General features: G+C 40.5%; 1 long non-coding RNA gene across 1 annotated transcript; it reads right to left on the bottom strand.

Moving 5' to 3' along the window:
* Nucleotides 1-5,278: 5,278 nt before the first annotated feature.
* Nucleotides 5,279-78,188, bottom strand: LOC123376354. The gene is made up of 5 exons (XR_006581757.1): nt 77,875-78,188; nt 15,590-15,707; nt 8,613-8,672; nt 8,325-8,524; nt 5,279-6,898 (listed from the first exon to the last, which is right to left on the bottom strand). It is a non-coding gene; the product is annotated as an uncharacterized LOC123376354 (long non-coding RNA).
* Between the last annotated feature and the right edge of the window lie 65,991 nt (nt 78,189-144,179).

Below are 144,179 nucleotides of genomic sequence, written 5' to 3' on the forward strand. Positions count from 1 at the left end.
ACTCCCCGACCCGCACAAGCTGTTCTGTCTTTCTGATATATTTTGTAACGTGGTATTACCATACTGAAATTCAGCAAGCTGCAAAATAAATTGCAGTTTTTAAAAGAGTGTCTACTACTGACCAGACCATGAATACCTAACTCACTCATGTGGGTACACTCATTCAGACAAGTAGTCCCATGATACTTAGGTGAGTGAATGTAAATAAAGGGTTCACAATCAGGCCATGGGTTAAAAAGACACCCTCTTAGCTAAGAAAACTGTTTTAGGTACTTCACAGTTTATCACTTGAAGATTAAGGACTAACACTATGGAAACTTTAATCCTTTTATGCAGCAAATTAGAAAATGTATTTTTCTTTTTAGTGCCCCATAATCCATGCAAGGGACAGATATTTGGTGCATGTAACACAGTGAATAAGGGATGATGTGGAAGGGAGAGGTGTTGTTCACAACTGTGGCAAAGTCCACCCCTTGCCCCAGTTTTCCTGGAGGGCTTTCTGTGATTAAGTAATCTGTGAGATGAAGGAGATGGGGGAAGGAGGAGGGCAGGGATAATATACATGATACACCAAAGCACAGAGTGGAGGTGCAAGGATTTTGCAAGCTCCACAGAATCCGTGGACTGGCTCCTTGAGGACAGGGGGAGAATTCTCAGCTCTCTAAATGAACAAATAGGGACAATTCTCAGGGAATGGGTCCAATGGGATTGCTTTCCAGAAGCACATCTCAATGTCTATAATGGAGATATGGAATGTCAATTTTTAAGATTCTCCTAAAACTAATATATCATGTTATATATAGATACACACTCTAAACCTGTGGACCTGTCGGAAAGTTCTGAAAGCCTGTCAGGTGGGAAGCAGACATGTAATGTAGAAAGAGCCCAGATTTAAAGTAATCTAGGAATTCACAGTGATGTAATTCTCATTATCATTCATGTAACACAAACAACTAATAGTAGTACCATGAGGCATGACTTTTGCAATAGCGTACATTTCTTCTTGATGCCACCATTATGGTTTCCTTATGTTGACAAATGACTGTTGCCCATTCCCCCATCTGCTACTTTTTCCATTAGAACAAACAATTTTATGCTTCTCTTCTCCTAAAAAACCAAACCTTTTAATTTCTAGATTCCTTTGTGCCAGGGTTTAGAAGCAGCTATAGATATCTGAATTACTGATTGCTATTTGGTGGCAATTATGCACATTTACATAAAGACAAAGTTGTGAAAAACAAAATTAGTTTAGGTTTGATTTAGCATTGCACTAATATATATTGTAACTTAAGGCACAAAACACACCCCCTGTAATAACTTTCAGCTCTGACAATACATACCATATATACTATGTTATTACATAATTAAGGCTGGCAGGTTGAATTTTAAACCCTATTTTTAGGAATGTATGATTTGGCCATTAGAGCGTACATACAACAAAATATACTTATTTGTAGCAAGCAAAGTATTCCTCCAGGAGCACTCAGATTCAAAGTTTTCAAGTTACAGGCCCCTAAAGTCATATTAGCACCTACCTGTTTTTCAAGAGTGCTGAGCACAGAACACCTCCCACTGACGACAATATAGCTATGCAGGTAAAGGGCCTGTGAAACCATCTGCACAGATGACTCCTGCCTCTGCAGATCTGGGGTTCCCAGTCACACATATTACCAAACCCTGCAGAGCTGGTATGTTATACTGCAAACTCCTGCTTGAAAGGAATTGCCTCTCTGCTACCTTCTATAGGTCTGTCCATGGGAGAGAATGGTCTGGCCCATATATTTCTGTGGTAATCTCCCATTTTCATACTGTGGAGTTTAAGGGAAGCTCTCATCCTGGAGTCCCATTAAGCAAAAAGGAACCCGGTCCTAACAACAAGTCCCCCATTTCCTCACTGCAGACCAGATCTTATATCCCTTTTTGTGCGCAAAGGGGAATACACAGTCTTTGGGGCCTGTTTGTGTTTTGTCTTCAGACAAATTAAACCCAAACCTCCTTGTGGCACTATCCCACAGTACCACTGTCCATTTAGGCCATGACAATTTGTTCATTCCACACTCTGTCTTCTCAGGGTTTTGAAGAAAATTAAAAAGAAACAAAGGCCAAAATACATTTCTTCACTAGTCCTTCCTGCAGTAAGCCTAGATCGAAGTCCTTCAACTCATTCCCCTGCTGATTCTTTAAACAGAGTCAGCCTAGAAACCTCTCCACTCCACAGTCAGTTCTAACTAACCCAAAGCTGCTTTCATTTCCTGCTTAAGTGTGTACAAATGCTGCTAGGATGAACATAGTTACAGCCTTTGCCTCTAATTGAGGGTGGGACAATTCCTCTTCCTGATGCTCTTTTAAAGGGTAATTAACTCCTTGCCGGCATTGAGTCAGTGGGAGGTCTGTGCCACCCCCTTACAATTTCCCATACTATTGCATCAAACCTGCCCAACTGGCAAGTAGAGCTAGCTGAAATATTTTGATCAAAAATGTTACTCAGTGAAACATGATTTATCAAAAAGTGATGGGAAATTGAAATTTCCAGAGTAAAAACTAGTGGGAAATTTCCAAATGGACACAAAGTGAAAACTTGTTACATTTCAAATTGCATTTTATTTCATTTAGATTTTTGAACTTCTCTATTTCAAATCACACTGAAGCAAGAAATACAATTTAAATCAAGAGGCACTTCATTTGGTTTGGTTTTCAAAAACTGAAGTGTGTTGGAAATGTTTAGTTTTACCAAACTGAAAAAATTGGCTTTGAATCAAAATAGAATTAAAACTAAAAATTTTGATTTCATTTAAGTATTTCCCACAATCTTTTTCATTTTTAAACAAATAGAAAAAAAAAATTCTATGAGCTCTACTGGCATTTCCTTTTTCATTCACTAATCTTCAGTTATCTGTGCAATTTTTGATACATCAGTGGGAAAGACTAGGTATATAAACAGAGAAAAAACACCTCTGAAAATGCAATGGTTTTGTAAATTGCTTTCATGAACATGAAACACTGGGAGAATTACAGCAGTTAGAAGAGAACCTGTATTTGCTTTTTCTAAAACTGGCATGTAGCAGGGTGCTGGTGCAAAGGCACCTAATTAGCCCCTGCTCAGCCAGCCCCAATCAGGGGAAATAGATTGGGGCTGGGGAGAAGGCTGGTGCCTGGCCTTTAGAACTGGCTGCACCTGCAGGCCTGAGGCTTCAAGGGCTATAAAGGCTGGCTGGCAGCCAGAAGAAAGGAGACTGGCCAGGGGAAGGTCAGTCTCCAGACTGAGGGTAGCCTCTGTGCAGAAGAGGCAACTGTAAGGCCTGCAAGCTCTGTATATAGTATATCACTGGTGATGGGAGAACAGAGTGTAAATAAAGCCACAGGTGCTGTAGAACTAGAAGCCTCTCTGAACTTTATTGGGGCTGCCAGTGGGCCCCAGGAAGAGGGGTGGGCAGAGGACCTGTTACATGGCACAAAATATATTAGCTTTGTTTACTTTCAAACCTTTCAGAAAGCCATAGTTGCAATAGCACAAGGATTGTTTGCCTTGGAAACAAAAATGAAATTGGCAACTGCTTTCATACCATGTGCAATCTTCTTGGAATAACTATTCAGTATTTGTAGTAAAATATACATTAGGTTTTTTATTTACAAACAATTAATCCTCACTTGCAAGGGGAAATTAAATAATCATTACCAAGGGGCAATGTTTCTATAAATGCATCATTTGCAGTCAAAGATGAAACGACTGTACTTATAACATTTCAAATAGGAAAGAGTGTTTTATTGAAGAGGTTATGCTGGAAACTTCATAAGTAAAAGCAGCAAACTAGAGGGAAAAAGACAATAAAAAGAAATATTTAATCTTTATCCCAGAAACCAATAGGTTAATCAAAATAATCTTAAATTAGCAGAACACTGGAATGCCTTATAGAAATTCACCACTCTAAGATCTATACTATCTTCACCAAGGACAAGATAACACCAAATCAAGCATTAGATGTAGTGAACAAAAAATCAATGTTTTTTGTTAACTGAAAGTGTTTTTAGGTTAAATTAATAGAAACCTATTGAGAGCCATTTGCTAAACTATGACTGTCTTTGTTGAAACTATTGAACATTATAATTAACATATGAATTTAACCTAACACACTTAAAATATATTGAGAGCAACCCTTTGGAAATTAGTGCAATGGTAAAAAATGCAGGCACAACATCAAACAATTGTCCAAATACTTTTCCCTTATGAGGGAACTAAACTTATGTCAAATAGTGTTGGGAAACAGCTGAACATTCTTTGGCTCTGATCGCACAGTTCACAGTCAACATCCTAACAGAGTTGCATTGGAGTCAATGATGTTCCATGTGAGCCCAGCTGTTAGCCAGCATACTAGCAATTGGAAGATCAGGTCCACAAAGTCCTTAGAAGATTCTGTAAGATTTAGTCTAAGGGTTAATATTTTCAAAATGACTAAGTGACTATGGAGCCTAAGTCTCATTACCATTCAAGGTGACAACCAGAGGAGTGCTTGTAGCCAAATGGCATATTGCTTAGATAGAAGAGCAGGCTGCTTCCAGGGATAGAAGCTTGGCATAGCAACTTGGCTGACCTGGCAGCTAAAGAGCAGGTAACGTTTTCTCAAAAAAAAAAAAAAAAAAAAAAAAAAAAGGGACCTCAGACAATTTTGAAAAGATATGGTCTGAATTTTTAGAAAATGTTGATTAATTCCTGCCCCCCTTTGCTTTTTTTATTTGTTTTTTTTACTCTCCCCTCCTTATATTTTCTTCAGGGGGAATAATAAAAAAGTGGGGGGGAAGACAGATTTTTAGACTCATAGACTTTAAGGTCAGAAGGGACCATTATGATCATCTAGTCTGACCTCCTGCACAATGCAGGCCACAGAATCTCACCCATCCACTCCTGTAACAAACCCCTAACCTATGTCTGAGTTATTGAAGTCCTCAAATTGTGGTTTGAAGACCTCAAGCTGCAGTTTCACCCTAAGACAAGAACTTTCTTTTTGTCAATGTTTTAATTAACAAGAAGCATCAGACATCTGAATATGTTAAAAGTCTCAACACTCAACCTACATGAGTATGTCTTGTAGGAGTTTTAGACCTCCTTCCTAAGAAGATCCACTATGATAGAAGTCAATTAACAATGCTGCAGAGAATTAGGAGCAATATATAAATAATAAAATCACATTTCAGACAAGTGAACTAATGAGCAATGTACACTGAAATTATATTGGATTAGGTAATTTTATGGTAAACTATACATATGAACAGATATTTCAGGATATACTTACAATAGAGTTGCAGAGAAGAATAGGGATAACTGCTAAGAACTGTAGCTAAAACAAAAATGTTTTCAGATGGCTTAAAAAATTGAGCTCTCATTAGCTCTTCACTTTTTTGGGGGTGGAGGGGCATTAAATAATTCCTCTTCCTAACATTCTTTTTGTCTTTTCCATTTCAAAAGGTCATCATGAGGGGAGATGAAAGCATGGATGAAGATTTTAGTAAAAGTGGCACGGACATTTTTAATGGTGGTTATATAGAAAGAAGTCTGAGTTGAAGTGGCAGATGAAAATAGAACTCAGTCTGAGCACTCTTGCCTTCAAGACACTTCACTGAAGGAAACAGAGTTGGAGCCACAACTTTGTTCAGTAGTGGCATAGAAAGTGCTTTTCAATTTATAAACATATAAATTAACCACTTTTTGCTACAACAGGCTGATCAATATAGATGCCCTGTGTGCTAGATGCTGTTTTTTTTAAAGTAATTTCTAAAAGAAAAATCTATACTTTAGTGTTAGTGAGCAGTCCAATTATTGGACTGTAAGAATTCAGAGCAACTTCTATCATGCAGCTGCAGTATAAAATGGAATTTTATTGCAACATAGAATATAGAACCAGGAAGGGCCTGTAAAAAAGGTCAGAATAACTAGCGTTTATCCATCTTTTTCCCTTTGTTTTCTCATATGTAGATTTCTCCTAAAGATGTATAGTCAAAGATAATAAAGTACAATTTAATATAATTAATCTTATCTGCAGAATGGTTCCCATTATTTTATGGTTGTAGTAAATACAAGTCACAAAATGTGATGTGGTTATTTTTGTTGAACAAAAGTTGGAGAAAAACATTCCCTCCTCTTCTGCCCAAGCTACTCTGAAGTTTCTATAGTTTCCATAAAACTGAACTTGAGTATTGACCTTTAAGTTTCTTGAACAGAGCCATCACCTTGAGATATACAGACCAACAATATAAATTAGTGTGAAGGAATTCTCCTCTGCTTGTGTGAGTTTAGGAGGAAGGCTGAAGGAGCAACGTGGCAAGGATGAATGAATGTGGAAAAATTCTCTCTCGGTAACACTAGTTTAAGCAATGTAGGAATAACAGAAGCATTTGGTTGCGCTTTTGAAAATCTGGCCACTGGGACTTTCAAAGGTTTTAAGGGAGTTAAGTGCTCAGTTTTAGTGTTCATCTTCCTTAGACTATTTTGACAATCCCACAATTACAAGCCTAACATATTTGAAAATCTCGAGCATTAGATTTGAAATACAAGCTGCTGCTGTTCTCAAATACAATACAAGGTTATCACTGCCACATTTGTCATTCCAAAGGTGCTGGGTCAGTTGCCCTGAAATTGAACCTTTTCATTTTACCTTGAAACTCATCGCTTGGTCTGACTTTAAGGAGAACTCTGGTTTGATAAGACTACTTCTGTCTTTGGCATCCATTATTTGGTCTTTTGTCTTTCAAACCCCACTTCAGTCTGGTCCAGCTTTCCTCAATAGGTGCCTTGAAAGAGTGCTAAGTCGGAGAAGTCTGTAGCGGCATTCCATCCAAAGAACTCTACTTTTCATAAGTTATGGTGACTGGTTTGTTTAGTATCAAATCCTTGCCAGCACAAATTCTAGGATAGATTAAAAAAAATCCTGTACAAAAGCAATTAAAGATAACACTGCCACTTAAAAAGAAAAGCAAATAAAAGCAAACAGTCTGTTCAGTTCCCTCCCACATTTTTTTTTCTGTCTAGGGTTTTTTTCCCCCTAAATGGACTCAAAGTTCATATATGAACAGCTTTATAACCTCAGATGGCAACCCCTCTTCATACTACCAAGGGAGAAAGAAAATAGAAGCATTAAGAAAGGGGTTCTATACAGATCATTATCCTTAAACACCATCATGAAGAAACATTGGGGTAAAGATTTTTTTTTTAATTTAATGTTAAGTGACAGAGGAGAGAATTTCCATAAGACCGTTTGATAGGAAGGGCCCATAGTCTCCCCTTCAGGAGAGCCCTACATCACTTTGGAAATAAATTTCTGAGGCACAAAACTCAACTTTGGCTCCATATCTAGTGTAACATATATTTGATACCTACACAATGACTTGAAATAGTAGGTCATGAAAATGGTGGAGTGGTAAATAATGATGAGCATAGGGTCAGTCCTACAATGCAATCTGGATAGCTTGGTAAGTTGGCCTGACTTGACCAACATGTATTTGAATATAGCCATATGCAAGAACACACATGTAGGAACAAAGCATGTAGGAAACACCTAACACGTGGAGACTCTATTCTGGAAGACAGGTGACTGACAGGGATTTAATGGTCATGGTAGCCAACTAACTGAACACCAGCTCACAGTGTGATGTGGTGGCTAAGAGTGAGAATATAGTCATTGGTTGTACAAGTAAGGGAGCATTGAGTAGGAGTAGGGAGGTGGCATTAGTGAGACCATAACTCAAATAATTGATTCTACTTGTAGTGTCCATGCTATCAAAAATGCATGTTGACACACTGGAATTGGAAATGGTACAGAAGAGACCTACAAGAATGATCTGAGCTCTGACGCATTTATTTTTACTCTGATAGGCTTAAGAAGCTCAGTCTATTTTGATTATCCAAGTTAAGAGGTGACTTGATCGCTGTCTATAAATACCCTTTGGGAAAATATTTGGTAGTAGAGGGTTGTTCAGTCTAGCAAAGGTTCAATGGCTAAAAGCTGAAGCTAAACAAAATCAGACTAGAAATAAGATGCAATTTTTTTTAACAGTGAGGGTAATTAACCATTGAAATGTATCTAGGGATAGAGTGGATTCTCCCACTACTTGAAGGCTATAAATAAAAATTGAATGCTTTTTCTAATAAATATGCTCTAGCTCAACCAAATGTTATAAACTTGATGCAGGAATTATTGGTTGAAATTCTGTGTCCTGTGAAGATGGTCAGATTAGATACCTTCTGGCCTTAAAAAACCAACCAACCAAACAAAAACTTTAAAACTAAATTGCTCTATAGAATTAATAAGTTAAACTTCTTATTGAGGGCCTACCATTTTTCTCATATTTTCACTTCCAAATTCCTGCCTCCTGTAAAATTCACAGGGTATGTTTCTGGCCTTCCTGAAAGTCTGTCAACCATGCCCCCAAAACAATGCCACAAGCTTAGTGGCATACTCTGACAAACGGGACAGCAGGAGGGAGCTCATGTATCCAGCAATGTCTTCTCTTGGTTCAGTTGGTTTCTAAAGTACTAGAAGAAAAAAACATTCCTCATTACACCCAAGGTAAGATGCCTATGGAGTTGAGAAACAGAGTTTAGTTGCTTATTGTGATGTTACCTTTGCTCCAAGGTCAGTTAGTTTACAAGGAAGTGGATAGGGATTTCAGAAGCACTGTGCCTGTAGAGAAACAGAAAAAAAAATTAAAAGGTAGTTTGCCTATGTTTTAGGGATCACAAAATTACTTTGGCAGCCTAAAAGTCAGATTGCAACACACTGACTGGTTTCTATCTGCTGGTGACACTTCGTTTCTCTAAACTGCTGTCTGAAGTTTTGCTTGCAGTGAGACCGTTGAGATTCTACAGCAGGAAAAATAGACGGGAAAACCATCAGCTGGTGTAGATTTCAGTCATATTTAACTAAAATATATCTAGGTATAAATTATGGGTGTGCATAGATTTAATCATTTTTATGTACATTTTACAACTGCAAGGAACATATGAGAGTGAGAGAGGGTGACATGTTTGAAATGCATTACTATTTCTCTATATCAAGAGCCTCATCTCAAAGGCTCAGCATTCATACAGAAAAGGAGCATTATTCATTCCCATCCCTCCTTGTCCACCTCCAGCTTTTCGTAACATTCTTGCTAAAGCTTTTAATTAAAAATAATATTTGTAGTCATAGTGCATCTTCACATGTTAGAATTAGGGACACAGAACCATCGTCGAAATCACATGCAACATTAACAATATTCTTATTCCAAAACTGTGCCATCAGCACCACAATATTCATTCTATTCAATCAAACCTATCCTAAGGAATCCTCTATAACCAATTCTGTAGCAACACCAACATCTTAGTGTCTGACCCTACTGTTGTTGTACCTACCACGATAAATAAATAGGAAAATATAACAAAGTAGCGCATAGAAGACTAGGCTGCATGAAATTCCCCATTGACATAAAAAGGCTTTCATAGTAAAGTAGAAAAGGGCCAGGGGGAGGGGGAGAGAATCACTGTAATTGTAGAACTGTGAAAATTGTTCCAGCTCATACTAGTTCCTTTTACTCAATTCTCTTTCACCCTCATGGGGTAAAATGATAGTAGGTTTTTTGGGGGGGTTTGGGGGGGGAGAGAAGGAGGAAAGCCTAGAAAACTTTGGCACAGGAGTGCCAAAACGAGAGAGAAAAAAGTCTCAACCTCACTGAAAAATTAACTAGTAGTAGGACTTATTTGCACAGCACCTATATTGTAGTTACAGTTATACAAATTATTTGTGGCAGTTTGGGAGCATTTAGAAGCAGAATTGTAATCACTGAGCCCGCATGTCTCACCTTCTTCATCATTTTTGTGAGTAGCATGAGAACATGGGTCTCTCTTATTTCTCTGCTGTGCACTTTTGTTTCTGTTCTCACTAATCCATTTCTCTTGTCTGCATACAGTGCATTTAGGAAGGTGGATACTAGCTCACCAGCACTGATATTGCTATTGCTCTGCTTAAGATTTGTGTATGTTCTTTTCAATGGAAAGTCTAACTTTCTTCCAATCCTTCTTTGTTGCACTGCTTAGCAGTAAGGAGTGCAGATTGTGAATGGTAAGTTACTTGGTAGTATCCAATTTCTATTTTTCCAAAGGATAAGTTAAATATTAAAAAAGGAATATATTTAAGAGGTATGAAATAGTCTAACCCAATTACTGAAGAACATTATTTTAATACAGAACCTCTTAACAATTCTTGACAGTTGGACTCTTATCTATTGCCTCATAATTGGTGTCAAAAGTTCAAAGTTGGGTGCAGTTCAGGTCAATATCCAGGAACTGAGAGAAATATTAAAAGCTTCTCTACTACCCAGATCTCCTGAGCTGAATCTGCAAAACTGAACAGGAAGCATCATATTCTCAGAATATTCGTTTGAGATTTCCTATACACCCTGATTCCAGTAGAAGACACCACTTAGCTATTTTCATGGTATTTTGGTACTTCTGCTGCACATTCACAATAATTTGGAAATATGCTATCAAGATTATGATACACATAATACAATTCAAGATCATCTGTAAAAATGGATGAACTATGAGAGATTGTGTTCTGATTTTATCTTCACTTTTTTGTCTATTCCTGGTCAGAGCTTCCCTCAGACTATCAAATAGTTTTTTGGGGACACATGCATTCTTCACCTGACTTTATAAACAAAACAGAAAAAAATGTGTGAATTGATGTTCTAAAAGAATGGCATTAATAGGACCGGCCTGAGCCCAGTACCATGTGGGAACAAATACCACAAAGTTCTGTATACAGCTCTCACACTCTCAAGCAGTTGCAGCTCCTGTGCTTCTCAGCAGAAATAATCAATTTTGTCATACAATGTTGTGGTTTTATGCTAGAGAGGATTAGAAACATTAATAAAACTAGCAGACTCATTCACTTGTGACCTTAAAGAAGATTTGAACTCTGAAGGCTAGAGAGAGGAAATTCACCAAATCTCCATCTGAGTTTTGCTTTAGTAGAAACTGATTTAATTCTTCAGACTGTTAGAGATGGATAAAATCATCATGTCATGTGTTTCACCTATCTGTACAAAGGTAACCAAACCAACTAATATCTGTATTTAAGCCAAACATAAATTTAGTTGAATAATGCAAATTTGCTACTGCTTTCTTGTTGTTCTCTCTCACACTAATTTGTTGAACTGTATTGGTTTTGTTATCAATCTGGTCATGAAAAGATTTGTTTATTGATGAAAATCACAGTAAAACCCACTCTAGCTTTGCAGATTAAATCTACTGCAAAGTCTTACATGACAAACTTACTCAAAAGCGTTTGTGGCTCAAGCGGAGCAAGAAAGTGTTCAAGGAACAGAACAGCAAATGCTATTTCATCAAGACAAATATTTTGTGGGAACATATTGGTTTTGATCATAAAAAGTTGGGAAAGTTTGTCAGGTCCAGGATGGTATTTAGGGCAGAGGGAGTGAAGAAGGAAAGAAAGAATAGCCCAGTAGTTAGGGAACCCAACTAGGATGTCAGAAATTTAAGTTATGTCCCTGGTCAGAACCAGGCAGCCTAACTAGCAGGTTATTTTGGAGTGGCACACTCTTCTGTTTTTAAATTTTTAAAAAAAATCTTATTTTCATTCTGCCTTAAGTATAAGCAGTTCCCAAAACTTCAAAATTTGAACCAAATGAACCCGTTGTTTTCCATCTAGCTGTGGAACAATCCACAGTTGTTTGCTTTTCTTATTTTTCTCATATTAAAAAGCAAGTTGCTAATGCCCCTTAATGTTTTACGGTTGAGCTTCTGGTTTTCCATCTTTTTTTTATAAAATTTTAATCAGTTTGATTCTTGTGAAAGTGATTGGGAGAGCTCCAGGCATTTTCCTCTGATCACAGTCTAAATTCCTCTTGTTCTTTTGGTGAAAGAAGATACAGAGATTAGAATCAGCAGGACTGCTTCCTTACTTTCTTGTGTTTCTTGCAAAGACCAAAATCGTGTACGCCCGTCTGTGAAGACTTAGTACAGATCCTTTGGCAAAGATCAAAATATGAGCGGGTAAAAAAGAAGTAGTGATTTGTTATGGAAGAGTAGGAAGTGTTGTAGGATGAAAGAAAAAGGCAAGTTCCAGCAAATAAAACAACTTATAAAAATGAGCAAGCAGTCCATGGAAGTGAAACCCAGGTGCATACACAATTCTGTTACACGAAAAACAGATTCAAAATCCTCACAGGGAACAGGAAAAAAAGTGAAAGGAAAGGGATGTGGGGAGAAAGAAAAATGGTGTCTTTGGAAAGCTGATGCTATTAAAGATGAAAAATGGGTTGATTTACAGAAACAAACAAGTATGCTGGTTATATGGAACACTAGGAGTTTGTATCTATTCACCACCATTTGTGCCATTATTGTTATTACACTATTGTAAGCAGGCTCTCCTTTTTGACAGCTATTTCTTTTACAATGTACCATTCCCATTAGTTTTTATAAAATGAGGTTCCAGTCTGAGGAGTTACCCATTCTATTCATTCGCTCTGAAGCACCTGGCATTGGCCACTGTTAGAATACAGAATACTGGAGTAAATGGACCTTTGGTATGACCTCGTATGACCTTAGTGCTTTGCTGCACACTGGGCTACCCACATTTGCCATCCTTGCCTGTCAACTGACCTTCTGTCCAAATCTTCCCATTTCATGTTGAGGTTCTTGATGTCGTTCAGAACTGTTCGTTTCCATGTTACTCACGGTCTTCCTCTCTTTCTTTTTGCATTTTCTGGCCTCTATTCAAGGGCGGTATTTGGTAAGCATTCTTTTTCTACTCTCAGCACATGTCCCAGCCACTGATATCTTCTTTTGTAGATTATTTGTGAAAGGGTGCTTTGTCCAGTAATTTTTCTGACTTCTTCATTCATCTTCCTATCTCTATATGTTATTCTCAATATCTTCTTAGACATTTGTGATGAAATGTATCCAGCTTTTGCGTATCTTTCTTGGTAAGTTGCCATGTCTCACTACTATATGTTGGGATGGCAATAACAGTTGCTTTGTACACGTTCAGTTTTGTCTTGAGGGAGATGTTTTTGAGTTGCCAGATATTGTTGAGTCTTCCAAATGCAGCATTTGCCTTCCCAATTCTTATTTCTTCCTCGGAACTAGTACTATCTTGGCCGATGGTACTTCCAAGATGCGTAAAATTGTCCACATTCTCCAGTGTCTCTTCTTCAATTTTGATTTCTGTCCCTATAGTCCCCATTAACATAAAGAGACAGGGTAAAAGCAAAATAAGCTTTTTAAAGTGATTTCAAATGTGTAAAATGGAGGCTGTATGCAGGAAAGAGTATATATTTAATATAAATGACTTGAAAAGCCATGGGAGACTTTAAATACTTTTGCTGATCCCTCCTCCACTTTTATATTAGCTTTTTGCCTAAATTCACATTGATCGAATTTTTTGAAACGTGCAGTGATAAACTGAGTCTATTTAATAATAAAACTGCTAGGTAATCCTCTCTTACATCAAACAGGAGTATTAAATTTACACTTTCATTGTTTTAAGTGTATAACACATCATAAAATATGCCTTGTGGAAGGAAGGAATAGGGAAATCTGACTTTGTTGGTATCTAGCATAACTGCTTAGGTAATTCATTAGTTAGACTGCCCTCACCAAATGGGTCTGATTGATGCAGAAAGAGAAAATGTATTAGGGAAACACTAAGATAATTTCTCTACTTTCTGTTTGCTTTTTTCAAAGCTGAAATATGGGGGATTGGCAATGAGATATTTCACCATTAGGTAACCAATATAAACTCAACCCTGGTGAAATCTAAGCCATTAGCATTAGATGTCACTTTGGGACACTGTTAGATGAGCCTGATGGCCTCACTCCAGTTTCAAGAAGACATTTGTTCAATAACATTGATCCCAACAATTACGATCCGGGTTCCTTCCCTGAAGAACCTGAAGTCACCTGGAGACAGGGAAGGAAGTGGCCATGTTGAATTTGGAGACCACAGAACAGATTCTGGCTAAGTCATTAAATTCCATTTAGATTCCTCTTTTCTGAATCAACAAGAATTCCTTCTGAGACTTGAACACCAATGTGTAGTTTCATTATTAGTGCAGAAGATGCAGCCTACCTCCTTCTCTATTCTGCATTCAGCCACCTCTGCAGTTTTCTTAACCTATTGTGCAGGGCCTGAAAAGCCAGCAAAATTGGCCTCTGGGGATTTTCCCCCAGTATAAGGGAAATTTTGTCTGGTGACCTTGGGCTGGTGGAATGGCCCTATGCTGCCTGCTAGAGAAGAATTGTGGCTGGAACGCACTGTTTTCCATCTACTCTGGGCTGCATTCAGAGACTCATGGAGGTCCATTATAGCAAAATATAAATTTGAGCAGTCCTATGAACCCCAGAATCTGGAAAGTGCATAAGGTTACCTCTGCACTTCTACCTCCATTCCTGCACTGAGCTTAGCACAATCAAAATGGTGATTCAGAGCCATTTCATTGTATGAAAATTATATTACAGATTGTCTCCACAATTTAAACCTCCCTAATGTTTTCAGCAGGTATTAGTGAATACTGGTGCTGGATCATGCCAAAGTGCTGTGGCATTCTGGTGAACATATAAGGTATAACTTTGGAATGTGACAGACACTACAAAATTCTGAACACTTATGTACTTCTATGCCTTTTAGATACACATTTTCAGAGCTGCCCACTAATGCTGGATGCCCATCTTGAATCAGTTAGGTGTATCAAGCTGGCCAAACAACAGGCACTCATAATTAGATGACATGTAGACATTTAGGCCTTATTGTTCATCATAACCAGCATATCTGTTGTAATAGTGTAGTTTTAAAAAATTGAGAAGGGATCTAGATAATTTTTTTATGATTGCCCCTAGAAAAAAAAACCAGTTGTTAGATTCCTTCAAGATAGAAAAATGCAAGCATATTTTGCCTCTCGGAATGCCACCTGCAGCATTGTATTTTTCATGCAGGGAGAATCTAATTTATGGACAAACCAGATCCAACACAGCAAGAGTTTTATAAAGTCAAGTACAGCTAATTTTTATGTCCACATAAATTAAATATGTTCTCCTCAGTTTGCATGTTTTTATTTGGAGTTTTAGATTTCTCATGTTTGTGAATATGATTTTCCCTGCTTAATCTAGTTTAAATGATTGCCATACATTCTACATGAGGATGCTTGGAGATACTCAGTTATAGCTGGAACAGAATGCGGGTGCCAACCTGTTAGGTAGTGTTAGTTAAAGGAAACATTGCTAATGCACTAGCTTCATAGTCAGATCCAGCTGCAGTTCCTGCAGTTGGCAAGCTGAGCAGAAACTGCAGAGAGCTACCTAGAGATATACTTCCAAATGTCAGTTAATTTAGTTCATCTGGGAGCTCATCATTTTGTCCTTGCTTTTAGCAAATATTCTAACAAGTGAATTTACTGACTTTCCGCTATTCTTGCCTGCTTCCCCTCAAAGCATAAGTCCCTAAATGGATCCCTAGTCAACCTTTTAAAATGATTATGAAATACGCATATATACACACATATGGTTTCAGAAATTGCTGTTTCACATATTTTGAGTTCATACCATAATATTAATAAATATGAAGATACAGAAAGTTGTCCTCTAGATACAAAACCTCTGGCATTTAGGCACCCTGGATGCACTTGGAAACATTCTCATGTCCACTGCAGTAAGTATTAGCCTGGAGATTAAAAAAAAAATTAATTAAAATTTTCAAGCTAACAGGATTACTTTATTAATTCATCTAAGAACTCATTATATTTACTGACTTAGATAAGCAGTGTTGATCAAGGGCTGAATATATTGTTCCTAAGAGTGTAAATAATCAATTGACCATTATACATTTCAGAAGTTGGGATTCAAATTTTTCTCCACAGATACAGAGGCCCCAATCAGAGAACACTTATTGCATGTGGCATGCACTAAGTTCACTTCTACCCTCATTGAAATCAGTGACAAAGCTACAGCTGGAATAACAGTAAAACTCTTAAGAGGTTATATGAATATCTATTATTTATTTGCTTACAACAAAAATAAAGAGCATCCAACCCCCAAAATGCATTGAATAGACAATACAAGCTAAAACATAACTAAGTTGGAAAAGCCAAATACCAAACACTTTTACTCATAAATACAATACCTTTAGTGACTATGAGTTGTGTTGTATATGGGGCCCTGATCCACAATCCTTTCTTGTGGACCCATTGGGTTTTCAGTTCCCGTTACACCTAGTTATTTTGAAGGTTCAGGCACTCAGCCTGTTACAGAGAAGGGACACAACTGAGATTGTTGCTAATGGATATAATGCTTCCCCCTAGGGTGACCAGATGTCCCGGTTTTATACAGAGAGTCCCGATTTTTGGGTCTTTTTCTTATATAGGCTCCTGTTACCTCCCCACCCCCGTCCCTATTTTTCACACTTGTTGTCTGGTCACTCTACTTTCCCCTACCCCAGCATAACTAGCCACTAAATAGTTCCTCTGTGTGTGAGCGTGAGAAAGAGAGAATGAATGTGTGACACTGCTTACCCCTTTGCACAGTAGTTTGCATGGCAGTTGTAGATTTGGGGGTGAATTTAGGGCTTAGGAAGAAGGGAGAGATCATAGCATAGACTTAAATTCCTTATCACTGGTAGCCATTTACCTCTTCTACATGTGTGCTTTGTGCTCTTTCACACAGCAGAGATCAATATGGTTACAGTATTTCTAGATTTTTTTGTAGGTTAGTCAGGTATTCATAGATTCCAAGGTCAGAGGGACCACTGTGATCATCTTGGCAGTCCTCCTGTTCTACATAGGCCATAGTGTTATCTGGGGTTATCTGAACCCAAAGCAATGGCTACTAATCTCTCTTTTCCAGGTGGTGTCATGAAATAAATCAGTGGGGGATGCAGCACCATGCAAAAATCATTTTTATTGAGTCTAAAGCATACATCAAAACCTAGAAATAATCTAGAACAGTGGTTCACAAACTGTGGGTCAGGACCTCATTTTAATAGGCTCACCGGGGCTGTCTTAGACCTGCTGTGGCCCAGGACTGAAACCCAAGCCACACCGCCCAGGGCCAAAGACAAAGCCCAACCACCCAGGACCAAAACTGAATCTCAAGGGCTTGAGCCCTGGGCAGTGGGGCTCAGGTTATATGTCCCCTGCCTGGGCTGAAGAACTCGGGCTTCAGTTTTGTGTCCTCCCTCCGCCACCCATAGTGGTGGGGCTGGGCTTTGGCCCCCTCACCCAGGGCAGTGAGGCTCTGGTGGGCTCAGTCTTTGGTCCCCCCTCCTAGGGTCGTGTAATATTTTTTGTTATCAGAAGGGGATTGCAGTGCAATGAAGTTTGAGAAAACCCTGGTCTAGAAGCACCTCAGATAGATATAGTTACCCAAAGTCTGAGATGGTATCAAGTTATTCAGCAGCAGGGTTCCTGTGGCGAGCCTTCCTCCTAGCCACTGAGGAGTTTAATGCCAGTCTCCTTGCTCATAGAAACAACAAACTTCTTCAAAGTACCCTCTGTAACTGAACTCTTTATGAGTTATGTGCTTTGTCTTTAGAAAATATTTAATGGCCCCTAATGTGTTAGTAACCTCCCTGGCAACAGCAAATAATTATTTTTTCTACTTAACAGCAAAGAAACTTACAGACATAGGCACCCAGACTGAGGTCAGTTTTCCACACTTCCCTCACCTTCCCCACACCCCAAATCTGTCCTTGTTAGTAACACTGAAATTTGTGCAGTTGTTTTTGTTCTGTCTGTTTAAGCCAAGGCAAGATTTTCTGACTCTGTGGTGTCCTCAGTTCCAGTTTATGGGGGCTAAATGCATAAGATCATTGTGGTTCATGTAAAATTAAATTCTCTTGTAGCAATGGAACTTCCCTAAAATAATTCCTAGAGCATAGCTTTCAGAGAAACATCCAGTCTTGATGTAAAAATTGTCAGTGATGAAGAATGCACCATGACCCTTGGTGAATTGTTCCAATAGTTGGCTAACCTGACTGTCAAAAATTCATACCTTATGTCCAGTGATATTTGTCTAGCTTCAGCTTCCAGATATTGGATTGTGTTTCACCTTTCTCAGCTAGATTCAAGAGACCATTACTAAATATTTGTTCCCCATGAGGATACTTACAGACTGTCATTAAGTCATCCCTTAACCTTCTCTCTGTTAAGCTAAATAGATTGAGCTATTTGAGTCTCTCACCAGAAGGCACATTTTCTAATCCTTTTATCATTCTTTTGGCTCTTCTCTGAACCCACTCCAATTTATCAACATCTTTCTTGAATTGTGGACACCAGAACTGGAAACAGTATTCCAGCAGAGATCACACAAATCCCAAGTACAGAGGTAAAATAATCTTTCTACTCCTAGTTGAGATTTCCTTGTTTATGCATCCAAGGATCACATTAGCTCTTTTGACCACAGCATCACATTGGGAGCTCTTGTACAGCTATTATCCACGAATGACCCCCAAATCTTTTTCAATCTTAGTCGTTGCATAGAGTCCCACATCCTGTAAGTAAGGCCTACATCCTTTGTTCCTAGTTGTAAACATTTAAATTTAGCCATATTAAAAATGCATATTGTTTGCTTGTGCCAAGTGATCCAGATTGCTCTCAGTGACCTGTCCTCTTCATTATTTACCACTCCCCAATTTTGGGGTCACCTGTGATGATTGTATGTTTTCTTCCAGGTTATTGATAAAAATGTTCACTAGCATAGGGCCAAGAACCGATCCATGAGGGACGTGAGAACACATCCTCCCAAAGGCAATTCCCAATTCACAATTGCATTTTGAGACCAGTCCGCCAGTTTTAAATCTATATAATTTGTGACATGTTAATTTTATATTGTTCTAGTTCTACCAGTTCAAACACCTTACAGAAGTCTAAGTATGTTAAATCAACTCTATTACTTTTATCAACTAAAATTGTAATTTTATCAAAACATATCAAGTTGGTTTTACAGGATCCATAAACTCACTGAGTGATCATCATCATGATTAACTATACAACCCTTATAGTTAGAGCTATATGAGCAGCTAAATTTATGTAGGGTCCCTTGATGTTGTTATACATTGAATTGAATCAGGCATTAATTGACAATTCAGATTGGCATTTCCTGTGAATCCTCACATAGTAATATATGGTATATACATCTCAAGACTTACCTTGATTTCTTAGTATCAGTGAGAATTACTAAATGTGCCAAGTTTGAGTAAAACTGTTTCAGTAGGTTTTAGCAGTACAAATCAAGATAGATATAGATATAGATATGTATAGATAGGAGTTCTAACAAACCTGAAAAAAATATTCCTCCTCTTCTTTTTTTTTTAAACACACACAATAAATATTATCCATAGGATATCTGCAGTTTATTAGGCACCATTACCTACCTTACCTCCTCTTGATCTACAAATCCATCTTTCACAGACTTATTCTAAAATTCCAAACCCTTAAGTTCCAAATAGCTGCTATTCATTCATTCATTCAATAAAAATCCTGCTACAAAAGTGTTTCTTCTTCACCCCAAAGCAGTGGTGTGCCATGACATTTTTAGTAAGGAATGCAATTCTACGCTGGCATGCACGGTATGACCTTTCATGAGCGGTCACACTGTGCAGAGGATATATTTGTTCTACAAAATGTCATCCTCTATGCACATTTGGGGGCTGGACAGAAATAACCTGTGGGCATAGCTTGTCAGAAGTCATATTCAGGGCTTTCATGCATGTGCAATGCACATCTCCACCCCAGACTGAAATTTGCGTCCAAATGGTACCTGCCCAAGAGTTAGGATGGACAAGATTCAGTCTTGCCTCAGACACCTAAGGCCTTACCTAAGGCCATGTTTATACATTGGATTCAGCCATTGGTGACCAGCAATCAATGTATTACACTGGTAGAAACCCCAAATGTAGATTAAAACAGTCATAATTTGCATTAGTGGCACTTACTGTTGCTTGAATTTGGGTCAAGCTCTACCAGTGCTCCTTGTTTACATCTGGGGTATTCAGGAGTTCAGCTACATCACCTCCTGTCTGATAGTTAAATCAGAGCTTATCCCAGGAATTGAAAGGATCTATGCTATATGCAATTTACACATCTCCAACTCCATCCATTTCAGTACACTTACTCCTGGCTTATATTAGTGCAGGTGAGATGAGAATCGGAGCCAAGAACCAGCTGTGCTGAATAGGAACCTGACATTTCTATGGTTACTTTTCAGAAGAGAACTGCACTTTGTGTCTTATTTGTCTTTGAGTATTCTTTACCTCATCCTTCTTATTTCCCTTGATTTAGCTATGTAATTACCTTTCAGTAGTGGTAACAGCAGATGCATTTTGTACTTTCTACTGAGACAGTGTTCATTTAGGCAGTTTCAGTAACTATATGTTACCGAGACCCAGAACTCTAGCCAGGAATCAAAATATAAAACAAATAAGGAAGGAGCACAACAATATTTTAGTTCAGAAACTGTTTTTCCTATCAACTTTCCCCCTGACAAAAAAGCAGCACAAGGGAAAGAATAAGAGGTATTTTAAATGAAAGAATGAAGAGTTCCTCACTTAGGAATAATTAAAAGGAGAAAGAATAAAATGAAACACCCTTTGTAGTTATAGTTCTAAGGTATAAGAGTGTGTGTATGTGTGTTTAAGTAGCACCTAATTTCCATAGTCATTTTCTTAGTAATCCTACTGAAAATGTAATTTGTAATGCTTGCATTTCACTGTCCCTAGGAACAAGAGAATCAGCAAGGTCAGTCCTTTGCTGAAAAGTGGAATGCAAGTGACAAATCAAAATTAGAGATGTGGTTGAGATTTTTTTTTTAAAGGAAACCAATGATTAGGCATAACACTGGTCAAAGATAATCACCCTGGGCCCAATTCTGGTGTTATCTAATTCCATTAGAATTCCATAATTACAGTGCAGTCGATTCTTAATCCTTGTTTTAGTGGTATAACAGAAATCAGAATGACTCCCATATATCTTACTGCTTAGGCAGATATAATCTATATCATATGGATCCTGTAAAGGGGTCCAGTCAGGAGGACATGTTAGCATGGAGTCCCATTGAAGTCAATGGTCCATCTATCTGATTTTTGGAGTATTAGATTACAGAATTACACAGGATTATTTCTGATCTGAGACAGTTTGTTTTTCCTTACCTCATATGTAAGTCAGGGGCGGATATCACTGGTTGTAAAATTATGACAGTTCTGTAGCCCTTACTCAGGAGATTATGGGACTATTCACCTGAATAAGAATTGCAGAAATCAGGCCCCAAAAGCTCAGGATTAGATTCAGACAAAACCCCTTTAGATATCACAGAGAAATTTATAGAAAAACCATTCATTATAAACTTTTAAAAAATCAAATATCCTACTTGTATGACTAAATCTCACTTCAATGCTCTGATAACTTGCCCTGTAGTCACAACCATCTGCTTTCTCTTCTGTTAGGCAAAACTTTCAAATTATTTTTTGATTTAATTCTTAGACTTCTTAGTTGTTGGTTAATTTCATGCAGTTTGGGCATCCAACTCCCATTAATATCAACAGGCGACCTTTTGGTGCGGTTAAGTGGTGCATAATCCTTGAGTCCAACTACAGGGTCTACTCACTAGCAGTAAAAGTGGTAGAGCATATTGTTTTCCAATTCCAGCACTATCACAACAAGCTCAGAGGTGTTCATAGAAGTAAAAGGTTTTTTCCTTGAAATGCCAAGTATCCCCCTATCTCGTAAACAGTTAATCATATGCATAAATGTACTCAGGTAGATGGTTCCACTGATTTCAAGATAACCACTAATGTAAGTAAGATTACGCGTGTTCTTCAGTATTTCAAGAATTGGAGTCTAAGAGATCATTTGCCCCACGTGCCTACTCTGCCACCAAAATAAACAAAAATAAAAAGATTTTAAAAGTGAATATGAAGTGTCACTTACAAGCAAATTTAGTTCTAGTTTGAAAACCATGGTTAAATTGAACACTGAAATGCCCCAATGAGAACACATACTTACATGTTCATCAAAGGCACAGCAGCACTTGCTATATATTCTGTATTTTTCTAGGTATACTCCTAGAAAATACTCCTGTGAAGAATACTATAGCATTTTAAACCAATAAGAAACATGGGACTAGGTCCTCAGCTGGTGGAAATGGACATAGGACCATGGACTTCAACTGAGGTATGCTGATTTGGGAGCTGGCCAATTAAATTTAGGGGGGAAAAATGCGCGCGCGCACACACACACACAAATCTATGAAATGTCAGGTAATTACTATGACACTTTTCTCTGCTTGGTTATATTCAGGACTTTCCTGAACAAAAAGTGATCATTCAGAACACTTGTAGTGTATTTTTATATCTATGAACAATGGTGTATTTATGACAGATTTCCAACCATAAAGCAAGAAGTACATTTAAAAAAAATAGTGTCACATAGCACATTTTAATGGATAATTAAATATGCCAGTTGTACAATATGGAATGCATCTTACATACTTTCAAATTTCCAAGGACAATGCAACTATCATTTAAAAAAATATTTCAATTAAATTTAAAAGAATTCAGAGTTTGTGAATGGTCCTGGACTAATAGCACTAGAAAATTAAGGCCTCTAGGAAACCACAGAACAGGTGTAGCACAGGCCATGACAGTGTGCCTGTCCCAACAATGTACCTCATCTAGTTTCTAGGAGTGAGAGGGCAGTTCATTCTCCTCACCCATTCATCCTTGGCCTCTTTGCTTCGACTGCCAATAAGGTTATTAAGAGGTGTCATATCTGATGCTGTTTATGGAGTGGAGACACCTGTCCACCAAGACCTGGACTGAAACCAAATAATAAGCAGATGTTTGACTATATGAAGCTCTATGTATGTGCTAAGTGCTACATAAACATTAACTAATGAATCCTTACAATTCCACGGTAAAGTTGTAATTATTACTGTTATCTTCATTTTACAGACTGAGAAAATGAGTCAATGAGGTGTAGTCATCTGCCAAAAATAGTGAAAAACAGCCCCAATAATAGGATTAAAACAATTAGAAGTTCATTTCCTCACCTTATGCTTATTTCTCTGAACCATGGTATTCCTTTTGGTTGACTAGCAGTTAAATGGCTGGTCAGCCAAGAGGAATCCAAGTAGAGCAATTATCTCCATAAATGCCTGATTTCTATTGTGGTGACTACTGAAAAGTAATGTTCCTTGCAAAGAAAATCTGCATTAGGATGCACATTTCCCTGAAGAGAGCTATTCAGACAAATAACTACAGTAAATTTAACTCCTTTCTGCTAAAAATGAATCCTTGCATCTTTGGCTTCTTTATTTCCAAATATGTTAATAAAGATAAGTACAAAATTTACTCAGCGTAACTGGAGATATCCCTCCTCCCTTTATTTTTTAAATGTGAAGCAAGGGTTATAGTACAAGGTGTTTTAATCAGCCTAAATCCTGCCTGTCTCTTGGGAACAATCCAGAGATTCCGATAAGTAGCTAGTGCTGGAAGGAGCTTGCTCCATGTGGAATATACACCTGTTTAATTAAAAAAAAAATCCAAGTTTAGAAAAAAATCTTGAGGACTCCTGGAAACCTCCTCATTAAGTTAATCAACCTGAAGAGAGCTAGGAAGGGAAGTAAGAGGAAGAGGGAATTCACAATGATTCCCCCACACATACACGCATGACAAGTCAAAGGAATTGTGCAAGTATGGGACTGGAAGGGACCTTGAGGTGTTACCCAGGGTTCTTTCGACCCAAAGCTCTTGGTAACTTTTACTCTCTGTGAGGTGGTGTCAGGAAATAAATCAGGGAAGACATGTCCATCCAACCGATAGATGGCTGGCACAAACAGGACAACATAAGAGTGCTTAAAGCTAAACTTTACTTAGTCTCAAGCACTTACACACGTCTGCAACAGGTTAGTAAAACACCCTCAACCTTCGATAATTACCAAAGCTGAATGTGGCTCTTGAAAAAAGAACAGGAGTACTTGTGGCAACTTAGATACTGACAAATTTATTTGAGCATAAGCTTTCGTGGGCTACAGCCCACTTCATCAGATGCTCTCGAGTGACACAGCGGCAGGCTTCCGGTGGCCAAACATTGCGACTGCCAGTGGGGATCACAAGTTGTATCCAGAGGGAGAGTCCAAAAAGAGTCCAATTATCTCAAACTTTTCCCCCTTATTTATACATTAGTAATAGAATGACATGTCCCTTAAAGAAAACTTGTTAAGTAAAAAGTTTCAATGTTCAAGGAAAAGGTTCCTTCTGCTTATTGATTAACCAGGTGTGGGTTTTTCCAGAGTTTGCAGCCTTGAGACCCGAATAGACATTCCTGGGGCACATCCTGCTCTTCTAAAATGCATGCATCAGCAACTTCAACACAATTCTTATCAGAAAGGGCACGGGGTCAAGCTGCCTTTTCTGTGGCACCCAAAACCCCCTCTCCTCCTGCCTTGGTCAAGTTGCATGGCCACTTTACAGCCTGCTAACTAGGTTGCTTTTAGCAATAAGCCATAGCAGTTTCAGGGACTTTACTGGTTTGCCAAAATCTTCCCATACAGAGGGGTAGATATTTGTAAAGTCTGAATTCTTAAAAACAAAACAAAACCACTTATGTGAGAGGTTTCTAGTGTGACAAAATATATATGTACAGTCTATAATATCTAAAGATCTTTCTATATAGCTTTTCAGTAAGATTAACAATAATAAAAAAACCTGATTACTTTCAGTGAGAGAAAGATTGGGTCCATTTTGGTAACAATGCTGTGGAAAGACAAATTAAATTGTGTTGGAGAACACCTCCAATAAAAAGAAAACAAATGATTTATGTGGGCTTTGGATTAGGCCCATGGATGACAACCTTAAAATTCATGGGGAATTTGAACTCTTAGGTTACGTCTACACTACGGGATTATTCCGAATTTACATAAACCGGTTTAGCAAAACAGATTGTATAAAATCGAGTGCGCGCGGCCACACTAAACACATTAAATCAGTGGTGTGCATCCACGGTCCAAGGCTAGCGTCGACTTCTGGAGCGTTGCACTGTGGGTAGCTATTCTGTAGCTATCCCATAGTTCCCGCAGCCTCCCCCGCCCCTTGGAATTTCCGGGTTGAGATCCCAGTTCCTGATGGGGCAAAAATCATTGTCGCGGGTGGTACTGGGTAAATGTCGCCAGTCACTCCTTCCTCTGGGAAAGCAACGGCAGACAAGCATTTCGCGGCTTTTTTCCCTGGATTGCCCTGGCAGATGCCATAGCATGGCAATCATGGAGCCTGTTTTGCCTTTTGTGACTGTCACCGTATGTGTACTAGATGCCGCTGACAGAGGAGATTCAGCAGCGCTACACAGCAGCATGCTTTTGCTTTTGCATGACAGCAGAGATGGTTACCAGCCATACTGTACCATCTACCATACCATAAATTGGTAATAAAATGATCATGGTTATCAGTCCTTTTGCACTGCACCATTTGCTGCTGTCATAAGTGCCCCTGGCTGAGATCAGCCAGGGGTGCAAAAGCCAAAATTGGGAATGACTCCCTGAGTCAATCCCTCCTTTTTGGTATCTAAAAATAGAATCAGTTCTGCCTAGAATATGGGCAAGTGTACTAGAGAACCAGTGTATCATAGAACCAGAGAGCACAGCTGCTCTGTGTCAGATCCTGCAGAAATTATGAGCTGTATGCTATTCACAGGGGGTGCTCCTGCAACAACCCCACCTGTTGATTCCGTTCTTCCCCCAGCCTTCCTGGTCTACCGTAGCATTGTCCCCCCACTTGTGTGATGAAGTAATAAAGAATGCAGGAATAAGACACAGTGACTTGTTAGTGAGAAATGAGTGAAAGGCAGCCTCCAGCTGCTATGATAGTCCAGACAGGACATTAAGCAGTGTGGAGGAGAGGAGCCCAGCATCCTGCTGCTAATCCAGGGGCAATTGAATCTTTTCTTTACACATGAAGGGCGGGGGCTGATGGAGCTCAGCCCCCTGTTGCTATGATGAAGACGGTTATCAACCATACTGCACCATCTACCAGGAAAAATTAGGAGCAGGCACCCTTGATTGATCTCACTGATGCTAGTCAGTATGGTTACCAGCCCTTTTGCACTGCACCATAGGGCTGATGATGACGGTGGATATCAGCCATATTGCATCATCAGCCACCCATGGTGGGGGGGTGGGAGCGAGGATGTTGGTGTTGACTGCTGCAGCATCGCGTCTATCTGCAGCATTCAGTAAAGATAGGGTGACATGTAAAAGAGTCGAGAGGATTGTTTTCCCTTTCACTTCTGGGGGTGGGTGGGGGAGTGCGTAAATTGCCGAGCTATGCCCTGATCCACCGCGGACACTGTGTTTGACCCTAGAAGCATTTGGAGCTCAGCCAAGAATGCAAATGCTTTTCTGAGACTGCAGGAACTGTGGGATAGCTTGAGTCCTCCAGTCCATGAGCATCCATTTGATTCTTTGGCTTTCCGTTACGCTTGTCACGCAGCAGTGCGCTGAATCCCTGCTATGGCGTCTGTCTGGAGATTTTTTTTAAATGATTTTGAATTTCGTCTTCTGTAACGGAGCGCTGATAGAACAGATTTGCCTGCCCTTACAGCAATCACATCCGCATGGTCCATGCAGGAGCTCTTTCTTTATTTTGATTTTTAACTGCATCGCCACACGTGCTGATCGGAGCTCCACGCTGGGCAAACAGGAAATATTCAAACGTTCGCGGGGCTTTTCCTGTCTACCTGGCCACTGCATCCGAGTTCAGATTGCTGTCCAGAGCGGTCAGTGGTGCACTGTGGGATACCACCCGGAGGCCAATACCGTCGATCTGCGGCCACACTAACCCTAATCCGATATGGTAATTCCGATACTAGCGCTACTCCTCTCGTTAGGGAGGAGTACAGAAATCGATTTAAAGAGCCCTTTATATCGATATAAAGGGCCTCTCAGTGTGGACGGGTGTGGCGTTAAATCCGTTTTACGCTCCAAAAACCGATTTAAACGCTTAGTGTAGACCAGGCCTTAGACTCTAAGTTAAATGTCCTTTAAAGATAACAGGCTGCATCAAGAGATCCACGGCTAAACAGACACAGAGTTGAAGGTGACTGGAAAGTTCTTAGTAACAGTTGGGATGCCTACACCTTGGAGACTGTTCAAATACCACCAACTCATTTTACACAGCAAGAGATCTCAAATAATATTTTTCAATCACTATTAACCTCAGCTGAATTGGAGTTGAGTGTTGAACGAGAGCTGAAAAGTTCTATGTGCCATTTCCAATCCTCTGACCCATCCAATTCCCCAATTTTGGCAGAAGTTACATTTAAAAAAATAAATACAGCTGAATTAACAAATGTATATGAAGATGGAAAATGAGCCTATATTGTTATCTTTTGGCTGAATCTGTACTTAAAAAAAATAAATCTTACTTGACCTCCCCCACTCCCATCCCTGAAGTAATTCCTGTTAGAGTCAGGGTGAATTTTACATGTTCAGGGATTGTGGAACCAGTAAGATGTTAAAACAGAAGAGAGAGTAATGATATCATTATAAATAGACTGAATCTCCTAAACTACAAACGATGGATTTTGTTAACTTCACCAACAATAAATCATTTGCCCTGGGGATATTTACCTTTCATCATGGTGAGGCTCTGACCCAATTCAGGATTTCCAGTTTTTATTTATCTTGTTATGGAAAGGACCACATTTCGCTCTTCCACCTTTGGGTCCAATCCTGCAAATTGCTGAACACCCTGATTAGAAACTCCAGGGAAAGGATTTGTTTGTTCATCTGTTTTAGTTATAGAGTAATGGAGAGCAAAAGTGTCCTTTTTCTTCCCTATCTCACATCATTAATGTTAAGTTACTCCTGATTTCAGGGACAAATGAGCCCAGAATCAAGCCCGAGGTGTTTACTTAAAGTAACCAGATACTACCATGACTTTTTCCACACTATTATGCACAAAAAACTATGTTAAAACAACATATTTAAAGCTGCAAAGTCAAATCCTTATATGTTAGGAAATGCTAGAATGACGGTTGTCTGTGCATGTGCAAACTGGTTTTTCAAATGCTTATGGCATACCAAATTTGGTCATATTTTCACAGGGATAGCAAAAGGTATATCCCTGAGACAAAGGCCACTCCAATGACAATTTTCTGGTCCCTGCTCCAAAACAGGGAGATCATAGATCGTCTCAGAGAAAAGGTTGCTAGAATTTTTAACTTGATGAAGTCATGTATTTTTCCCTAGTCTCATACTCAGAAAAGGCTGAACTGTTTTGGCTGAAGTTTTCCCAAATCAGTCAGCCTGCAGCAGACACATGGAATGGAAAATTTCAGCCCAAATGGTTAAAATTTGGAAGAGTTAGAAGCACCTGAAAGCAGGGTCTTACACTTTAATTATAGGCAGTGCTACTAACAATGCCTATAATGTTTTGCTATATGCTAATTGTTAGAAGCCCAAACAGAGATCGGGGCTTCATTTGTCAGGTATTGCATATCCACATAGTAAGAGACACTCCCTCCTCCTGAGAGCTTACAACTGAAATAGAGAAGAAGAACAAAAGATGTAGTGGAAACAGGGCTTTGGAGAGGTGACATGGATTGTCCAAGGGCAAATACTAGATCTGGATATAAGATTCAGGTCTCATGAATCTCAGTTCAGTGTCTATCTACTAACTACTGCCTTTTACACAGTTAATAACTGGGGACAAAAATAGATCCCTTCAGAGAAGAGATTCCTCTGAGGGAATCCACAGTTCCAGAGGTCATTATTTTAACTTCTTGAATGATCATGATAGTGCTCGAATTAGGGAAATAGTAAGAAAAGTGGTTGGAATTAAGGAAGGGAATATTAAAAGGAGCATATATGAGACAACTGAAAAATCAGAAAAAAGTGATACATTCATAATATTGGAATGAAGAAAAATGAACAGACAAAAAGCAGAGCAGCATATAAGCACAGGAAAGAAAAACATGACAGTGAAAAAGGCAAGAAAAATGAACAATAAACTAGAGGGGGGAAATCTCAGGGAAGGTGACAGAAGAGGAGAAGATAAAGAGAACGAATACAGGAAAAAAAACATACAGGGAGGATTCTGAAGCTGAAAATAATCAATCACTCAGGAAGGCAGAGATGTAGCAGGTCTTCCAAAGAATTGAAAAAAACTGAAGAGAAACTGCACTGACAAAGGCAGCAGCAGCAGCAAAGGAAAAATGATAGATGAATAAAACAACAAGACACTAATCAGGGCACAAAGACCACTTCCAAGTTAGCCTTGAACATCCATTCTCACTTCAAGACCACGTTTTAAAAATGATATTGAATTTTGTTTCCTCATGCAGTTAGCTGTACTGATATCATTAAATGTACATCAACAGCCCTGTCCACATTGCCTACAGGAGTGCTTCAGTTGTCTGAGGTAGGGAATGGTAAAGCATTTCTTTTGAAATAAAAGTTACCTACATACTAAGAATTTAGGCCTAGATTGCACCTCTGAGATGTGCGCATAGTGGAGTCCTCCTGGAAGATTCCCCGCGCTCTGTATGGAAAGAAAAGGTTAGCCATCTCATGTCACAAGAAGCAAATGCCACACCTTGATATAATGGTAAGGGGTGTTTTGACTCCTCTCTTCTGGGTGGGAGTGGGGGGGCGGAGTGAAGGGAGGGACAAGGCAATTTAGTCATTTAATACTATGATGGTATTTCTGAAGTGCCATTCAATAAAATTTACATTACATATATAATCTCTCTCTCTCTACCTCTCTACGTAGGAAACAGGTTTTTTTTGTTTTTTTTTTTAAATCATAAAAACCTATAGCAAGGGTCAAGTATGGGGGAGGGGAAATAAGTGAGAACATTATTCACCTAGGGAGACTGGGCTGCAATAATAGTAATGGCTGCAATAGCCTGGTGAGTAAGTCATTGGACTATTTGCATCACTCCCCATAATAGGGATTATTAAAACAACCCCACTGTCCACACCAATCATATGATATTGAGAGGCAATGGAGCATGTTTGGGGGGCGGGAAGAGATGCCAGTGAAAAACAAATATAAGGACTGCCTAATTTAAGGCTGTACCACTGAGACTAAGACTGTTCAAAAATATGTCACACCATTTTTTTAAATAATGGGGAAAATATCAAGTCAAGTCCTCAGGGAAAGTGACCTAAGACAGAATTCTCAAACCTTAGGTATTTAAATCCATAATTAGACAATTATAGGTGGACTGATTTTCGAAGATGTTAAGCCATGCAGTTCTGATTGAAGTCAATGAGAGTTGTGGATATTCAACTCCTATGAGAGTCAGGCCACTTTACTTAGTGAATGCAAGTTTGTTCTGCCCCCCCCTCCAAATAAATGAATAAAAAATCAATTTATGGTGATATAAAAATAGCCACTACTAGGGGAGAGAGAGTGCATATTTCCTGGCCATTAGTTTGAAGAAACACTTTAAAAAAAAAAAACCCAGCACTTTCAAGTGCCTGCTACTTTTGGGTTTTTTTAGAGAAATAATATGGTTCAGAGCTTTTTTCCCCATTAATTAAAAGATTAATTTAGATAACACTTTAAATTATTTCCAGAATGTTATTACATTCTTGAACCCTAAGAACATCTGTGGGCATTCTAAAGCAATCACCCTGCAGGATAAAGCTTGAACGGGAAATATTTAACTCTGACTGGTTTATGTTTTCAGAGAACTTAGAAGTAAAATAAATGGCTCTCTTATTAGAAGTTTAATTGCAATTTATGTTTAAATGTGTTTTCTCCTTTCAGTTAGTGGAGTCACTCGTTCTGTCTATTGATTCTGGTTTCAGATTATAACCCCTCACTGACTTGTCTGCTATTCTTTTTGTTTAATTTTCTGCCTTCCCCCGCCCCCCCCCCCACACTTAGATTTTAATTAAACAGTGATCTTCAGCAAAAGAGGAGTTGTAATACTGTTCCAATCAGTCTAGGTGATTGATGCATGTATTAAAAAATTGCACATTTGACTGTTGATTATAAATTGACATTATGCAGAATTAACTACAAATATCAGTGCTGCTCAGAATGGTTAAGTCTATTTGCATCTAATAAGAACTCATTGTCCCCTCCACAGCTTATTTCTGTACAAAGGAATGGAAACACCACAGAATTCTCTTGTAGAGTATCGTTGAAAATTTTCCACTGGAGAGTATGATTTTCCTCACCATGAAAGAGGATGTAGATTCCAGTCCATGACCCTTCAGTTATGATCTTCTTTAGTACCTCAGGTGGTACAGTGGACTCCAAGGGTATGTCTACATTGTAATTAAACAGCTGCATCTGGCCCATGTCAGTTGATTCGGGCTTGACAGGCTTGGGCTATGGGGTTGTAAAACTGCTGTGTAGATGTTTGGGTTCAGGCCCAGGCTCTGGGACCCTGTGAGACAAGCAGTCCCAGAAACCAGGCTCCAGCCCAAGCCTGAACAGCAACACCAAAATTTTATAGCCCATAGTCTGAGCTCGAACCAGCTGCAGGCATTTAATTGCAGTGTAGACATATCCTAAGGGCCTCTATGCTGCCTGGCCTCCATGTACCCCTTTGAATGGATGGCTCCTGGAGGAACCATGCTTCCAGGAGATTTACTGAACATCTGCTTCTGAAACCCTCCTGAGAAGGATAGGGAATTTGAACAAGTTGGTGAGACTCCATCCAAGTGTAAGGGTTTTTTCCATTACCCTATAGTTTGTCTATATAGCGTCTAAAGCAGCTATTATATGGAAATCATATATGGGGGAAGAGTGTACCCTTTTGGATAGAAAGCTCTCCCTGGATAACCCAGGTGGCCCAAAGTGCTTCAGTGGGCTAGTCATACCTGCCATCTTTAAAGTATATTTATTTATGAGGATGTGACTCAGGGTGGAAGTGGGGACATTAATAGAGGCCAGGAGTGCATGCTTAGGAATGTGGGGATAATATGAGAGTTAGCGATTGAGGTGGACAGAAAAGGAACTAAGCTGACAGACTATAGGAAATCCACTGGCTGACTAGAAGAGCAGAACCTCTAGTACTGCTTCTGACATTCACAGCACACATAATGGGAAGATTTTAAACATGTGCCTGTGATCTCCAGCTTCACTGGAACTCAAACAATTGAACCTCGCACAATTGTGCTGATGCCTGGAAAACCTCAGGCTGCGTAGCATGACTAGAAACATATTTGGCCAGTGACTTAGGAGCTTGTGGGTGTAGATGGGGAACATGTTACAGTCCTGTTACTGTAACAGATTACCCTAGTGAAGAGAGGCATATGGGTTTTTTCCTATGGAAGATGTTAGGGGGCTTATTCCTTCACCCTCTCACTTCCCTGGTCCTTCTTGCATGAACAGAGAGAAACAATACCCAAAGTCCAAAGGCGCAAACAATTCGATGTTTATTGGGGTGAACTTCCAGTAAGCATGATTCCAGTTTCCTTCCTTAGCTCTGACACTACAGAGCTTTGCTTGTGTCCTTGTTTCTGTTCCCATCCCCTATTCCTATTTCCCCCTTTAGCAAAACATGATCCCAATTCCCTCATCCCCAATCCCTGTTTCCAACCCCCCACTTTACTTCCTGATTGACTGCAGACTATATAGTAAAACCTGAGTTTTGCTTAGCTATACCTTAACCAATCATTTTACTGAAATTTAACTAACATATTGTAACATAGTTATTTAACCAATTATATCCCACCACCTTAATTGGTTTACACCCAACAAAATTAATTATACAGCGGACAGAAACAATCACAGAACCAGACAGAGACCATGCAAATAAACATACAAAACAATACAGAAGTGAGGATTTCACAAGTACATCTATACAGACATAAGGGTTTTTCAGCTGTGTCTATTGATGTGAGTTCTTGCCAGACAGGATGCTATTAAACTAAGTTTTCTTTTACATCTTCTAGGCTCTTCTTTTTCTCTGGAGGGGATAGGAATATCAGGACAGGTTTGTATTCCTAATAGCCCAATAGCACCTTATTTCAATGTGACTAGTTTGGAATGTAAGGATGTGACCATACACTTCCCAGCTTATGGCTGCCTCTGCTGCTTAGCCGAAGAACCAGGCCTCAGACTGTCACAGTAAAAGAAGGTAATTACACAGACAGACAGTGATTTTTGATTCATTCTTTTATACCTCTATAACTAGCTAAGTGATAAGAATACACCTAAATTCGTAAAGTATAGGCCTTTGCAGACAGGCCTGAATATCTATATGCTAACAGAAGAGACACTTTAGCCTAAATTCTTTATCTGTAGTAGAATAGTACCAACTCTTGAAGAACAATTGTCGCAAAAGCTGCTTTTGTTTGAGTGTATTTTAATAATTTTTCTTAGGTTCAGAATTATTTTTCATGGACAGACAATTCATGGATTGGGCTTTTGAAAATATATCACAGTAACAAGCCCTGAGTCTTGCTGCAGAATGTGACATAACAAATAAAAAGGACTGTCAAATTTTACTAAACACTGGGGCTTCATCACCAAGGCTCTAATAAAACAGTGCTTCCAGCAAAGCTTTCTCAGTTTTTCATACCTCACTGCTCACTTCTACTCAAACACTCTGGACTGTACATGTATTAAACATCTATATCCACAGATGAGCTGTGTTTAGGTGCCTAATTTTCAGAAATGATAAAAACCTGCAGGTCCCATTGACTTCACTGAAGTTGGGGAAAAATAAAACAAAAATCAATCAATCTTATTTAAGCACCTAACTGTAATATATGTTCTTTGGGCACCCATTTTTAAGTGACATTTTAATTTATACTTCCCCTAAGAAGTTATTTATTTATTTATTTATAAGTTTTGGAATATTATGTTCTGCATATCTTCAGAAATCTATATTACATCAGAAAATCCTAAAAAAAAAAAAAAAGCCCACCAACACACACACACCATTTTGTTGAATAATTTTCATCCTATCATTCATTCAGGAGCTGTTTGCATTCAAATATTCATTATTTGTGTCAGGTGACAAACCAAATGTCATATCCCTGATTGTAGGACAAAGTTTTTGCTAACCGGAAAACAATCAACATACTTTGGAATGATCATTCGTGTGTGAAACTGAGTTTTACATACATTTTCATAAATATACGGTGGCCATGTCTATATTTGTGAATACCATGACCCAGTGAATCACTGCAAACAAAATATGCTGCATTCATTCACGGAAATGTTGCAAATCAGGTTTTAATTCTTCTCCCTGTTTGACTTACAACAGAATAGCACAGTTATTGTACATACAAAACAGGAAAAGTGAATGAATTAAGGCTGAACAAAAAACATTTTAGTATGTATGTTTAAGATGGAACACAGTCACAGAAAACAAGCATTTTGTATTCTTCCTGTGTGGTTTTTGTTTAGAATGCAGTTTGTCTTCATTGTCACTCAGTTATTGCTGATCTGTACATATCTGAACAAGTGTATTTCCATTAGAGGGGCAAAAGCCTATACTTATTTATGTGGATCAACTTAAAGTGAGACCTTACAAGCCTAAAGCAACTATCATATTTTCATATTTATAATTTCAAGAATGCCAGTGCCACTTTTTACTCATGCCAACATATGGCCTAATCCTGCTTTCATTAAAGTAAATGGAAATTTGGGTATTAGTTTTAATGGGAAGACAATTTGGTCATAATTTTCATGGAAAAAAAAACAGATGACCCAGTAAGATTTAACATAAAGCTACTTTATGGAGAGGAGGGGAAAATAAAATTGTGATACAAAGTGACAAAATCCTGAAAAAGTTTAAGGCTTCGTCACAGTAAAATTGCTCTCCATGGGGTCCCCTGGAGTAAGCAGTTTAGCACTTGAAGTTGCTAGCACTTGCATATATAGTGGAGTGTATTCTGGGAAGAGTTGAAGGTGTGAGTGTGGAATGAAAGATTCCTTTGCGGGTTGCAAGAGGCCGAAGTGGGAGGAAGGGAGAAGGAAATAAGTTAACTCGACGTTCCAGCTAGGTCTGAAGATAAGGAGCCACTCAAGGCCAGTGCACACAAACAGACTGTCTGATGCCAAAAAAGCTGGGAGCTCGTATCTCAACCCTGACCAGCCGTGAAAAAAGAAAAAGAATTGAGCTGAACAAAACTGCAGGGGCTGAAAGCTGGGGGAGACTGCGAAGGTCAGCGAGTTGGAAAACAACAGACTCGCATCCCTGAAGCCAGTGTGTTTTGGGAAAGCTGAGGAAGCTGTGGAAAGCCAGTTTGGACTAGTACAAAGAGCACAGGGGATAGAGGTCCCTGAACAAAACGCCCCCAGAAGAACCCAGGGCTTAAAACCCTTCCAAGGGCTGAAGCAAGTTGGAAATAAACAGCGGACGCTGAACGCCTGTGCACAGGACAGAACTCTCGTCCACCCTTCCCCCCCTTTTCTTCTTATGTTACACCTGGGTTTGGCCAGCCTTGGGTTGTGCGTGTGTGTGTATGAAAGTGGGTGAGGGCTGAGGCCCAGCACTCACTGATGTTATTTTATTAATAAAGCTTTAAAACATAGTCACTTGGTGTGCTCCTTCATCTCCTCCCGTACCAATCATGCAGCCTCAGCCTGATCACCTGACACCTCAGGCAGATTGGTAACAGAAACCTATCAGGTTTCAGAGTAGCAGCCATGTTAGCCTGTAGCCGCAAAAAGAACAGGAGTACTTGTGGCACCTTAGAGACTAACACATTTATTTGAGCATAAGCTTTCGTGGGCTACAGCCCACTTCATCGGATGCATAGAATGGAACATATATACATACATATATCGCCTCACTATATGTTCCATTCTATGCATCCAATGAAGTGGGCTGTAGCCCACGAAAGCTTATGCTCAAATAAATGTGTTAGTCTCTAAGGTGCCACAAGTACTCCTCTTCTTTTTGAGAAATCTGTCACACCCCAACTCAGAAAAGCATATTTATTCAGGAGAATACAAGCATAGGTTTTAATGCTTTCCTGAATTAGGGACTCATGCAGTCATTTTTCCCTTGATCTATATTACTGTATCCAGATATTTGCAGCATGTGCTGTGCATACTACAAAATATTATATTGTGAGCATTCCAATGATCCTTAAGAACAGCCATCAGCTTTAATTGTGAAATTCCTTGTTTGTCTGATCACCTGATTAGTTTTCGTGTTCACTTGCTCTTTTTTTTTTTGGTATTTTTTTTAAAACGTATTTTTGTCACAAATTAGATTATTAATTGCATAGAGTAACCTGCAATGCATTGTTGAGGATTAATGTGGTCTGCTGTGATAAGGGTTTACTGGATATGGGTCTTTGTTTAAAAAATACAAAATTGAGTAAGCACAATCATCTCATGGAACAATTACTCACTACTTTTATACATTATTCAATATAGGCTTTTATGACAGACAGATCAAATGAGAAGTTGGTGAGCAAAAGCAAATTGTGGGAAATCATCCTGAAAGCTCTACTAAACATTTTCTACTGCTCCCAGGAGTTCCCATATTGTGGGAGCTGCAAAATCCTATTTGTACTTTCATGACGTAGCAGCAAGAAGAAGGGCTCCAACTGTCTTAGACTAATTCTTTCCTGAAAAAAAAGTAGCTTGGTTCCTTTTGAAACTTCATTTCAGTTAAAAAAAAATGTAATTGAACCTATGCTGCTTTAATATGTTTTGACTGAATTTCCCTTTCAAATTAAATGGGGAAAAAAAACACAACAAAAAACATTACAGAAGCAAAGCAAAGGCATTTGGGTTTTGCTGCAGGGGTTTAGAATGTTTCCCTAATTAAGTACAACAGAGTTTCCTAAAATGAACATTGGTCTCATAATACTAAAAGCTGAACCATAGAATAACATCCTTTTTAAAGAAAGCCTAGTGGCAGTGCAGAGGTTTTTAGGCTGTCACAATGCATCTTATGAACCTACATGCAGTATTGGAACTGAATTACCTTTATAGAACCCTATTAAAAGTTTAAAATAATTAACACACACACACACACACACTCCCATATCTAGAAAAAAAAATGCCAGGAAAAAATGAATCCCTCAAAAGTTCAGTCTTTCTGAAAGCCATGTTCAGTAGGTGCTTGTGTGTTTTGGTAGTTTTCTTTTTTTAATCCCAGGTTGTTGTTGGATGGTTGTTGTTATTTATTTAATTTATTGCTGTAAACCAAAAATATTGATCAACTTGTTTAAAAAGTGAACTAAATAAAAATCTGGGGGAAAAAATCAATTTGGTTGAAAAGCCATTTTTGTTTAACTGTTTCAATGAAAAGTATTCAGCTGTCTCTAGAAATGTATGTAACCTTATGAAATTCTAGTTCACCTGGAAAGCAAATGTGTAGGGTTTTTTTCGTTTCACAAAAACATAAGCCTCCACCTCAAATCCTCAACATGTTGACAAATTACTTTAATATATATACTATGGATTTCTCTCCCCAAATTAAAGTAAATATATACTAGCAGATAAACTTACAACTAAACCTCCCCAACCATCAATCCAAGCCCTTCCCAAATGCCTGAGAGGAGTGTTGTGGCTCAAGAAACTAGGTGCCAGGACTATCAATTTTTATACATTCATAATTTATGCAGGAATCCCAGAGATGCTGGGGTATGAAGTGTCAAGCCTATCGGTGCCAGGGCTCAGCCCTGGCAAGCAAAGAATAAATTAAGCACTGTATGGGAGAAATCATGAGCCTTGAGGTATGCCCAGCTGCTTAGCAGATCTGGATGCTGGTGAAACAAGACAGGCGGCAAATTCCAAAGCCAAGTTGCTCCTTCATGGAGAATGCCCTGTCAGCAGTCCACTCACATTTATCGTATTGGGACTTCAATTTGAATGGCTCTGCTGATATCAACTATGACATAACTATAGCAGGGAGAGAAAGGCTTTCCCTAGGTAGCCAGGTCCCAGACTGTTTAGTGACTAATATGTGACAAAACAATATTATCAATTCCATATGGAACAAGGTAGATGAAGCAGATCTGGGGCTGACAAGTGGCAGCGATGAGGGAAAGGAAAAAGAAGAGACTGCTAGAAACAGAACACTCAGTTCGCCTCTCTGCCCCTTCACAGAGGCTGTTAGAGTGGGATGGAGGGAACACCACATAGACGATCCCTTTGTCTAATAGATGCAAGTGAGGGAATACTTCCCCCCCCTACAATTAACCAATTAGTTCCCAAGAACTGTCACAGTGAAAAAAAAAAACAGGAATAAGCAGCTCAGCCTGGCTATTCTGGAACTCTAAGCAGCTTTTTAAAATGCTGAAATTATGACTTCAGTGGGAACAGGATCCTAATTTTTTTGTGGTTTTATTTATATATAAAAACTGCTAAGTACTAAAGGGTTCCTCTCAGGTATTGATTAGAGCTTTATGTATTCTGAACATCCTAATTACTAAAATAAAATATGGCAATTTTTGGTTGATGCCTTTTTGTCATTTTACATCATCATGACAAAAGTAAAGAGATATCCAAGAAACAAACTTTGTGACTATTTCTTATCAGTATATTATGGGTCACCGAGTTAATCATCATCACATTTTCACACAAGAGCTGGGCATTAGCAATATGTATTAGAGATAACACTATCATCTGATGTCTATCTCCATTTACACCTCTTGAGGCTAATTAATTTTGTACTTAAATTGTGGCAATATCTGAGGTCCCTATGTTAAGCCTAGATAAACTCTTAAGGATACAGTTAACATGTAGCTAACGATATTCTTCAGATTTAAAACCTTTACTACATACTCCTTCTTGCAGTATTAACATTATTTATGGTTATAGGGTCAAAACCTTCAGTCATTCTTTACTCAAGCAAAACTCCCATTGATTTCAATAGTTATTTTGACCAATTAGGAGTGCAGAATTTGAACTATGATGAAGTCAGTTTGTTGAATAGGAATGAAACATTCATGAAACTTTTCAAGGTTTTAAAGTTTGTTTTTATGCCATTTTGGATAAAAAAAATGGGAGATCTTTTAAATGTCTCTGGAAAAATTTGAATTTTACAAAAAAAAATGGAGTTTTAGACTGAACTTTTCAGTCAAAAAAGTTTGACCCAATTTAGTATTCAAGTCTTGTCCATTTCTAAGTGGTGTTAAGTGAAATGCCTCACAGAGTGTCAGATATTTCTAGTGATGGATGAAACCCAAAAGACTCCAGAGGTTCAGTTTTGATAAGGACCTGAAATTTGGATGCTCATCTATCCTAAACTGTCAGTCCTGTACAATTCAGCAGTACAACTCTTGAAAGAAGAAAGCTCCCTTGAGAGGCTCTTTGTACATTCTGCTTCCAACTAGGAAGGAGGTACTATAAAACTTCTTGATTAGCCTGTGAAGGAAGCTTCCTGTCCCAGCTAGTCCTGGGAATATCAGAGATGCCTTTGTGTTGATACTGACTCAGTGCCTCCAGCTTTCCGGGCTCATGCTAAAGCCCAGACTACTCTGAATTCACTAGCTGTACGTGCTCTAATGTTAAAGCACAGATTTCCAGGATGGTACTGGAAGGAATACATAAAAATGAAGGTTCCAGCAACAGCTTAAAAACAGATGGTGTAAGACTCCTAACACTCTTCTCAAAGAATCCTGCCTCATGTTCTGATCACTGTTTCATCTCTCAGAGGGGAAGGGAGAGATAATCATATAGGCCCAAAGCTTCTTATCCCCACACTTTTTCGCCTCTCATTTTTTTTAAAGGGGTTGCAAAGATTTGATTCCATACATTACAATCAGATTGCCTTGACTTCAAGCCTAGTGAAACAAACATCTTGAATTGCTACTCAATGCCTACATCAGCATTATACACCTATCACTATGTTATACCTATATGAATAGGGAGGAGGCTCATGGAATACCTGAGGGCTAGTAGCTGTGGAATCTGCTTTTTTACGACAGGTACCTTCAAGAAAATACTGATTTGATAGCAGTACTCACACCATACAATGTTAGGTATTGGGAGGAGATATTCTCTCTGAAAGTAACTAAACTTGAAGGTGGCATAGAAGCATGAAAGTAGCAATCAAATATTTAGACTAATTGTTATTCACTTCCAATTTCTCCTAAGTAACACAGCAAATGGAAAACAAGTCACAAGGACTGGCAATATTTAAAACAGATGTCACTTAGCTCACCAATTTCATTATTTTCTTTTTCTGAGGCTATACATAGCTTAGACAGCATGCCAAAAAAAAAACCAAAAAAAAAAACAACCCAATACCTGTATGTAGTCATTTCTCTGCTTTAAAATATATATTTTTTTTATTTTCTGAGAATCATTCCAGCTTAGTCCAACAAATGCTGGAGGCAAAAGTCAGCAATTTGTGATTTTTTTCTAACTGAATAGCTTTAGGATTTTATTCCAATAACTGTCAGTTTTATCTGATAATGAGACCATTTCCATTTAATGAAATAAGGGGGGGAAATCAGTAATCTAATACGTGCTCCAGATTTTCCATCAATGCCTTTCTTCTTGAGGAAGATTTGAAGATCTGTACTAGAATATAGATCTGACTTGCACTGCTTGTTATTCCATTGCAACCTTGATTACAGAAGTGATGTAATAGCAGGCAGTCCAGTCTAGAGTCCATTCTGGCAGCCTGCTGTGGCACAGCAGTTACATCTCTGCCTCAGTTTCTCCAAGTGGGCTTTGGGTAAGTTCAGTGATGCTTGTATATATTGAACAAAGCCCCTCATGGGTCTAGTTCAATCCATCAAACAAACAAACATAGTATGTAAACGAGCTTTCTTCTGCTGCTGTAAGTCCCTGGCTTCTCCACTGCCTGAAGCTCTGCAGCATCTCCCAGGACTCCCTGTCTGGAGAGCTTTTTGTTCTCTCTTCTCCAGCTGTGTCTGTGTTCTCAGGGCTGTTCCATTCTCTGTGAGCCTCTGCTCTCCAGGGAGACACCAATAGGAACAGCTTCTTACCCAGGATCCCTGATGAACTCTCCCCCTCATTCCCTCCTGGAGCTTCCTGTGTTCTGGGCACCTGTCTGAGTTCTCATAATCCTCTAGGAGTCCCAAGTGTTCCTTACTAATTAGCTATCACTCAGCTATTTATCCAATTAAGTGTCCACAGGTGGACCTGGTTGGCTCATTTTTCAAGAGAGACTGCCAGAGGGAGGCTAGGTGCCTAACCCCTTAGAGGGCCAACCCTCATGACAGGTGCCCATGGATGGAAGGTATCTGATACCCCATCTAAACCCTTAGCTATCAGAGACTATAGCCTTAATTTTCACAAGTGACCAGGGAGTTTTGCTATCTCATGTACTGAATGCCCAAATGGAGCCACATTTAAGGGGGTAGATTTGCAAAGTGCTGAGTACCTATTCTCTGAAAATCAGGGCCCTTCAAGGTATCTAAGATTGATCACGCAATGACTGGGCCCAGCCAAATGCACTAAGCCTGTTAATTTGCCAAGAGAGAACACTAGGGATAAAACATTGAGAAAACTGCTTTCAAAATGGTGTGAGGCAGAAAAATTTCTCTGCTGCACTCTAGCTTATTTAAACCATACAGACTTTTCCTTAACTGGTTAAGTTTTGATTTTAACTGTCAAGATTGACTGTGCACAGCCCTGTCATAAGGATTACTCTACTTTACAATTCACTTACTTTTATAGATTTCTTGGCCACCAAATCAGATTCTATTCCCACCCATCCACCCCTTGCACACAGTTAGATGGTAGTACAGTATTTTAATGAAGATTTGAGGCAGGTTTTAGGATAAAATTTATTTAACAAAACAAAGTAACTTAAAGTAAAACAATGCTGCTGCTGCTGTTGTAACCAATAACCTGCCTGTATTCTTTGTCTCAGGCCACATCCACAGTGCAAACTTCTGCCAGTATAGCTATGATGGGCAGGGGTGTGAGAGCCCACACTGACATAGCGATGCCAACAAAAAATCCTAATGTAGACAGTTGCACAAAGTTATGGGAGGGGAATGGAGGGCAGAGAAGACAGTGGGAATAAGCTATTTCAGAAAAAGCAGAGTTTTACCACTGTCTCCCCACTAGGATCGCTTTGCAAATCTAGTATTCTTATACCAGCAAAATGCTCCTAGTATGCATATTGTTTCTACTTCTGCCACTGGTTCTTGTCACTGCAGAATGTGTTGAAACTTAACCATAACTCTTTATACCATATGTGGGACAGTAAGAAGGCCTTTCTACAGTAGGCACTCAAATTCCACTTGTTTGAAAGAGTCTACCAAAATTATCCATTTTTATAAAAGGGATTCTCTTTGGGAAAAAAAATGGTTACCTACCTTTTTGTAACTGTTGTTCTTCGAGATGTGTTGTTCATGTCCATTCCACATTAGGTGTGCGCACACCACATGCATGAGCGTCGGAAATTTTTCCCTTAGTGGTACCCATCGGGCCAGTGGGGTCCCTAACTGAGTGGTGCTACTGCTGCACCGTGCAAATATACCCCCCGCTGGCCCGACCCCCTCCAGTTCCTTCTTGCCGGCAACTCCAACAGAGGGATAGGAGGGTGGGTGGTGGAATGGAACATCTCAAAGAACAACAGTTACGAAAAGGTAGGTAACTGTTTTTTCTTCTTCGAGTGCTTGTTCACGTCCATTCCACGTTAGGTGAATCACAAGCTTACCTTCAGAGGAGAATAGGAGTCACGGATCAATTTGATCAGAGGACCGCCAAGCCAACTGCTGCATCCTCTCGGGCCTTGTTACCAGATTTGCCCATTACTTTGGGGTATGCTCATTCATTCGGGTTACTCTTCTGGGGAGGGGATTCTATCAATGTACTGCTGTGTCACTTGTGTTTTCATATGGAGATCTACTTCTCCCTTCTGCAAGTCCCCTCCCAATGGAGCTATCCTGCAGGACCTAGGTTCCCTAGGGCTGGGTTTCTCTAGTCCCAGAACCGGATGAACGAACACACATACACTAACAGAGCAAGTCTGAGCGGACCGGGTCAATCACCACTGTCAAGCTGAACCCTTATATGTCTCCGGACTCACTGGGCTGGATGAAGCAGCACTTTCAAGCTGCCCCTCCTTATATGCTCCTGGGCTCCATGGAGTGGGTCAAGCAGCACTTTCAAGCTGTTACCCTTATGCGTCCCAGATTCAGCACATCCCTATCCCCACTCTCACATCACAATTGTACTGGCAGTAATCTACTTGATGAGCAAACCCTACAGTATTTTGGGCGCTGCAGGGATCTTTAGCTTAGGTAAAAGAAGTGTTGCTGTAGAGTTAATGGGGGAAGCTAAAAACACAAAAGAGTAAAGTTCAGCAAGAGAGAGAAGCAACCAACTTAACCATAAAAGTTATTTATTGAATAATTGTGATAACTACACAAGAAGGGCTAAACCAACATAACATACATTATTAAAGGTTTATACCTAAGGTAGAAAGGAAAACAGAGAGGGGGCGGGAATCTCACCCACTCCATGAGGCTTGAACTGGTTGGGGTTCCCAGGTGATGATGGTCGCTCAGGGTCCTGAGGGCAGGAGACAGGCAGAGTCCCCAGCATGATCAGTCAGGAGAATATGGAGTCCCAGTGGAACTGATGCATAGTTTGGATCTAAGCATCAGAACCCTGACTAGAGGGTGAGTAGGGATTTTTGTAGAGAAAATGCAATGGTTCAAGGGAGAACACTAGATTTGTTTATAGGTAAGATGATGACTCAAGGATTTTCTTTAGGCTAGACAATAGGAGCTGATCACTCTTGGCTATGGGTGATGTTTTCTTCCAGGGACCTCACAGTGCAACTAGGCTGCTTCAGTATTTTGGATATCAATCAAGGATTCATTACTAGAATTGGTCTGATAATTGCTGAGCTGGGTGTGGGCAGGCATAGGTTCATTAGCATCTGGAGCAGAGATTCCCAGGATGCAGTGCTTCCCTGCTTTTTCTGGTCCCAGAGTTCAGTGCGGTTCTCTGTTCTCCATTCTCTATGCAAATTGAGATGTCTCCCTGTCCCATCTTTCATGCAGATGAGGCTAGGGGAGTTGTTTCTGCTCTCCATTCTGTATGCTAATGGAGATGTCTTAATCTTGTCACCATTATCATTAGTGGTCTAGGTGTGTCTCCCAACGCCCTTCTCTGCAAGTTTTTTTCCTCTTATGGGTTTTGGTTTAAGCAGAGGCGGGGGACGGGGGGAGTGGGAGGTCTTTCATGAGTCAGGCTGGATACTGCACCCTGGTTCTCCAAGAACACAGAGCTGACTGGTATCAGCCTGCTGGTTGACCGCGTAGTGGGTTGTAAAGGTATGCACCGATGACCAGGTGGCTGCTCTGCAGATCTCCTGGACTGGGACCTGTGCCAGGAAAGCCTCTGAAGCTGCTTGCGCCCTAGTCGAGTGGGCCATGACCACCGGGGAAAGTCATAATACGCCCAAATGCAGTCTGTAATCCAGGAGGATATTCGCTGCACCGGGAGGCCTCTCGTCATTTCCGCCACGGCCACAAACAGCTGCATGGATTTAGGAAAGGGCTTGGTGCGCTCCAAGTAGAACGCCAACACTCGGCAGACATCCAGGGAGTGCACACTGCGGTGACTCAGGTCTGCATGGGGTTTGGGAAAAAACACCGGCAGACAAATGTCCTGGCCTAGATGGAATTGTGAGACCACCTTTAGGAGGAACTTGGGGTGTGGGTCGAGCTGCACCTTGTCTTTATGAAATACCATATATGGTGGCTCCGAGGTGAGTGCCTCAGCTCAGATACCCTTCTGGCCAAGGTAATGGCCACCAGGAATGCCACCTTCCAGGAAAAGTGGAGGAGGGAGCAGGTTGCCAGGGGCTCGAACAGGGGCCCCATGACCTTAGAAAGGACTAAGTTGAGATTCCATGGGGAAACTGGAGGGGCATGTGTAAAGGAACACCCTCTCCAGTCCTTTAAGGAACCGCCCCACCATTGGGTGGGAGAACACCGAACCCACTGAAAACCCTGGGTGGAAGGTGGAGATGGCCGCCAGATGCACACTGATCGAGGACGGGGCCAGCCCCTGCTGCTTGAGGTGCAGTAGGAACTCTAGAATGATGGGCACTGGAGCCTGGAGTGACTGGACCTATTGAGGCCCACACTAGCACAAGAACCTTTTCCACTTGGCCAGGTAAGTCACCCTGGTAGAGGGCTTCCTATGACCAAGTAGAACCTGCTGCACAGGGAAGGAACACTGGCTCTCCAAAGCATTCAGCCACAGAGCTTCCACGCCATCAGATGCAGTGATTGTAGGTCAGGGTGGAGGAGCCGCCCTCCATCCTGCATGATGAGGTCCCGGTGTAAGGGCAGGGTTACCGGGGCTTCCACCGATAGCTCCAGGAGCATGGTGAATCAGTGCTGGTGGGCCAGGCCGGGACGATGAGGATGACCGCTGCCCCATCCCTGCACACCTTGAGCAAGACCTTGTGCACCAGAGGAAAGGCATATTTTAAATTCCCCTCCCCATGGGATTGTGAACACGTCTGCTATTGAGCCTGGGCTGCGGCCCTGAAACGAGCAGAACTGCAGGCACTGGGCGTTGCCCCTGGCAGCAAACAGGTCTAACCAGGGAAATCCCCACTTGCAGAAGAGTGAATACACGATGTCCGCTCTGAGCGTCCACTCTGCTACTCTGCTTCCTCCTGCTGGTCCCCTTGGTCCCCCTCCCCCAAAGAGCTGACCCTGGGGCGGCACTGGACTCGGTGCCGTTTCTCCGGTCTCTCGCTCGGCAACGGTGCAGGTGATCTGGACGCCGTATCTTCCTGCATTGAGGAGCGTTGGTGTAGGGACCAGGACCTGTGCACCGAGTAGCTGGCCCTGGAGTGATCCCCTTGCTGCTGGTGGTAGGCTCAGGGGATTCAGAAGGGCCAGTGTCCCGGCGATCCCCACTGGGGTTGCCATCCAGCCAGGTGTTCTCTGCTGTCCGGTGCCCGGTGCGGGTAACTGTACCGGCCTGAGTCAGCGCCGCATTCTGGCAATGCCAAGTGCGAAGGCCATGGCAGTGCCGTTGATCTGTGCTGGTGGGAGGTCGACAAACGGCTTTTTGCCAATCGGGAACAGGAATGGGACCGGTAACAGTGCTCCCGAGACATGGACCGAGACCGGTGACTTCCGGAAGCCTTCGGCAATGGTTGGCTCACCTTCTCCTGGTGCTGGTCTCTGGAGGGTGTCGGAGAGTGTCGGGTCCCTTGCACCAACCCCGTGCGCTGACTCGCCTTCGGTACGGAGGCTTCCCTCTGGCATCAGGGGAACTGAGAGTCCGCAAACTCGACGCACGACCGGGACCAAAACTGAGAGCGATGCCAGGACGGTGACCTCGAATGGTGCACCATTGTTGGCTTTCCCCTCAATGGCACCGTGGGCCCAAGTGCTGGAGGCTTCTCCCTGATTGGGAGGGTGCTCACTACCGACAACCCGATGAGGTCCTTCGCCGCCTCTAAAGTATCAGGTGTGGAGGGCTGTTCCATTACTCTCTCGAGCCCATTGTCCTCACCGAGTTCACTTATGACCAGACTCAGAGGGACTTGTGGCACTGGTGCTACCAGTGCCGGTACAATGTTCATCCCGCTCTTTCCAGTGCCCAGGCCCTTAGTTGGTGCCAGTATCCTTTGCGGAGAATGTCCGTGCCCTTCTTTTGGTTTGGCCTTGGGACGCACCAGGGAGAATTAGCAGTGCTGGGGCCTACTTTTCTCTGGGGCTGACGGCTTGTGGTGCTTGTCCGGCACCGGGCCTCTTGACAACTCCGGGGCACTCCGCACCGAAGAGGCTGGAGCCGGCGTTGGGTGCTCCGGGCCCGATGGCTGCAGTGCTGCTTCCATCAACAACTGCTTCAAGCGAAAGTCTCTCTCTTTCTTTGTTCTAGGCTTAAACGCCTTGCAAATCTTACACGTTTCTGTTTGGTGTGCTTCGCCCAGGCAACGTACAGGAGTCATGGGGGTCACTAACTGGCATAGGCTTGCGGCACGTGGCGCAAGCCTTAAACCCGTGGGCCTGCGGCATGCCCTGCAGCCTGGGGCAGGTGTTGGAAGCCTCCAAGCACCTAATCTATCAAGTATCCACAACAATAGAATGCTAATGAACTAATAGCAGCTAAGTACTCTAAAGCTAAGGGATTGCTTCTCGTAGGAGAGCAAGAAGTTGTTCCAACACTGCCACAGACAGTAAGAAGGAACTGGAGGGGGTCAGGCCAGTGGGGGTATATATGCATGGCGCAGTGGCACTGCTCAGGCAGGGGCCCTGCTGGCCCGACAGGTACTCCGACGCTTGTGCATGCGGCACGTGCACACCTAATGTGGAATGGATGTGAACAAGCACTCGAAGAAGAACAGATAGAACCTGTCTAAACATAAACTCTAATGCCTTGTCCTGTCAATTTACCTTATTCTTCTCGTTCTGGTGGAATAACATTGTCGACTCTGTGGTCGATTTAGTGGGTCTTCGCTAGACCCACTAAAATCAACCCCAGCTCTATCGATCACAGCAGCATTGATCCCTGGTAACTGTAGCTATGGCCTAAATGTACCCACTGTACAAAAAGAATGGATGAATCCAAAAAGGTATGGTGCTTAGTTTGGATAAGCATCCTGAAAGTTAGATTGCCATACAATAGGCATTGCTTAAGTTTGGAAGAAATCTTGTTAGGTTAGACAGTTTTATTAGCAAGCCTGATTTACTATTATTGGTTGGGGTGGAACTATTGCAAGAACAGCTCTCCTACTTTCAATCTGACACACCTAGTAAGTGCAGAGCCATAGTATCAGTTCATCAAACATTTTGCAACCTCATAAAAGATTTAGTTTAAATTCTTAATGACACCTTGGGACACTATTTACTTCAGCTAGCTGGTTTGCTACCATCCTTAGTAATGTTTGCATCCCAGATCTGAAAACTTCAGATTTGGGGGTATTTAGTTCAGGATCCAGTTCCAGACTTCCATAAGTTTTAGGGATTGTCAGATCTGGGACTTTCATTTCAAGTACTTCATTATGACTGGGAGTTTCATGCTCACAAGTGTGTGTAAGTATACATGCAATGTAGTATATAACAGGACCTAATGCTGCAACACTTCCACATCCATGCTTGATTTCAATGAAACTATGTAGGGAACAGACATGAGAATGGAAGCAAAAGTTTGCAGGACTTATTGGTGGGGGTGAATTATTCTAGTAAAGAAACCATCCCTCCTGCCCCCCACAAAAAACACAAGGCAACCATTGTTGTTGTTAAGTTATAAAGGTGACTGAAAATGCAGTGTGTGTCCCGGAGCTTCAGTTTGAGGGTATTCATTTGTTAATAAACAAACAAACAAACAAACAAAAAAAACCACTGTGGATGGATTGGCAAGTGACCAAATAAGTATTGTAGAAAAAAAATGCATTAAATCACACAACCCTGTCACAGACAATTTGATTGCATTTGGCCTTCAAAGTATATATAGTGTACCATATAACATGTTTACAACACAAATAGAATTTTCTTCTTCCACCCAGAAAATATTTAAACAGCACAGAGCCTATGAAAGTACACATCTGAACAATGATATGAAAGTGATATGTTAGTGGCAAATGTATCCTTTTCTGCTTCTATTGGTGGCAGTAAAATACCACAGGGCTCTAAAAATATAATTAAAATGAGGATTTTCTAAACTGATATATCATCAGTCCTGTCATTCTCTCATTAGTCATGTGTGACCTTTCCATGCAATAAAAGGTTAGCCTACACATTTCACAAACAAAGTTTGCTTACAACTGAAGCTAAGAAAATCACCTTGGGGAGGCAGAAAAACCTCCTTTATTTCCCTTTCTTGCCATTTATCTTGCAGTGCCAAACTGCCATCTAAACAGTACCTAGAAGCCAGCAACCAAATTAATAAATCACTGTGAATGGGCAAAGCAAGTTGTTCCCTAACAATTAGAACTACAAACTCTCTCAGATTTGTTCCTCAGTTAGTTTCTTTTAATTCTGCAATTATAAAAGCCTCCCTGAAGTACTGGATTGATACACTTTTAGAAATGTATCACTTACGGTGAACAGATAGATGATGAGGTTGGAAACAATGTCACTGTGTTTACAATGACTGCAGGCCAGCAAACAAAGATCAATGGGGTTCACGTTACTTTTTAATACCAACAGTGTACAATTCTTAACTGTAGTGGCTACGGTCTATATATGACCAAGAGCTTTACTATCTGAATGGTAGCCAAAACAGTTTTTAAATGGGCTCTGAATGCACTTCTGTGATTCAACCTTTATCCTAAGGATATGTTTTCAAAGAGGCCTTAACCACTAAAGTAAAAAGTTAATAGATCATATGGCTAAAATCCACCATAATAATTTACCTCAGTGTTTACTATACAGTAAACAGATATCTTATTCAGACGCAAGAACCACTGGGAGAAGGCCATGAAACAGATTCCATCCATTGTTCTAAGTTCTGGTGTCTTAGGTATAGCCTACATGGGTTAATTTGAAAGGTCATTCATTTGAAAGCACAAAAAGATTAAGGCCATATTTTTGTCTCAAAGTCCATGCACAGAAGCTTTTAAAATTAAATATGAATTGGCTCCAGGACAAATCTTACATCTGTTGCCTCACACTTCAGTTAACATCTGCAAAACTTGTCTTTTTGCCTGTGGTTCCATTCCATTGTTAGCCATCTGTAACATTTGGCTAAGTTCCTAGGGAAGTTATGAATGGGAGCCATATGCCCAATAAAATTGTGCTCAATAGCCATGGAACTTCTCTTCCAGAAAATGTGCTAAGAGATTTATAGTGTACTGTACTATTGTATTGTAAAAGTATAACTGTCTTAAAAAAAAGAATAAGATAGTTCATGGAGGATAGGTCCATCAATGGGTATTAGCAAGATGGTCAGGAATATAACCCCATGCTTGGGGTGACCCTAAACCTCTAACTGCCAGAAATCAGAGATGAAGATGGGTGGATCTCCCCCAAATTGCTTTGTTCTGTACAAAACAAATTGCTTTTGTTCTCCCAAAACTCTGGTACTGGTCACCGTTGGAGACAGAATACAGGGCTAGATGGATGATTAGTCTGAGTCTGACCCACAGGGAAGTTCTTATGTACTACATAATGAAGTGAAATGAGGTATTACCCACTGAAAACAAAAATCTTATTTTAAAAGAAGTCCGACAAGATGCCCCCTCTCTCATCACACACAATGTATTTTTTTAAAGAGTACATGTATTTTCTTGTTTATCTGCTTTGGGGATAAATCCTACTCAAGTACATGATAAATGGAGTAATATTGCCTCCAGATTTGAGGGTGGGGGCAGAGACATTTCCATGCAGCGCAACAACACTGCCGTGCAACCCTAGCAAAAGGGCTAATACCACAAGTTCCTTTCTTCTCAAACACCTTAAAATAGGCAGACTTTCCAGCACTTCATTGGCCTCCTCTTGCCTCTTCTCTCATGGTGCCATTTTGTGCTTCACTAGGCCTTCCTGACAGCACTCAGCCACGTTTCCAGCCTCCCCATCCTCTATCACATGAAGCCTTTCCTATTTTTCACCAAGGTCCATGTGGCATTCCCTTGGCTTCACCTTAACATTCCTTCTCAAGATTTTCATCCCACAATATCCCAGGCTCTTCTCTCCCTCAAATGCTTTTCATGCCCTTCTTTGGTCTCTCCTCTCCCACAAACCCTTCACTCTCTGTAGTCTTTCCTCCATTTTCCCAAACTCTTCATTTTCTCCCTCTTACCCCAAAATTTCAAATAGTCCCCTAGACTTGCAAACCCTCCATTTTCTGTCCCAAATATCTCCTGGGAGACTCTTGTCCCTCTCTAAAATCCCCCAACCTTCACATTATCCCTATATTGAAATTCACTATAGTCTCCTTCTTCTCCCCAAATCACCACATGCTCTCTATTCAGGTTGTATTTGGTTCAGCTGGTCCCGACACTAAACGTGATTCATCCTCTTGCTTGGCTCTGATCTCCTAGCCTTAACCTAATCTGACTCACCTGCTCATCCCACCCTTCAATTCCTATTTATGCACATGTTTAATTTTATGTATTGCAAGAATTTACAGTGACATCACTGAAGTGACTTGTAGTCAATGGGACTATTCATAGTGCATAAAGTTTACCATGTGCATAAAGTGTGTGATTGGGAGTGATAAAGGTCTCATCCAATTTCCACTGAAGTAAGTGGAAATACTCACTGACTTCAATAGGCTTTGGATCAGGCCCAGAAACTACATCTCCTAGCATTTGTAAAACTTTTGAATAAGTTCCCTATGTTATATCACGCTTTATTATATTATTTGTTTTAGCACCAAGGTCCCAATGTATAAGGGGCTTTACAAAACACAGATGAAGAGAGTCCTTGCCCTAAAAAGCTTGCAAAGTATGTATAAGAGATAACAGATGGACATAGACAGATAGGAGGATACATGAAAACAAATGAGACAATATTGGTCAGCATGATAGGCTGTGGTCTTGGCCCATGAGGTTCCTTGAGGATCACCCCAGGATTCTCTAAAATGCCATATTTTCTATTGCCTAAGACATTTTAAAAATATGTTAAAATTAAAACATCTACTTTAGAAGACAATAGAAATACCAATTCTTGGTGGTAATGTTTGGTATATTTTGCTCCTTTGACTCTGTTGTCAAGAAGACAATTGAATTTTTCCACTGAGATATGATTGATAAGGAAAACATCACTAATATTAGGTCAAAACCAGTGTGACCCCAAAAGGAAAACATAACTTGGCCATATGGCATATTATCTTTCCATGAAAATAAATTGCAAAATATTTGAGTATGTTCATTCAGGGTTATGTCTTTTGAGCAATAAAATGCAGTTCAACATTAAATAAATGTTATAAATCATCAAGACTCTTCATTGAATTAATATAGTCTCGGTTCAGTCTTGGGAGTAGACCTTTCTATTTTGCCATAGGTGTTCTATTTCAAAGTGTACTTCACTGGACGTTTTTAATCAAACAAAATGTAGATGAAATGTTACCATCCAACATAGATTGGAAAAGGAAAACCCATATGTCTTAATCTTTCAGTTATGCAATACAGTCTGCAGGAAGAACATTATGGTTACATAGAGAACAAGACCTATAATTATTATTAAAAGGTCAAATTCACTCTTTCCATCCAAATTAGTCGACACTGCTCTTTTACTTGATATCACTCATTGCATACAACAAGCCATCTCTTTTCAGCAAAGAAAGAATGTTAAGATATTTGACAACATACATCCCTTTTGTATGGGCAGATGGAAGTCCATACATATTCATCCTGTGGGACTTCTATGAATCATATGGTACCATGGATAATCAAACTGAGGCTACAATAATGAATGGAACAGAACTGGAAGTGAACACGATGCAATGGCTCATATCCTTCCATTTAAATCAAACCTAGAGGTTCATTATTGTCAACTGGTCCTCTAATTCCAGAACCCTCTCCTGTTAACCGCCACAAGGTTCAGTTCCCACAAACTCTACATCATCTTCAAGAAGATAAGCAGCAGCATTTCTCCATTTCCTCAATGCCTCATTGAAATCAACACCTAAATAAAGCAGTTAACTAGATGACAGATACTGACAGGAGAATAAAAGCAAGGAAGGTTACTGGGGAAGGAGGATGACAAACTTAAAATGATCTGAAACATTAACTATCCCAATGGCATATTTACTGTTGCTTAGTTTTGGATCACACATTAAGCATTATTTTTTTGCTATTTACAAATTGTGTTTAAAAGAAGTTTTGATTTTCCAGTTGATTTTAGTTTTAAGCACAAAGAAATCTTGATTAGCAAAGTTAAATGCTTTGAGGGTACATTTCCTCTTTTCCAACATGCATCTTTTTTTTTCTTTTTAAACTTAATCTTGAATTTCTGTTTTTACTTTGACCCACTTCTAGAAGTGGCAAGTTATTTTTATGGCTGCTGACTGGTGTTTGTGAGAATAGCAGAGAAACTGCTGATAACTGAACTGCTGTCCTTTAAAATGCACATGCTTTGCAAGACACAGCTTGATGGTGGATAACTGTGGATCTTACAGCTAGCAGTAGAGATGTTTGTGAACGAAACATCTATCTTCAGAAAGGCTTTATACAGTTCACAGTGTATATCAAAGAAAAGCATTTGGACAAAGCTTTTAAGGGTTGGATTTGAAGTTTACAAAGGTATTTTAATAACTTCTGTAAAATGGTCTCAGAATATATGGTAAAAATTTAGTCCTGGATTATGGCAAACAGCTACTACAAGAAAAAGGAGTGAGAGATTCACCTTTTTTAAGATCATGCTAAATTTATATTTATATATATATATATATATATATCCACCACCAACCCCCAGCCCATTTTAATGCAGCTAAGGAGATACTGGATACAAATCTCACACAATCCCTTAATGCAGTCCAGATATAAACTGCCCTGGAATGGATACTTTTTACTATGCAGAATCCACCACGTCTCAGTCTGGTTTTGTGTTTACTTTAGTCTTCTAGTAAAATATAGAACTGAAAGTTTCGATGTGTCATCATGTTCCACATGTTAGGCACTTTCTGTAAAAGTGTTCTGCCTGTGTATACAAACATCCAGGCACTGCATCCAGCAAAAACTTTAGACCCATTTTAAATTAATTATATATATATATATATATAATTTTTTGTTGTTGTTGAATAGCTATGTGAAATAGAAATAAGTTCCATGGTAATGAGCTCAGTCTTTTGAATGCATAAGACACTTGCATTACTGTGAGTGACATACAGAAGTATTACTTCCTGGTCAGAGGCTTCTCTTCTATGCTTTTGCATTTAACCCAATTGTATGAGGACTCATTTTAAAGTTAAATTGCCAGTTTCTCAGGTTTCCTCCATTTGTCTAGCTTGATGTGAGGTGCATGTTGTTTTCCATCATTGTATTTCTTTGTTTCATTTTCACACGATAGTCTGGTCTACTTAGGAAGTAACAGAGTTTAATCATCTACAGCAGTGATGTTCAGACTGAGGCTCACAAGTGGCTCTTTAATGTGTCACCTGTGGCTCTTTGCAGCACGTGATATTAAAACTGATTTAATTATTAATCAGGATGCTTTCACTATGTTATTAACCAACTGTAGTTGGTCATTTTGCTTTGAGTCTATATATAAATAGTAAATGAAACAATGAATTTACACTACTGTGGCTCTTTTGGGTAAAGTTGATCACTAATTTGGCTCCTGAACCACTGCGGTCTGAGTATCACTGATCTATAGATTCTATAACAACAGAAAAATCTCAATCTTAAAGACAAACCAACCATCACTGAAGAAGAAAGAATGAGCATAGACAAGTTGCATCTTCAGGACATAATTCCTGTTTCTGTCCCTTTTTTAACATAGTGAGTATGCTCTGCTGTTATGAAAAGGGGGTCATACTAGTCATACCACAGATTTATTCGTGAAAATATTTGTGAATCTTGAAGTTTTCACAATTTACCATGACTAGTTAGCCTTCTGATAATTCACACCTGAACTTTGTTCTTCTTTTATTTACTCAACTGGCCATTCAGTCAGGGTGCAGCAACAATGCCACATGACGACAATGACAAATCATGCACCATAAATATTTGAAGGGAATATTTCATTGACAAACCATACACTGATATGTGTTTTGTATAAGATATTTAGTCAATGCTTTGAATAATAAATACATTTGTAGAAACCAGGATTAATTGGCAAACAAGTCACAAAGTAAAAGAAGGGCTAAGTTTGCAAAGTAATTTATTCCACAATGAATAATTCAACTAGCTCTGACCGGCTGTATTTTGCTATTCAAAGTATTCCTTACCACAACCATTAGTTCCACCATTCCATTTTTTTGGGGGGGGGTGGGGGAGGAGGAGGGAAAGTGACTGGGATTTTCCAAAGTAATTTGAATATACAAAAGACAATCCAATTTATCTCCCCCTTGACATGTAACTTGTACCACTGATTTCCCAGGGTTACACCATCCTGAAGGCTATACACAGTGCTTATTTGTTCAATATTTCAGGAACTTCTCTGAAAACCTCCCAGACTTTGCCTGCGGCACCTTCTACATCCCTCTTCAGATCCATGGAGGAATTCTTCTCAGAATGGTGACAGTTACTTAGGAGGATGATTATGACATACCCTTTGTATGGCCTTCAGGGTTATATCACTCTCTGGGTGTCACTGATAGTTCTGTAAGCTCCTACTGCAAACAGTTCTAAAAAGATATTTTCCTCCATCAGTACTTTAAACTCAATGGGCAGATTTCATCCCTAGTGAAAATTCCCCAGGGATACATCTTGCCCAATGGCTTTGAAAGTTAAAAAGCTTTCATATTCTAACTGCTCACTCACAAACTGTTCTTGGCTTTGTTCTTTTGGAAACTTCTGCATCTGTTCTCTAGGGAATTATCTTAACTTCTAAAATCTTACATGTATATTGGATAAAAATAAAACACAATCCAGTGTAAAAGTTCTCCAGCACTGTCACAACTATGCAAAGTTTATTCAAACTCTTAACACTGATGAGACAGAATATTAACTATGTTTAATCAATCAATCTTTCACCTCTCTTTTGTTCCTGCTTATTCTGTTCAAAGAAACAAATATAAAACAAAACACAATACAACTGGGGGAGGGGGGGAACACTCATCTCAGTCCCCTTCAACTCCCCCTTTCTAGATGTCTCACATAGTAAAGCAATGTTTTTAAGAGTTATTTAAAAAAAAAGTTAAATTTGTTCTCCTTCCCCACTTATTGAAGGTAAAGAAGTGTTTCTTATTTCTTCCTCTACTAGCACTCTAACAACTCCTCCCCCTACCTACTGTTAAAACTCTAGTATATTTCTTGCTTACTGCCTCACTAAGGTGCTTCATTCTGTGCCCACTGAAATCTGATGCCACTCCCACCGATTCATACAACCTCATCCTTTCCAAACCCAACCTTCATCTCATCTCATTTCTCCATCACCATCAGTCTAAGATTAAACCTCAACTGATCTAAGTGATCTAAACAGGAAGCTGGTCTCACCCTTAATTATTGCAGAGTGGCCGCTGTGTTGTAATTCTCAAGTCACCTTCCTTTCCCACTGCTGTCGTCACATCATCCAACCAACACATCAATATCACTGTCCCTTCCCCCCACATCTCTTGTATGAAGCTCATTCTTATCACATTCAGGACTCTGCCCGTTTGTGCATTTTTATGTTCAGCATACCCTGGACTCCCCTACCTTGCTTATATCTCTGCTCATGTTTCAGGTCCTTTTTCTCTCCCCTCCTTCCCCGTCCTAACTTTTCTATTGGATTCCTTTTCACATTCATTTTCTTGCCTTCTTTCATATGGGCCTGTAAACTAGGAACAGCTACCCTCGTCTTCAGTCCCTTTTATATAACCCGCTTATTTCATGAAGATTTCCTGCATTAATCGGCAAAGTATCTGGGCTGCATTGTAAAGGAAATCTTGTTCCGCGTACTATGTGTCTGAATTGGAATCTAAACTTTATGTGAACAGACTTCATCCTATTTTGTGTCTCCAAAGTGAACTTAGTGTACTTTATGAATAATAATGCATCTGTCTTGCACTATCAACACAAAATTTCTATCATCCTTCCACAAGAGCAACCACTACAGGTTAATAGGTGTTGTAAGAACCAGCTCACGGAAGCGTGGTATAAGGGGATTCATCTTTTACTGCACAATAGTGTGAAATACAAGGCTTTTCTTTCCCATTATGTCAAGAAACGACCCCAAAAGCAACAAGAAAAAAAATAGAGATTTCACTTAACATGTGAAGCTTTAAGCACCAAGCTATTTACTTACAGATCTGAAGATCAGATATACTGAACATTGAGCCTTTTCTTATGTGTGATAGAGGTAGGATCTTATACCATTTTCCAATCTCCTCCTAGACAATAAACAGTAAGGCTAGTGTAGTGACTCGTGACAGGTAAGTTGGAGAAAAATCAAAATAAACTTTCCCTTTCCCCTCCTCCTCAGGGAAGGAAAACGAGAAGAGCAGTTCCATCAGGTTATATATATATATAGGTTGGAAACGCCATAAAAATAGCTGTTGGGAGTAGCATGTGGGGTGGAGGAAGAGAATCTTGCAATTACACACAGTCAATATTGTGCTGAGGTAGTAAGCCAGATTGGGGTTTGGTTTGGTTTCTGCCAACATGGTACTGCACTGTAAGGCCCACATGAAATAAAAAGCTTTAGGAAGAACGTGCTTGGCCTGAAAACACTATTTTGTTTTGAATGTTATACTAGCTGACTTATTTCCACCAGTTTACAGGAATGTAAGTGGGGAATTTATATTACAGCAAAATTTTAAGTCAATTAAATAAGACATCTATGAATTGAAGTTGCTTATAGTGGTGACCCAAGCAATAATATTAATTCAGTCAAGAATAATTTTATGAAGTCATCAAATCCAGCACAGTTTTACACTGAAAAATAAAACCAATGGAAATGTAATAATTTCTGCTTTAAAATCAGCAATCATCTTCCCAAAACAAATAGTGCTCCAAGGCCTGGTCTACACTATGCGTTTATTTTGAATTTAGCAGTGTTAAACCAAATTAACGTTACACCCGTCCACACAATGAAGCCCTTTATTTCGATATAAAGGGCTCTTCATATCGATATCTGTACTCCTCCCCGATGAGGGGAGTAGTGCTGAAATCGACATTGCCATTTCAGATTAGGGTTAGTGTGGCCGCAATTCGACGGTATTGGCACTCCAGGAGCTATCCCACAGTGCACCACTGTGACTGCTCTGGACAGCAATCTGAACTCAGATGCACTGGCCAGGTAGACAGGAAAAGCCCCGCGAACTTTTGAATTTCAATTCCTGTTTGCCCAGCGTGGAGCGCTGATCAGCACAGGTGACCATGCAGTCCCAGAATCAAAAAAGAGCTCCAGCATGGACCGTATGGGAGATACGGAATCTGATCTCTGTATGGGGAGATGAATCTGTTCCATCAGAACTCCGTTCCAAAAGACGAAATGCCAAAACATTTGAAAAAATCTCCAAGGCTATGATGGACAGAGGCCACAACAGGGACTTGACACAGTGCTGTGTGAAACTTAAGGAGCTGAGACAAGTGTACCAGAAAGCCAAAGAATGAAATGGATGCTCACGGAGAGAGGGGTGACTGACGACTGTAGCTATCCCACAGTTCCCACACACTCTGAAAACCATTTGAATTCTTGGCTGAGCTCCCAAAGACTGAAGGGTCAAAAACATTGTCGCGGGTGGTTCAGGGTATATGTCGTCAGCCCCCCCATGAAGGCAAAGGGAAAAAAATTGTTTCTCGCCTTTTTTCAATGTCACCGTATGTCTACTGGATGCTGCTGGCAGACACAGTGCTGCAGTGCTATACAGCAGCATCCCCTTCCCTTCCCTTGCGGACGGCAGACGGTGCAGTATGACTGATATCCCTCATCCTTGTCCTGTGAGTGCTCAGTGAGGTCAGCTGGGGGTGCCTGGGTAAAAATGGGAATGACTCCCGGTCATTCTCTTCTTTAAGTTTTGTCTCCTGGAGATTCAATCCTGCCTGGAATATCATAGCAGCTGGAGGCTGCCCTCCCCTCCCTCCTTTAATCTCTGCTTGCAGAGGCAATAAAGTCAGTGTTGTTTCTTATTCATGCATTCTTTATTATTTCATCACACAAATGGAGGGATAACTGCCACGGTAGCCCAGGAGCGGTGGAGGGAGGAAGGAAGTAACAGGTGGCATTGTTGCAGGGGCACCCCCTAGAATGGCATGCAGCTCATCATTTCTGCGGGATGTCTGGGGCTCTGACCCGGAACAGCCGTTTGCCTCTCTGGTTCTTTAGTAGACTTGCCTGATATAGGCAGGACTGAATCTCCCTTTAGACAAAACTTAAAGAAGAGAATGACCTGGGGAGTCATTCCTATTTTTGTCCATGCACCCCCGGCCGACCTCACTGAGGCTGTCCAGGAGCACCCATGGCACCAGCAGATGGTACAGTAGAGCTGTTAACCATCTTTGCTAACTTGCAAAAGGCAAGAAGATGCTGCTGTGTAGCGCTGCAGTACCGCGTCTGTCAGCAGTATCCAGTAGACATACGGTGACAATGAAAAAAAGCAGAACAGGCTCCATGGTTGCCGTGCTATGGTGTCTGCCCGGGCAATCCAGGGAAAAGGGCGTGAAATGATTGTCTGCCGTTGCTTTCATGGAGGGAGGATTGTCTGACAACATTTACCCAGAATCACCAATGACACTGTTTTTGCCCCATCATGCATTGGTATCTCAACCCAGAATTCCAATGGGCGGGGGAGACTGCAGGAACTATGGGATAGCTACTCACAGTGCAATGCTCCAGAAATTGACAATAGCCTCAGTACGTGGACGCACGCTGCCGAATTAATGTGCTTAGTGTGGCCGCGTGCACTCGACTTTATACAATCTGTTTCCAAAAATTGGTTTCTGTAAAATCAGAAAAATCCCGTAGTGTAGACATACCCCAAGTCTTAGTGTGTGTGTGTGTGTGGGGGGGGAGAGAACACAAATTCAGTATGAAGCGTTCTAATGATCTGAGGCACATGACACATAGGGTTGAGAATCACCTAATTTTATATATGGAGTGGTGTTGTAGTTATGTTGATGCAGGATATCAGAAAGATAAGGTTGGCGAGGTAACAACTTATATTGGACCAACTTCTATAGCGAGGAAAGCTTTGGAGCTTATGCAGCGGTTGTCTTCAGGTCCAGACCAACAACACTGCATGCAAGACATTGCTTAGGCATTTAACCCCAGGAGAGAGTTCATGGCTGAGAATCTTGAGTACCTAAGTTCCTTCAGGGGTGGGGCGTAGGCATTGCTTGTTGGCTCAGCTTTCCTATCTTCTACCTTAGATGGCTCCGTTCAATGTGCTGCCTTTGTGAATTCCATTTCTAGGTGCCTAACTCTCGCTAATCATAGTTCAGGGAGCCTAGGTGCTTAATTTTGAACTGAGGATTCCATTGAATGACAGCCCTACAGTTACTTACTGCAAACCTGAGCCTACATTCTCTTTATGGAGCTAGCCCTAAGAGAAAAGAGAAATTACTTTGATTCTCTGGTTCTTTGTCTGAACTGATTGACCATAGAGACAATGTCTCTTCCTCTCCTGGGTATATCACAGATCCTGATAAGAGAATGATGATGTTTCAGAAAACAGGCCTAAAATGCCAATGGTTTTTGTTTTTAGCAGCCTTAGTGATACTATGTGTGAGCTTGTCCACTGCATTCCAGTTTCTCCAGAGCTTTTAGGAGGTCAATGAACTAGCATTTTCTTATTATCTATTTTAAATTATGAACTTATAGAAGTTACTGAGAAGAAGTCAGATGCCTAGGTTTCAGAGTATAGTATTTCTTTTAAAGAAAAAAAAAGCGCTAGTTTCTTAATAACCATATCCCAATATTTAGAACTTACAGTGAACAGGGAAATTTCTAAAAGTTTTCATTATTCCCTCCCTCCCCCCCCACACACACACTTCGAGCAAGTAAAGAGATTTTTTTTCTTTCACGTTTTGAATTTAAAACATATTTTTAAAAGGAAACATTCTAAGCTTTTTTTCAATCTCTCCCCCCCTGCACTATAGTTGTCAGTAACAAATATTCCAAAGTAAAATATATAAAGTAGTTTATATGTGGCTATGTAGTAACCAGATGAGTTCCATCAGTGAGACAGAACACATGTTTTTTCTTTGTAGGGGTTTGTATGCACAGGGCACATATGATTCAGCTCCTTGATAGAAATATACTACTATTAAAGGCAAACAATATATACAGTGGCAATTCTTATATTGTATCCATCTGATAGGTTTGGTTTATAACTATTTCTTTCTTAGTACCCAAATTGGAAGAAAGATGGGAAAAATCTCTTATTTGACAATATTTACATAGATATTTGACTCATTTCAACCCTTCCACTGAAGTGAAGAATATTTTCAGGACCATTTCTGCTTCTATTGAAGTTGTTAGTATCTGTTTTTGCTATTGTTGACTAAACATAGCAACAAAATATAATGGATAAACTCAGACCGACTTCAGTGGGCACCTGCCCAATCAACAACTGTTCTGCCTGAAAAAAAAAAAAGATGACAGTGTGGTAAAGTAGATTATTTGGTTATTTATCATATCCCATTAATGTAACAGCCCTCCTGGAAAAGGCATAGTTAAATGTTTTGCTCCTGTTCAGTGTCTAAATTTTGCTTGTATGTTAACTTTTATAATTCATATACATGAATCTAGGCCAGGATTATTCTCTCATAATTAACTAAATTATTCATCACAGTCCATGTTTACTGTATGTAACAGACACTTTATTTATTGAAAGGCTGCTTTGGCTTTGACAGGCTTTTGTTACCATTTCCACTTAGATTAATTCAATAAATTATCACACATTTACTTTCCTTGGATCATTTCCTTAACTACTCTGCTATTTCCCTTAAGACCATTTTCATACAGATATTTGCCAGTGCCGCTCACTCCATGCTTTTTTGGGCACAACTGGAGTGTTCTCACAACTAATTGAAATAATTGCAGAGAAATGATCTGTAAGCTGTGCAGAGGGACATACACAGTGGAAAGTGTGTATGTACTGCTACTGTAGTGCTGGTTAAAAACTGTATTTTTCCAATCTTGGTTATATAACCATATGACTATACTTTATACAATCTAATGCAAGCACCATAGAAACATTTGTTCTGGAATTTTGCAAAACACCTAGATTTAACAAACAAAATGTAAAAGCCCTTTAAAAAAAATCTGCATTTAGAGAAGACTTTACAAGGAATATATGGGTAAACTGGGTTGGTAGGCACAAATCCTGGAGTAGCTGCATAAATAAGAACATAAAAATGGCCATATTGGGTCAGATCAAAGGTCCATCTAGCTCAGTATCCTCTCTTTCCACAGTGGTCAATGCCAAGTGCCCCAGAGAGAATGAACAGAACAGGTAATCATGAAGTGATCCATTCCCAGCTTCTGGCAAACAAGGCTACAAACACCATCCTGCTGATCCTGGCTAATAGCCATTGACTGATTTATCATCCATGAATTTAATTTAGTGCTTTTTTGAACCATGTTATAATCTTGGCCTTCAAAACATCCTCTGGCAAGGAGTTCCACAGGATGACTCTACATGGTGTGAAAAAAATGCTTCCTTTTGTTTTAAACCTGCTTTCTATTAATTTGGTGGCCCTTAGTTCTTGTGTTATAAGAAGGATTAAATACCACTTCCTTATTTACTTTCTCCACATAAGTCATGATTTTTAGACCTCTATCATATCCCTCCTTAGTCATCTTTTTTCCAAACTGAAAAGTCCCAGTCTTATTAATCTCTCCTCATATGGAAACCATTCCACACTCCTAATAATTTTTGTTGCCCTTTTCTGAATCTTTTCCAATTCCAATATATCTTATTTGAGATGGGGGGGGGGGACCACATCGGCACACAGCATTCAAGATGTGGGCTTAAAATTGATTTATATAGAGACAACATGATATTTTCTGTATTACCTATCCCTTCCTTAATGATTCCCAACATTTGGTTCACTTTGACTGCTGCTGAGTGGATGTTTTCAGAGAACTACCCACAATGACACCAGGATCTCTTTTTTGAGTGGTAACAGCTAATTTAGACTCCATCATTTTATATGTATAGTTGGGATTATATTTTCCAGTGAGAATTACTTTGCAGTTATCAACATGGAATTTCATCTGCCATTTTGTTGCCCAGTCACCCAATTTTAAGAGATCCTTTTGTAGCTCTTTACAGTCTGCCTGGGACTTAACTCTCTTAAGTAGTTTTGTATCATCTGCAAATGTTGCCACCTTGCTGTTTACCCCTTTTTCCAGATCATGTATGAATATGTTGAATAGGACTGGGCCCAGGACAGACCCCTGGGTGACACCACTATTTACCTCTCTCCATTCTGAAAACTGACCATTTATTCCTACCTTTTGTTATCCCAGTTTACTGTGCTTAAGAGCCTTTGTTGAGGGACCTTGTCAAAGGCTGTCTGAAAATATAAATACATTATATCCACTGGATCTCCATTGTCCACATGCTTGTTGACCTCCTCAAAGAATTGTAGTAGATTGGTGAGGCATGATTTCCCTTTACAAAAACCACGTTGACTCTTCCAACAAATCATGTTCATCTAACTGTCTGACAATTTTGTTCTTTCCTATAGTTTCAACCAGTTTGCCCAATACTGAAGTCAGATTTACCGGCCTGTAATTGCCAGTATCACCTCTGGAGCCCTTTTTAAAAATTGGCATCACATGAGCTATCCTTCTGTCATCAGGTACAGAAGCTGATTTAAAAGATAGGTTACAAACTAGAGTTAGTAGTTCTGCAATTTCACAATTTAGTTCCTTCAGAACTCTTGGGTGAATATCATCTGGTTGTGGTGACTTATTACTGTTTAGGTTATTAATTTCTTCCAAAACCTCCTCTAATGACACCTCAATCGGGGACAGTTCCTCAGATCTGTCACCTAAAAATGATGACTCCGGTTTGAGAATCTCCCTCACATCCTCAGCTGTGAAGACTGATGCAAAGAATTAATTTAGTTTCTCTGCAATGGCCTCATCGTCCTAGATTGCTCCTTTAGCATCTCAATCGTCTAGTGATCCCACTTTTTTTAAGCAGGCTTCCTGCTTTTGATATACTTAAAAATAATTGCATTACTTTTTGAGTCTTTGGCTAGCTGTTCTTCAAATTCTTTTTTGGACTTCCTAATTATATTTTTACACTTCATTTGCCAGCGTTTATGCTCCTTTCTATTTTTCTCACTAGGATTTAACTTCTACTTTTTAAAAGGATGCCTTTTTGCCTCTCACTGCTTCTCTCACTTTTTTGTTTAGCCATAATGGCTCTTTTTTGGTTCTCTCACTATATCTTTTTTTTAATTTGGGGTATACATTTAAGTTGAGCCTCAAGTTCTAAACAGTTCTAAAACTTCAGAGCTATGCTCTAAAGCTGCATACACTCGATATTTAGGGCTGCCATTTTCAAGTAGGCCTACAGGAATTAGGTCACCAAATCTATGGGCTTTCAGTAAAAGGTCAGTGCCTAACTCCCTTGAAAACCAACAAACCAGCACTTTAGAGCTAAGAAATAGAACAGGGAGAGATCTCTGCTACATTGTGCTTCCCAAAGTCATTGGGAAACCAGTGGAAGTTACTGCAGGGTCCACATTTCTTCCACTATGTGCTGTGGAGTGGCTCCTGGAAGAGGATTCTCTGTTCAGCTCCCTTGGGAAAAGCCATGGCAACATAGTTCTAACATGATCTATACTTTACACCAGCTGCCTCTAAAATGTCTGCTTGTTATAGATTATTCAGCTGCTAGCTGAATAAAAGCTGTTCAGAAACCGGTTCTCTTTAACAAACACCTCTTAAAAATGACTGATTCCATGCATCATGGCAGTAGGAAGCATGGGGTTTGGGTGGCAATAGGGAAGCAAAGGGCCTCTGCATGAATAAGCCTTACCTATCTAATTCTAGATCTTAAGGTTTATGCTTCTGTCCATCACCACAGTTTGAGTGACTTCCACATGAAAATAGCTGTAGTGAAGTCCTTAGTGGACTCCCTCATTCTAGAATGTCCCAAAGTAGTCATATGTTCATCCTGCATTTTGTGAACTGCCTTGTCCCACAGCAGTGTAGTGTCATGGTGGTTCGTAAAAATCAAAATTTAGTCTATGGTGTAGTTGCAGCTTTCTTTGAAAGTTAGGATCAAGGAATTAAACTGCCATTGGAAGCTGACTGGGAAAGAGTGGAGAGACTTAAGCATGTGGTGGATATGCTCACAGCAGCCTAAGCCATGCATAAGGGGGGCAGCTGAATTCTGTACCAGCTGGAACCTGTACACCATTTTCACATCAGCTTCAGATACAGTGAGATATAGTCATCCAGCCAGGAGGTGACAAATGGCTGGATCGCTAAATAGGAATAACCAACTAAAGGAGATTTTGGAACTCTGATTGCAGGACAGTTGGAGAACTGCTGCAGAGCTCTGCTTACCCCCATTACTCATTATCAAGATTGACCATTCAGTGTAGAGGTACATCACTATCCATACTTTATCCATGCCTCCAAGATAACACACACACTTATCTTTTGGAGGCAGCCCTTGTTAAAATATGGCTAGTGATGCAAATATACACAACCCCCTCAAAAAACCCTCATGGATTTTTTTTTTGAGGGGGAGGGGGCGCTCATGCATCAGAAGCTGGGAACTAGGGAATGTAAAACAAAAATACTTTCTCTTAAGTATTGCTACAGAGGGAAGGCAACACTACTTAGTAAACACACTCATATTAAGTGCATTTCTCTGAAAACAGTTATGTGATTTTTGTGACAAATATGCTACATAGACTGGTAGTGGATAACAATGCACAGCTTGAGTCAATGGTTTTGAGAAGGGGGAGATAAGATGAAGATTTTTTCAGGTTGCTGAGAAAGGGATTCCTTCCCTGGGAAATTCTTTGAAAATATCTAGCTTGGTGAAATCTGTTGCTTTTTAAAAGAAAAAAGCACTTCCTTTTTCTGAAATGTTTTTGTGAGCTCCAGAGAAGTCATCTGAAGCAGGACTGATATTTCATTACCCAAGGAAGGGATAAATTCCTTCAAAGAGAGCAACAATACCCTATTTGGCATAAGAAGCTTCAATTTTTTGAGGAGATGGGTAGCGGATTAGTGAACACTGATAAAATAATTCCTGCAATGGACACATATCAAGTTGGTCATTGATGTAGTACTGCTCTTATCAATAAAAAGAGCAAACACAGCAGTGTTCTAATATATGTATCACAATGATGTTTAAGCTGTCAGTGATTAGGACTCCAACTAGAAAGTGTCTAGCACATTCTGTCCCCTTGATAGGGAGTGGAATTGATACAGATGTAGGATGAAGGTGGGTGTAGCTAGATCATTGAATTTAGGCATTCCCACTTGTATTGAAGATGTAGGGAAATGAGCTATGGTCTTAGGAACAGGCCTCAGGAAGTATTCATTAAAATGAATCTAGTTAGCATTTTGCTGCTGCTACTTCTCCACAAAAATATCCTGACAGTCCATTATTCTGCAAGCTCAACCGATTGATCGGTGTGTGATTACAGGGCAGTTTGGATAGAAAAATAGCTGGACACCATGCTTTTGGTTTTTATTTATAAGTGAAACCAGGACAGCAACTTGGAAATATAACATTTCAGGTCTATTAAACTCATATGAATCCCACAAGGTTTGGCAGAACTTTAAAGCTATTCATTTACTGGTGTTGCCTGACACATTTGCAGAGTTCAAAGCAGTGTGTGCAGATCACGAGACTCTACTGAGGGTCTTGCCACATGGGAAATATAAAAAACATAAGAATGGAAGCTAGTGGTCCTTCAATTTACAAGGGTTTTGATTAATGCTGCAATAAGTAGCAAGTTGTGAGTTTAAAAAAAAAAAGCAAACACAAACATTCTATCAATAGACCAATTTCAGTGGATTAAGTCTCTCCAAAGGATTTACTCAGTGTTATTTATACAACTGTAACACCTGGGTCCCCCAGTCATGGACCAGGACTGCATTGTACAAACAGAGCCAGAAGATAGGTGTCACACATACACACTTAAATAAGGTTTAAGACATGCAGCCTCCTTTTAGCTGAAAAGAGAGACATATTTAACTTGTTTATGACAAACATTACTTGTTTAATCAGAGTATAAAAAAGTCACTTTCTCAGTGTGTGAGATTGGTGTACAGATATCAGAGATCCAGATTAAATGCTGGTAATGTACATGCATTGATGAAAGCAAGCAGAAGTGACAAAGAACATTAATCCCGCTATGAGTGTCTGTCTGTTATTTGTCACCCATGATCACAATTTGGGAGTATGATCAGCTTTCACCAATAGCCAGGACAGACATTTGCTTTTGATGAGGATGTTGTAACCATTTATTTCCTTGATATCACAAATCATACCATCATATCACCCCCAAATTATATTTTTGCAATGTGCTCTGTTTGGGGCTACATCTTAAATCTATCTGGACCAGAATGTAGCAGTCTGCTTAGTAAGATGGGTGTCTTGCCCTGAGCATATTACAGTACTGCTTTATGATCAGCCCTATAGGTGGCACTTCAATTGCTGGTTGGACATATAAAGATTTAAAATGATCAAGTACATGCCTGATTTAGAAAGAGAGTCACTCTCCACCTGTGATGCTTTGCTAACTGCAGCTTCAGAAGTCACCTGAGCTGAAGCTCACTTAGGATGAGAGAGAGCTACTGGAAGGTTGTTCCCAGCCTCCAAAAGGCTTTGGAACCCATTAACCCATGTTGTCTGAAATAGCTTCAAGTTTGATGACTTAAGAACCATCTCAATGAAGGGGCTTAGAAAACCCTTGATGGTGTTTGAGGGGTATTCCTTAGGAAGGATGGAGTATTTCCCCCTTTTAAAAAAAGTGTAAGTTTGTGCTGCTGCATCTCAGGAGGTTGCTGCTAGTTGTTTCCTTTAGGTGTGTTTTAAAATTAATCATCAGTAATGCCTCAAACTTGCAATATTTATCTTTCTTGCACTGTTACAAATCCTTGCTTTGCCTTCCAGCACACCAATATTTGCCATGAACCTGGCAGTCTCAGACCAAAGTCACTACCACTTCAAGTTTTGCAATAAAATCCTTAATGGATAATGAAATATTTGCTATCTTTTTCTTAACACGACTCCAGCAGCTGGAGATGAATGCAAGAATCTCAGTTTCATTTACTACTTTTAAAAATTGTAATCTGAAGAAAAGCTTGAAAATGTGAACCTTAAATGCTCGAACCTCAAAAGGCAAATCAGAACCACCTCAAATTTCTTTTAATCATGATTTTTGGGGACCTGCCTCATCATTTCTCAGCACTTGAGGCTGACACCACAGAATCAGACACGTGTGTGAGGAGGGGGAAGCAAAAAGCAAAGAAAAAACATCTGGTGTAAACTGACAGGTAAAGGACATACCTTCCTAATCCATCAGAGCAGGATTGGAAGACGCAACCATGCTGACCCTGCCAGGTTTGGGAGCCTAGTTTCCCGATGGCAAGCGGGAAATAGGCCTGGGCTTAGCAGAGTTACAGAGTAGATTCAATGAGGTAATCTTTGCTCTGTAATCCATTGCTTTTCTGTAGTCTCAAGCCTCAGAGTGAAAAGTAACAATCCCTCTTTTCAAATAGGGACACCTTTCCCTCCAAAAGTGTTGAGATTTAAACACTCACTTCCCGCCCCAAACAAAAACAAACAAAAAAAACACACCAAAAAAAAAAAGCCACACACACACACACCCCTTTCCCATGCAGCAAAGGCCAGCCACAACTGCAGACCCTATGCTCCCCCAGGAGGACACTGTCAGAGACCAAGATACTCCAAAAGGGGTGGAGAGAGGTTGGGTCATGTTTCCATGTCCCTCTCCAGCTAGTCTGCAGACCTTTCCAGCTCTGGGCATGGATGCTTTACACTGCAACCTCCCAAGGGGTTGCACAGGGTATGATAGGGAAACTGCAGGGAGACTTTCTGCAATGCAGCTACACCTCCACTCCCCACCCATATCATCAGTTAAGGTCAGTGCCTCATTGGCACAGTCTTCATCATTCTATAGCCAAGTTCTGCCCTCCCTACTGTGTACAGATCCACTGAAGTATTTTATCTAAAGAAATAGAGTGTTGGGTGATGCGGCCATTGATTTTGATAGTGAGTTTATTAAATGAATAAAGAAAGCAAGACAATAAAAGTAAAACAAAGGTGAAGCTAAGAGGTAGGGCACACTTAGATTTGTTCTAATTTTAATATCCTGTGAATTCCATCTCCTAAATTTTGAGCGCAAATTATAGCTGCTGTTCTATTCTACCCACCAACAGCAAGTCATTGCTAGTTTACACGATCTCAAAGGGCCAAGTTCATGAGCAAAGCTCCCAGCTGAAGTAGACAGGATTTGTCCCCATGTAAGTACATTCAGGACTAAAGAATGGAATCCTGATCCCCAATCTGCAGCAATGCCACTTTACAGTCCTTATTAATGCGGGTGGGGTGGAGGGAGTAGAGATGTGATCCACTGCTGGCTCTCATGCCAGATTTTGGCTGGGGGTTCCGTACTGTTCATGGATCCATAGGCTTTAGTCCCATCATACACCCCAGCCCATCTGCAATCTGAACCCATGCTTCTGCTCAGAGGATCATGTTAAAGAAGTATGGGCTGGATGAATGGACTAAGGTGGATAGAAAGCTGGCTCAACGGGTAGTGAGCAATGGCTCCATGTCTAGTTGGCAGCCGGTATAAAGCGGAGTGCCAAGGGTCGGTCCTGGGGATGATTTTGTTCAATATCTTCATTAATGATCTGGAGGATGGCGTGGATTGTACAAGTTTGCAGATGACACTAAACTGAGAGGAGTGGTAGATATGCTGGAGGGTAGGGATAGGATACAGAGGGACCCAGACAAGTTAGAGGATTGGGCCAAAAGAAACCTGATGAGGTTCAACAAGGACAAGTGCAGAGTCCTGCACTTAGGACGGAAGACTCCCATGCACTGCTATAGACTAGGGACAAAATGGCTAGGCAGCAGTTCTGCAGAAAGGGACCTAGGGGTCACGGTGGACGAGAAGCTGGATATGAGTCAACAGTGTGCCCTCCTTGCCAAGAAGGCTAACAGCATTTTGGGCTGTATAAGTAGGGGCATTGACAGAAGACTGAGAGATGTGATCATTCCCCTTTATTTAACATTGGTGAGGCATCGTCTGGAGTACTGTGTCCAGTTTTGGGCCCCACACTACAAGAAGGATGTGGAAAAATTGGAAAGAGTCCAGCAGAGGGCAAAAATAATGATTAGGGGGCTGGAGCACATGACTTATGAGAAGAGGCTGAGGGAACTGGGATTGCTTAGTCTGCAGAAGAGAAGAAGGAGGAGGGATTTGATAGCTGCTTTCAACTACTTGAAAGGGGGTTCCAAAGAGGATGGATCTAGACTGTTCTCAGTGGTACCAGATGACAGAACAAGGAGTAATGGTCTCAAGTTGCCGTGGGGGAGGTTTAGTTGGATATTAGGAAAAACTTTTTCACTAAGAGGGTGATGACGCACTGGAATGGGTTACCTAGGGAGGTGGTGGAATTTCCTTCCGTAAAGGTTTTTAAGATCAGGCTTGACAAAGCCCTGGCTGGGATGATTTAGTTGGGGATTGGTCCTGCTTTGAGCAGGGGTTTGGACTAGATGACCTCCTGAGGTCCCTTCCAACCCAGATATTCTATGACTCTACCCGGCATAGGGTTGTGCACTGTCCCCTTTCATTGGCTTTTTGCTCCCTAGTCTCACCATGTCCTACACAACGCAAGTATAACATTTCCACAGGCTTTTAAACCAGGAACACCTATGGAAGGGAGCAGAGCATTTTGCCTAACATGCCCATAACCATAGAAAGTTTCCTCCAGCTAGAAGCAGTTACTTGGAATCTTAATACAGTAAAGCAGTGTTTCTCTATGACTGGTCCATGGTCTGGCACTGCTCAGTGGCAGCCCCTTTGCCAGTCCCTGAGATTTCCCTGACAGTTTAGAAAGTCAGCAAGCCAATCCCAGGTATAAAAAGGTTGAAAATGCTGCAGTAAAGGAATTCTCTTTCAGAACTCTGCTACTCTGACTGAAAAAAAAAGGGTTTTTTTAGCCTTTCCATTGACTATAATGCTTTGAATCTCCGTCTACAAGGGAGTCTAAAAAAAAAAAGATGTGAACCTTTTGTTAAAGGTGACAGATTTCTTCTCTATTCACTTATAGTCACACAAAACATCTTAAAATACAGTGTGGTCTTTTATGACAATCAGACATTTTAAAAGTTGTGAGATCTCAATTCCTTAAAAAAAACAAAACTTGGTTCTTAAAGCAAAATATCTTTGCTTTTTAAAAGAATGTTCTGATAAACCTAATTTCAGTTTTGAACATACTCCAAAACAAGTCTGGCCTTGAAGATACAGCTCTGTTCAAGATTCCCTCCCCCCCTCACCAAAGGATGGGCTACAAAACAAAGTTGTTCCCCCTCCTATCCCCATGACTTAAGCAGAAATTCTCATTGTATTCCCCAGTTTTTAAACTTTTAAATTTGTACAGATACACAAAGTTAGAACACAAAGTAAAATAAAGATAACGTTTAGCAGTATCTTGGAGAGCTTTTAAACTCACAGGACAAGATATTCACTTGGAATACATGTCCCAGACCTGAAGAAGAGCTCTGTGCAAGCTTGATATCTTCTCTCTCACCAACAGAAGTTGGTCGAATAAAATATATTACCTCCTCCACCTTGTCTCTGTACTACTGACGTCGTATTCAGGGCACTGAGGCCAATACCCTTACTATTGTACAAGTACCTCTGAAGCTTTAATACACATTAAGAACCTTCATTTTACCTTTCATCCAAATTATTTTATTTATAAATAAAATAATTTGGATGAAAGGTAAAATGAAGGTTCTTAATGTGTATTAAAGCTTCAGAGGTACTATATATATATATATATATATATATATATATATATAGTATAGTATACTATATATATATAGGCCAAGTGTTACACCTGCTAACACCAAGCCTGAAATTGACCCTATTATATCTTCAGCAGCACAGGGCACCTTAGTATTCTGCCTATGACATTTGGTCTTAATGGACTTTGGTCTAATAGTGGTTTAGTGTGTGGGTGTTGGTGGCCTGTGATATACAGGAGGCCAGACTAGATGATCTGGGGGTCTTAAGATCTGAGTTTGGGTTAGAAGAGTGCACCTACTGAACCATCCTGTAAGAAATGGCCTGAATTAAAGCCCTGGAGCTAAACCCTTCTGAGATTGAGAAATTCAGATCTGGACCAAAAAAATATGGAGTTTGAGTCTGTCACTAGCATCCTTCATCAACCTCATATACAGTGTCCCTATGAACATGCATGCTCCCAAGCCAGATACAGGCTCTTTCAGAGGTGAGATTTACACAATAATATTGATTTAATAGTGCTTTTTAATACTACAGATGTAATTTGTTTGTTTTATTCTAGTTACTGTGCCTATTCTATGCTGTTCTTTTGAAAGGAAAATAATCTCAGCTAGGTTAATCCCAGTTTAAAAAAGCCACACACAGAGGCAGGCACGTACACACAAGACAATTTCTTAAGGCCCAATTTAAAATTGTGCTGAGCACCTCTTCGTATTAGTCCCCAGTAGTACCATTCAGATTTGGATGGAAATACATTATTTATCAGACTAGAGGATGAAGTCCTTAGACAAACAATAGATACTGCAATTGAAAGCTGATCTAATTATCCACATAAAGCAGGCCGGATTTAGAAGGATCAGGTCAATCAATTGTCTGTTGCCCAATTCTATATAAATTGTTTTCTTTGAGGCATTTTTAAATAAAGCTGTGTCTAACATCTTCTTTAAAAATCAGCCAATGTCACTCCAAGATACCTGCCGCAGATGGCTGCAAGCAACAGAACAGCGATGGCCATACCTGCTGCAAAGCCTCTGTCATTTCAAAAAATCAGTTTTGTTTTAATCAATATCCAGTTAAATGAGGTACCTGACATTTTTCAGCATATTATTTGTTATAGGAGCTGGGCTGCAAGTAGTTTCCGGTGACATGCATTTTCCATCCTCTCTTATAACAGCACCAGACAGGAGTGATAGCAATATAGTACCAAATACAAAAGCCAATATTTTTTTTCAGCTTTTCCTTTACTTAAGGGGTGAGATTCTAAAGGTGATGTTTAGCTGTGCAGACATGGGCAGAGGGAGGGGGCTTCAGCGGCATACCCATGTGGTCATTCAAGGATCTCACAATAAACACTTTCACCCAAAAGAACACACAATTTTTGTTCCTTGCTCCCACTCCAGAGCAACTGCCATTTAGAAGTACAGATCCCAATTCTTGGGTCCAGCTACCAGGCATTTGTTGCAAGTCATGATGCTTGGGTGGGGTGGGGGCACTGGTGTCTTTACTTCACCATTATAACTTCCCAAATGTTTCAGCCCCTAGCATAAATTATAACAGCCTCAGCGTTGCTTCAGTCTACACCTAGCTGCCTACAATGTACCCAAAGGATCATTCCAGCAGCCAGGAATAACTAGAGAGCAGATGGATTCTGGCTATACATCTATGTCAGGTGTTGAGAAGGGAGATGCAATAGAGCTATTATGGTGGCTCTACACCAACCAAGGATACTTGATATGCCTGGGGAATGATTAGATAGCTAGTTAAGCACCTTTATGGTACCTTTGCTCAATTACAACCATGGATTGTTATCTTAAGAGACATGATAACTAGGCTTATAATATACAGAGACTTCATTAAAGATCGTTAACTTACAGTTTGACTAGCCCCAAATAATTTACTAAATAATGCTTCTAATATGACTGAATATTTTGCTTTTGATATTAGCTAGCTCTTTTAACAACATTAACTGGATTATATTCAAATTTAGGCTCCATTGAAGTCTGTGGTTTAATATGTCTCCATACTTTACTTTTTAATTACTAACATAGAATTAACAGTCCACAGATCTTGCTTTATGTCAATCACTCCCACTTTTTCCATGGCATGTCTAAGATTTACTTTATCTGCAAAGAAATTTAATTTCCTTGGTGAAAGGATCACTGGAGTTGTCTGGAAAGAAACCATCCTATTAACACACACACACACACACACACACACACATTTTGGAAGTCATCTTCACTCACACATTGTCATGGAGGCATTTACAGCAAAAAAATTTAAATTAATGGCACAACTAATACATTTGCCCTTAAAATCAGGAATGTCATTAAGTGAGCCTCCCCCCGAGTTATAATAGTTACTTCACCTTGCTCTGGAACAGTGGTGGCCCATAAAGGGTGTCAATTTAATCTAAAATAATTAGATATTGTTGTGACAGGACCCCCAGGATGCAGCCTGGGACTGTGGGACCACTGTGCCTCCTGAGCTCTCTCCAGCCTGGGCTGTCCCTCATAATGCTTTGCTAGTAACCAACAGCAAACTCCTCCAGAAGCTGTGATCACGCAGCACAACAGCATGTGGAGCCCGCACACGCAGCTAGATTGCATAAATGCTCACAGAGCCACTGATGAATCTCACAGAGAACAGCACCAGAGCCAACTCCCCCCAGCTCCCAGCACTGTATCTCAGGAATATACCACCTTGCACTGCTCAAGATGAGCAGATTTGCCAGACACTTCATACAAACTCGCTGGTAAAGATCAACAGTTAAACAAATGTATTGACTACAAAAGATAGATTTTAAGTGATAGGCAAAAAAATCAGAGTTAGTTACCAAAAGAAATAAAATATAAGCACACAGTCTAAACTCTCAACCCTATAAGACTGGGCAACAACTAGACTAAGTTTCTCTCACCCCACTGGATATTGCAGTTCATAGTACACAGATTTCACCCTTGAAATCTGGGCCAGTCCCCTCAGTTAGAGTTCTGACTTCTTTGAAGATTTTATTCAAGCCTGACTGACAGCATCCTGAAGTAAGGACTGCAATGTTTAATCAGCAGTCAGGTTTGTCTGGCGAGAAGGCACAGTACTTTTTCTTAACTGCACCTCAGCTGAGTCTGCTCAGGCTTGAACTACCTACCTCACCCTGAACATGACTTAATATAGGCACAGTATAATCACGCATATGGAAAGCTCCCTTTTTGGGCTTGGGCTGAAGCTAGCCCGATACCATGCTAGCAATATGAAATCTGAAGGAATATCTGAATAAAGAGAAAAGACGCCAACTTCAGAGTTGGGCTGTCCCAACAAGGGATCTTGGATCTGAGGCAGGACTGAGCAGTCCTGAGATGGGAACCAGCCAATTTCCAGGAGAAGGCTTGGATTAGACAGTATTATCTAACACCATTAAGACAGAATTAAACTACAGAAAGGGGGAGTTTAACCCTACATAGACAATCTATATACATTGTGTACATGTGAAAAATCTGTTCAAGATGCCCTTTTCAAGCTTTATGTCCTCTCACTAGCATGGTCACTCCCACACTACTAATACAATACTTGTCCTTACAATAGGCAGCAGGAGAAACTGAAACCCTACAAATGCATCACCTGCATTCATGAGATTGCATTTAAGCCCTCAGCTACATTCCGTTACTCCCAACACACCCACTGCACACTTCAGTGTGGCCACAAGTGTAGAGACCTCTGCTCTTCAGTGACAGAAATTTATGTGGAGCCTCTCTGACAAACAGTTCCAGCAATAGTGTTCAGGCTTTCTAAACTTCCTTCAGTAATCCCCAGAATCTAGCTGTTTCAGCTGTCACTTGTCCCCATCTTACTCACTGCTTTCAAGTTTTGCCCTTTTTAAAAAAAAGTTCCTCCCACATGCCTCTAGCCAGCATCTCTTTACACAGTGTTTCCCTTACCTCTGAATGAGAGATACAACCAACAAAGTTGCATGCATAAGGTAATATGAAAAGATTCCTCTCTCATCTTCATATAATAATCTTGGAGGTGCAGCCCAGAACCCCTGGTCTATTAGAGAGAGAAATGTTAAATAAGTATAGCCTCAGCAATATGGGGGATACATTTTCATGGTTAAAATTCTTTTACCAATTAGAATAGCTATTCACAACGCTGTACCAATTTCAAAGTACTCAAGGAGCATTTATGCGTAAGTGGTGCCATAACACATCGGAGAGCTATATTTTATCATATTTTAAGTGCATATTCAACAATACTGTACTGTTTTTTTACTTGATGAGAAACTTGGTTATGGTTTATCTCCTCTCAATGTCAAGTACACAATAGGCACCAAACAAAACTACTTTACAGTTCCTCAGATTGTTACTCTTTGTTCTAGGGAACACCTAAGGATTGGATGTATGCTTATATTTGCTTCCACCTTCAGGGCTTATAGCCCTTGGCTCGTCAGGCCTGCAGGTGTTGCCAATCCTCAGGCCAGCATCGGGCCTTTTCCATCAGCCCAAATCTGCTTCCTTTGATTAGAGCTGAACAGGCAGGGGCTAATTAGGTGCCTTTGCACCAGCATCCTGCTACAGGGTTCATTGCCTGAGTATGAGGAAACCTGAATTGTACCATGCGTGGCACGCTCTGAACTTTGAGAAATAAAGGATTCTGATGATCAGAACTATCACTTTTCTAGGTAGCATTAGCAGCAACTTGTGGATAATTTATTCTATGAAATAACATACCATTAGGAAGAAGCAATATTTATACAGACACCAGACAGCAGTGAGACTGACTGAGAACTTTTGAATTCTATACAATACATTCCAAGTTCTATTTTAACATGGAACTACTTTATAATAAAATTTCAGCTCTGACTTCAATTGGCCAGTATCAAACCAGTAAGGACTGAAAGCCTGTCGTGAATATCCTCCTTGTCTGAGCAAAGGGATTGCCCTACTGGATCAGACCCATGATTCCATGCAGTGCTCTGTTGACACCTGATGATTCATTTGAAAGGGTTTAAAAAACAAAATGCACAATAGGTATAGATGTGGGATAACCTACCTCTCATAGTAGGTGTCCTACTCATTCCTAATAAGTAAGGATTGGTTTATACTTTGAAATATGTTTACTATCTCTTCCCATATGTATTAGCATTAACTATTATAATGCCAAATATTCTTGCTATCCATATAAATGTTCAATCCCTTTTTGACTCCTGCTGAACTTTTGATCTTTGTTACATCTTTTGCAATGAGTGCCACTGTCAAATTGCCTGTTACATGAAGAAAACAAAACAAAACTACATTTCCTTTAATCAGTTTGGAATCTTCCACCTTTTAATTTCATTAAGATATCTTGTATCTAGATATTTATATAATAACTTTTGCTTTTTAATTCAGTCTGGGCCTACATATCCATGGTTAGTCATTGCTGAATTTTGCTGACTGACTTGCAACAGGTATGACTCTCTCTCTGTTTCCCTGCCTAAACCCTTAGAACCTGAATCTCCTCTCCATCACAGCAGTGCAAGTCAGGATTAGGCTATTGAAATCAATGAAGTTACATTGCTTAAAGCAAAATCATAAGTAGGCCCTCCAAAGCCGTTATAATCTGGGGTTCTTACATGCATATCATTCTTTATTTTCTGGAGGCACCAAAGGAGATAAATGGAAGCAGTTAGTGTCTTATGGAATTTCAGAATATTCAGAGAATTTTTAGTGCTTTTTTGTGGCCTGATCCAAAGCCCATTGAAGTCAATAGGAGCCCTTTTACTGATTTCAGTGGGCTTTGTTTCAGGCTGTAAATGCATAGCAGTTGGGCACCATCTGTACCATGGTCAATTAGGGAGGCTAGTATTATTTAGGGGCTTTAAAAATGTAGTCAATTGATTATAAAGCCTGTTCTGGATCTATTACAATAGATTATGTAAATCTGCACCTTTGTTTGGGGGCTTTGTTTAAAAAATGGATTTTTTGCTCAGAACATACCAGCTGTAATGAGAACTCAGGGACATCTTAATATGTGGCTTATTGGAACAATTGACCATAATGGTGTCTCTAAATTTATTATGGTCTGTTTGGTCAATCCAGCTACAATATTCAGGGGAGACAGAGTTAGGTGTCTAACTCACGATGAATTTCAATGAGAGTTGAAACCTTAATTCCCTTTGAAAAATCTCAGCCTCCATCTGTTGTACCTGTTCTATAGCATAGAAATCTTTATGGTATTTCTGTTGAAAAATATTCTAGTGCTTGGGGGGGGGGGGGAAGTACTGGTAATTGTACATGGGGGAAATTTGCTTTTGTTTTACCTTTTCCAAAATACTGCATATCACTAGTGTATGCTATGCAGCAATGGCCTGCAGAATTTTAGTTGAAGAGAAAAGAGAAAAAGAAGAATATGAGCAACATAGAATAAAATTGTAAATGAGTGACTCACCAGTCAGTGAGCCCCACACAACTAAGCAGTTCATTGCAAGACTTTCTCCTTCAGTCACTTCCTTCTGATAGGCATTCAGGCCTTGCGGTGATCAAGTTCTTCTAGTGACTTGACCCTCCAGATAGATCACATATAGTCTCACCCTTCTGGCTTATCACTGGCCCAAACAAATAGTGCCAAAACACAATACTGGCTATCAATGCAATGTCTTCTACCGCCCCCCAGGCTCCTCTTCAATCCAGTTTTAGAGTAGTAGGTTCCCCAGCACTTACTCTCAAAAACCTCCAATAATGCTAAACACTGCTTAAGCCACAGCCACTCATCTAAGGCTTTGGCTACACTTACACTTCAAAGCGCTGCCGCGGCAGTGCTTTGAAGCGCTAAGTGTAGTCAAAGCGCCAGCGCTGGGAGAAAGCTCTCCCAGCGCTGTCCGTACTCCACCTCCCTGTGGGGAATAACGTACAGCGCTGGGAGCCGCGCTCCCAGCGCTGGGGCTTTGACCACACTGGCGCTTTGCAGCGCCGCAATTTGCAGCGCTGGAGAGGGTGTGTTTTCACACCCTGCTGCAGCGCTGCAAATTTGTAAGTGTAGCCAAGCCCTAAGACTTGAGGTTACAGTTCTCTATTACCCAGTTCTGCTTTCACAGCAATAACCCAAAACACTACCTCCTTGGAGCCCTACAATTGTTTCCGGGCTGACCACAGGTCTGCCTCTCCTTCTATAGCTCTTTTCACCTAGAAGGAAAGTACTAAATGCTTTTTCTCCTAAATCAGTCTCTTCCTCCTGAACCTCCTTCTACCTGGATTTTCATTCCTTTTAGGAAACAAACCTAGCTCTTCCGCCAGCTGGCTGTGATAAAGAATTGACGCCGATACCCCTCCAGGTGCAACAAGTGGACTAAGGTCCTGTTAATGCCTTGTCTACCAGTGTGGGATTTAAACACTCTTAACCCCAAAATATACTAATTTCATAGCTGCTTTTTACTCATTTTGCTTAATCGTGGAGTTAGATGTTCCAATATTTGCTTTTGGCTGAGAAGTGCTCATGCAGCTCAGGAAGTTGATATTCCAAGGGAGCTTTACCCCACCTTTGCACTCCTCTGATCCTCTGGCCCCTTTGTGCCATGCTGGTCCCCCAGGAGCCAGGGATTGCCATGATGCAGGTGTCTCAGCCACACCACTTTCCCCAGTCTCTACCCTGGCAGCAAGAGAGGTGAAGTTAGTGTAGAAGCCATTGTGTCATGATGATCTGGCCCCACACCTGAATCTCCTTGCAGAGGTGATCCTGCAGTGGCTGGCTTTGCCTGCTATAGGGCAATTTTGGGTAACTCAATCCCTGGGAAGATGACTGAATGTAGGGGACAATTTAGCCCAGGAACTCCAAAGGGGGGGAGGTGAGGACCTCTACATTCTCCCCAATTCTGTACCTGGTGGAAGAATGTGGCTGATGTGTGGGAAGGAGATTAAAGGTGCATCGTGTCTGTCCCTCCAAAAAAGTGTTGTGAGAGCCACGTCTCAATATACTCTCTCCCTCCCCAGACATCCCTGGAGCCATTCTCCCAATCTGTGTGCTTTATGGGATGAATATCTTGAGAGGCATTGGTATAGTGCTATGCCATACCCTCTCCAGCATGGTTGTATCTCATAAAGGCCTACATTATGGAAAATAATACTCACTACAACTTTGCTTTCTACTTTTTTTTTCTTTAGGTAAAACCTCCCCCCTCCTTCCTTCCTTGTTTTCCATAATTACTGCATTGATAACTGACTACTTTGGCTCCTATTAGAAAACATCCAGTGACTGGGGATGTCTTTATCTATGATATTCCATTAGGAGTGGCAGCAAAGCACCTTTATAAGATCCTTGTAATTCCAAGAAGAAACAGGAGGGGTTAACAAAAAGCAGATCTGTTCCAGAAGACCGTTTTCAACCTCTCCTGTGATAGTGAGAAAACACTGTACATTACAAGATTTTAATCAGTGACAGCTTTTCCCTCTCTGAGCTTGACAATAGGCAGACTGCATTTTGATGAAAGCTATCTTCAGCAGGATCGCTGTCGGACCTTGTTTTGCAATGCTGTGGTGTTTGACTATAAAAAAAACTAAAGCCAAAATAACCACCCTCAAGACAATCAAACAACACAATATTTTCAAAGAACAATGATGTTTAGAATGGTTAGAATGGACAGCTGGCCCAATGAATATTTAATGATTTACACAAGATAGTGACCTTGAAAAACTGCGTTGAGCTTGTGTCATTGACAGAGTGAGCATCATAGATTTACTGTTTTTGTATTCTGCTATTAATTTGTCCATATAGATTCTTTGAATTAGAACGAATCAGGTTGTTGCCTTTTATTTCAGGACTCAATATGTCTTGTTATTTTGATGTGTGTTACATCTACTATTCAGCCAAATCTGCAAATGGTTGAATGATTCACACAAATTATTTGATAAAAACCAGAATTGTTTATCTAATACATTATCTGACAAAAAGCATATACCCAGTTCTAAAATCTACCATACTTTAGGTACAGTAGGACTGTCATCCTGAATACAGTACGGTAAAAAAAAAATCATCTGAACAGGAAGTGTGTCAATTTTTGACAGCAATGTGTCAAAAGATAATTTTGATTTTGTTTCATGTGTTATTAATATATAATAACTTTTATTATATTTTGTTTCATAACAACATTTCTGAATCAAAATTTTCATTCTCCTTTTTAAAATTTTTATATTTTTGTTCCAATTTGAAACAAAAACAACTTTTAAAAGTTGGGATTTCCCATGATCAGCTCTAACCCTGAAGTGGATTGAAATCTTTACCGACTACTGAAATACAGCCACCTCTGGGATGTAATGTCTCAATTATTCTCCATTGAACAATATACCTTCATTGAGGCATTATTATGATAGGCACTGCACAAACACATAGTAAGACGTTGTCCTTACCTTGAACATCTTATGACCGGAATAGACTAGACAGACAAATAGTGGGAGGGGAAACAGAGACACAGAGAGGTGAAGTTACACACCTCAGCAGATCAGTGGCAGAGCATGGAATAAAACCTGTGTCTTGTGTCTCTCACATCACTATCTTAGCCATTAGACCACTCTGCTCTACACTTTTTTTTTTAATGGGATGTTTCACCTGAAACTATAGTCAGGCCACAGGAGCTAATACCAGGGAGATTTAGTTCTTTGGCATCTGGATTACAGTTTTTATGGGGCATGATGCAGAGTTAAGGGTACAATGCACAACTGATTGCTGCCATTCCACCAATCACCTATTGTTGTCAGAATCCACAATGCACCCTCAAGTCTATACGGTTATGCCATTACATTGTAATATACGCGATCATATGCCAGCAATGCCCCTCTGCTATGTACATCGGCCAAACTGGACAATCCCCACAGAAAAGGATAAATGGACACAAATCAGATATTAGGTATGGCAATATACAAAAACCTGTAGGAGAACACTTCAATCTCCCTGGACACACAATAGCAGATTTAAAGGGTTTTGCAGCAAAAAAACTTCAGGACCAGACTTCAAAGAGAAACTGCTGAGCTTCAGTTCATCTGCAAATTTGACACCATCAGCTCAGGATTAAACAAAGACTGTGAATGGCTAGCCAACTACAAAAGCAGTTTCTCCTCCCTTGGTTTTCACACCTCAACTGCTAGAAGAGGGCCTCATCCTTCCTGATTGAACTAATCTTGTTATCTCTAGCCTGCTTCTCGCTTGCATATATATACCTGCCCCTGGAAATTTCCACTAACTGCATCCGATGAAGTGGGTATTTACCACGAAAGCTCATGCTCCAATACGTCTGTTAGTCTATAAGGTGCCACAGAACTCTTTGCTATATTTATGTTTTGCTTTTGATGTAAGAAAGGACAATCATAGAACTGGAAGGGACCTCAAGAGGTCATCTAGTCCAGTCCCCTGCACTCAAGGCAGGACTAAGTATTATCTAGACCAGGAGTTCCCAAACTTGGTTCGCAGCTTGTTCAGGCCGAGAGACGCTTTGTTTACCTGAGCATCTACAGGTACGGCTGCTCGCAGCTCTCAGTGACCCAGTTATGCACTTGAAAATTGTTATCATGGCCCCCCTCAGTCTTCTCTTCTCCAAACTAAAGAAACTCAATTTTTTTTCAAACTTCCCTCGTAGGTCATGTTTTCTAGGCCTTTAATTATTTTTGTTGCTCTTCTCTGGACTTTCTCCAATTTGTCCACATCTTTCCTGAAATGTGGAGCCCAGAACTGGACACAATACTCCAGTTGAGGCCTAATCAGCATGGAGTAGAGCAGAAGAATTACTTCTTGTGTCTTGCTTACAATACTCCTGCTAATACATCCCAGAATGATGTTTGCTTTTTTTGCAACAGCGTTACACTGTTGGCTCATATTTAGCTTGTGATCCACTATAACCCCCAGATCCCTTTCTGCAGTACTCCTACTCAGACAGTCATTTCCCATTTTGTATCTGTGCAACTGATTGTTCATTCATAAGTGGAGTACTTTGCATTTGTCCTTTTGATTTTCATCCTATTTACTTCAGACCATTTCTCCAGTTTGTCCAGATCATTTTGAATTTTAATCCTATCCTCCAAAGCACTTGCAACCCCTCCCAGATTGGTACCATCCGCAAACTTTATAAAAACACTCTATGCCATTATCTTAATCACTGATGAAGATATTGGACAGAACCAGACCCAGAACCGATCCCTGTGGGACCCCACTCGTTATGCCCTTCCAGCATGACTGTGAACCACTGATAACTACTCTCTGGGAATAATTTTCCAGCTAGTTATGCACCCACCTTATAGTAGTTCCATCTAGGTTGTATTTCCTTATTGTTTATGAGAAGGTCATGAGAGATAGTATCAAAAGCCTTAAAGTCAAGATATACTACATCTATTGTTTCCCGACAATGGGCTGAGCTCTCATTCTAGAGGTTGGTATGGTTGGCTGGATGTTTGCACAGAGAGTCTAGCATTTCTGCCATTCTCAACTCTATATAGAAAGTGATTGGTTTGCACATATATTCAAAGAAGTTTTCTATTTTCTCCTACGGTCTTTCACATTACTCCACTCTTATTTTGGATCAGGAAGGTTGAACTGTCTAACTCTTCAACATTTTGTTGTCTGACAAAGTTATCACTTGATTTGGACCTATGGTTTCTCCCAGGAATTCTGAATACTATTTATCAATGAAAGGTCACATTGTGTCTATGTTTTTGGTATCCATGCCTATAAGAGTTCATTCTGGCACACTATTTCTAATGTAGATGGACTCAGAATATTGTTGTGGCCTATTTTGTGTTTAAAAGTTATATTTTTGTGATGTTTTTGAGACCATTCATTTGCTAAGTATTTACAAGTAAAATTATAAAAGCAGTAATAATGCTTAAAAAAATCGGCCTCCATTTATCTTTCATAGCTTTTAACAAGCACAAACATTGCAAAAAGAAAAATAATGCTCCCACTTACAACTTTTTCCAGCCTGCTTCTCTCTTCCCCCCTAAATTATATTAATAAATCATTTATATTTATTGTTCTCGTCTTTTATTTTGTATATTACTTGCATTCAAGCAGCCACTTTTTTCACCTTCCTCTGTACAGGTTACTTACTGGTTTACACTAGAGTAAATAGTGGAATCTCTGTAAAGTGAAGTCTTTCGATCATGATTTGAGGACTTCAGTAACTCAGACAAGGATTAGGGGTCTATTACAAGAGTGGATGGGGGTGAGGTTCTTTGGCCTGAAATGTTCAGGAGGTCAGACTAGATGATCAGGATGGTCCTTTCTGGCCTTAAAGTCTATGCAGTTCAGCTCTACATGGAGTTAAATTTCACATCCGAATGGGGATCTTTTCTCCTCACTCACTACACCCTTATAAAAAAATACAATATTCCAGCCTTGAGCAATGCAACAGTTCAGTGCCATCTGTTAGTTATTACTTGCAAATTATGCACCAACATATCACATGCTGATGCAAAAACCACACTATTTACATATTTAAGATTGGGAGCAGAATAGATTATATTTTATCTTCCCCTTATCTCTGTGTATACACAATTTTATACAAAACTCTGCAGAGTGTGCTGGAGGTTTGATCCACACAGAAGAGTAATTATTATGCACATGAACAATGAAGTGCAGTTTCAATGAGCTTTTGAGTTTGTGTTTGGGCCACACTGAAACTTAAAGACACAGGGCTTCTCTGTACAGTGCCTTATTCCAGAGCTTCCGGGGTGCAATATTGGAATCTGTGTTCAGTCACCCTATACTACACAGGGAGTGTTGCATTCTGCTCCATCCTTTAGTATGGGAAAGCCTGCTCCTCCTAAGTTCTACAGGCTTGTGCAGAGCAGGGGCAGGATCATGGCACTGTCTCCTCCTTATCCTCAACAGCTTTGAATGGCATGTACCCTTGGGGTGCTAAATAGAATTGGTCCCTCTGCTCAGAGAAGTACAGGCACTGTGGTTTTGCATGACTCTTGCATGAGAGGTAGACACAGCTGCACAAAGAGCAGGTACAGTCTACGCTGAAAGGTGCAGGGAGATGTGCAACCACTGAAGCATCTGAGGACATTTTCGATGTTCTAAACAATTTAAAATTCTTTATTTAAAGGCCCAACATCCCAATAGTAGTGTACTAGAGTCTTTTACATTTCAAGTTATAAGGGAGTCTATGGCTATAATGTACAATATAACAGTTAGAAATCGCTGTCACATTTCATTTGTTTTGTATTACTCATGTATTCTTGCTTGTTGAACCAGGTTTCAGTTTCCCTTGGATGAAATAGCTATAAGAGGAAATTGGAAGCTTTTGGCTTAGTAGGCTAGCCATATCCACTGCAAGAAGTGATGTTGTAGCCAAAAGTTACATTCAGCTGGTTGTCACAGAGGAGGAACATGGAGAGTTGCATTATTCTGTGATGCTTTTAAATGACAAGTTGAAACCTACAGATAATGAGTCAAATTCTGTTACCCTTAGAAGTGTTGAGGTGTAGGCTACTCTTCAGGCAGTTTCATTGATGTCAAGGGGTTCTACTGGCACATGATCAGATGGTGACCTGGCTTGCATGCCCATGCAGAGGGATAAAAAGGTATAAATTTGCTACCTCCCTGTCCTGGGAATATGGGTTGGAGGGGGCAGCTGAACCAGTGCAATAGGAATGTTCACTGTGCATATATAGGGCTGCAGCATAGGGCTGTTCTCACTAGGAGGTAGACTGGCTCTGAGCCACAATCTGCTTCTTAGGGTGCTCCTGGAGCAGCACAACAGCGCACTGTCTCATGCTTATTGCTAAACCATGATTTAGTTCAAAGTAAGGTACTACCCACTGTGCATAAGGGAATCAGAATCTGGCCTAATGGCATTTTAGACAGCTAAAAATATTATAGATAAAATTATCATTGGTTCACAAACTGACTGCCTCAGCTGAAATCAAGAGGCAGATCAGCATAGTGCCAAGAGGGTAAATATCTGAGGTATTCTCAGAGCATTCTGTAAATGCACACAGCCTGTTTGTGCTATAAGCAACAGTTAAGGGGTTTCTATTATAAATAAATGATAAGGTAGAAATGCATCTACCTCTGTGTATTTGAATACATTCAAAATTTCTTTAGCAAAACCCTCAAATGTACAATCTCAATTAAGAAAAAACAAACAAACAACAACAACACTCACAACAACTTATGCCCAGCACCAGATAAGCAAGACAATAATTGGAAGAAAAATTCGCTGACATGGAAACTCCTCTGGGCCTGTCACATTGTGAACCTTCTCAAGCCATCAACCAGATCCCTTGTTTTCTCCTGTGTCTCGTACAGCACTGAACTCACTCTTGGTGCCCAACAAACAGATAATGAAAAACAGAATGGAGATCACAAGGGCTAGACTTTGAGGAATATCATCATGACATCCAGACAGACACTTTTCCCAAAGCTTCCTACCATCCTGAAGCCGGTAGGAAGACAAAAGATAATGGCTTAGAGCCCTTAAACCTGTATGGTGTTGACTACTTGGGCACAGATCTAGCACTTAAGCACATGCTTTACTCTAAGCATGTGAGTAGTCCCAGAGTAGATGAGGGGAGAAATCAACTGCTTAAAGTTAAGCATATGTTTAATGACTTTGTTGGATCAAAGCCAGAGTGTTAAGTGCTCCATCCCGCCAGAGACTGAAGTAATCAAATTTATATAACAACCAAAGCCTGTTTGAAAAAAACCTATCTTTGGGGGAAAGAAACTCTCTAAAATATCCTGAGCCTCTTGGTCTCTCAGAAAGCAATGAATTTATGTTTGTAGAATATATACAATAATTAGTATAATTAACAATGATTTGTTTAATTGCAGTATGGATAGATAATTGCCTGTTCAAGTTTTCAGTGGCAGAACTCTGAAGATACAACATTTACACAGCACTAACAGATTGCCATGGTTCTTCGTGGATGCAGAAGTCAGAGAGAGAGGTGGGAAAGGGGACAAGACTATAATGACAAAACCTAAATAGGAGCCCAGTCTTGTCTATCTTAACTGTTAAATGGGCTCTATAGGGTTCCGAGTGTGGTCAGGGGAGGGAGGTTAGAGCAGGGGTTCTCAAAATGGGGGTCAGGACCCTTCAGGGCGTTGCAAGGTTATTACATGGGGGGTTGTGAGCTGTCAGCCTCTACTCCAAACCCTGCTTTGCCTCTAGCATTTATAATAGTGTTAAATATATAAAAACATGTTTTTAATTTATAAGGGGGAGTTGTACTCAGAGGTTCGCTATGTGAAAGGGGTCCACTGTTTGAGAACCACTGTATTAGAGTTAACAGGTTGAGCATGCTGTAGTTGACATGGGTTTCTCCAGTATGCCATGAAATTCATCCTACTGAAGGAGCATTCTAGGGACAGCAGTGGACTGGAAAGCCCCTGCATGCAGCTAGAACTGTTGAGGAGGGGCAGGTGGCAGAGTGGAGGTAAGATGATTGTATGGATGTCCCTTACCTCCAGTTGATACTCACAGGAGATTGAATTCCTCATTATAAAGTACCGAAGGGAGTTAAATATTCAACTCCCAGTTAAATCCTTCAGCTTCTTCTGTGGTATAAAACCCCCACCTTTTGATGGATAAAGAGAGTCTTTGAGTTGAAACTACCTGCTTTTCTACTGCCCTATATTTGAATAGCCTACATAGAGGAGCAAAGGATCAGTAGCTTATAAAACATCATAGTATCCTTCCATGGTGTTAGCAGGAATTGTTTTTCCACACACAATGGCACAAATGTATTTGTTATCAACACTGTTAAAATTCCTAAAAAGATGATTCATTTTGGAGTAGGTAGTCAAAACTGATAACATAATGGTTGGGTTTATAACCTGATTTAACTTAAACAGTTTGACAAGGTAAATTATAGTTTGAGTGACAATACTTATTAACTTTGCCTTTTGTGGGGGGAGGCACCAGCTTGAGAATGATTTAATATAACGGTAGGCAGGGAAACCTGCTTCTTTAAAGCAATTCCTGTGGTTTTATTGTCTCACAAACTGCTTATTTTGAATATTGCCATGCTGACATTTATTTCCTCTCCTGTTATCAGTGGAATATTTGATAGACAAGGTATATTATATTCTGTTGTGAGAATGCTGTGCTTAGAATTTATTCAGATCCCAAAACTAATTTAGTCATTTTAACTTCACATTCCTTCTTAAGGCTTTAAAAAAACCAACCAACCAAAAAAAAAAAAACAACCAAAAAACAGCTGCAGTTTTCTTTTCCTCCTCCTCCCTTCTGGCAGATGGATCACAAGTCTGGATGATCATGAGGATGGTTTTCACAGCTAGCATAGAGACTGAATGTCTTCTAGAGAAATAATAAAATTAACCAGTGATTCACCAAATGCTAGTATCAGATCCCAGGAGTAGTTGACAAAACAAAGATGCAGACTGTGGATTTACACCTTTCTTTGGTGTATTTACACATGGAAAATATTGTAACATATGCTTGCCTAATCCATAACCAATATGTCTAACATTCCTTAACACGATGCTATATTTTATAGTTGTATTTAGACCAGAATTTTCAAAGGCACTTAGAGGAGATAGGTGCCCAATTTTCTGAAATTCAGTAGGAGCTGGGTGCCTAACTCCATTAGTCCTCTTGGAAAATCCCAGTCTAATCTATCTAGGTCTTGATCCTGCAATGAGCTCATGTAAAGCCAACAAGTGGGTGCAGGGGTGAACCCATGTAGAGCTCTTTGCAAGATCAGTGCTAGAGATGTAGATACTCTAGTTCAAAGAAGAGCCACCAAGCTTTGGGCACCCTTGATGCTCATTTAAAATACAGAAGTATTCAATTAAATAGACCTTCACACTCATTATCCATAAATGATATCCAGGAAGCAAAATTTAAACAAAGACAAAATCCCTTCTTGTCAACAATTATTTCTATCACCAAGAAACAGGGATAGTGAGATGCTGTATTTCTTATACACAGTGAATTTTGACTACTTTACCCAAAAATAACTTCAAAGCTAATAGAGGAATATGAATGTTGTGGTCCAGCTATTCTTTGCTTGACTAGTAATTCTCCATCTTAATTTAGAACCTATGGTTCCCTGTATACTATTTATTTATTTGCTATAAAAATGGATCTTAATTTACCTGTACACATACGCAAATCCAAACAATCAATAAAAACTTGGAAAATTTAAAAACCAACAGAAAAATAAAAAAGTTAAGGTTGCTTAGGCCTTGTCTACACTACAAGACTATTTCGAATCTACTTAAGTCGAATTTGTGGATTCGACCTTATGAAGTCCAATTTGTGTATCCACAGTAAATACACTAAATCGAATTTCTGAGTCCACAGTAACGGGGCTGGCGTCGACTTTGGAAGCGGTGCACTGTGGGAAGCTATCCCACAGTTCCCACAGTCCCCGCTGCCCATTGGAATGCTGGGTAGAGCTCCCAATGCCTCCTGGGGGAAAAATGTGTCGAGGGTGCTTTTGGGTAACTGTTGTCATTGAACCGTCAATCACGCCCTCCCTCCCTGAAAGCTCTGGCGGGAAATCTGTTCGCGCCCTTCTCTTGTCAGTTACAGCGCGTACGCCACAGCACTGCGAGCATGGAGCCCGCTGCGATCATCGCTGCACTTATGGCCGTTGTCAACTCCTCGCACCTTATCGTCCACCTCTTCCACAGTCAGCTGCTGAGAAATCGGGCGAGGAGGCTCCGGCAGCGCGGTGAGGAGAGTGGCGCAGACCTCTCACAAAGCAGGGTACGCCGCGCCATGGAGATCATGGTGGCAATGGGTCAAGTTCATGGTGTGGAATGGCGATTCTGGGCCCGGGAAACAAACACGGACTGGTGGGACCGCATAGTGCTGCAGGTCTGGGATGAATCACAGTGGCTGCGAAACTTCAGGATGCGTAAGGGCACTTTCCTTGAACTCTGTGACTTGCTGTCCCCTGCCCTTAAGCGCCAGGACACCCGGATGCGAGCAGCCCTGAGTGTGCAGAAGCGAGTGGCCATAGCCCTCTGGAAACTTGCAACGCCAGACAGCTACCGGTCAGTAATGAACCACTTTGGCGTGGGCAAATCTACCGTGGGGGTTGCTGTGATTGAAGTAGCCCACGCAATCGTTGAGCAACTGCTCTCAAAGGTAGTGACTCTCGGAAACGTCCAGGACATCATAGATGGCTTCGCCACGATGGGATTCCCAAACTGCGGTGGGGCTATAGATGGGACTCACATCCCTATCCTGGCACCAGCCCACCAGGCCAGCGAGTACATTAACCGAAAGGGCTACTTTTCAATGGTGCTGCAAGCACTGGTAGACCATAGGGGACGTTTTACCAACATCTTCGTTGGGTGGGCGGGCAAGGTTCATGACGCGCATGTGTTCAGGAACTCTGGTCTGTTTAAACGCCTCCAGGCAGGTAGTTTCTTCCCGGAACACAAACTAACGGTTGGGGATGTGCAGGTGCCTACAGTGATCCTCGGGGACCCAGCCTACCCGCTAATGCCCTGGCTCATGAAGCCCTATACAGGTGCCTTGGACAGAGAGAAGGAACTCTTCAACTACCGGCTGAGCAAGTGCAGAATGGTGGTGGAGTGTGCTTTCGGACGTCTCAAGGGGAGATGGCGGAGCTTACTGACCCGCTCGGACATCAGCGAAAAGAATATCCCCGTAGTTATTGCTGCTTGCTGTGTGCTACACAATCTGTGTGAGAGCAAGGGCGAGACCTTTTTGTCCGGATGGGAGGTTGAGGCAAATCGCCTGGCTGCAGTTTACGCTCAGCCAGACACCCGTGCCGAGAGAATATCCCAGCGGGAAGCGCTGTGTATCCGGGAGGCTTTGAAAGCAAGATTCCTCGGAGAGCAGGGTAACCTATGACTCTCCACTTGCTTTCAAGAGAAACTGACCCTGGGCCTGTGTCTGTATGTGTCGATTTCGATCTGCGGTTACATACCCCATTCTCCAAGTTTCCCCCACTTCCAAAGCACGTTTTAAAGCAAATTAATTGTTACAGTCATTATTAATAAATGTTTGTTTTACTTTGCATTTCTGTTCAGGTGTTGAAACATGGACGCATACTGTGCTGGGCACGGTGTGCACTGATGTACAGACCGCTTGTTCCATAGAGGAATGACATCCTCCTGCTCCTACATAGGTCTCTGGGGTGGGGGACGGTTGCAAGTGGTTGTGCATGGAGGGGAGGGATTGCAGGACGGGGTGGGTTTGCAGGAAGGGGCGAGTGGTGCCTTCTTTGGATAGGGATTTGGATGACGGCAGTGGGCTGCGGGTTTGGGCGTAAGAAGGGGTGAGGGGTGTGGGGGAAGGGTGAGTATCTGTCCGTGGATGAGGGCTCTTGTTGGGGCTCAGGGCAGCGGAGAGGCTCGTTGTTACGGTGGAAGTGCATGGTAAGGGCAGCGTGCCTTAACATTAAGGGGGTGGCAGGCGCTAGGACCCTGGACAAGCATACACATCACAGAATGACCCGGGGCAGCATACACCACACAGAGTGACCCTGGTGCCTACTGACTGCAGTGTGTGTGCCCTGCAGTTGATCATGCCCCCAAGTCTGTACCCTGGTAATGCAGGCTATACCGTGCAATTATAAATCCCCTCCCCCCCCCATACACAAAAAAATCCTCTGACACGAAAGACGTGACCGAAACAGTGAATAACAGCAAACAGCTTTTAATAATCTAATACACAGTGGGGGGATGAAACTTGGATTTAGGACTGGGTCAGCCTGTAAGGGAAGCACTTCTACAAATGTATAGCGTGAGAGGTGTGTGGTACATTAGCGCTATGCAGTGGTGCAGTGACAGTTCTCACGGCCCCTACCGCCCATCCGTCTTGTACTTTTGGGTGTGGGGGGGGCAGGACTTCTTGGCGGGGGAGGGCGGTTGCAGATACACTGCAGGGGGGCTCTGTCCTCCTGCCTGCGGTCCTGCAGAACATCAACAAGGCGCCGGAGCGTGTCCGTTTGCTCCCTCATTAGCCCAAGCAGCGTTTGAGTCGCCTGCTGGTCTTCCTGCCGCCACCTGTCCTCCCGTTCACTGTGTGTGCGATGCTGTTGACATAGGGTCTCCCTCCACTGTCTCTGCTCTGCCGCCTCGGCTCTGGAGCAGGCCATCAGTTCCGCGAACATCTCGTCCCTAGTCTTTTTCTTTCGCCGCCTAATCTGCGCCAGCCTCTGCGAGGGGGATGCCGGGGCAGTCTGGGAAAGAGCCGAAGCTGTGTGATGGGAAAAGTAACTGATTTCCTTGAACAGATACATGTTTGCGAACAGTGAACACAGTCTAGTCAGTTTCTCTGAACAAGACCATACAGGGCAACAAGTCTCACGAGATCTCAGGCCAAGTTTGAGATTTCGGAATACGCTCTCATTGGCTGCGGCATTGCACAGGAGAGCGGACAAGTGGGGAGAGACAGCTGAATCCGTCTAGCAGACAGTCCTGGTAAGCCTTACAGTACATTCTGCTTATCAGTTAATGGATAGCTGTGCCCTCCCGCTAAAGGCAATCTGGAAGTCATATACTCTGACCCTTTTCCAGCCACTCCCGCCAGTGCACGGGAAAGATCAATGTATGCTTTTCCTATGTGGCCTACAACACGTGGCTGTTAAGCGAGGGTCATTGTTATGCAAAGTAAAAGTCAACCATTCACAACAGTAACAATACACTAATTGCCCTAATTAGATGCAGCATTTCATGAACGAGATCACCCTGATGCGGGTCCCTCAGAGTCACAAAGCGCGGATGCTAAGGGAAGCCCTGCAGAGACCAGGACCATATGCGGCCATGCTTGTCGAGGCGATGATTCCCATCTACATAAGGATGTCCTGGCGCGGAAGAGTGTGCTTCCACGGAGCACCCAACAAGGCACCTCTCCTCAGGTACCTCCTGCGGAGGCTTTTCGAGGACCTAAATGAGACCTTTCTTGAATTGTCCCTGGAGGATTATTGTTCAATCCCTATATGTGTGGACATACTTTTCATATAGTTTTTCATTGAAAATTTTATATACAGTATTTCTATTATTTTATACCTGTTTTATAAAAAATAAATGTTTACATGTTTAGAGCACTTACCGCCTGATCCTTCCCCTGATTCAGAGTCCGGGTTAACGGCCGGGGAGGGTTGGTAGGGGATCTCTGTGAGGGTGATGAAGAGATCCTGGCTGTCAGGGAAAGCGGTTTTGTGTTCGCTGTCGCCTGCGCCGTCCTCCACAGACCCTTCCTCATCTTCCCCATCGGCGAATATCGAGGAGGAACTGTCCAGGTTCACTATGCCATCCACTGAGTCCACGGTCACTGGTGGGGCAGTGGTGGCAGACCCACCTAGAATGGCATGCAGTTCCTTGTAGAAGCGGCATGTCTGGGGCTGGGCTCCAGAGCGTCCGTTTGCCGCTCTGACTTTTTGGTAGCCTTGTCTCAGGTCCTTGATTTTCACGCGGCACTGCATTGCATCCCGGCTGTATCCTCTCTCTATCATTGCTTTGGAGACCTTCTCGAAGGTCTTTGCATTCCGCTTGCTGGAGCGCAGCTCCGACAGCACAGACTCCTCGCCCCACACACCGATCAGATCCAGGACTTCCCCGGTCTGTCCATGCTGGGGACCTCTTTCTATTCTTGGATTGGCCGGACTCCTCTGCTGGAGAGCTCTGCATCGTTGCAGGTGCTGCGGAGCTCGCCCCGATGTCCAGCCAGGACGTCAGATTCAAAGTGCCCAGACAGGAAAATGAATTCAAATTTTCCCGGGTCATTTCCTGTGTGGCTGGTCAGAGAATCCAAGCTCCGACTGCTGTCCAGAGCGTCAACAGAGTGGTGCACTGTGGGATAGCTCCCAGAGCTACTAAGTTCGATTTGCATCCACACCTAGCCTAATTCGAGCTAGCCATGTCGAATTTAGCGTTACTCCACCTGTCGGGGTGGAGTACCAAATTCAAACTAAAGAGCCCTCTAGTTCGAATTAAATGGCTTCCTGGTGTGGACGGTTGAGCGGTTAGTTTGAATTAACGCTGCTAAATTCGAATTAAAGTCCTAGTGTAGACCAGGCCTTAGTGACAATGTCTTATCTATCATTTAGGAAACTAGAGAACCTAAAAGCAAGGAAATGAAAAGTTAAGAACTTCATAAATCCTACACTGGCTGTATGATAAATATGAGCATATTAATCTGATAAAGCACAAAAAAATCATAATACAAATTTAATTCAGACATAAAACAAATATTATTCTTTCATCAATATTCTCCGACTATAATCAGAACACAAAATCCATGTGAAAAAAGCATCATAAATATGATATAAGTACACATTAGTGACATAATGATCAGCCTCAAATGCAGATATATAGACCCAATTTCATCATAAATCAACAATGCCATACACTTTTCCTTCGATACCAAAGATGCTACATTATTCTCAAGAAACTATAAATATATATTCTTTACCAAAAATATCTGTCAATATATATTCTATCTTGTTTTACCACTTAGCATCACTTAATAAATTTAGATATTAAAACCATTACTACATTAAAAAGATGAGTTAAGATTATTGAATTGTGATAAATACGCAGCTCTCTGAACTTGATAAGAAAACCATTTTTCTTATCAAGTGGGCAGTGTAGATGTATGATGTCCTTAACATTTCATTTCCTTGTTTTTAAGTGCTTGGATTTATGTGATAGATAAGTACATTGTTATCACTTAGCAACCTTAACTGTTTTTTTGAATTTTGATTTTTTTTTTGTAGGCACTCAGTGCACTTTAAAGAAAACACAGCAGATATGGAATGGTTTGCTTTTTGCATAAATATTGTATAGTTTAATCTTGATCATGTAATCAAATGTTTCAATGCAGCCCAATTATATTCAGAATACTATTTGTTTGGATTTCACATAAACTATATCTATATATGAGCTGTATGTGGCCTAACAATAATTCAACTCAAAATCCATCCAGGAATATCACAAAGGAATGTAATACAACAGAGAAATTAATATAACCCATAAATGCAATAGCAAAAAAAAAAAAAAAAAGTTCCACTATGCCCCCAAAAATATTCTCTGAACCCTCCACCAAATCCTTATTGACTAAATGGCAATTGAAGATTAACTTTTGATGGGAGGGAAAAAACAAACAGCAACTAAAATGAAGGGAGTGTGTGGAATTTCATTGTTCTGCCCACACAGTGTTAACATCAAATTACAGAGATTTTTACAATGAACTTTTCTAGGGCTATTCTGTCAGAAGTACTTTTGCTTAAAATCTAAGTAGTTGATTTTTCATCCTTTCCTCTTTGCAATAATGGCAATCCATGGGACCCACTCTGTAACAGATTTCTCAGTGAGAATGATTTTCAAGAATTCTTTTGTTTTCCTTCCTTGATATGACAGACACTTACTTTCTCCTTTGCTAACCATTCCCTTGACCCTAACAAGGATCTCCTTGTATTTTAATAATGCTAACATAGGCACTAATTATACTGGATGCACCTTCTGAAAAGAAAACTTTTCAATAGAGTATTCAAAACTCAGTATACCAGAGAACTGTATATTAGAAGAACCTCTATATAGTTCTGTAAGATAGAGAAACTCAGACTTCCATTCATAGTTTATGAAAATGCATTGACAGAGGTTGACTGTTGACCTGTAAGATACTTTTCTATTTTTTTCTGGCTTCTCCATAAAAGACTATCAGGAAGGAGGCTGGTCAGAAAATTGGGAGGGGAAATGACTACGAGGACTTATTTATTATTGCTAATGACATCAGATGACTAGGATATGTACCCTAAATGCCCAAGTCTCTTTGTATCTATGTCCAGAGGCCACAATAGGTGTTGTTTAGTTACTATGAAAAACAAGGTAACACTATATTATAAGGGTACATTTATAAAGAGCTTATAGGGTTAATAAACACCCAAAATGTTCTAAGCATGTTACAACATGGGTGGTATGTCCTATTGATGATTATAAGTATATTAGCCAAAAGTGTTAGGGATGGTTTTAAGAATCTATTGATCTGTTGAACTGTGTAACAATTGATTAACCATTAAAAGAAATTATAAATGATTTCTTAGCCTTCCATTAACTAATTAGAAATGTACCTTTAAAGTGTGGCTGTTTCATGCTACATCTAAAACTGAAAATGAATGAAGAAACCATACAACAGATTAGTAAGAGATGGCTACTAACAGGAAAAAAGTCACAGATTTAGTCTGGAGGCATCTTCTTTGGTACCACCTCTGACGTGTGAAGACCAGGACAAAGCTGACAAGGAAGAGGCGTGACTATCTGTGGGATAGAAGTAGAAATCTGAGGAAGAGTCACAGGGTTTTAAGTACATGAAGAGTCTTGCAAAGGGTCACGTTTAGCTGATTTGAGCTGTTTAAATGAATCTGCTTTCCACATAGGTTTCACAACACACAGAGGGGAGGAGTCATGTAAAAGTCAGTATAGCCTCAGGTTCTATTAATTTTTGATGGATTTTTTTTTATGGAGTGCAGTAGGGGGAGGAGAAAATTCACAATGTTCCCACTTCTAAGCTACAATGTCCCCCCAGTTTCTAAGCCCCACATGCAGATCCCTGGAGCACTGAGGGTATGTCCACGCTTCAGTTAGACACCTGCAGCAGGCCTATGCCAGCTGACTCAAGCTGATGGGGCCAGAGCAAAGGGGCTGTTTAATTGCAGTGTGGATATCCAGATTCAGGCAGCAGCCAGAACTCTGGGACCCTCTCCTCTTGCAGGGTCCTACAGTCTGTGCCCCAGCCTAAGCTTCAACATCTACACCACAACTAAACAGCTCCTTAGCACAAGCCCCGTAAGTCCAAGTCAGGCGGTATGGGCCAGCCGTGAGTTTTTAATTTCAGTGTAGACATACTCTGAGGGTTTTTGCCATGTCTGGGGACAGAGGGACCCAATGTCATGGGATGGAGCTGAGTGATCTGTCCTTCCATACAGAATGCTTTAGTATGTGGTTGGTGGGGGAATGAACACCCCGCTTTCTACAAGGCACCTTTAAATTTTTAGCACCTCGTTGTATATAAAAGCAAAGGGGTCTCTGTTTTGGCAATAATAAAGGGTAATCAGATATCAGTGAAATACTTAACAAAGGGAAACTTGTGGAAAGGCTGTAGCTGGGAGCTATGATATGCTGAGCAAAACTCAGGATCTTTGATGAGTTTTCCTGTTGGTGATAAAGATCCCCTCTGTCTCTTGTCATGAGTGAAAGCTTAGTTTAACACAAAAATAAAAAATTGAAATGAGATCTTTATATAATCCATCTGTAGAAATGAATCCTGAGTACCCTCTCCAAAAAGGGAGTTAATTACTACGTATAAGAAGTTAAGAATGCATTACAAAATTTTACCAACTATAACTGCCCTTCAAAGCATGCTCAGCACTCCCATTGATACGTGAACAGCAGCAGGTTAGCATATATTAGGCAGAATTTGGCCCTTACTGTAATAGTGATGGATGACTGTAATCAGTTGGTCGGGGCTCGACCCACCAGCGGGCAGGAGGGGAGCCACACCGACTCACTTCTTATCTCCTGTTAGTCTGCCTGAGTGACAGGGAACAACTTTAGAAGGCCCAGGCCCTCTGGGGCAGGGGCTGGGCAACAGCAGTACAAAATAGGCCCAGGCCCTCTGGGGCAGGGGCTGGGCAACAGCAGTACAAAATAGGCCCAGGCCCTCTGGGGCAGGGGCTGGGCAACAGCAGTACACAGTAGGCCCAGGCCCTCTGGGGCAGGGGCTGGGCAACAGCAGTACACAGTAGGCCCAGGCCCTCTGGGGCAGGGGCTGGGCAACAGCAGTACACAGTAGGCCCAGGCCCTCTGGGGCAGGGGCTGGGCAACAGCAGTACACAATAGGCCCAGGCCCTCTGGAGCAGGGCGGGGCAGCAACAAGATACAGGGCTCAGTGTATAAGCCCAGGCCCTAGCTCAGGGCGGGGCAGCAACAAACACAGGGCTCAGACCCTCAGGCAGGGCTGAGTAGCAGTTCAAGTTCAGGGACTCAGGTCCTCAGTCAGGAGCTGAGCAAACAACCGGTAAGTCCAGACCTTTGGGTCGGGGTGCTGGTGTGAGGGGGGAGACTGCCACCCGTGAGTGGGGTGGCAGGGGGGACACAGGCCCACCCACTCCACTGTGTCCCAGCCCGGGGCCCTAGCAGCGGCGTGGATCCGCTGCAGTCAGTGGGGATCCTGGCCGCAACACACTGACATCGGCACTTCAGTGCCTGCAGCCTGACAGGGGTCGGCTACCCCCGGGCTACACTCCATTTCCCCCTCAGGGCCTACCTCGTCGGTCGCACTGGGTTCGGGCCAGTCCATCTGCATCGGCTCCTCTGGACCCGGGCTTGGCGGCAGGTCCGGCAGCTCCTCCGGGAAGTCGGGCCAGGACTGCTCGGGCGGCTCCTCCGGGTAACAGCAGGGCCTGGGGGGCTCCTCGTCGTAGCGGGCGCTAGGCAATCCTGGGGGCTCCTCCCAGTACCGGCTCCGGGGATTCCTCGTCGTAGTGAGCGCGGGGAAGCTCCGGCCAGGCAGGGTAGTTGCCTCGGGCCGAGGAGGGTTCCCAGCCGGGAGCTCCCGCCAGCATGTCTGCTCTCGGCGGTGGCTGGCCTCTGACTGAGCTTTGGTGCGCTCCTTTTCTACTTCCTGCCCCGCCCCTTGACTTCTGGGGGGCGGGGACTGGTGGCGGTAGCTCCGCCCACTGGGGGGTTGGCAAGGGAGCTCCCTCTGCCGGGCAGGAGGGGAGCCACACCGACTCACTACACAGACCTATGTCAGTAGTTTAACTTTGTGAAAAATAGACAGCGGAAGAGAAAACTACAGTAGAGAACAGTCCTGAACTCAATGGGAATTTTAACATTGACTTTAAGAAGAGCAGGATTAGGCCAATATTTTGCAACATTTTGTAAAACTTTTAAAATTGTTACATTCATTATCAAACTACTCAAAAGTGTTCCTGTTCTGAAACACCTCTACTTTAAAGCTCAATCGACACTTATGTGAAATCATTGCTCAAATCCTATTTGCCTAGCTCATGCCTGGCTCACTTACTGGGTGCTCCATTTGAAACACTTGAAAGGGCATTTATCCTCTGAACATCAGGACAATTAGAGTGTTAATTTGGGTGCCCCAAAACTAAAGGCACCCAAAAGTTACTAGCCATTTTTGAAAATTTGGGCCAATAGGACTATTCACATGAGTTAGGTGAGCAAGATTTGGTTCCAGATCATAATACATGGAAGCAGCTGATGAAGTTTAAAAACCGAACTGCGATAATATGTGGCAGAAGCATGGGCTAGTTGGACAGACCACTAGACTGAATCAGGAGACCTGATTGGCCAATGACCAAGTCATTAGTTTTTCCTCTCACCCTTTGTCTATCTTGTCTGTTTCAGTTGTAAGCTCTTTGGAACACATAGTTTCTCTGACTGTGTGTTTGTACAGTGCCTAGTACAATCGGGGCCCCAGTCTTGACTGGAGCCTCTAGGTGCAACTCTAATATAAATAGTAAGAATAATTTCATCTACCCTTTATAAAAATCTAACATCACATTTAATTCATCCTGCTTTATATCTGGTGTTCCTATACACACGCATTTGCCTTATTAATCATTATTTAAATATGAATATAAAATCTCACCCATTTCAGTTGTTGACAAACAGACTATAAAAGGGATTATATATAAAAGTGTTGGCAGATATACACATCACCACCATTTTATCAATGACTATTCAGTATATAAGATTAGACTTCACCAGCACATCCTTACCTGTAGTTGGTGATGTACATACATGGTTTTCAAATAATTTATAGTGATAAATGCCACAGAGGCAAGGGCCAGCTGTATTAGCTAAAGAGATTAAAGTTCTGGAATGGGAAAGAACAGTTTATCAGGTACCAGCAGGCACCTTAGACTTCAAAATATTCAAATAAGGAATGGATAAGGAGAAATAACTGTGGCATGTGGGTTCAGGATGATGATTGTTCAATCTATTGCATTTTTAAACTCTTTGAATTGAATGTGTGACTTACTTTAACACATTACTGGAGATTTAGGACCACAGCATACATTTAAAAACCTGTAGCAAAACAAAATAAAAAATATATATAAATTATATGCTACAAAATACAAAAAAAAATTGGGACTGGGAAAATGGAAAAGGGAAACAGAAGGAATTATTTAAATTAAAGAACTAACAGAACATAAAGTATACAACTGAGAAAATTTATTCGAGTTGACTCTCACATCCATATGATCTCCTGCAGAGAATGTAGAAACTCATGGCTGCATGAAGAAAATATGATGAATTTGTCAAAAAAATGCACATCAAAGTAGTTGCAAAAAAAAGGAGACTACACAGCATTCTCTGTGAAGCATGTGTAAAGCACTGTGTCTCCTGCACCAGTCGTACAGATCCAAAATGTTAGAGAAACAAACAAAATGGGTAAGATAATATCTTTTACTGGATCAACTTCTGTTAGAAAAAGAGAAGCTTTCCAGACACATAGAGCTGTTCTTCAGGTCTGGGAAAGGCATAAATACAGCTAAATACAAGATGGAACAGATATAACTGCTTATGCTAAACACTCATATTTCAAGGGACTGTTCAAGGTGAAGTGGCCCATTAACCAGGGCCAGCTCCAGGCACCAGCTGAGCAAGCTCATGCTTGGGGCGATAGATTTAGGGGGCGGCATCCCACCCAATCCTAGGGCAGCAGAGCTGCTTTTTTTTTTTTGTTCACTGCTCCGGCCACCCTGTAGGGGGCGGTGGCGTGGAGGAGGCGAGCGCCCTGCAGCCAACTCGGCAGGGCAGCCCCTGCACTTCCCTCCCAGCGGACCGGAGCGGTGTGGAGCCCTCCCGGCAGGCGGCGCAGCGGTCGGGGCCGCGGGGTGAGTCCCCTGCTGAAGCGCTGGCCGCCCCCCTCTCCCTCCCCCCCACTAGACCGGCACGCTATTTGTGGCACAGGGAGTCCCCTTGGCTCCGGCCACCCTGCAGGGTTTTTTGTTTTGTTTTTTCCCCCACTTTGCCGGCCGTGCCGTTGTTTCTCCCCCCGCCCCCCTGCTTTGTAGTTCCAGCTGCGCCATTTTTGTTTTGTCCCCCGCTTTGCTGCTCCGGCCCCGAAGTGTTTTGTTTTTTTCCCTGCTTTGCTGCTCTGGCCGCCCCCCCCCCCTTTTTTTTTTTTTGCTTGGGGCAGCAAAAAAGCCAGAGCCAGCCCTGTGATTAACACATTCCAGTCATGGGGGGATGGGTAGGGGATGGGGGGGTAGGAAAAGCAGCTTGAGGGCAGGAGGTTGTCAGGGGGTTATAGGGCGTATTACAACAATCTAACTTCAGTGTTTCTGTTAAGTCCATGATTATTAGTGTCTAGTAAAGTTATGAATTTAAGCTCCCAGGCTTGTCTTTTGAAAGCGTGTGGGAGGTTTCCTTTGAGGGTGAGCACTCAAAGGCCAGGTTTAGAGTGATTGCTTTGTGAAAAGTGTTCACCCATAGGTGATAGGGTGTTTTTGTCTTTTATCATTTTCCTGTACAAGTTCATTCGAGAGCATAGTGATTGTCTGGTTTCACACACTTAGTTGTTATTGGAATTTAGTGCACTGGAGGAGGACCACCACATGTTGTAATAGGCATATTATACCATGGATCTTCAAAGATGTGTTGTGGGGGGTGTTGATCATTGTAGCAGTGGAGATATGTCTGCAGGGTTTTTGTGTGTTGTTTGGCAGGGTCTGGCCATCTCTTGGGAGTGTGTTTGTCCTGGTCTGTGGGGAGCTTGCTTCAGATGATGAGCTTGGAGAGGTTGGGAGTGTAATTTGAAGGCCAGAAGACAGGGTTCAGGAAGGATTTCTTTCAGGATGGGGTCTCCATCGAGTACAAGAAACCCACAGATCACCAACACCTACATTAATAAATCCAGTAACACAAAAACAAAAAGAAATCTGTTATCTCCAGCCAATCACCCAGGTACCACAGAATACACTCAGAGAAGAAAGTCTAGGGTATACACCTTCACACATGCAAAACAGCCTTCACCAAATAAGTAGATTTCATCATGGAATGGGCCATCCAAATAGCCCAAAAGAACCTGCTTCAATACACAAATAACACCCACCCTCCAACTGCACACTTCTAGTTGTCATCTACCACCCCACACTGCAACCCATATGGGATATCAAACAACTATAACCCATGCTTGCTGGGGACCCCAACATGAAAGAAGTCTTGTGTACACTATTGTGAGCCTATTAGGTGTCTCATATAACCATACCAGCTGTGGGCTCTGGGCTTGCATTGAGATGTACGTAGGCAACCTGTATGCTCCACCCTCAATGATTTTGTTGCACATTTGTGGCCACACATACTTATTTTGCTGGCACAATGCTCCAGACACTGATATATGTAGACCAATATGTGAGCTGCCAGTCAACTGTGAAGTGTTACTGCTCCGAGCAGCCTTTGCTTATGATGCTTTCCCCCCACTCCTAGCTGTGAGACTTTCTAAATCATCTTAGGTGGGAGATTTGGGTTTACTGATGACAACTCCTACTTTGCTGAATATGATGTTCTAGATGTTTTGCATTAAGCAAAATCCAAACTCCTTCTGCATAAAAGGATGACTTTAATATGGTGTCATAATGTATATGATAATTTTCATATCCCAATGAGATATATTGAAATATATGAACATATTGCAGCTGGCTAATTTTTCCATCAATGTGGGTTTAGGCACAAATGGCTCCTTCAGAATAGTAAACCCTAACTGACAAGAAAATAAAATTAAAGGATACAAATCACTGCTAAAATATCCTGACCTATGGTAATGTTGAATGCAAGAGCTGAAAGAGCATATCTGAGAATCTTAAAAAAAAAGTCACATTTAATAAATAATTCTTCTTTATACCTCTTTTAAATAAAAAAAAGCCTAACAAAATACCGTGGCCACAGCATGATCTTAGATTCATTACCATTGAATCTGTGGGAGTCAATCTTGGCTTATGAAGTTCTCTAGGAAGTGCTTTAGCCTGAGGAACTGAAAATGCTTGTTCCTCTATGAAGGTTAATTAATTATTTTTAATGCTTTCTGCCATGTATCATGTGAAAATGTTTATGATCCTAAGATTTCTCTAGAAAAAAGTCACTGTATATTACAGTCTTGTTTATATCTAATGTGACAAAGTTCCTCCTCTTCCTTGGTGTGTCCTGCGCCTATTGGCAGATTTGCTCACCTCAGTGATCTTCCCCGCTGGTGGAACCCATAGTCTGGGTCAACTCCTCCTGTGTCTGATCAGGAGTTGGGAGGTTTGGGGGGAACCCAGGCCTGCCCTCTACTCCGGGTTCCAGCCCAGGGCCCTGTGGATTGCAGCTGTCTATAGTGCCTCCTGTAACAGCTGCATGACAGCTACAACTCCCTGGGCTACTTCCCCATGGCCTCCTCCAAACACCTTCTTTATCCTCACAACAGGACCTTCCTCCTGATGTCTGATAACACTTGTACTCCTTAGTCCTCCAGCAGCACACCCTCTCACTCTCAGCTCCTCACATGCATACCACAAACTGAAGTGAGCCCCTTTTTAAACCCAGGTACCCTGATTAGCCTGCCTTGATTGGCTGCAGGTGTTCTAATCAGCCTGTCTGCCTTAATTGGTTCTAGCAGGTTCCTGATTATTCTAGTGCAACCCCTGCTCTGGTCACTCAGGGAACAGAAAACTACTCATCCAGTGACCAGTATATTTGCCCTCTACCAGACTCCTATACCCCACTGGTCTGGGTCTGTCACACTAATAACATGGAGGCAAATTATGCAACCCTATCATTGTGTAGTATTTACTCATGCTGGTAGTTCTGTCTACTTAAATGGGTCTACTTAAGTGTTTCAGCACTGCTGCACATGATTATGGTTAGCAAAACAAGGTCCTTGTGTACTATATTCTAGTTCAGGTGCTGGCCATATACATTAGGGTTTATGCTAATATTAATGCAGTAGGATAAGAAAAAAAGAATTGAGGGCAGTACCATCAGGCATGGAGCAACTGAATCAGCATATGCTACTAAATCAATAGCACAGTAAACTTTTATAGAGAAGAACCAAAAACTCTGTGCTGTAGGACCATTTCCAAATAATTACACATTCTTTGCTGATGTTATATATGGGGACTCTCTTACCTGCAGCCAACCTCTGGTGCTTATCAGAGCTCAGAGAGGCTATGTATATTCTCTCAGCAGAAATGGGTTTCAAATTAAACTGCCAGTTTAATTCATAGCCCTTTTCACAGGCTGATTGGTGCTTCATTTAAAACCTACTTAATGAATACCATACAGGACAAATTAGCCGTATGAACGATATAAAGTAGCTGATACTACTTCAAGAGTGGCAAATTAAATGAGTCTGATCAAGAAGCAGGATCTCATCAAACCTTGAGAGACGCAGTATAACTATGTACAGGCCCATTTCTTCAAACTCTTATTACTGGTGCCAGCACTCTGTTTTGTCATACTCACCTCAGTAATCACTACTAAGTGTTGGCAGGATTGGGCCTCATAGATAGACAGAAATATTAGAAAGATAGTTTGGACAGAATTTTAATGTAGTAGCACCATTCATGCCCCAATTTTTAGGGGGTTACAATGACACCATTATATTTCTCACTGCTTTTAAAAACACGATTTAAAAAAAATGGTCTAATGGGATTATTTGATGTAAAGGGTATTCAAAGAATTACATTAAATATCTGCATTTGATTTGTTTGCTCTCATAACTATACACATATACACTCATTCCGGGCAGGTTTGTAATATATATAATCTACTAGTTTTTAATGTCAATGAGACTTAGGTATCGAGGCACTTTTGAAAATCCCACTAGGTATCTATCTCCATCTTTAGGTGGCTAAATAACTTTGAAAATCTGGTCTCTAGTGCTATATGAATGACAAATGCAACAGCTCATGGAACATGAACACACACGTTTCTAAACAAAAGGTTAAGACTATGTGGTTCAAACACTTGGATTGTATCATTCATTTTCAGCTGCCCAGCATTACTTTTAGAGGAAATAGGATTGGCCATTTGGCCTGGGCCTCAAGCTCAAAGGGGGCCTCACATTTAGATACTTGTTACTTTTTTGGCATTTGATAAGTTTTGCAACTTTTTTTATGTGCATCCCTGTCGGACCAAAATGTGACATACTTGCTCAACTTCGAGCTGCAAATTTAAGTAAATAAGAGATGGGATTTGGTAAAAGAGATTTTTTTTTGTTAATTGACATATTTTGTCATAGTAAAGAGTTAAAAATGTTCATAAATATTAATAAAAATATATCCGTTCTGATGGAACAAGATTAGACCGTGATGACCATGTTCTCTCAGATCAGCTGATTACACTGCTCTACAGGCAAAATGCTTCTGAAATAAATGTAGTCAAACGTTACTAATTCTGGGTCACTGAGAACGAAAATGATGCTTAAAATTGTTGATTGGCTCTAGTTTTCAAGGTATGCTATTGGGTCAGTATATACAACTCGACTTGGGAATAGTGGAGGATAAGTGAGTTATAAAGGGAAGGGATCTCAATTTAAACCAGAAATGACTAAAATACATCTTTGACTGGATCTATGAATAAATCTATGACTGGGTTTGGACAGTACTTGCTTTTTAGGCAAAACAATGAATGATGCAATCTGAAGCTGGTATTGCGTCATACATGATATGAATTGCATCATGTTATTCCTAGAAGTCATGGACGATGCAATCATAACGAAGCTTACATCACTCTGCTGAACAAATTGCCCTATATCAGCTCTAAAAATCATACAGTGTCGTGCTCTCTTATTTGTCAGTGTTTGATTTTGCAAAGGGACACATTTCTGTTTAGCCAAAGTGAGCAGAGATGCCTCGTACTTGTGTGAACAGTGCAGATAACTTCTGCTATGTTTGTGGTGAAGTGACTTTTGCATCACAAAAGCGCAGTATAAGCACTATGGTTAAGAAAGCCTATCACCTTTATTTTGGCTGCAAAATTGGAGATCAGGACAAGAGGTGGGCCCCACACATATGCTGCAACACTTGTGCAACAAATCTTCGCCAGTGGTTGAACAGGAAAAGGAAATCTATGCCTTTTGCAGTGCCAATGATTTGGAGAGAGCCAACAGATCATATCAGCAATTGTTACTTCTGCATGGTGCCTCCAGTTGGGAAAGGTGTGTCAAAGAAGAAAAAGTGGACTGTGCATTATCCAAACATTCCATCAGCTATACGCCCAGTACCCCATGGAGAAGGACTGCCGGTTCCTGATGCACCAGAATCATTCTCACTTGAGTCAGACGAGGAAGAGGAAGAGGATGAAACTTCTGGTCCTGAACCATCAATGTCACAGGACCCACATTTTCTCCCATCCTCCTCCTCTGAACCACACCTCATAACACAAGGTGAACTGAATGACTTTGTCAGGGATTTGGAACTACCCAAGAGTAATGCAGAGCTGTTGGGCTCCAGACTACACCAGTGGAATCTCCTGGCAGGTGATGTTATGGTTTCCATGTTCCGTGACCGTCCAAAGGATCTTGTCCCATTCTTCTTCATGGAAGGTGATCTTGTAGCCTGCAACAACATCGATGGTGTGATGGCAGCCCTCAACATCGTTCACGATCCAGATGAGTGGAGACTGTTCATTGATTCATCGAAGACGAGTCTTAAAGCTGTTTTACTGCATAATGGCAATGTTTTGCCATCAATTCCTGTTGGTCATGCAGTCCATATGAAGGAAACCTATGACAACATGAAACAACTTTTGAGGTGCATAAACTATGACCAACATCAGTGGCAGCTTTGTGGCGATTTGAAAGTTGTTGCTCTCTTGCTTGGTCTGCAGACTGGATACACAAAGTACTGCTGTTTTCTCTGCGAATGGGATAGTCGTGCATGAGAGTCCCACTACATCAAGAAAGATTGGCCACTCCGACAGTCATTGGAGCCTGGGAGGAAAAGTGTTCAGCATCCACCACTTGTTGAATCGAGGAAGATTTTGTTACCACCCTTACACATCAAGCTGGGTCTGATGAAGAACTTTGTCAAGGCCATTGACAAAACACAAGCAGCTTTCAAGTACCTCCATGGAAAATTTCCAAGGTTAAGTGAAGCTAAGGGTACGTCTTCACTACCCGCCGTATCGGCGGGTAGCAATTGATTTCTCGGGGATCGATATATCGCATCTCATCTAGACGTGATATATCGATCCCCGAACGCGCTCATGTCGACTCCGTAACTCCACAAACGGGAACGGCGGTAGCGGAGTCGACATGGGGAGCTGCGGATGTCGATCCCGCGCCGTGAGGACGGTAAGTAATTCGATATCAGATACTTTGACTTCAGCTACGTTATTCACATAGCTGAAGTTGCGTATCTTATATCGATTTTCCCCCATAGTGTAGACCTGCCCTAAGATAAAGGAAGGTGTCTTTGTTGGTCCTCAGATTCGTGAACTTCTTCGAGATGATGCATTTGACCATGCACTGCGTGGCAAGGAAAAGACGGCATGGAAAGCCTTCCAGTTAGTGGCAATAAATTTTCTCGGAAACAACAAGGCAGACAACTACAGGTTGTTGGTGGAAAACCTCCTCAAGGCATACAAAAGCCTTGGTTGCAACATGTCACTAAAGATACATTTTTTGCACTCTCATCTAGATTTTTTTCCACCGAACTGCGGAGCAGTGAGCAACGAGAACGGCGAGCAATTTCACCAGGACATTGCAACAAAAGAGAAACGCTATCAGGGCAAATGGAGCCCATCAATGCTTGCAGACTATTGCTGGACAGTGACAAGAGATGCTCCATTTAATGAATACAAGAGACAAGCCAAGAAGCGCCGAGTAGACACTGAATAGGACTAAACTACGTACATAATAGTTTTTTGCCTTTTGTTTCATAATAAATTTTAGTTATATAACCCTTTTGCTGATTTTTAAAGTGTTACATAAACAGGACAGGTGAAATATTATCATGTAAAGCAACCATAAACACATGAAAAGACCTAGGTTTACAATTTATGATTAAAACTCTACTATCTACACAATATACATAGACATAAAATGTAAAAACTTAAATATCTTAGAAACAGTAGCCAATCAGTTGTTTTAATTGTCATATTTGAATTCAGCACATCAAAATACATAATAAATAGCACATTTTATCTCTGAAGCAGATGACTTCTCAAAAATTGTAGACCAGTGTTATATAAACAAATCACTACTAATGGCAGGTGCTGGATCAAGTGCACATTGAAAGGTAGAGAATTGTTACATTTTAGTGTCTTTATAGTTTTACATCTAGTTGACTAAGGAATTATTTAAGCGTGAGAATTCCTCATTGTTATCTTCATATGGTGGCTAAAAGAGGTGACTGGTTGGTGGGTTGGTTGAGCCCTAGCTTGGTAGTTTGGCCATCAGATTCATTGTAGACTTTCATTGTCTATAGGCCCAGATCCAAGGTGAAAATTTGTGAGGACAATCTTGTACAGTGAGTTTTGTGAGGACATACATTTGAATTTTTTTGACATTTTCCTTCTGTCTGTATCCGTGTCTGTGTTTACTATATATATATATATATATATATATATATCATCCCTTTGTCTTCAACTCAGCCGGTTATATTATACCTTGCGTGCTTGAGTTTTGATTCAGTGATAAGGATAATAACCTGTCTGACTCTTTCATTTTGTGTTCTTAATTAGTATGTCTTCATTTTAAATCTTTTCAGCATTTGTGTACATGTTTACAGTACAAGATTTAAAGTGTAGATAAGCTACTTATTTACAGCAGAATATTTCAAGTGTGGATAGGCTACTACATATTGACCAGATAGATCACTATGAAGAGGAGATTTGAAAGTGGTGCAAGCAAGAGACGGCGAAAACAACTGAGTGAGGCAGCAGCTAAGAGCTCAAAGCAAATACCTTCATTTCTCAAACCACTGGAAAACACACCTTACCCAACAAACAATGCTACAGAGAATGAAAACTCTGCAACTTCGACAGGTGATATTTCAATGCCAATACCTGAACATGAGGACAGTAGTCCTCACAAGAAGGAGATGTGCCAACAATAACAGATGCAGTAGAAGATCCTGTGTACGATCAAGAAACTCAATAGCAACAGGAAGATGTAGATCTTACGCAGCAAGAGCAATTCATGAGTACTACAGGTTTCACTGTGACCAACATTGGAATTACTGACAAGAACAATGCTGCCCAAATGCAATCTTTTCTTTAAAATTAGTTGTTTTGAAATTCCAAGTAACATTCCATGAGATGCTGATAATCATGCTTTCCCTGCTCATCTGTTGACAAAAACTCTTCCAAATGGTGAGACCCACACAAGAGACTGGTTATGCTGGAGTATGGAAAAACAATCTTTGTACTGTGTACCCTGCTTCCTTTTGAACAAAAGTGCTGAAAATGTGTCAGTTCTCTCTGATCAATCAGGATGGAGCATCAACAGAGGTTGGAGGAAGTTGAAAGACCGAATATCATCACATGAGAGATCAACATGACACAAAGAAAACTATGTTGCATGGAAATAAGTCAGTAGGGCAGCATCAGCTGAAAGTTCAGCTGAGAATTTTCTCTTGACTGAACACTACACAGAAACTAATAACTGGAAAAAATTTCTTGAGTGCATCCTGAATGTCATCCTTTTTCCTTCTGAGTGGGGATTGGCTTTCTTTGGTTCCAGTCAACATATTGGTGATCATGCAAATGGAACTTTGTAGGCATAATGGCGCTCCTCAACAAATATGACCCGATTTTATCAAAGCATGTTAAACGTGTTTGAGAATTGCAAGAGAGTCAAAAGCGCATGCAAGTCTGTTATCTCTCCACATGCATACAAAATGAGTTTATTGAGCTATGTGGGTCATTCGTACAAACAACAATTCTTGATGAGATTTGAAATGCAAGGTATTTTTCAATCATTGTTGATGCACCTCCAGATTGTTCTCACAAGGAACAGACTATTATGGTTATTCAATATGTTAAGATTGTAGACTGCTCAATAATTTCAATTTAAGAAAGGTTTATTCTGTTTGATAATTTCACGAGAAAAACTGGAAAAGAAATTGCTGCTCGAGTACTAACAAGTCTAGGTTTTAAGTTAGATTTTCAAGTCTGCATTGGTCACGTCTATGACAATGGATCTAATATGGCTGGGAAGTACAAAGGTGTACAAGCAGTTCTGACTGAGAATAATTCAAACTGTATTTTCTCCAGCTGTGGAATCCACACACTCAACTTTGTAGGGATTGACTGTGCTGAATCATGCAAGGAGGCAGTTACTTACTTTGGAACTATTCAGCTAATGTACAATGTCTTCAGTAGCAGTCCACAAAGGTGGGAAATTTTGAAGCAATATGTTGCAATATGTTGCACGGATTAATGGTGTTCAACCAGTTGTGCAGCATTTGAATTCAATGAGAAAGGATTTAAAGGAGCTTGAACCTCTCAATCTCACTGCACAGGCTCAAACTTAACTTCAGTCTATTCAGAAGCACATGTCCAAATTTGAATGCATTCTGTTGTCACCTTTGTGGTTGAAGCTACTTACAATGATCCACCAAACTAATCTGGTAATTGAAGCTCACAAGGCTACACTTGATGCTGAGAGGGATAACATTGAAAGTCTTATAAATGACATTCAACAGATTCGTGAACAATGGGATGTGATCCTGACTGAGTCCAAATTAGTAGCACAGAATATTAGTAGCATTTCATCTGAGTTCTCCACCACTCTCAGCTTATCTATTGAATCCAATGCCGAGCAGCATTATAGGGTCAATGTCTTCATCATTGACTCCAATCACGTCTTCATCATTGTCTCCAATCACATCTTACAGGTCGATCTGAATCACTGCGACTAATTTGTACCCTTTCAGGGTTTCTTTGGCAGTTCAACAGACTGAGTAGTGAAGATCTACTTTCTGCAGCTGGACAATTTCAGCAACAGTACAACAAAGAAATCTCAAAAGATCTCAGTGATGAGGTCATCTTCCTCAAACAACTATATTCCACAAACTTTAAATTGGATTGCAAGCCAAAGGAATTGCTTCAATAAATACTTGGACTCTCTGGGGTGTTTCCTAATATCACAATTGCATTGTGTACTTTTGTCAGTTTGCAGCAGTGGCTTCAGGTGAATGCACCTTCAATGTGTTGAAGCATGTAAAAAACTATCACCGTTCAATATGGGACAAGAATGTTTGAATGGGCTCACCATGCTTAATATCAACTCTGTCATTGCACAAAAGCTAGATTTTTTCCTCAATAGTTACTGCATTTGAACAGAAAAAAGCTTGAAAAGCATTTGTTGAATAAAAATAATATTCAAATTATGTCTCACTTTTTTTGGTGCCTTATTTTGTTTTCATGTGTTGTCATTTTTTATTTTTATTATGGCTAGGGGCCTCAAAAGCTGGAAGTGGTCTGGGCCTCTCTGGACCTCTGAGAGGGCCTCACTATTAGTCCAAATTTGACCCAAGCTATTAGTCAACAATGCCTCATGGATAGACCAATGACTAATTTCACATAAGCTGTCAAGGTGTTCATGAAAAAATGTTCACTTGACACAATGACTACCCTAACCAGCGCTATTTTCACCCTTGCCAACTGTGTGAACAGAGAGGCCACAGGCTTAACGAGTATGTATGCTGACCTTGTCTTCAACTTCCAGGGGTCATTTCACCAGGCCAGTTGAACAACATTGAGAAAGCATTGTAAGGAAGATTGTGCTGCTGTTCTAAAGACAGAGGTAGCTTGGATTTGAGAGCTGTCAAAGCCAATAACCTTTGATGAGAACTAAATTCAGTTTGAAAAGATTATTAGTTTTGCTGATTTAAAAAGAGACAGTATTTTGATTACAAGGAGTTTCGTAAAATTGCACTGAACTTGTCCACCAAACCATCTGAAAGGTAACGGTTTACCTGTTTTGCACTATAGGAGAAGTGTTTTTGCAGAGCAATAATTAAAGTTCTTCCTGAATATCTGCAAATGTAAGTATAATGAGGATAAAGTGGTACATTTCTCATGCTGGGGCCAGATTCACACTAGCTGTTCTTCACTATGCTGGCAATGCAAATCAGCTGTGTATTGCCCATCATCTGTTGTAGTTCATCTGTTACAACATTTATTTGTAGGCAAATATGGAGATACTTAGGATTATTCAAGTAAGTACAAAAGAACTGAGTATCCACAGACAGTCCAGTTTTTGTATTTGACACTTTATGGGAGTATTAGAGCAAAATGAGTTGATGGACACATGTATGTGAAATACAAATGATATCTTGATGTCAGCTGTATCCATATTAGATTGCTCTTCCTTAATCTCGTGCTTCTGAAAGTTGATGGCTTGACAGCCCTGGATATTGAAATATCTCTAACTTCAGAACAGTGTTCAACAGAAGAACAACCTTCCCTATGCCACCCAGAATGGACTCTGACATTAAGAAACCAAACTGAAGGAAGTTGGTTTTCCTTGCTTATTCAGTATTGGCCCCTTGAGAGAGGGCTCAAAACCAAATGTAAAAGGATATGGACACTCATCCATTAGGAACTGGACTGTCCTTTGGGAGAAGTGTGGAGTAGGCAAAGAGAGAAAGAGACAAAATTCCATTTGAAGATGGACTACAAAGGAGTTTTTAAGATGAGTTCCACTTTCCTGTGGGTGTTTTTGTTTTTTGTTTTAATTATTTGTGATGTATGAGAGATGTATGAAGGGAGGGGCTTAAGGGGTTTTTTTTGTATTGTTTGTTTTGTTTTGTTTTGTTTTTCCTTCAGAAATATTAAGAATGTCAAGTCTGGTCATTCTTGGCTTTGCTGGAAGACTTACTTGAAGTCTCAGGTCATGTTTATAGAGAGCTTTAGCATCTTAATTGAAAGGATGGAAAAAAATTAGCCAAAATGTTAAACAGGCATTAACAAAAGCAAACAGAAGAGTTTCAAAGCTACTAGATATATTTTTAAGCCCTTTGCCCCTCAGTGACTCCACTTTCACTCTCTTGACTCTTTGATATCTTTCTTTCACTAATACTCCAGTTAACATAGGCTCTTCCATGGAATCAAGACATGCATTTTTAATTAAAAGAAATAAGTGCTCTCTCTCTCACACACACACACACCCCACACACCAACTTAAATAACTAATTAAAACTCAAAAATTTCAGAGCATTTTCATCCATTATGAAGAAATAATAAAGGGCATAACCCCAATTCCCCCTCCACATACTTAGCAGGTGACATTTAAAAATGTCTCCCACATGATATATTTGTTTCCTAGAATTCTTTCTGCAGGAAATGTCACTCCCTTTCTCTTGCCATTTCAAAGCTTCTTGGTATGTTCTAATAGCCCCCATCTGTCAGTGCAGCAGATTCCCAGGTTATAAAGTACTGTTGGTTTTGAGGAGTACTTTCTTCCCTTTTAGTTCAGATATGGCTTCTTTATACTTACTAGATCTAATAGTAGCATTTACATTTTTTATTGTTTTCTTATAAGTGTGTGGCATGTTGGTAAATACAAAAGCAAAAATATATGCATTGGGAAGGAAATAAAGTACAATTTACTTTGCAAGTAGTTTAAAAGCCAACTTCAAAAGCCAAAGGATCTGAAATCATTAGATTACTACAGTGCAAACACAGAATAACAAAATAACTTTTAGACAGCTCCATTAGTGATAACATCTAAATTTTGACAGTTATTGAACACCATGAAAGTTCACAGTATCTAATCCAAGAATTTTTGAATTTTTTAGTATATAGTCTATAAATTCCAGGTACTGTTTGAAAATTTCTCTTGTTCAATTATTCTCAAAATCAGTTATATTGAGTAATATAAGGGAATGAGGGAGTTAGCAAAATAAATAAATAAACATTAAAAAACCTAAAAGACTTGGTTGCCTCTAAAGTTTATAAAACATCTTGGTTTTATAGGTGTTTTTTTGTTTGTTTGTTTTTTTCCCTGGTGGGGAAGATTTCCTGGGATCAAAATGTCAAATTTCTCAACTCTGTCTGAGAATCGTGTAAGGATGGATGGTGCCCTGTGCGGGAAAATTCACTTATAAGGGCCAGAAAACACAAGATATTTAAACTTCTGATTTTTGCAACATATTGTTTGATAATGAGGGGAAGCAGCATAATTTAGCCCCACCTGTCTTCACGAAGATCCCAGGATGCAGCTGGAAAATCAGCATTGTCTTATGTTGAAGTAACTTTTAGGTCTGGGGAAGCAGATTTAGTGGTTAAGGATAATGGTCTGAGTCTGGAGACCTGGGTTTTTTTCCTTGGTTTGCCAGCGGCGAGCTGTGCAACTTTGGACAAGTCACTTAATTTCTATCTATAAAATGGAGAAAATGATACTTACCTTCCTTGTAAAAGATTTTCAGTAGAGCTGATTGGAAAATGGAAGTTTTTCCATAGAAAATATTAACTTTTTGATAAAAATTGTTGGCCAATTTTATTTTGTCAGAACATTGAACATCTCAGCTAAGAAATGCTGCAACAGTGCCTCATGGGAGTTGTAATATAATGCCTCGTTCCCCGATTCTCCTCTATATACTGGGCTTCAAACTATATCTCCTATAATTCACCATGGTCTCCCTTCTGAGCCACCGTGTTGCATCAGAGGAAAGAACAGAGGCAAGAGGAACCCAAACAATTCCCGGGAGACACTACAATGGCATTTCCAAACAGAGGTTTTGAGTAAAAAATTTTTAGTTTTTCATGTGTCTGGTTTCTCAAGTCAATATTTTCCATAAGAAACATTTCTCTCTCTCTCTCTCTCTCACACACACACACACACACACACACACACACACACACACACACACACACACACACACACACACACACACGGTCAAAAAAACAATTTTCCATCAAAAACCGTTTTGACAGGACATTTTTAACCAGCTCTAATTTTCAGTTTAACAGATGAGAAGGGTTACTTAAGACTGGATGGTTTCACAAGCAGCCATCTCAGTGTTTTCATTTCAGTCCCTGGTGACAGTCTCTACCACTTCAGAGACCCACAGTATATCTGTGGACGGATTAAAGGGAAGGGATTAATATGCCATAAAACTGCTACTACTTCTCTTGTGTGTTTTAAGGCACAGTTTTACTGGATTATTCTTCCTTCACCTATCAGTTGCGCAGGGGAGGGGTGGGGGGAAGGAGCACAGAGTCCTATGTGCCTAATTCAAAATCTCAATGAAGTCAATGGGAGTCTTTCAAAAGCTTGTCTCTCTCACCAGCAGAAATAGGTCTAATAAAATATTACTCATCTATCTGGTCTCTTCAATGTGCTGTTGATCAGGTAATTAGCTTCCCAGGGGTAGTTCCACAGCAACACTGTTTTAGGGAAATCAAATCACAGTTAAAAGGGAAAAACACATTTTCACCATAATATATTAACAGAGTATCAGAGGGGTAGCCGTGTTAGTCTGGATCTGTAAAAGCAGCAAAGAATCCTGTGGCACCTTGTAGACTAACTGACGTTTTGCAGCATGAGCTTTCGTGGGTGAATACCCACTTCTTCTTGCATCCGAAGAAGTGGGTATTCACCCACGAAAGCTCATGCTGCAAAACGTCAGTTAGTCTATAAGGTGCCACAGGATTCTTTGCTGCTTATATTAACAGACAAATTTACATGTGTGAAGCTTTGCTGACCTAGTCATTTCCATTATTTCTTCACTGTTTGCATTAAGTATTGTTTATCAGTTTGGTCAAGGGAAATATTGATTTAAGCTGGAGGTAAATGTTCTTATGCTATCTCCCTTGGACAGAAAATATATACTTTCCAAAAAGATAAAATTCGCTAGAGATTTAGAAAGCAAGCTGTGTACATTCAACAAAGCACTTGATTAGCTAAGGATTTAGTTGGTCACCTCCAAAACTGAAATGGCCTGATCCTCCACTCACTTACACCACTTTAAAACAGGCATAACATTTACATCAGTGGAGTTACCTGGGATTCATAGGTAGGTAAGTGAAAAGAGAATCAGCCCCAAAAAGTTTTCCTTCATTTTATCTCATATGCTGTCTTCTTAGCCAGTTAACTCATTCCAGTTGAAGCCTGTGAGTAGAGTTACCAATTCAGTTTTTCACTTCAGCTCTAAAAAATTCAGCACATACTAACACTGTATAGATTAAGTAGGTCACTGCTGTTTCAGAAAATAAAGGAAAATACAGCCAGTCAGTCATTTTCATGGAATAGCATCCAACAGCTCAAGCACACTGGTATTGCAACAATAAAATATACATTTTGAAGAATTAAAAACTTAGATTAAACCCAAGCCAGTGAGGGAAGCTACCTGATGAGCATGCAACTCAAAGGTATAAGGGCACATTTCTAAATGCCTGGTCTCCCTTTTGCAGGCACAATTTAGACCTGCTTAAAAAAAAATCACACCATATTTTTGCACCTGTAGTTGAATTGCAGGCACAAATAGTGGTAGTTCTGCGTGAAATAAAGCTGGTTAATAAGTTATTTGACAAATAGGCTGTGCAAATACTGTAATTATTAAGGAAAAAATCTAGCTTTCGTGCAATGACAGAGTTAGAAAAATCCTTGGAGTTGCTTGGGACCAACAGATCACTAACAATAAGATTCTTGAGAGAACTAGCCTACAGTCTATGCAGACTGTGCTGGATGCTCACAGACTTTGCTGGCTGGGACACATACAGCATATGTCTCAAGATCATCTGCTGAAGGCCAACTCAAGAACTATCTGCAATGCAGAGGAAGGCCAAAGCTTCGATACAGTGACAAGGCAAAGCAAGGATTCAAGAAATTCAGAATTCCCATTGACAACTGGGAACATTCAGTCTGGAGACGCCAGGTCAAGGCTGGTGCAGTCATTGTGGAGAGTCAACAGAGAGCCCAGGATGAGGCCCACACCTGAGCCAGGAAGCAGAATGTGCACCAACCTCCATCTGGTGAGTGGACGCTGTGGGAAGGTCTACCACTCATGCATAGGTCGCCCTCACTACTGTCAAGTACCACTGACTGACTAACTTTGTTGTGTTTCTTTTCATCTGTCAAGATGCTGGATGGCCATAGCTAGTCTGAGGATCAGAGATGCTTTCAAACAGTGCGGAGGACCAGAAGACATTTTTAGGATGAAATCTTAAATTCACTCTACCTGATCTGCTCTTCTGTTGCTGGAAACCCTCACTGATATTTCTCTGTACTCTGTGCAACTTCCCCCTCACTGATACCATTTTTTTGACTTCACTCAGGCTACAGAAGAGCACTGGAAGGTGAGTTTGCCAGAATGACAAATTTAGGAGATTAGAGACAGATCCATCTGAAATTTGGATCAGGTCTAAGAGGTGATGCTAGCTGGTGATAAGGAGTCAGACAATTTGATACACCAATGGATTATTGTACGTAAGAGAAATAAGCATGTGGGTCGCCTGGAGTTCTTTGCAGGGGAGTTCTGAATAGAGGGTTAGGTGGAAGCAATGCGCTTCTTTTGAAAATGAGGAAGGGAGGAATTAGGAGTCTGAGCCGAGTGATGGAGCAAATGAGGAAAAAACGAGAGAAGGCTAAGAAACAGATACGATATATACTGAGAATGAGTAATGTTTGGTACATTATGTGACCAGTTTAGGCAGTAGTGTCATATGCTTGACAGTAGTATAAAAACAACACCCCACCCAGCATGTTGGAAAAAACATGCACCCGGTGGCTTTGTGAGTGCCCATTAATTGAGCAGATAAAACAAGACTGCCATAAATATCTGCACAGGATAAACATGAAGTGTTCACTTTTATCTACACTCATTGGTTTGGGTTGTCGCGTGGGTTTTAAATCCATTCTTTGATATCTGATAGGATGCTTACTGACTTTATCAATGAAAGCAAGTTTATGGATGGCATATGAAGGAAAAATTCTTTCACTGGGATACATTTTAGCTTTCGCGCCCCCCCTCCTCCCCTGCCCCAATAACAAATTGATTGGAGGAAAGTGAGGTTGAAGATACTGTAAACAGTGTAGGATAAATACAGTGAAAGTGAACTTTAAAACCTCCTTAGAAATTGACATGGGCAACATTACATTCCTGCACTAATGCAGGAAAACCACAGAAGATCCACAAAATGGGCCAAATTTTGTGGGAAAGGACAGGCAGAGCCTACACCCCAAGGCCTTCTCTCTCAATCAAAACTGTCTGGTGTGTCCATGCAGGATTCCCATATTTCAGAGGTTCTGGCTGGAATTAGAGAGTTGACTCTGGAAGGATGATTCTCTGGGGCTTCCTCCTGTATATAAGGCCTTGTTGAGTAATATAGTAACCAGTCACATTGAACCCATCTCTCTTATTTTATTTTGCAGCATTTCAGTTACACATACTAAGTAACATTTTCACTACTAGAAGGAGAACTTATACTAACAAAATTGAACATTGCTTTATTCTGCTCCTGGCTAGAAGCATTATCTTGTGTGGCATCTGACATCAGCTCAGGCTGTGTCAGAGCACTAACAGAATGACTTTGGAGTGGCTGGTTGTACCATAGATGCACTACATCTCTTCAAAAATACCCTCTGTAGACAATAGCTGTGATTTTCCTATTTGGAGGGGACTGGTTACTCCTTCAAGTGCAGTCTATGGATGGACATAAACCATTCCCTACTAAGGTGATGATTAGTGGAAATTGTGGCTATGGAATTTTAAAAGGGATTGAGAGTTTACTTTTTTTTTTTTCCAAACAGCAGGACACAACTTGGCTTGAAGACTTATGACCCTATAAAGATACCAATATGCACTCCAGTATCAACCTGTATCATTTTTCTTTTCATATTATAGACTTCTCAAACAACTAATTTGGATGTGTCCTGCCTTTAGCTGATAGTACAGCTTCATCTAAGCTGTCTATACCAGTTATTTAGTACTACTGAACTGCTTCTGGCACTAATAATTTGCATACAGGCAGTTTCTGATACTCCTACCGACATGCCACAGTACTTTACTCCATGAGTGGTCCCATTGAATTCAATGGGACTACTTGTGGAGTAAGAGGCTACTACGCATGAGTAAATATGAGAAACTGGCCACAGAGAATGGTTTTCAACCTAAATCTTGACAGATGCTATTTGAATTGGTTGCACAATTATATATGTGGCACCTGAAATGTTTGAGAGACCTCTCAAAACTAGTCACTTGCTGGATTTTTCCAAACTTGATTATTAATCAGAGGTGTCAGGCTTGCTTTGATGTTCCAATCTCACTGGAGCCTTCAGACCTTACTGACCCTGTCTCCAAAATAAAAATTCATATTGTGACCTCCTCTCTTGATCCTGGGTCCTGCTGTACTATTTCCACTCTATGGACAATGACGCTATGGGAAGATTCTAATCCCTTCACTCACTCTGTATACTAGTCGCACTGTAGTCAATGCAACAATGTATGGCATAAAGGGCTGCTCAATCTGGGTAAATGTCATGGGATTTGGCTCTATGTATGAGGAAGGGAAAGAATGCATACAGTCATTAGAAGAAAACAGACAAGCGAAAGACTTTCCAATTACTATTACATTTGAAGATAGCAAACAGACAGTGCTTGGACCAGGGATAGAGGCTATTTTGGTGATGCACAGTTTTATGATAAACTGATTTCCTTTCAATGCTGCAAGCTACGTTTCCTCACGACTGCCAAAAGCACGTGGCTAAATTGTTCAATCCTGGAGTTGTGATCAAGGGTTCCAGTCTCACAACAGCCAGTAATGGGACAGAAAATTTTAAAACCATATTGGTATCAAAATAATGAAGGCTACCAACTGCTCAGTAGACAAAGGGACTAACACTGCTAGAGAACTGAAAATAAGGCAATAAAACAGCAATCAAGACAGAAGAATTGATTCCTCCAAGGAGGTAAGAAACTGTTGTCAATAGGCCAAAAAGATAAAAGTATGTTGTTTTGCTTCTCTTTTTAATGATATTTTAAAGGGTTGTTTAGTGCTTTGGCATTTTTAAGAGGTGATATTCATTTATGTGGCTTGTTAAAGGGTCATTGCCTGTGATATTTTATAAAGGCACTAAGCTGGACTGGTTTTGTGTGGCTGTTCAAGAAGCTGTATGAAGAGGTACAGCTGATTTTGTGTGGCTGTTCAAAAGAACTGAATGCTAATATGGTAGTTTATATTGTATAAATAAATATATAATATGGGTTTGGGTTGCATGTTAAGAGCTTTCTTAAGTGTGTTTTAAAGGGACACAATTGGTTTTACAGTAAAATTGAGTCCAGATGAGTTGTCTTTTAATAATGACGACATGTTACTAATGTTTCTGAAAAAGTGACTTCTAATTGCATTTTCTTCTCTTGCTTCAAGCAAGACACTTAACATGTCTGTACATGGGGATGCATGTATCCCCATGCATCAAATATGTCACTTTCTCACCAGTGAAACTAATTGGAAAATACTTTGGGATCCTCATTTTCAAGACACTGTTTGTATGTGAAATATTACCGTTAGACAAATACATAAGAATAATGTGAATCATATCCCTTCCTAGTCACTATGCAAAAGACTTTCAAACATGCCAGGTTTCAAATGCAGGAGAACTTAGGTTAGCTCTTATGCCATTGCTTGGACAGAGTAGAGACCATCTAATGCATTATGCACCTCCATGATGTTCTGTTCCAAACCAAATCTAGCATGTTATGAAGTAGGATGACAGCTATCAAGTGATACCATCCAGCGATTGTGTTTTATGTCTTCCAGGGGATATTTTCCATCCTGCTTTCATTGGATCAGGGTCTATGATGATTTGTATAGAGAATTTGGTAGGCATTATGAGCACAAACTAAATTCACAAGCTCTTTTTGGGAGACTTTTACATAGATGCCACCTCTGTTAAATGGCCCAAACCTTACTGTTCAAACTCTTTACCAGGTAAGCTCACTGTGGATTGGATTTGAATATACAATGTGCAAGAGATGCCTTCCTGGCTTGTCCATATAGTTTCAGGTTCCAATAATTCTTCAGCCAGCTCTTTTAAAACTCTTGGACAGTTTATCAGGACCTACTGCTATAACAAATGTGAAAGTTAGTAGCTGCTGTTCAACATGTTTCTGAATTACTGTTGGAATGGAAAAAAGTTTACATCATCATCATCATCATCAGATATGAATACATCATCCTGCTGTTTCCAAATACTGAATAGAAATACTTATTGGACACTTCTGCCTTTCCTGAATTATTATTTATGATTCTACTATTTACTTGTTGTAATGGACCAACACATTATGAGGATTCATTTTGTTTGTAATATACTTAAATTCCTTAACTCTGATGGCCTTTAATGTCTCCTTGGTTTTCTCTCTCTCTTTTTTTTGGTGGGGGGAGGTTGTGGTGGGGTGGTGGTGGGGTGCTTCTCTTATGAATTTTCTATAATTCTTAACTTCTAATTTGTATTATGGCTATCAACTTGCTTCTCTCCCTCCCCTCCCCTCCCGCATTTTTATACCCACTTTTACTACACCTTTAAGCCAGTTTGTTTGTTTTTTTTCAAAACCGGAGTAGCCTTTCTGTCTTGAGTATAGCATTGGGGCTTTGGAGGCTGCTAGTAAAATATTCTTAAATATTTCCCAATCATCATTCACATTTTTCTATATAAATATTTGAACTGATTTGGTTCATAATTGTTTTCACCTTTGTGAAATGGGCACTTTTAAAGCTATATATATACACACACATCATAGATTGTGTGTTGAAACATGTTTTAAACTAGTAAATTATCATCTATAATTTTTAGAAATTCGGAAGACTTTGTATCATGAGACCCTCCAGCATGTGTCACCCAGATTGAAGTCCCTCATGATAACATAGGTAATTAATGAGCCAGTCATCCTGTTCTCTAACATGATTCGCTGGTCTGTAGCAGACAACAGTTAATACCCAGTCTTGGCTTTATCTGTCAGAACACTGATTCATAAGCATTCAAGATAATTTGTGTCCAACTTGTCAGTGAGTCCGAAACAGATATTGCCATTTTTGATAGTATGCTACTCCCTCTCCCTTTTTGCCCATTTGATCTTTCCTAAATAGGTAATAACCATTGATTTTAATATTCTGATCATGCAAATTTTCCCACCTGGTTTCAGTATTTCCAATTAGGTTGAATTTATCTTCATAAATAAGAAAATCCAATTCCTCTTGTTTATTACCCAGAGTCCTGCATTGATGCCTAGACACAGACTTTCTTCTCTTCATATCCTTTGGTGCCTTAATTTTTTTCTGAACATCTTAATTTTGTTCTAAATGAATGCTCATTTGTTCCTTTTCACTCTGAAACTGTTGATCAATATGGCAAGATTCCTGTGTGCAGGAGATGGAACTGGACCAAGACTACAGAGCTCACTCATACAAGAGCTGAGAATGATCTCAGCACTCACTGCATTTTCAACTAAATGCAAAAAACCTCATTTATTTGATTTAGTTTTCCCTCAGAAAGTGTGCGTGCGCTCTCTCTCTCTTGCGCGCTCTCTCTCTCTCTCTCTCTCTCTCTCACACACACACACACACACACACACACACACACACATTTAATCTAGAAAATGCTGAGAAGATGTAAATTAGATTTTTTTGGGTTTTTTTTTTGTTTGTTTGTTTGTTTTGAACACTTGGAGCCAAAAGTACTAGGATAGATAGATAATATGTTATTTATTAAACAGTGCAGTAGTCACACAAGAGACAATTCAGACAAAACTCAGGGTTTTGTTAATCTGTCCTTGGAAATTAAGATGTGCAATTTCTCAAAATATTGTACTACTTTTTAAAACAGATAAGTCCTTCTTTATCAATGAGAATATAATTGTATATTTAGTTGGTCAAAATAATCTAAATTTCTTTGGAATTGTGCACAGTGACATGAACAGTTTGACGAATCCTTTTCTGTGTATTCTTCATGTTTCTATAAAGCTTTATAGGCTGAAACAAGCTGTATAAGCACAGATAAGAAATTGTAGCCACATGATAATTATATGGTTCATGAAATTAAGGGAATTTAGATAGAAAATGAATTTATCAAGTAGAATTACATTTTAAAAAAACTTAAGTTTAGAACTTGATAGATCAATACTTGGTTGGATACTGCATCATTTAGTACACATGTTCAGCAGCTTCCTGATATGTATGACATTTACAGCATATATTTAATTTCTTAGTGCTCCTGGTACCTCAAAGATGGTTAATAGTCCATTTTCCCTTAGTATTCCATGTTGCCTTGGCTATACCTATTGCTGAGTGCACTTTGACCGACTTTTACTGAGTAAAATGTGTATTATTGTAACAAAATGTCAGCATTCTAGCTCTTCTCCCCTAACACCCTTCCCCTGCTCCCCCCGGGGGACTTTAAAGGGCATGTGAAAGAAGAAAAATAAATGCTAGAGTTACAGTCATAGAAGGGTGGGTACCTCTTATTCTGAATCAAAGAAACCTGACGTTTTCCTTCTTGGTAGATTTTAGTAATCTAAAAGCAAAATGATTTTCTTAAATACTCAATTTCATCAGCTGTGCTTTTTCTGCTGGGTTTCCAGAGCTGTTTGTATTTTGACGGGGGGAGGGGAGGGGGGGGAAAGCTGTTTTGATAATATTGAGTAGATAGTAAAGAATAATAGAAAAAACAATGGGCACAGGTTATCTTCCATGCTCTGGTGCTTTCAAGTAGGGAAAGTTAACTGCTGTGCACAGCAGTGAGTGGAGTATTCATGCAGTGAGCAGCTGTCTACCTTGGAATAACGTGTGTTTAAAAATACCTTATGCTCCAGGTAATTTTGGCTTTACAGTCCAATAAGCTTCAGCTGCTCTCAAGGACAAAGCTCAAGATATCAAGCTGTCTAGAGAGCTATTTACTGGTTTGTTTTAGACAGAGCCTGAATGTCCAAAACAAATTAAAATTCAAAACTTTAGTATAGTAAATACAGAAGGGTTAGGAGTACAGTTGTGTTTCATGTAACTAGGGAATACAACATATGGGCCCAATCCTGAGAGAAGGCAGAGGGAGTGGAGGGTGCTCAATGGTTTACAGATGTGCTCAAGCACCTCAGCCTGAAACCAACAAATTGTAGCCCACTTTTTAATGAAGGTAAATGGGCCAGAGCCTCAGCTCAATTCTGGCTCCTTTACACTGCTCTTACAGTGCAAGGTTACCTTGTAAGCCATTAGAAACCACCAGCTGTGATTTCACTAGCATAAAGGAATCTCCAGTTTGTGTAGGAATAGCATTGTCCTCTCCACCTAGAATATGTACCAGAGTTATGGCAGAGGGATGAGAAACCAGAGCACCACTCTTCTCCTGTTCTCCTCCACTGCAGAAGAGCCCATTGGAGGATGCTACACCCAGGCAAATTTTAGATTACAGCCTTAAAGCTGTTCTAACATGAATTAGGAGACAAACTGTTTACCAGCGAGTCCCAGGATTATGGGGATGAAGGAAGAAGTGGCATAAAGTCACCGTTTTCCCTTCCCCTCTTTGGTATTTTATTTGTATCCCTGGCATTTAGGCAGTAGAGCATCCTTGCTCCCACAGAGCTTGATGAAGCTGATGGGATGACTCATTCTGCCAAATTTAGAAGCCTGTCAAAACCACCAGGTTCTAGATTTAGAACAAAATTAGAAAGGAAAAAAAAGAAGAAAAGCAAACCTAAGAGCGTATTAAGTGATGTAAATTGGCCAACTATAGACTTCTCAGGAGCTATGCTGAATTACATTGCTTAAGGATCTGGCTCATATTTTAAATTATATTATCCTCATAAAATTATGGATAATTATGAGAATAAGTGTTTTGTGACGCTTAAAACAATGGGTTCTGCCATTGTTGATTTCTGCATACATATTTATATAGAGTAACTGCTGGATTTCTTTTTTAATGTTCTGTCAAGTATTTCCCTAAAAAATAGATGTTGGGGGCTTCACTTTTAACCCATTTTCCCCACCCTTCCATAAACATATTTGTTATGGGAACTCCCACTGCCCATCCTCATTTTTCTCTCCTAAAGTAAACAGAGTAATGCTCATCTAAATCAACTGAGTAGTCCTTAGGGTGACCAGATACCAAGTGTCAAAAATTGGGATGGGGTAGTGGGTAGTAGATGCCTACATAAGACAAAGACCCAAGTATCTCTGAAATTGGGACATCTGGTCATCCTCGCAGTAGGGACAAGTTCATACAGACATAAGCAGCTACAGCCCCCCCTGACTTCAATGGAGTGGCATCAATGACCACTGGGGCTGAATTAGATCCAACAAGACTATTCACTAAGGTCCTGATCCAACACCCATTGAAATCAATAGAAAAAGATGGACATCAGTAGACCCTACAGAAAGCCAAGTAGAATTCTGTCCAGTATTCAAGATAATAGTGAATACATATGGGGTGAAATCCTAGCACCATGGAAGTCAGTGGTAAACCCCGACCACCACCACTGATATCAATGGCATCCGGATTTTATCCAGAGTGTTTTAGGGTATGTCTACATGGCATAAAAAAAAAAAAAAACCACCACTTTGCACCAGTGAGTCTCAGAGCTGGGTTTAGAGACTGGAGCTCACATTACAGTGCAGCAAAATAAAGCCAACCTAAGGTTATACCATGTAGACATAACCTTAGGGGTTCAGACCTGAGTCCTTGAGTATGTGAGTGCTAGATGAGCAGTCTTTACTCACATGAGTATTGAAACTAACTGTACTACACATGAGTAAGAACTCCCCATATGTATAAAGTTTTGCAGAGATGATGCACTGTTGGGCACTCAAGTCTTTTTAAAATCTCAATCCCTTTTAAAATTCCATAATCACTGAGCAAGCAGTAGACTTCATTTCTCTCTTCCTTTAAAGAACATATCTCCAGTTGATTAAGGATAATGTTTATGGCATTGCAGTATACCAAGCAATAAACTTATTTTTAGTTGACCACATGCAAAAGAGGGGTGAAAGATTACTTGCATAAAAATTTACTGGTGTTTGTAAATTATGGTTTCAACTTATTTTGGAGCACCCATGAATTAAATATATTGTTTTATTGATACTGAATATTCCACAGGTTCATCCATTTTAGGTTGTCTTTATATTGAATTATATATATATACACACATGTCAAAATAATGGGAAAATATTACTTTTTCTTTTAAAAAATACTTTTTTTATTGTGTTATGAATGTAACCATTTACTAAAGTTTTAAAATACTGGCAAAAATGCAAGTGTGGTACAGCTACAACTGATTTTACAAGAACAACTTTCATAGTTCAATCACCCTCCCCCCCCATTGTCATTTCATGTGTATTTTTATGATGTATGGTCGTGTACCACTTTAGGTGATAGACAATGGATATTTCTTATAAAAATACCTTGGAACCTAAGCTGAAACCTGAATACAGATGAAATATTAACCAAACAATTCGTTTAGTACAAAATATATTATAGATCACAATAATGAGTTGTGAATATAAATCTGATATGACAACATGATTGACAACCACAGACTGTGTTAAAAATGCTGTGATGAAGCTTCAACCCAAGGGTAATTTAAACTTTCATCTCACTGAAAATATATTAACATCTATCTCACCTTCAATTGCCTATACATAAGGACAGATGTTACATTCATACAGGTGTTTTGGGGATGCTTTTTAAAATATTACCAATACATGGCCAAAAAAGCATGTCATTTTCTGCTTTAAGCTTGATATTGTAATTTGAGAAGAAAGGAATAATGGTTGCTGCATTGGGAGCCCAAAAATTAATAAGGAGAAAGCCCATAAATGTTGTAAGAAGAGAACAGCAGACTGTAAGTACAAAGAGTGACAGAAAGGAACATAAAAGGCTTGATGATATAGGACACAATGGCTAATGTAATTCATATCCTACTCAAAAAGTGTGTGCCATCCTTTTATATAATCTGTATTAAAAGTTTTTCATCAAGTTTTCATAATGTATTTTCTTATTCCAAGATACAGAAACCACACACAGTATGATTTCCAGATAGAGGAGAAAAACATAACAGTGCATTCCCTTGTCCCATTTTCCTTTTCCAAGAAACACACCATTTTTCATTCTTGAAGTGAATTTCTTTATTCAATTTCAAGAGACAGGCATATAAGTAGAAAGTACAATCCTTTCTTTCATATTTGTCAGTGTAGGCACTACTCTTGATAGTATCTTGAATATGGCCAGTTTTGAATAGTACTGAATGCCCTGTACTCCCACCTCTTTGTTTTGCTAGCTGGAAGAAAAGGGGCATTTCCCCTTTAAAGACTTCCTTACAATGAGTGGCAAGAAGGGAGAAAGTTTACAGGGATGGACAGGAGGGGCAGGAAGCAGTTGAGGCCAGGTTAAGAGACAGTCAGTGCCCTGCCTTTCCTTCTGACTAGAAGAGAGAGATTGTTGAGGGGGGTAAGGGTGGGAATGGGAAATCAGTGGAATTTCACATGTCAGGAGTCCAGGATTGGGACTTAAAGTTGAAACATCACCATATTTCAGAACATTAAGATCTTTTAAGTTTCTAAATATCTGAAAAATATCATTAGTATATAATTTCAAGGCATAAAAAGATCTATTAAGACTAATATAATGGGAGGATGTATTAAAATCCACTAACACTGCAGGAAAGCTCATGAATTCAAAATAATACCATTATTAAGGTGCCATAGAGCCTATCTCTCCTCTGATATAAAAAAGCAGGAAAGACTGCTTCAGGAAAAAGGGAAGGAAAAAACAAACTTAAGAGAACTGAGGGGTCTTTTGTTTCTGTTTTTTAAATCTGAATAATTGAAGATGTTGAAAAATCATGGAGAAATAGGAATGTTAAAAATAAAAGTTGTGGAAAACAAACCTAACTACTGATTTCAAACAAAAACCAAAACCACTCCCTGATGCAGGTAATTACTATCCAATAAGTATATTTTTATCCCTAGTTAAATAGAATAATCCTTAGGTATACTGCTCTTTGGCAACTACATCTGCATCACTGCACTGAGCAATTTATTAGCAGAAATATATTGGAGGTAAAATTCAAATTTGTATTACAGTAGCACCTAGAGTTCCCTGACTGGGGCTTCATTATGATAAGCACTATATAAACATGCAATAAAGACACATGAAAGTCTTGGCAAAATGAAGGCCTAGGTTAATGACAGCAGGAAACAAGTAGATGAGCCAAACAACTGGGTTGGGAATAGCATTGAAGAGAGAGCAGGAACTAAAATATATATATAATTAAGCAAGAGACAATTAAGGGAATGAAAATAGTGTACATATGTTTGATAGGTGAATTCTAGAGCTTGGGCCACATTAATATTTTCTGCTCACTTAGTTGTATAACTTGTATAAACTTGCACAAATTCAAGATATACCTTTTAGAGTCTGGGCAGTCATTCATGGAGGAATTTTCAAAAGCACTGACCATTAGATTAACCTTTTTCCCATTAAAAGCAATAGTAAACAATTGACTTTGGGAGCAGAGTGGGGTCAACTCTGAGTGCTTTTGAAAAATCTTACCTAGAGGTCACATACTGAAAAAGATACAAATGATCACAAACACACACAGAATTTATATACTAAAATACTTCATGAACTTTGGGGATATCAAAACTTCCTCAGTGCACTGTGTGAACTCTTATTTTTCCAACAATAGAGGTCAGTTTACTATTTGACTTCTTTCAGAATGAGGAAATGCCAGAACAGTGTCATTCCACAAAATAAACTGTTTTGGAAATATACTACACAAAAGAAAAAATAAGAGGCTATTAAATCAATTTTCTATTTCGACACTCTTTTTGTAACTCAAAACATGTCGAGATTATTTTCTAAATTTCCTTTGGGACTAAGATCTAACCACAATTGATTTCTTTTAGAAGCATTGAAAAATATATCAATCTGCTAAATATTGGGTGAATACAGTTCAGACCTCTAATGAACTACAGCAACCTTCACATTCATATTTATTGCTTACATTAGCAGTTTTAGCTGTATTCAACCAACAGCTGAAAAATATTCACTAGGGTTGTCTGAAAGTTTATCTATGTTTACTTTTGACTAAACAAGATGTTTAGATGGCACAATTTCTAAGTGTTCTTATTTATGTCAAAATCCTCAGTCTTAATTCACGGAAGATTCCCATTAACTGCAGGTGCTTTGCTTTATGCAGTTACACCAGGACAAACATGGAGTGGTACTCACTGAACCTGATTCAGATGTGTAACTCCTGGTGCCACATGAACACAGTTATTGGTATCTTCATATGTATAGACAGATAATTACACTGTCACAACAGAAACTATATTCTCCTGTGCTGAAGCTCATGCTAATCTTGCTCTTATTCAGGTATAATATATATACTACCTTGCTAGAGTTTAAAACCTTTTATATTCAGCAATATTTAACATTTCCATGGGGAGGGGCAAACTTGATAGAAATAGCTGTGCTCTGCAATGTGTTTTTTTTTTTAATCTCACTGAATAGGTTCATAGAGTGGTGCTGATACAAATCAACTCATCTACAGCCTTTTTTGCAACTGGCCTTTCAAACTGTAATTTACAGATGTTTTATTAAGGAGACTTAGTCCTTCATTCAGCTATAAAACTGCACCAGCAAGCCGTGCACAAATTTGATTACGTCTTGTTAATTTTTTATTACTTTCTGGAAGCAATAGATTTAACCCTTATGGATAACAGCTCAGTCTTAAAACACACTGAAAAAATTAGCTGAAAGCATCTCATTCTACAAAAATGCTAATTAAATATAATAGTGAAATTAAAACAATCAGCAAAAAATACCTTTTTTAAAGCAATTTCACTACATGCAATAAGACTCCCCAGATCTTTTAAAAAATAAAACGGACAAGTTGCGTCTCTCCTCAGTGCGGGTACACAATGCAATGAGCCTTCTCTTTCTTCTAATTCTGAAATAACTCCCTTGAGCACACATCCCTCAACAGAGCGATGGGAAGGGAAAGGGAGGTAGTGTTATAATGGACACATCTTCTATCTCTGTGAAATGAGTGGATGTGCTGCAACAGGTGGCACTCCAAAGAGATGTGCAATATGTGTACACACACACGACACCCTACACTAGATGGAGCTGGTGGAGAGATAATCCAAAAGTCCTAGGCATCATGCAAACAAGCACGGAGAGACTCTTTCTACCCCAACCAGCTTACAACCAAAAAGAAACAAACTAAACCAAACACCCAAACCACAACACCAATAGATAAAGGGACAGGGACAGGAAGTCTACAAAGTTATTTTTCTCCCTCTTTCTCGTTTGAGGGGGAGAATAGGGTTTGGGGCAATAGCAGTTGGGGTAACAGGATCAAGGCAAGAGAGGAAGGAGAAGGGGGCAGACAGAGAAAAGCATCGAGGAAATGGCTGGTGTGTATGGCAGTAAAAAGACCATAAAGGAAAGCCAAACAATCAGTCAGCAGAAAATAAGAGAATTCAGTCTGTTAATATCATTGGCATCTGGGGGCTATGAAGGTATCACCTGGTGCCCCTAGAGTGGGGAGTTGTCTCTGAGTAACCCCCCACCCCACTGGAATCCAGAAAAGACCACAGCACCTCTTGACACAGACTTCCACACATGGATCATTCTTCCCTTTAAACCTGTTAGTTTCCTATCAGACCTACTCCTTCCAATCTCTCTCATGATTATGCTGTATGAACAGTAATGTACCAAATGCTGGTAGAACCCAAGCTTATTGCGACTATGTGTATAAATGCAGGATTATATGGAGGATGATACTGGTTGTTTCATAGATGAGTTCTTGGTAAGGGACACAGCCACACACAAAATTGACATCACCAGTATCTAATAGCCTTGGAGCAAGTTGATTAAAGTTTTCTTCCTTTCCCCTTCTTCTGAACTCATTTCATGCTCTCTGGTAAATTAAAGCTAGTGATAAATGGGGATTAGAGTGCTAATGATATTTAGAAATGTGTAGAGACTTAGAAGTGCCACTGTAACAATACTCTCTGCTTAGGCCTGTTTGAAGTTCAAGATAATCACATTCTCCCAATTAAAGACAAAAACAAAACAAAACAAAAACATAAAAAGGAACCTCCGTCCTTGAAAACTCACCCTGACACAGACATCCAACATACCAAAACGTTCATCCAAAAGCTTCTCTGAATAAAACAATCTTATAGTGGGATCTGAATATGACCAAGCTTTGGCTCTGACTGAAGTCAGGGGAGTTTATATCAAAAGTAGAGGCTTTTAACTCAGGTTCTCAGAGAATGGCCTATCATCAATCATGGAAAGACAACTTCCAGCTGCTGACAGCTGGGATGCTACATCACACTGTATCTGTTGTGATGAGGCATACTACTAACCAATTTCTGGGCTCAAGCAGGTTAAGAAAAAGTCACAAGAATCAAACAAAATACGTATTTATCTGTGTAGCATGTCGACAGTGCAATCAATGATAATGCAAGTGGCCATGTATAAACTACTCTTTGAGGTAGGAGATCATTCAGATTCCATTCCAGCAGTATTCTGCTCCCCATCATCCTGATTGGAGACAGTCAACTGAGACAAAAATATAATTTAATGCTTTAATTGTTTCTGTGTTGTTCTTTAGGGAGTAAACTTACTTGTTTATTTAAAATTTATGGAAGATGACTTGACCATACTGAAACTGAACACATTTACTTACTCCACACCCATTCCAAAATCAAGTACTTCCACAAATAGGTCTATAAACCCTGGGTTTTTTTCTGCTGACATTTTCATATATTGCTGTTGTACAGCAGATGGCTGAAGAATCTAATCAAGAGATTTTGTACAAATCAACAAAAATCTTTGTCTAAGCTCTGTAATTATTACCAAAAAAAAAACAAACCCATAGAACCATATGTCCCCTCCCTGTATCCTGTGTAATGGTCTGATGTGTGATGCTTGCACATCATTTTGTCAACTTGCACCATGCTACCGTAAATTCTTCACTGTGTCAGCAACGCTGTACTTAGTAATGCTCTAGGCAAGACTGCATAAATATAAGAGCCAGGAAGCAGGAATGTGAACCACACACTCCATTGTCCGATGGTAGTGTTGAACAATTCCTTATTATTTTACTCCCATCTATACTCTTCCATTCCACATTCCCACCACCCTTAGGCCAGACCATGCTCCTCTCTCTGACCCACCCAGCGAAGTAATATCAGTAGGTCAGGTGGTCTCAGTTATGAATAGCATTACAAGAGGAGGATAGAGATGTTGTATGAGTTCTCTTCTCATGGACAGTTGTGAAGTGGTTTTTCTATAGAAATTTAGGATGAAATCCTGGGCCCACTAATACAACTTTCATTAACTTTACTGGGGCCAGAATTTCTCCCTGAAGCCAAACTTTCCACCTGGGGAAAATTTGTCTATCAAGCTAAGGTACCTCAGGATCCTATATTTTCACTTTTCGTTTTCCAATATGTATATGAGGCCATTGGGAGGGCTAATAAGGAGGTAAGGGTTGCCTTTCCCCCACCAATATGCTGACGACACCCAACTTTGTGTCTCTGTCTTGTCCAACTTGGACCATAATGTGATATGTTCCTGGGTATGAATTATGGGTGAAAAGTTTTTCTGCAGTTTTGTAGTTTTACTGTATGCTTGCTGAGATAAATGGTTGAATTCCATTGGTTGCTTAAGGCTGCGGGAATTCTTTTATTTGTATATTAGTGTTAAAGCTGGTGAGTAATTATTATAAGTTGAGTTATTGGCAGGGCTCGCAGATGTTTTGTGGGGGTATTATTTTTTTTTCATGTCAAAGCTAAATAAATAAGTAAAATTTAGTGGTTAAGCCTCTTATAGCAACGGAGACCTGATTCGGTGATGCACGCAGCAAGCAGCATAGACAGGAAGTGAGTGAAGGTGGGGGTGGAAGAGATGAGATATTCACCTGTCATCTTTGTGCCTCCTGGATTCTGAGCCCTGCTGAGGATAAGCAGGCCCAGGGGCCAACACCCGTGGCCTCTATAGCTTGGTAGGCAGTGGATAAAACACGGTGAATGCAGCACTTTAGGTCCACACTAGCCTGGATAATAAATATGCATAGATTATTTTCTTTTATTTTAGTTATGAAAGCTTTGTGATTTATCCTTAGAAAAGAAGGGGAATTTAAATTGCTTTTTGCATAACTAAGGCTCATTGAAATTAGATCAAATCCTTACATTTTGCTTGCGTGCTGTGATTCTCCAAGTTTTGCCTGCTGTGACAATCAAATTTCTGCTTTTAGCTTAAAACCAAATCTAATCGAGTCATAGCTGATTTTTTTCTCCTCCATGCCACCAAGTGCCTGAAGAAGTAAACATGTTCACTTATGAAAGTTAAGCAATCTCACCTTCAGTATCAAACATACAGAAATTTGGGGAAGCATTTAAGAAAAAAATCCCCTATGATAAACCTGCTTTCAAACAAACAGTTGCTATGAGCTTTACAAAGAACTGGCAAGAATGGGCCCCTCTTAATAGTGATGAAGACATTTTGTTTTGTAACCAGCTTTCTCTCTAACCACAAAGCTAACAGAATAGTTCTCTGCCCTAACACTTTTAAAATTAATGCAATGGGTCTGGGGTTGATGAGGGTGAGGAAGAAGAAAGATCAAGCATTTGATATTTAGCTAAAAGAAGTTTTTTTTTCCTACCATCAGAGTCCAAATGAAGTTAATCAAAAGAGTTCTTTGTAGCCAGGGTTTTCTTTTCTGCTAAGATGGATCTGGTTCCTTTATCAGTCCACCTCATAAGTAAGATGATCAAGAGCTCATTACATGTCCTTTCTTCACATTACTTTTCCTACCCTGTGGAGAATAACAAACATTCCAGCTGAGCTCAATCATATTTCTTTCATGTCTGGGCTCCCTGGCACTCCTTGTAAAGAGGACAGAGATTGGTGGTTTTCTCTCTACTCAGGGGGAGCATTAACCATTTCCTTTGCCACCCAGTGGCAGTCTATTACAAAAGGCATTCTCACCCCCATTGCTAAGCTAGTGTGAACCTGTTTTCATCAGGCTAATTGTACAGATCTTATTTCAGATGTGTGAGGTGGCAGCTGCAGGACATGCAAAATCTAAATCCATTACCATCAGAAAGAAAAATCTAGTCCAGGTATTACCAATGATTATCAAAAGGTGAACAGGGGTAAATAATAGTGTCAGAGAAGTGCCAATCATTCTCTCTGTTTGGAGAGTTTGAACGAACAGAATGACAGAATTTCTGTACTCACCTGGACCAAGTTCAGCACTCACCCCATGAAAAAGGCCAAAGGTGCACTGGGTGTCAGTGTAGAACTTAGCCCCATGTTGTAAGACCTACCTTTTTTTTTTTTCCCATGGGAAATCTTATTCCATATGTTTCCCTGGATATCTTTTTACTGTACTGCAGACATCTAAGAGATGTCTACGCATGCTAAACCAGTGTGCTGTATACAAACGAACAGATCCTGCAGTTGCTCTACACATAGAAGACTACACTGTGCCCAGTGCTACATGGTGAGCAAGGGGGGAAAGAGTGACATAAAAACCTTCACCATCTTGGAGACATGTACAGGACCTGGGTAATGTGTCAGTCCTTACACTCAGGAGACAACAGGACCCCAAGTCAGCCACTGTTCCTGAAGCGGGGATGGATAAGGCAAGACCATGGAAGCAACCACGTACAAAATGCATTATACCTGCCTCATATACTATACCTACAAGAGTTGCAGATGTGGCACTGAACCTCTGAATTACCTAATGTGGCCAAAGATTCAATGACATCAAGGACATTTAAGCATGTAATACACAATACTTCAACTCCCTCCCTTTCTTCAAATGTCTCTTTAATACTCACTTCCACCATGATGCCTACAAAACATTTGATAACTAGTGATGAATACTTATTATGCCAATTATAAATTAAAAAACATCTTCCTTTTATCTTGTGCTCCCCCAATCTGTTTAGACCCATCTGTTGTCTTTTGTCATATACCTAGACTACAAGGTTTCTGGAGGCAGGGGCCATCTTTTCATTATGTGTACACATTGCCTTGCAATTCTCAACTGGGGCCTCTAGGTGCTACTGCAATAATAAATAAATATTACAGCACTGGGCCCAAAATCACCATCTCATAAAAAATTAACAACCTAATCCTACAAAGTGCTGAGCAGTTCTTGGAGAAAATGCTCAATGCCCTCGCTTTCCATTGTCTTTGGTCAATGAACTTGTCTGAAATTTGCATCTATATTAACAGAAATGTGTAGAAGAGAAAAAAAGACAAAACCCCATCCTTTAAAAATATTATTGATTATACATATATGGATCTCATCATGTCTATTTAGGATTTAGGCAAGCAGGAGTTGAAGAGCAATGTTTTACATTCTTTTCAACATTAATCGTCTATGTTCAGCAAAATTGTGTCAGAAATATCAAAAAATAAACAGATCTTAGACCTGGTCTTAAATCCAGGAAAAGAAAATAAGACCATAGGGTTCCCTTTAGTGATATAGATGCCACTAACAGTGATAAATGAAAGTTGCTATGGGTTTATGCATTTCTTGAGTAGGCCGTATCATGAATTTGCATCTGTCAAAAATGTAATGATGAAATGTGATAGAATATGAAAATGACAGTTTACTGGAGAGTTTGTGCACTTGAAACAAGGTGGGGTTTCTATAACTTTGGATCAATATCATGGATTAAGTACAGGTATATCTTATGTGAAATGAAGTCAAGCCTTTCCATTTAATACAATGGGATTTGCATTAGAGCCACTCTAACCAGTTTGATAAGTTTTTATGGAATTGTTTCTGTTGTCACGCATTTACCATCTCTAAAGTTGACCTCAGAGTATTGGATATTAACAGGAAGTGACTTAACTGGAGCAAACACCCTAGTTTTGTAAATTATTCTTATATGTACCCTATTGTAGAACACTATCTTGCTGCAACCCCTTTTTTTTTTGGCCATACTGGACATTCTACTTCTGTCATGATGGGAAACAAGCAATCTCCTTTTATACTGCCGTGCTGCCACATCATCTCATCAGCCAAACAAAATTGTCAGGTTGATTTAACCAGGAATGAGAATAACAGAAATGAGTTTTTCCCCACATCTGTGCAAAACCTGCACTGTATCTGCACAGTTCCTATGGATCACTCCCAGACAATTAGATGCAGAAAGCATTTGGGCACTACCATTCGCAGCAGATCTCTTTTTCAGCATTGATTGCATTCACCAATGGGAAACGAACACAGTGCTTGGATTATTTGTGAAGTCAAATCCTCAGTAATGTTTGTTGACTAAGGCCATGGCTACACTTGCAAATTTGCAGCGCTGCAGCAGGGTGTGAAAACACACCCTCTCCAGCGCTGCAAATTGCGGCGCTGCAAAGCGCCAGTGTGGTCAAAGCCCCAGCGCTGGGAGCGTGGCTCCCAGCGCTGTACGTTATTCCCCACAGGGAGGTGGAGTACGGACAGCGCTGGGAGAGCTCTCTCCCAGCGCTGGTGCTTTGACTACACTTAGCGCTTCAAAGCGCTGCCGTGGCAGCGCTTTGAAGTGCAAGTGTAGCCATAGCCTAACAGTAGAATGACATCATGAACAGCAGCCATCCCACAGCACTTACTCATCTCTGCCTCACCATGCCCCTCCCCAGCCCCCAATCCTCATGCAGATGTATGCTGGACATACAGAAGGGCTTCCATGTACTGAGATAAAGTAGGCAGGATGCCACTTAACCATCTCTCCCCCACTTATGTATATATTGTCAGTATTTGCACACATTTCATCCTGGTCTCTTGAAACGAAGAAAACAAATGGGATGATTTGAGTCCACAGAATAAATTATGGTTGCTTATCAGTGCAAAGTGATCTATCTAGTTTCCTGTTTGACTCATGAGGCTGATGACAGGGACAGGTCAAGTGCAATGAACCTTTAGTTACCAGCTTGTCTATTGTCACTACATTAGTCTTCATAACCTATAGAAATTGTGGCTGAGATTTTCAAAGGAGAGTATGGAAATTAAGGCATCCAAATACACTGACGTTCAATAGATGCTAGACAACTAATTCTCCTGGGGCCTTTTGAAAATCCTAGCTTATGAGCTGAAACAAGCAGGTAAATGATCAGGGCGGGGGAAGGGAGACATATTTTATTCACAGTAGGAATGACAACAGGGAGAGTTACCATCAGAGGTTGCATACACAATAGACATTAGCTAAATAGAATCAGCCCACACAGTTCAGCTGTGCACCGAGTGGCCATTTCAAAGAATTTTTGTCATTGGCAATTGACTGATTTTTTTGTCCCATGTCTGGTAGAGAAAGAGCCCATTTTCACTCTATAGGAATGACAGAAGATCAATAAAGCCACAAGACTTGGGATTGTATATTATGTTCCTTCAGAACGAGAAATATTGATAACCTGTATGAGAGGTTAGGTGTATTGTTAGATGTTGTAAAATATTACAAATATCACAGAACCTACACTAACTTTGTTATTTACATTGAAAAATGGAGCGAAGTTAGATTAATTTCATAACAAAATAAGTTGTAGAAACTTTTAGACAGATTTTTAGTCACCTAATGGATTAAAATGAATAGGAAATGGGAATACAAATACTTTAGGCAGTTTAAGAAATAAAGCTGATATGTTTTTACACTAAAATCAATAACATTGCTACAATAAACCAGTGATGAATTTACTCCTTTTACTACATCCAGCATGAAAGTTTACCATGATAAAACAGTCTTATTCAGTCATACCGAACTGAAAACTTGAAAGATCAAAGGGGAAAAAGTCCCTCCCACCCCCTCCCCACACTAAACTCCCTAGAGTAAATTTTCAAAGAATTATTGACATGTTAGAGCAGTCAGATTAGCACAGCCTGTTGATAGTGTCCAAAGCCACTCCTGTGGATCTAAAAGTGAACTTTTACTGGTGGCACCTAAGAATGGAAGCATTTGTGGGTATCTAAACACAAACAGCTAAACCTGGGGTTAGGATATGAGCAATGATCAGATACTAGGCATTTGTAAGTGACATTCAGTGTCAAAACTTTGATGAGTAAACTTCTGAGACCAGTGACTAACAAGCTAATAAGTTACCCAACTATCCCTCCAGCACACAATATATATTTTTTAAATTATTTAAAATAATTAAATTAAAGGGACTGGATAATTGTTATAGTCAGTAACAGTTGTAGATATATACAGTTCTATGAACAGCTCTTTAGATGGAGGTTAATGAATCACATGCTTCTGGGATTCAGCTAATCAAAGGCATCAGGAAGGAAGCATTGCACAATTGGTAGATGAAGTACAGGTCTTTTCCCCCTTCTTTCTTTAGAGCACTAGGCATATCTATTGGAAACAGAGTAATAGACTTCATGTACCATTGATCTGTATTATAAATGATAGAACAATTAGAGGGAGCTGGCACCTGTGAGGGAAGGATACAGGACCTCTCAGTGCATGTGTTGGCTCATACTAGAACTGAACCAAACTCCAAATCTCCCATCATGAATCTCTTCAGGCCTGAAGACAAGTTTCTGAAATAGTGCAAATGGATTTTCCTTCTGTAGACTTGCATGATGGAAGTGTCAGAAACCACTCTATGAACAATCTGTTTCTGCATGGCACACTCTCTCTCTCTCTCTCTCTCTCATGTGGATATTTACATGAAGAAACATCAGGTTGCTTCTGAGCCCTGTGTTATAGCTGCCCACTTCTACTTTATGCATCACTTATCCCATGTAGTAGCTGTGTGATGTTCATCTCTGGACATGCTTGCTTACACAGACAATTTTCCATTCACACAGTTCTTGATATAATGCAACAGGTGCATGTTTGAACATGCACAGGGCAACATTTAAAACAATCGAAGCCAGTCAATTAATTGAATTATCAAAAGCTATAGCCCTTGTGATTAATACAAATATGGCTCCAATCAATGAAAAAAATACATTAGAAGTATTGAAGAAAGAGGCTTGAATGAAATGGAGTAGTTCTTTTACAAAAGTGATCTGTTCATGAGCGATGTATTGAGGCTTCATAGTGTTCAGGTTTTAGAAAATGACTGAAACCAGTTATGAAAGAATATTTAATTTAATATTATCTATAGGAAAAAAAATATTAGAAACTACATGAAATGGTTGAAGAGAACATCTGGAAAGGCAAAATTTGATAAAGGATAGCACATGTGATTTTAGGAAAGCCTAAATCTAGTTTAAAATGTGTTTGTTGAAACTAAGGTTTTATTTGCTTCACAAGGTATTCCAAGACATTAAGTGAAAATAACATTACTTGAATTTTCTGAAAGCACAATAGTGTTGATTAATGACTTCCTTTCAAAGTCCTTGAAAGAAAAGGAAAATTTTCCGACAAAGCAAAACTTGGAAACAATGACATTGGAATAGAGATGGGTCACATCTCTTCTGACTGTTTGTCATACACTTACTTGTAAAAATAGTAGTTTATCTAAAGATTCCTTTAATTCAACAATGTACTCAACTTTTGGGTTTGATCCTAGTCCCTGTAAGATCAATGGGGTTTTTGCCAGTGACCTCAAAGGGAGCAGGAGAGGGTTCTTTGTTTAACATGATTATATTATAGCAATACTATTTGTTGTTATATTTCCTAGGCACTTTGAGCATAACACGATTTTCTATAAACTTCTGAAGTTTTCATGGCCTATCATTTCTGCTTCATCACTTGCTAACATGCAAAGGAACACCAAAGAGAAGAATTCTGTGTTGAGTATAGAAGAGTGGAAATGATTAAGAGAGATATCAAATTAGGTATGCTCTCAAACCGCACTTTATGTAGTCATTTACACCAGTGCAAAGTGAGTGTAAAATGCGACCAAATCAGAAGGGTAAAAGTGTAAGGTGAGTACACAAAGTGCAGGGCAATGGAAAATCAGGCCCCAAGTTTCCCAAATCACCAGATGAGTCTTGAATAACCTATGAGAGCAGCATGTGTAAGTATATTAGTTTTGCCAGTTAATCTTGGTATTTCCTACTTTTAGGGCCTGATTCAGCAAAGCAGTTAATTCTTAAGAATATATTTTGCTTAAGTGCTGCCTAGATTTAGATTTATAATTGTGTTTCTTTTCGCAATCCCACAAAACCACATTATATTCTGGTGCTTCTATATTTCCTGCAGAATTGACATTTTTGTTGTGTTCCTCCTTAATGCTCCGAATTCTACTCTGAGGGCCAAATTCTGACCCACACATACCACTGAAAATACAGATGGTTTAACTGAGTACAGATTTTGGCCTTAGGCCTTGGGGACTGATTCAGTTAATTTACACAAGTAAAAATGAAGTGTTAAGCATAACTCTATGAAAGTCAATAGTTACACCAGTGTAAAACTTGGTGAGAAATCAGAATAAAGGCTAATAATTAGGACCACATTAGATGTATATGAGTAGTAGGATATGATGAGCCTAACTAACCTCCATATAGTATGCTGTGTCTGACAGTATGATATGCTTTATGGATGGTACTAAACACCATGCAGCCTGATTTTAGTATTCTAACATATACCAGTGTATATCAGGAGCAACTCAGTTGAAGTCAAGGGAGTTATGCTAGCATAAAACATATGCTAGCATATGGATCAGAACTGGATCCATTTTTGTACATGACAGTAGAAAGTGGGATGGAGGGGAAGGGGGGGTGAAGAGTCCAAACTATATGAGCACTGTACAAACATTTTGTTTGAAGAATTTACTAAAATCCAGACATAACCAGCTCCTAACTTGAGGACAATTGCCTCGGTATTCTTGGCTTTTCTTATGTTTTAGTTCCTGAAATGATTTCTCCCCCCTCCCACCTCAGAAAAGTATTTTAATCTTATCCTCATAGAAATATGTCAGTCAAGTACAATTCTAATTTTTCCACTTTGTCTATGGAGCCTCAAAATTCCATTTGAATTTAAAATGGGAGTACAGAAAGCTGCTTTAACTTTTAATTACAATATATAATTGTGAAGTAATGGCAAAACAATAATCCATAGCAAAACAGAAAAGCATGCAATTAAAATAAGATAATCTCTGCTTTCCTATGAATTACCACTAAGCCTTTTCTAAAAAAGGACCCAGCTTCAAACTGCTGCAATGCTGTAAAATACTGACTTGATAAGGGCACCAAAATTTGATTTATCCCATATCCCAGGGCCTACAAATATATGGAAAACACACACACACACACGGTCTTGGACATTTTAGATGCTTTACCCAGCTCTCAGATATGTGGGTGACAGGCATGTATCTTGGGAAATAAACTAGTGCAACTGTGTTTAAAATTTTCTTCATGTAGCTGGGGCTTACTTTTACAAGGTACATCCAGTTGCACATGTGCTATAGCCATCCAGGAATCATTAGATCACATATACCAGCTTTCCAGATTCATGGATAATTTTGGAGAATGCATCAATAAGGCTTCAAGGTTGTTTTACATAACCTAGTAGATACAGAAAGACTTTAGAAGCTAAAGAATGAGGAATCTCAGTTACTGCAAACTCATAAGAGCAGATCCTGCCCTTGGTTAGAGCCATTTTACACTGATCCAAGCAAAACACTGCTCAAAACCTGGTGGATCCAGGGGTGACGGGTTGGATCACAGAACCCGCCGCTGGGAGCTACCAACTGATATGCCAAGACTACCTCTGCTCCTGTTTTCCCTGCCAGCTCAGGACTCCAGCGCCCTGTCTTGCTGAGCCAGACAATCCCGTCTGCTCCAACAAAGACCCAGGGTCTGAATTACTTGCCCCAAAACTGCAGGTTTGCCTGAAAGCAGCTAACAGAAGTGTGCTTGTCTTTAACACCCAGATGCCCAGCTCCCACTGGGGTCTAAACCCAAATAAATCCGTTTTACCCTATATAAAGCTTATGCAGGGTAAACTCATAAATTGTTTGCCCTCTATAACACTGATAGATATGCACAGTTGTTTGCTCCCCCAGGTATTAATATATACTCTGAGTTAATTAATAAGTAAAAAGTGATTTTATTAAATACAGAAAGTAGGATTTAAGTGGTTCCAAGTAGTAACAGACAGAACAAAGTAAGTTACCAAGCAAAATAAAATAAAATGCGCAAATCTATGTCTAATCAAACTGAATACAGATAATCTCACCAGTTTCAGAATGCTCCCTTTTACAGACTAATCTCCTTTTAGCCTGGGTCCAGCAATCACTCACACCCCTTGCAGTCTCTGTCCCTCGTTCCAGTTTCTTTCAGTATCCTGGGGGCGGGGTGGAGAGGTTCTCTCTTTAGCCATCTGAAGACAACATGGAGGGGTCTCCCAAGGGTTTAAATAGACATTCTCTTCTGGGTAGACACCCCTCCCTCCCCCTGTGTAGAATCCAGTCACAAAATGGAGATTTGGAATCACATGGGCAAGTCACATGCCCATGCATGACTTAGGACTTGCAGGTAGCAGCCATTACCCACATGCTACCTTGAACGCCCTCAGGTAGACTTCTTATGTGGATTGGAGTCTTCCAAGCTCTTTTGTCTGTTAAGTGCTTCCTGACTGAGCACTTAACTTGCACATTCCTTTCCCAAGAAGTGACCAAGGGCTTGGCTACACTTACAAGTTGCAGCGCTGGTGGAGGCTTTCCAGCGCTGCAATTACACCCCGTCCACACTTGCAGGGCACAACCAGCGCTGCAACTCCCTGGTTGCAGCGCTGGCTGAAAACCCGTCAGGGTTGGGGTATAAGGAGTGCAGCGCTGGTGATCCAGCACTACTCAGCAGGTGTGGACACTCACCAGCGCTTTAATTGTCCTCCAGGTAATAAGGAGTTATCCCAGAATTCCTGTTCAGCCACTCTGCTCATCAGTTTGCACTCTACTGCTCTTGCCTCAGGTGACCCACCCTTTAAATGCCCCGGGAATTTTAAAAATCTCCTTCCTGTTTGCTGCAGCCAGGTGTGTGTGGAGTGCAATCAGTTAATCTTTACAGGTGACCATGCCTCCACGCGGCAAACGAGCCCCAGCATGGAGCACTGGCGAATTGCAGGACCTCATTAGTGTTTGGGAGGAGGAAGCTGTGCAGTCCCAGCTGCGCTCCAGCCGTAGGAATTACGATATCTTTGAGCAGGTATCAAGGTCCATGCTGGATAGGGGCCATGATCGGGACGCACTACAATGCAGGGTGAAAGTTAAAGAGCTGCGGAGTGCCTATTACAAAGCCCGCGAGGGTAATCGCCGATCCGGAGCTGCCCCCATGACCTGCCGTTTTTACAGGGAGATGGACACGATACTTGGGGGTGACCCCACTGCCAATCCCAGGACCACGATGGACACTTCTGAGCCGGATGGGGGACAGGAGGAGGAGGCGGAGGTGGAGGCGGAGGCGGGGGGGGGGAGGAATACGCGAGTGACACCCCAGAAGACACCCCAGAGTCCCTTGAGGCATGCAGCCAGGAGCTCTTCTCAAGCCAGGAGGAAAGTACCCAATCGCAGCAGCCAGCAGTTGCAGAAGGACAAGCAGAGCAGCGGGTTACCGGTAAGCGGCTTTTATTTTCTGGGTGGAAATGTTTCTGGAGAGGAAGTGGGGTTCGGGCTGTATGCATGCCAGCCTAGATGTGGAATAGCCCATTGATGTGGTCTATCACATCGTGGTAATCGTCTGCAGTTATCTCAGCAAAAGTTTCAGCCAGAGCGTGGGCAATATGCCTGCGCAGGTTTATAGGGAGAGCCACTGTTGTCCTTGTCCCAGTCAGGCTAACGCGTCTGCGCCACTGTGCCGCGAGGGGGGGGGACCATCGCTGAACACAGGCAACCCGCATAGGGTCCAGGGCGGAATCCACATTGCTGTAGAAGAGCCTCCCGCTGTTCCCTAGTGACTCGCAGCAAGGAGATATCTTCCAGGATTAACTCCTGTGAAAAATGTTGGGAGACTCTTTAGTGAAGCTAGTGATAGAGATAGGGAGATAGTGAAGATCACCCCTGCAGCTGCATCTTCACTCAAACCCTCTATCACTGAAGCTTACCCAAAGCAACCAGCACCCCTCTATCACTCAAGCCCCACTTCTCCCTCTATAAGCACCCCTCACTCACCATTTTGTGGCTTCTGCTGTGTTATGTGTGTGGTAAAAGAATGCTAAACTGAGGACTAAGAACTCCTTCAGTGTGTGGGAATTTCAGTCTTGAGATAATGAACACAATGCTTCCCTGTTAAATGTTGTCAATTCTTTTTTTCTAAAGTGACCTTGACTGCTGGACTGACCAGATGTACCACAGCACAGAAGCTGCAGAATTTGAGAAAAAGTCCCCGAAAGAGCAAGGAAGACATGCTGAGGACTGTTATTGCTCACTCTGCTAGAGAGAGTAAAAACTTGCAGGAGTGGAGAGACAAGGAAAGCAGGAACCGCAAGAGAAATGCAGTGGCCAAGAGGAAAAGCACAGAGAAGCTGCTAAGCATCCTGTCGCGCCAAGCGGACTCTATCGAGTCACTCGTTGCCATGCAAGCAGAGCACTACCGTGCTACTCCCCCACCCCCCCGTCCCAAAGCTTTTTGCCTTGTGCACCAATGTCAGTTCAAACCCCCCTTCCCCAGCATCCAGGTTCTTACCACCACCAGCTGCCTCCAACACCTGTACGTTCACCAACCAGCCCTGCTAACTACAACCCTTACCCTCTGCACTCAACCCCCATCACCATGCAGTTTATGCACCCTGAAGTGCAGGATTCATTGCACAGCACTCCAGACAGGACGTATGCAAACTTGTGACTGTGCAGTTCACCAACCCACACCCCTGCCCTCTTGTGTTCATGAAATGTT

This window comes from Mauremys mutica, chromosome 8 (assembly GCF_020497125.1).
Source record: "Mauremys mutica isolate MM-2020 ecotype Southern chromosome 8, ASM2049712v1, whole genome shotgun sequence".
Lineage (NCBI taxonomy): Eukaryota > Metazoa > Chordata > Testudines > Geoemydidae > Mauremys > Mauremys mutica.